At 45.8% G+C, this 144,179-nt stretch overlaps 2 protein-coding genes across 2 annotated transcripts; both read left to right on the top strand.

Annotated features, from left to right (window-relative positions):
* Positions 1-51,442: 51,442 nt before the first annotated feature.
* On the top strand, positions 51,443-76,316 carry TMEM108 (transmembrane protein 108). The gene is made up of 4 exons (XM_063113361.1): positions 51,443-51,497; positions 60,134-61,543; positions 71,284-71,438; positions 76,194-76,316. Exons 1-4 carry the CDS (start codon positions 51,443-51,445, stop codon positions 76,314-76,316), a joined length of 1,743 nt encoding a protein of 580 aa, XP_062969431.1.
* Positions 76,317-80,402: 4,086 nt separating this feature from the next.
* Positions 80,403-134,440, top strand: BFSP2 (beaded filament structural protein 2). The gene is made up of 6 exons (XM_063113499.1): positions 80,403-80,891; positions 110,305-110,387; positions 116,150-116,306; positions 117,386-117,547; positions 130,275-130,406; positions 134,216-134,440. The coding sequence occupies exons 1-6, from the start codon at positions 80,403-80,405 to the stop codon at positions 134,438-134,440; spliced, it is 1,248 nt and encodes a 415-aa protein (XP_062969569.1).
* The last annotated feature ends 9,739 nt before the right edge of the window (positions 134,441-144,179 follow it).

Here is a 144,179-nt window from a genome sequence, read left to right as displayed (position 1 = left end):
GGTTTTAAGCTTTACATTATTCACTCGTCCTCGGTGCCCTCTGGTATCTTGATTTGCACATAGCACAGGTGCAACGCCAGAAGCACTCCTTGAGCACACCCACCACCCACGAAGAGTACAGAAGGACTCGCTCCCTGCTCTTTCTCTGCCTCTGATGTGATGGGTGACCCTGAGAACTTCACTTCATCTCTAGGCCTCAGTGTTCTCCACTGTAAAATGGCTGAGGAAGGGGGGTGCAGAGGGAACAGGGGATCTGTAAATCTACAAACCCATGATCTTGCCTCCAAGACAGTGTTATCCTGTAACATCTGGGTATCCCCAGAGCACCTTGCATGTACCACATGTCTGACCTCAAGGATGAGGACAAAGCCTCGTGCTCCTCTTACTTCGCCGCTAGGTGGACCCTCAAGTCTGAGTGAGGTTATAGGTGGAACAGCGGACTGCATACTCCCGCTCTGTTTTTTAACCATCTCTTGATGAGTTCTGCTAGTAGAGAGTGAACTAGTCTGGAAAATATAATCAGAGCCAAAGACCTGTTTGAGGATGAAGCTACTGTGTAGGGAATTTTTCCATGACACCTATCTTCAATTTTAAAATATAACTCTGGTTATAAAAATAGATGTTCTTTAGCGCCAACAGTGGTGGCACATATCTCAAGAATAATCACTGTACATATTTATATATCATCTGGAGTTGTCATTCACAAAGCGCTCTTCATGTATTTTAATAGTGACCATCATTTTTGAGGATGTACCTGCTATACACTCTTTTATACATCACGTCAGTCAGGTTCCCCACAAGGAACAGATGGCACTCAAGTAGGGTAAATGGGTGAGATTTGGACCTTCCACAGGGAGTGTTTAATAATGTTGACAAATCTCATGGACAAGGAACCTTATTAAGGTTTGCCATAAACAACTCTTTTCTGGTGCCTTCCTAAGCATTTTACTATGCATAGAAAATTAGTGTAATTAAATAAGTTTCTGATTCATTATACTTCTGAAAATAACTTTCTAATGTCCCTCTCCTGAAATCAAGTTATGTAAGCACTGAGGGAATCTGGTCATTGTTTCTTCATTATTCAATCTGCAATCTTTAAGAATTAAGATTCATTATGCAGTCTTAATGAAACATAAAAGCCTGCCCTAGTCGTAAAAAGCCACACACACCGTTAAAATAAATACTGTTAACTTACTAACCCAAGGTTGATTTATGAAGATCAAATCACATTAAATCATGTGACAATTCACTTTGAAAAACTTTATTGCTATTATAATGGGATATCAAGGAAATCCAATTTTAATTACTTTGTTGTAGTTTAATTTTAATCTATTGAAAAGACAAATGGTTGTATAATGATGTGGTTGCTATTTCCTTCATGCCTAAGCAGGAAATTGGAGTCTCTTCGTGTTAATGTAGTTTCTGATTTTATAACTATTCCTGTCCTGTGGCCTTGTTTTTCTTAGGCTTATGCTCTGTAACCCAACATAGCCATGTGGTAGCTCTGACTTCCTGTAAGTCTCATGATATGACATCCAGCTTCACCAAGCCATACTAACATGGCTATGCCATGCTAACAACTTCTGTGAGCTCAAACCTGTAAAATGGGAATAGTTATCAATTTCACTGGCTCTCATGATCATTAAATAAGATAATATGAGAAAAGGAACTAGCATAATGCCTGGTACATAAAGGGAGTTCAAGAAATGCTCGATTCTTCACCTTTTCCACATATGCCATCTCACTCCAGAACAGTGGTTGACACACATGATGATTTGGCCATAATCATACAGTAATGGTCTAAGAGTGTGGAAGCCTCATATATTGCATTTTCCTTCTAAAACAGTTTCATTAAAATATGAATTACATATCATAAAATTCACTCATTGTAGGTGTACAGTTCAATGGTTTTTGTTAATGTATAGAGGTGTGCAATCATCACCACTGTCCAGTTATACAACATTTCTATTACCACAAAAGGTTTTCTTATGCCCATTTATAGCACCACACACCCACCTCCAGCCTTGGGCAACCACTGATATGCTTTTATTCTCTATAAATTTACTTTTTCTAGACCATATACATGGTATTATACAATATATGTTGCCTATTGTATCTGACTTCTTCACTGTGCATCATGTTTTTAAGGGTCATCCATGTTGTAGCCTGTATCAATGTTGGATTCCCTGTAGTTACTAAATAGTATTCCATTGTATGGATATACCAGATTTTGTTAATCCATTCACCAGTTGATGGAAATTTGGATTATGTCCAGTTTGGGGCTATTAACCATGATACTCCTATGAACATTCATGTGCACGTCTTTGTGTAGACGTGTTTTCATTTCTGTTGGATTGATTCCTCAGAGTGAAATCACAGTATTATATGGTGAGTTTATGTTTAATTCTTTAGCACTGCCAAATAGTTTTCCAAAGTGGCTGCATCATTTTACATTTCCACCAGCAATATATGAATATTTCAGTTTGTCCCCATCATCACTAGTACTTTTATTGTCATTTTTTTTATAGTCATTCTGGTGGATATAAATTGGTATTTATTGTGGTTTTAATTTGCATTTCCCTAATAACTATAATAATATTGAGCATCTTTTCATATATTTATTTGCCATCCATATGTCTTGTTTTGTGATATGTCTATTCATATCTTTTGCTCATTTTTTAATTGGGCTGTTTGTTTTCTTACTACTAAGATGTAAGAGTTCTTTATATATTCTAGATATAGGTTTTTATCAAATCTATATTATACAAGTATTTTCTCTTGCGCTTTTTATTTTCTGTCTGCAGCTTGTATTTCTTTTTTTAGTAGTGTCCTTTGAAGCACAAAAGTTTTTTATTTTGATGAAGTCCAATTTATTGAGTTTTTTCTTTGACAGATTATACATTTGATGTCATATTTGAGAACTCTCTGCCTGACCCAAAGTCATGAGGATTTTCTCCAATTTTTTTGTAGAAGTTTTAACTATTACAATTTAGGTTTCCATGCCATATTAAGTTAATTTTTGTACATAGTGTGAGGTAAGGATCTAGTTCATGATTTTTGCATGTGGCTATTTAATTATCCCGGCATCATTTGTTGTAAAGACAATTTCCCCTCCCCCAATGAACTGTCCAGAAACCTTTTGTCAAAAATCAACTGACCACAATCATAAGGATTTACTCCGGAAAACTCAGTTCTAAATTCCATTTTTCCATATGCCTACCCTTATGCTAATACCACATTGTCTTAATCATATGGTAAGTTTTGAAATCAGATACTGTTAGGTCCTCCAACTTTCTTCTGCTTTTTCAGAATTGTTTTGGCTATTCTAAGTCCTTTGCATTTTTGTATAAATTTTAGGATCAGTTTCTCAATTTCTTCTAAAATGCCCACTGGGATTTTGATAAGAATTGCTCCAATTTATATGTCAATTTTGGGAGAATTTACATCTTGACCTAATTGAGTCTTTTATTTGTAAATAATTTCAAACTTATAGGAAGGTTGCAAGAATAAGACAAAGAACACACATATTGTGGTGAGACCATTTAGTATGAGTTGTACTCTCTTAGCCAGTTTTTAAATGTACAATGCAGTATTGTTGACCGTAGGTGCAATGTTGCACAGAAGTCCTCTATTACTCATCCTACATAATTGAAACTTGATGCTTGTTGACTGGCAGCTCCCCATTTTCCCCTCACCCCAGCCCTTAGTAACATTCATTCTACTCTCTGATTCTGTTTGACTCTGTTAGATTCTTCATAGAAGTGGAATTGTGCAGTATTTTTTCTATGCATCATTCATATTCACTGAACATTAACATTTTGCCCATTTCCTTTATCAATCTCCATAAATATGTATAATATATATATATATATAATGCATATATATGTATGTACAAATACACATTATCTCTAAACCGTTGGAGAATGAGTTCCATATTTCATGCCCTTTACTCCCTAAATACTTCAGTGTCCATTTCCTAAGACCAACCCTCTCTTATATAACCACAGTTGAGTTACCAGCTTCACTAGATTTAACATGTTGCAATGCTCTTATCTAATGCATTGTCCATATTCCAGTTTTATCATCTGGAACATGCTTTATCGCATATTTTCCTCCTGAACAGGACCCAGTTTGGGATCACATAATTCACTTAGCTGTCATGTCTCTTTAATCTGGAATACTTCTTCAGCCTTTCTTTGCCTTTTATACTATTAACAGTTTCAAAAATACATTTTCAAAAAATTTCAGGCAGTACATGTATTTAGTTTCCTTAAATACGTTCAAAAGTATTTTTAAATAAATGTTCTTTGCTTTTCCTTTGCCTGATGTTTCCTCCTGATTCCATTCGTGTTGTGGTTCCCAAGTTGGAATACCACTTAGTGATGGTGTGTCCTTCTCAGGGCACCACTTCTGGAGGCATGAGATGTCCTCCTCTTATTGATGCTCATTGTCATCACCCAGTCAAGGTGTTGTTCAATTTCTCCACTGTAATTACCATTTTCCCCTTGCATTTAGTAAGTCCTCTGACTTTCTTTTTGGACCAGCATGTTTAGATATTTCTGTGTCCCTGGCAAGGAGAGGAATGCTCCTCTAGTTGCAGCACTACAATTAATTGCTACCCCCTGTAAAGAGAGCCTTTATAATGGCATTTAAGCCTGCAGACCTTTCTAGTGTGTATTTAAGGCTTTTCGCTAATGCATGGATGATTAGAATTAGAGAAGGCTGCTACCAATTGGATGACAGTTTTCTTATCCACTGTAATCTAATACAAGATTAACTCATTTCCACTGTTCTATTAATATCTCCAAAGACTTCCCTGATTTGATCCCTGCCATGCTTGTTCATGAATAAATGGATGGAGCTGTGTTCCTGTAGTAATTTTTAAGGTTTTTTTTTTTTTCTATTCCATCAAATCAAGATAATGAACAGTTCAAAAGAAAAGAAATGGCTCAGACTTTATTGGAAAGAGTAATACTTGGAGAAAAAAATATTTCTAATGGCTTGGAAAAATATAAAGGAGGATGACAGATCCAATGTGTATGCCACCTCTTATCAGTGGCTTGCATCCAGTTAATGGGAGAGGATTACAGCTTTGTTATTAAATCCTGTAGATGCTAATTGAAGGAACAACCAAACAGAAGATCAGTTGCCTTCAAAAGTGCTTTCAGATTATTAACTGGAATTTCAGTGATGGAACGCAATTTCCAGATACATCTCTGATTATCAGACTGACACTTCTGCTAGAAATGGACATTTTTTGAGAAAGAACAATTGTATAGCTGGTCTTCATGGAGAACCTTCATTCTCAAAGTCTCTTTTGACCCTGAAGGCATAAGCATTTGCCATCAAATGTGACAGCCGAGGTAACAAGAGAGCTGTAATAAGCACACTAAAGCCATTTCTCCACCTAGACCCACGGAGGTCTGTGGCTGGTGGGGATATACTGGTGCTTTGTAGCATGGAATCCATCCTGATGATTAGTGGATGGATAGCTTTGCCTAAAAGTCTATGAAGCAAGGATAAGAAGCATCAATCTAGGACTTGGAATGTGCAGTCCTTGGAAATGGCTCAGCTCAACCCCAAAGTTCATTACTATTGATATTCCTACCTGAAAGAAATAACAATGACAACCTGGATTTGCATAGCCCTTGGCGCTTTCAAAGCACTCTTGGAACTATCTCCTTTGAGATAACATGACCAAAATGCTTTGGTTTAAAACTTATCATCATCATCTTCTGACTGTCAAATCTTAAACAAGATTGCTTAACCTTGCTGTGTCTCAGTTTCCCCATCTCTAATATGGAGATAATAGCAGAACCTTGCTAACAAATCCTCATGGAAAGTATATGAGAAGATATTGATTGAGTGCTTAGACCAATGCACACAGAGAGTGCTTAATGGAAGTCAAGTATTGTCCTCATCCTGATATCCCACTGAAGAAGTTAAAGATAGAGGTTGACATCCTGTTTTTATGGGTGAAGAAGTTCAATGACTTGCCTGTTATCACACAGTAATTGATGGGTGACCTACTACAAAGAGAAGCTACTCTAGCCTTTTCAGTCCTGACTTAAGTCCCTAGGGAGGGTTCCTCTTCCTTCCATCTCTTGAGCATTTCATCACATTGAAATTTTGAAGCATATTGGTTTTGAAGCATAGAAAGCCCTGAGGACCCCACTTGGAAATATGGAACAAGGCTTGTACCAGACTGTGCCCCACAGAAATGTTCAGCCCCTCACCCCAGCCCCAGTTCCACCAGAGGTTGGTCTGTAGTAGCTGCCAGACACAGATTCAGTGAAGAGCCAGTCAAGATGAAGGCAGGGACAACACAAGCCTCATTGCACCTGTCCCTTCCAGGCTCAGAGATACCCAACAGGAAATATTGCTGATGTGCTGGGTCCACCAGACCCAACAGCTGCAGTGCCTGGAGCAAAAGTAGTTAGGTCTCTCTCAGGAACAGACCCAGGAAGTAGCTTCAGATCATCAGGGAATGAAGACTGAATTTGACCCAACTTTGACAGTGGACAGACTCACTGCAAGCACGTTTTTACAAAATCACTTTCATTTTTATGTTACATATTAACATTAAATGAATAAAGAAGAATACACAATTGAGTGAACACTGGTAACATCTATTAATACAGAAAGATAAAAATTCTGCAGCTTTAGCTAACACATGTCCTCAAAGTAGACCTACCTGCTACTAAAATCCAGCGACCCACCTTAAATCTCTGCAGCCTTTCCTGTAACACACACAAATAATAAAAGGAAAAGAGAAGCTGATAAAAACACAAACATTGCTTCTAGTGATCAACGTAGCTGGAGTCCCTGTTTCATTAGATATCCCATTAATCACACAAAACAGGGAAAAGAAAAGGAAACATAAGTGTGGGGGAGGGGAGAAGAGGATTTAAAAAATAAAAAAAAAAATGCTACCCACATTCTTGGGGGAAAAAAGACTAGAAGAAATGTACCAAAGGGTTGAATGATTCCCTTTGAGTGGCGAGATGGTGGGTGTTTAGTTTGGTTCTTCCTCTTTCTGTAGATATCCTCCATATTATAAGAATGTATTATATAACAAAATTGAGGAAAACACATTTTTAAAAATCTCTTGAAAAGAAAATCGGTACCCATTGGGTGCCAGTTGTGAAGGTATACACTGAAAAGCCTACTTCCTTAGTGTATCACTTAGAGAGCTGTGCGGTCATTAGGTTTTTTTCCCATCCCAGTGAGAAAGCGCTGATTTATCAGCCGAACATCACTATGCCTGTTATTTACCAACTTGAGAGGTTCAAACCTTAGATACTGAGGACTTTGCCATTACAAGGTGATGTAAGGGAGAGAGATAAAAAACAAAACAAAACAAAACAAAAACGTGTAAGCATTTTTTCTTTGTTGATAAAGAGATACAGCCAGACCCTGTACCCTACCAGTACCTCTGGAATGTTTTGAGAATGAGCCTAAGTGTCAGATTCTTCTTCCCATCCAAACAGGGCCCAGCTGGCAAGATTCCCAGGGACCTGAACCAGACCTGGGGTGGGCATACTTGGCCCTCAGTTTGCAGTGTTCAGGACCAAGGGATGAGCTGAAAAACAGGGTCTTCGAGAGATGCCAAATCAAAAAGCCAGATAGACTGTCGAAGTGGGTTGGCACAGGCAGAGCAGGAAAATCTGGATACCAAGCCAGAAGACAGAGCCCAGGGGGATCAAAATGTGGGTAGGAGAAAATTCCCTGTGTGCAGAAGGGACCTACCTCTTTTAGCATAGATAGAAGAATGCCACTGAGGCTGGGATGGAACGGTCTGTAAACCTTTTGAGCTCATCAGAGCAAGGATTTATTCAAATATGAACTACAGCGCTGTTATTGTGAGTGACTGAAAAGCACTCCAAGTTCCTGGACTGACGAACATTCTCTGTGTATCTACAGCCCTATTATTACCCATGTCATCCAACAAAAGGGAAATTGAAAGGGATTTGTATCCCTAAGGAATAAATGCATTGCAGTTACCATATTACTATGATGGCTTTAAAAAAAAAAATGTATACCTTGATACAAGATACTTGACAGGCTCTCAGCAAAAATGCTGAGCTTTTACCGCCATTACAAAGGAAACAATAAACATTATCCCAAAGGGAGGAAAATGAGAATTTTTTCCAAATATTGAACATGTTGGCAGATATCAATAATACAATATTTATAAGATATGAGATTCTCCAAATTATGGATAATAGATTTACAAATTGCCCAGATGGCTTATAGAATAACAGATTGGAAACAGACCATACATATAGACAGGAACATAAACACCAAACCAAATTTTGAAAATAACCAGAATAGAAATCTGAAGAACCTTAACAAATAGTAATTGCTTACAACCTTTACTGTCGTCTTGACTAGAGACGTTATTTGGTGTGGATGCCCCAAATAACATGAACTGAAAAGATTTGTTTTCAATGTAGTTCAATTGAGCAGATGTGAATTGGCCCCCTGTGTGCTGGATACCATTCTAGGAGCTGGGGACACAGCAGCAAACAAAACAGGCCAAGTCCTTGCCCTCATGGGACCAAAGTTCTAGGGGGAAGACAAATAAAGAGGAATAAATAAGCCAATTATATAGTATGTTAGATGGGGATACATGCAATGAAGAAATCTAAAGCCAGAAAGGAGGATAGATGTGTTGGAGGATGGAGCTTCAGCTTGGAAAGGGAAGAAATGCAGCCAGTGGCCCTAATTTCAGAATAGAAATGGGCTCCAGAGTGGGAGGCAGGAGGCAGGTCATTTCACTCTCGGGACTGCCATTTCCTCATCCACCAAGTGAAGCAGTTAGGCCGTGGGATCTGTCAAAAGCTCTTATAGCTCTGGTCGATGGCAGTGCTTTGATATGTGACACATGGGAAATCAAGAAACAAATTGGATTTCAAACTTAAAAAAGTGACTCGCCAAGTAGTGTTCTTTTGTTGCCAGTAAGACAAAGCCACAGATTGCCCAGAGGAAGGCTTCTTTGTTGGGTGAATGCCCCTAGAAGTCACCACACTGGTGCTTTCCGCTCAGGTGACAGCATAGGGGAGGGAGAAATGGGGAAAACTGTTTTACATCTCAAGGATATTAGATTCATTTATAATTGCCTCTTTAACATTTTTTTCCTTAGAATTTACCATCTGTTAGTCATTGTCATTTTTCAAGCCCATTTTATAGATTAGGAAATTGGAAAATAAAGATGAAGTATCTTGCTAAAATTCATGCAGGGAGTTGCAGTCCAAAGATTTAAACCCAAGTCTCTCTGACCAAGAATCTATAATCTTTCCACTACACCCAGCCATGTTCTTATAAATACTTCATTTTTTACCCTTAAAGTCTGTCCCAAATGAGGGTCCACTCAACAAAATTCAGAATGTGGGACACTATACAGGGCAAATGACCTGGTTTTTTTCAGCAAATAAACTGCAAGAAAGAGAGAAAGAGAAAAGGAAAATAACCTATAGATTAAAAGTTACTTAAGAGACAGCCAGTTTCAATGTTTGGACCTTGTTTGGATCCTGATTCAAACAAACTGGTTAAAGTCAGTATATGAAATATATGCAGGAATTTGAATACTAACAAAGTATTTTATAATTTTTTTTTCTTAGATGTGATAATAATATTGTGGTTATGTTTTTAAGGAGAGTCATTTTAGAGGTACATACTAACATATTTCCAGAAGACTTATGATGTCTGGGATTAATTTTAGAATAATGCATTGGAGAGAGTATAAATAAACAAGGTTGGCCACATGTTGATCACTGATGTACTTTTCTCTCCAGTTTTATGTATGCTTAAAATTTTCCACAATCAAAAGTAAAAACAAAACATCTCCACCAGGATGACCGTGTAGTTATTTGCACTGACCACCTGCCACTTTCTTAGGTGCTGTCTCCTCCATTAGACTGGGGGCAAGGACCAAGTCTAATGGTCAAAGCACATATGCCAGTGCCTGTTGCTGCCCTGGTTTATAGAGCTGACCTAGACATTGGACTTTCTGCCCATGATAGACTCCTGTCCTAGACCTTCAGCTTTTATGCAACCAGCACCAATGGCCATCTCACCCAGGGAACTCAGGAGGCAATGGGATATTATGAAAAGAAGGTGGTCATTGGAATCAGAACAACTTTCATTGCAAGTCTGGCCTTACCCGTTAGTAGCTGTTTAATTATCTCGAGCAAGCCCCTTCACCTTGCTGAGCCTTTACCAATTGTTTTGGTGATCAGCTGGGATAGCTTAAACCCTAACGGCCCCTCCCAAGAATCTGGGCTCCCAAGTGTACTGGTCTCCTAAGACCCAGCAATGAGTCGAGAAAAAGCAGTCTCTATAGAGGGAGCAGCTGACATTTTTCTAGATCATGCCTGTCTCCCCCCACTGGACTGTACCTCCTGAGGGAAGGAACTGAACCTTCTGCCTCTGTGTGTTCCCAGAAGAGTGAGATCAGAAGAGCATGGCCTTGGGGTCAGAGTCCTGGGTTCTGAAAGAAAATGAGCCAAAATGCTGGGTACCAATCAAGTTTTATTAAAGGAAGAAAATCTGCCAGGCTGCACTCAAAATGGAGGGCAGCACCAGGCCTGGGGGTGGGAGAGCTTATATAGACTGTAGAGAAGGCTGACGTAGTCAGGGAGGGGTTTGGTGCTGGTGTGGAAGATAAGGCTGGTGGATGCAATCAGGTGGAAGATTGCACCCATGCACTCGTGGCTATTTTGTGCTTATTGTGTGCAAAATGGCGCCAGTCACATCCAAGATCCATCAGGTTCAAATTCCATCTCCATCTCTTATTAACTGTTTTGGCAGATGTTTCTGTCCTTATCTGTGAAATAACAGTAATAATGCCCACTAAGAGGATTTAATGAAAGAAAACATTCAAGTGCCAGCCCACAGAGGTGTTACTTCCCCACTGCCCTCAGGTACTCTCTTGATGCTGAGTGAATGAATGAGTTTAACTAGATATTTCTCTGGAACATGAGTGCCTCAGAAGCAAGGTCACCAGGTACAGTTGTGTACGTTTTTCACTGCACAGGGCACCTGGGAGGGCTTCCCAAGCTGTGGACCTAAACGTGGGAATGTTTGCCCAAAAGAAGGGTGCCTTTGTCTACTTTGTGCAAAGATACTGAATGGGCTAGCAGTGTCCCTGCTCAGAAGAAAAATGCCAGTCATCCAGAGAAAGGAATTTGTTTCTTTGTTTGATTTTTGTTGGTTTGTTTTTCTTGGTGGCTGGCCAGTATGGGGATCTGAATGCTTGACTTTGTTGTTATAACACTGCCCTATAACCAGCTGAGCTAACCGGCCAGCCCAGGAATTTGTTTTAATAGTGAAACTCAGACAAAGGCCAAGAGTCAAGAGGAAACCATAAATCCAGTTGATATTGACAGAGCACTGGGCCTTCTTTGAAGCAACCACATTTTTGATCATGTTAAAGTTTCTTTTTGGTTGATTCAGGTCCCTGGCCTGGGCATCATGGTGCCAGGGCTATTATGAAGACAGAAGCATGAAAATGCCAATTATCCAGCTGGTCCTGACTGCACATTAGGACTGTCTTTCCCCAGGCTACCCTCAGGTCCTGGTCAGCTCTTCATGCCCAACTTTTTATTGATGCCGGGTGAATCTTAACTAGTGATAGGAGTCCTCCTGGGAAATGTCCATGGGCAGAAGGGCCTGCGGGCTGTTGCTTCTGTTGAAGTGTTTGAAGAGATGCTTCACCCCGGACTGGTGTCAAGGTCAGTGTGGATGGGGTGAGCACTTTCTCTGCCCTTGTCATGTCTTGCCACTTCATCTCAGAAGTTCAAGGCCGCAGAGGCTTGGGAGGGATCCCACCCTTGTGAAAGGAAGGATCAGAGGCAAGGCCCATTTCTGCGGATGTACTGTGGGTGGGGGCCAAAATGATTCTGAAGTCTCCAGGACAGCGAAGGCAAGAGAAGAGCTATGACACTTTTGAAAAGGAAGAGCCGCGAGCTTCCACGAGGGACGCAGGAGGAGGCAGACTTAAGCATGTGGGGGGAGATGTGTGTCTCAGCTTATTTTTTCCACATGCTTTACTGGTTGTTCTAATAGCATTTGTTAAAAACTCGTTCCCTTTCTTCTTTCCTAATACCACCTTTATCGTAGACTGGTGTTTCATCTTTTGGGGGGTTTCTGTTCAGTTCCATTCCTCTGTCTCTGATCTCATGCCAGTGTCTCATGGTGGAATCTAGGAGCGCTGGTCCAGGGGAATGCAGAACTGCATTCAGAACTGACATTGGATGTATGCCTTCCCAAACAGGGAACTCTCCTCTGTATCATTTTGAATTTTGGATCCTAATTTCATGGTCCCAGAAGAAACTGTTTAGGAAAATGGCGTGCGCCTAATAGGGAATTAATCATTTGGGCCTGAGTGTAAGACCAGGCCATGAAGTGCTGTTGGAAAAAACTCTAAGCCTGTCACCTGGATTTAAAGTCTGGTAGAGATAAGTGAAAGTCCCTATAATTTGATTATTTTTCCAGTTGCTCCAATTATGGCAAGCATTTGAGTTCTCAGTGGCCTGCATATTGTCTGTGTCCCCAGCCTGCTTCAGCAGGTGTCTTCCCTTCTCTCACCCTGTGAGAAGCAGAGGGACCCTCTGATTGTTTCTACCCCAACAGGGTGTGAACAATGTTATTGGACATTTCCAGGCAGATCGCAGAGGTGGGTTTTCCTATCCTCGCCCTCCCCACTTCAGTTCATGCTGGCAGATGGTCAGGCAGCTGCCGACAGAGTCAGTGCACCCCAGAGACCAGAGGACGGTGCGACCACGTGCTTTTTTACTTACAGTGTCCGAGTTTGTAGCAGGCTTGATGTAGTGTAGGACTGCAACCTGAACGATGACTTCCAAACTTTCTGTGCCATTGGTTCCACAAATAATTGGGAGTGGTTGAAAGGAATAAGGGAGGAAGATGGTTAGACGTAATGATTGACTCCTCTTGTTTTTGTCTCTTTGTGCTAAATCCAGGCCTCTCTTTTAACCCTTATTGCATTGTGGTGGTGTTTGTCTATTTATCTGTATGTCTCTACCCTGCTGCAGGCTGTCTGAAAATGCCAGGATTGTTTTAACCATTTTCAGAATCTAGAATAGTGTCTGGAATATAGTAGGTGATGAGTAAGTGTTTGAGAAATTACTAAATGAATGAGTCTAGGAGTGTATGTGACAACACTGGTACTTTGAGCAAATCCCATTTCTGTGTTCAATTCAGGCACATGGTGTGTGTGGTAGGTGGGAGGGGGAGAAGGGTGTCTGCTTTAGAAAACAGTAACATCTCTCTACTGCCCAGTGCAGTTGTGAGAGCATTTTCCAAGTCTGTATCACTAGAATCAGAGAAAAATCTGGGAAATGAAGTCAGGGCTCTTTGCTGAGAAAGGTAAATATTCTCTAAGAAGGTGACACATTACAACATGAGTTCACTGATGCCCAGAGCCTGTGACAGCCTGGCTGGTGACTGGCAAAGCTTTACTGGGTCTTGTCTCTGCAGATGGATTTCAGTCCTGGCAGAAATGCTCCAGTGAAAAGGAAGAGGAAACCCCTAGAAGTGGCAGAAACCCAAATCCCAGCGGCTCCTTTGCCCTTCAGGTTCAGCTCTGAGCAGCTTTGCTGATCACATAGGAACATCTTTTTGTAGAGATCTCTCTCACCCTTTCCTTTGCTTGGTTAGCCTCCTTCTTATTTATTTATTTTTTTAAGGCAAAGAAAAAGTTTAAATAATTCTTATCACAGCCTGCAGGCACACAAGGGGAGGAGAAAAAGCCAATTGCCAAATAAAAGCCCAGGACCCCTCTGTTCAGCCTTCACCCAAAACTGCAGTGCACGGTGAACGCTTAATTGCTGATTAAACATGCTCCTAGGTGTGATCAGGTTTCCCTGGGACAAGGGTTATGGGACACTGCGTAGTTATGTTCTCTCTACCTAGAGAGGATTATGTCTAACATTCCCCGCATTGAGGAAGTTGATGCTGGGGAAGATGCAATATGAGTTCTCTAGGGAATGAAGTTTCCTCCAGGCTTTTCTCCTTTGCATCTGGTCGTTTTGCTTTGGGGGGGAAAAAAGAAGAAAAAAAAAAAATCCTCTCACACGTGAAGGAGGAAAAGGAGCATTAAAAATGCCATAAATACCTCTGCTATTTGCCTACCCCAAAATGTGCTGGATGTGTTCCCTTCATGAAGACAACTTTTTAAAAATAAGTAAGTTGCCTTTAGATAAGAAACTTTCTCTGCAGGCTCTGCCTCCCCAGTGGAAAGAGCCCGCTGTGAATGGCAGTTGCCATGGAGAACGAGCAGGAGGGGATTCCAGGAGGGGCCAAGAGGTGGAGAGGAAGCTCTTCTCTAAATCTAAATTATCCATCAGAAAAGTTTAAGCACGGGGAAACATTATTCAAAGATGTGTGTGTGTGTGAGAGAGAGAGAGAGAGAGAGAAAATATGAGACTGTGATCTATTTGATATATGGGTTATAGGTTAGTTTTCTTGAAAAAATCTTTTTCTAGAATGACATAGGAGAAAATGTTAGGCAATAAAACCATCTGGTTTTACAAGAGGGTACCTGATCAAATAGAGTATATCTTGTGGTTTTCTTTTCCTTTTTTGTTGTTGTTGGTAATGGTGGTGGTGATGGTGTATTTGGTTTGTTTTGTTGCTTTTTCAGAAATAAAATGTTTGTGTCTTCCAACTTAGTTCAGCCTTTTCTAGAGAATGGAGCTTGCTTTGTTGGCCTTACTGGATTCTAATTCGTGCTTTCTAAGCTGATCAAGTTGTACCTGTTTTTTTTTTTTTAATGTGTTCAATGCTATTGAAATTAGCAAACAAATAACTTTATAAGAAAGCATATCAGGCTAGGGGGAAGAAAAGGATTCCTAAAACATGATGTTTGAGATTCAACTCAAAATAAAATGTTAGAAGTAGGAAGTAGACAATATAACATCAGGGAAGGGAGATAAGATGGGTTCCTAAAAATAGTTATAATTATATGATGTCTGGAATTTACCTCAAAACAATGTGGGAGAGAAGGGAAGGGTGTGGGGGTTTAGAAGAAACAAGACAAGGAGTTGATCATTGTTGGTACATGGAAAGTTCCTAACACTATTCTGCCTACTTTCGTATAGGTTTACATTTGTCTGTAATAAAAAGTTAAAACAGTTGTACACATGTCTCTCAGCTCTTAAATATGGAACAGATCAGAGTAAACCTAAAAGAAATCAGGCATTTGATCCAGACTTAATAGATCTCTTCCATTGCTGATTATTTTATGGACCAATTTAGCATCCTGATGGAACATGCCTGTGATGAAACAGTCCAATAGAGGCAGAGAAACTAGACAAGTGGCTCTATATTTCCTAAAACCAACAACAAAACATCCAGACTGCAGTGTGTGGGTTGAACAGCCAAAATATTGCCTTTCTTGGTCTGTCAGAACCCTCTGGGAGATCTTGAGGCATATGGAATATAGTAACCCAGAGCTACTTACCAGCACCGCTAATAAACTGCAAGCCCTACCCACTGGGCCCCACAAGGGCCCACACTCACTATCATTTCTCTCTCTTCTGGTTTCACAAGCATGGCCCTCTGTGGTCTGTGATGCACATACTTCCCTGCAGATAAACCTAGCTAAACATCAAGAGCACAGTAAATGTAATCTTATTAACGTTTGGCAGGGGAATTCTAGTGATGGAGGACGGGGAGGTCTCAAGAACCAGGAAGCCAGACCAGAAGTCAGTTTATGTCAGAAAGATGTTCTGAAACTTTGAATCCAGTTTCCCGGCTGGAGGCTGTGGATCGTCATCTGCCTGGATGGGTCAGGATCCCTGGAGGAGGCTGAGGTGTCCAGTGCACCTGCCGCTGCAGTGGCCACTCTTTGTGTTGGGAAGGACAGTGTATGAGGGAAGAAAATGGTTTCATCTCACCTTTTAGAGGTTTGAAGAAGCTGCAGATTCAGCCTAGTCTGGAGATCCCACTGGAAGGAATTCTGTTGAAGGGGGTGCTGAACATCTGGGAAAGTCTCTATGTAACTCTTGCTCCAGCCATGACAAAAATTAACAAAGAACTTTCTGTACTCCAGGCACCAAATATGAATTGACACATCTATTCCCACCTCAGGGGCTGGCTCTAAAGGCTGGTGAACATGCTCACCAAACAGGGAAAGCTGGGAGAGTTGGGATTTGTGGCAGGAGACATCAACAGTGAAGCACAGAGACCACAGAGACCATCTCAGCTTGGACCTTCGCTGTGGGCAGGTAGATGAACTAGTGTTAGAACAAGACCCTCTGATGCTTTGATAATCAGCCTTATTGGGAAATGCTTATAGCCCCAAGCCTAAATCTAGAGCCAGGTGTTAGTATATTCCAAGACCTTTCTGAAGATAGAAAACAAACAAACAAACAAAAAAACACACAAAAAAACCCTGTACACCTTAAAGCTGCTCTATTTTAGCCATTATCACTCACCTAGATTCAGTTTTCTTCCTATCCTTTAAGCTGATTATTCACACTACACAGAATGTTCCTGTAACCAAGGAACCATTAGGAAAGTGGTTGACCATTAGTGTCACTTTTGCAAACTATTTCAGGAAGATAAATTGAAAGACAGAGAGAGAGAGAGCGCAAGAGACTGTAGCCCTTATAGTACTCCAAGTATCAGATCCCTGAGAGTTTGTTGTAGAATCAGACCATATCCTCAGTCCCTGTCACTAATCCATCAAGATCCCATCTGAGGCCAGGGTTGACTGGTTGCATATGCCTTGAGGGCAAAGCCCTAGGGAGCTTTTGTGGGTGCGGTACTTTTCTTTGCAAGGTGAGGTTCTGTTCTCTTCTCTGGGAGCCTGTGGCTTTTTTGTGGGAGGCCATGCCTCTAGTTCTATGATGAAAGTTCTACACCTGCACTGTTCAGTGTAGTAGCTACCACCCACTTGTGGCTGTTAAATTTAAATCTTAATTAAAAACTCAGCTCCTCACACTAGCTACATTTCAAGTGCTCAGTAGCTGCATGTGGCTAGTGGCTACAATATTGGACAGCACAGATACAGAGCTTCTTCGTTAATGCAGAAAGTTTTTATGGCTAGCACTACTCTGTACCAGGGTCCAGCAAACTATGGCTTGTGGGCCAAATCTGGCCCATCTACCGCTGCTCTAAATACAGTTCTACTGAGAGACAGTCACAACCATTCTTTTATGTATTATCTTTGGCTGCTCTCACCTCAGCAGGGTTGGATATTTGCAACAGAGACCATCTGGCCCACAAAGTCTGAAATATTTACTCTCTGGACCTTTACAGAAAATATTTGCCAGCCCTACTCTGTTTCCTTTTCCCAGAAATATGTATGTGGCTACATATGTACAGAATCTTATATACAATTTTAGGAATAAGTGAACCACCTCACTCCCATCCATGTAACCCAAGCTTGGGTTACAAGCTTCTTTCCTAGTTCCATTTTTCTAGAAACTTCAGACCTCCAGTTTCATACCACTGACACTCACACATGCTAGATTTATACTATTTCAAAAGATTAAAAGCATACTTAAGCATACATAAGAGGAACTTATGCCTCTGCAGAGTAGAGGGTTATGCTGCGTGTACACTTTCATGCAGCACCAATATTCTTTGTTTTGCTGGCACTACCACACACCCCCCATTTAAGAATCAGGCCATTGCTCTACTTAAGCCTGACCCAGGAATTTATTCTCACGGGCTTTCCTACTTTTCACTCTTCCTCTAAGGGTCTGGGTCAATGGCTCTCTTGTTAGACTTACTATGTAAACTGTCTCTTATTTATAAAAACGTTGTCAAACTACATATTTCCCATCTTTTCCAATTCTTTAGGTCTTTATCACTAAAATGCTGTCATTTAATCTTCTCCTTCCTCCAGCTATTCTGTTCATTCTCAAATATGTACCTGTCACACTTAGGGGGCTGCCACCTTCAGGTTCTACAGCATGTATTTGTGGTTTTTATTGAATTACATGTTGTTTGCAAGAGAACTTGTCCACAGATGTGTGCATGCACACACACACACACGCTCTTACCCAGACACCCTCAAAGTTCAGCTTAAGTGCCTCATTTAATTAGCCAAGAGGACGAAATCTGATCTGAAGCCATGGGGTAGGTGGGGGTGGGGAGCATACCAGGGTAGAAGATGACAGATGATGCAGTGTATCTCAGAATGTCTCCCTTTAGCTCCCAGAGTCCCTAAAAGTAGCACACAGCTGCAGATGACCCTGTCTACACAATTGTCTTCCAGGTGCAAAAGGCTCAGTTCTCGCTACATCACAAACCTTTCTACTCACAATTACCATCACCATCCAGGAAGAACATAATCTAACAGTCTTTGTGCTTCTATTTAAGGGACTTTTGACAAATGTGAGACCCTCCTATTTTTTAAAGCAAACTCAATATCACCAAGGCGTGAACGTCTTCGTTCACTAAATCTGTCAATCATTTCACTTTCTAAAAATTTCATTCAGCCCCTGCTATTTCCAGGCACTGTTCTAGATGTTGGAAATTCACCAGTGAACAAAAACAAAGAACGGTGTTGCCTTGGTTGTGCTTACATTCCAGTGGAGAATACTGAAAATAAATTAATAAATATCTCTATCTATCTATCTATCTATCTATCTATGTAATATAAATTGAGGTAGTGTTGTGGGAAAAAAAAGTAGGGTCAGGGATAGAGGATGATGGGGGTGCACTTTCACATGTGAGATGGTCACAGAAGGCCTCTCGGATGACATTGAAGCAGAAACCAACATCAAGTGCAGGAGGAGCCTTTGAGGCAGAGGCAACATGAAGTTCAGCGAGGAGGCAGGACGAGCCTGGTTGGTGTGTTGGGGAGCAACGTGGAAGTCAGTGTGGCTGGAGCAGAGTGAGGGAGGGAGAAGGGGAGTAATGGGGTCAGAGGGAAGGACTCTGGCAACTGTTAAGTCTTGGGCTTTTGCTCTAGGTGAGCTGTAAGTCCTAGAGGGTTTGGAACAGAAAAGTAACATGTGATCACATATTTAATATCATCTTTCTCTGGATGATATTTCTGCTCCCTATTTTTAAGCCTCTTGATCCAACCCGAGACCCTGATTTAATGCTCCTTTTATCTGGGTCACCCAGGCCCTGAGTTAGGATCTCATTCCCAAATCCATTTCCCTTGCATTCACCAGCCTCACATCCTCAGGATCCACCTTTACCCCAGCTGTTGCTGCAGAAATCAGCCACATGGAGAAGTAACCCGACAGCACCTGCCTCAGCTACACCTCACATCTTTCTCATTCTGCCCTGACTTCTCTCCCACAGCCAGGCGGGATGACGGTGCAGACCACTCGGGCGCCCTTCTGTTGCATGCACTCTCGCGACGTGTGAGCAGGTTGACGTCCCAAGAGGCAGACAACCTTTGAAAAATGAGGGGAGGAGCAAGTGGATAAATTCTCCCTCTTCTGTCCCTTGGAAACACCATGATGTACCTTCTACACAGCTCTCTAAGGGTCCCCAGCAGGATTGTGCCCCGGGTGCCCGCAGGGGTGATCAGCTCAACAACACTCCCTCGGATGTTCTTTTCCTCCTTCACATTTTCATTCTTTCCTCCGTACCTGTTCCTTGAAATCCCTCTCCAAAATAAACTGTGCACATTGAAGCCATGTCTCTCACTGCTTTTTTCATCTTTCTTAGTCTGCTTATCCATTCCCTGCCTTTTCATTAAAAAAAAAAAAAAATTAAATAAACCTAGAACCATAAATACCTTTAGGGAACATTTATTTCCACACCTTTTGGTTACAGATAAGAAAACAGAGTCCCAAAGAGATTAATATGCCTCTGCTATAAATTGTCTTCCCTGTGGAAAAGATAAGAGCAAGTAGAGAATCAAAACATGTAAAGGACAACAGAGTTTGGCAGACAGCTCCAAAGTCAAGAACAACAGAGAAAAGAGAGCTAACCTTTGACATGGCTTAAAAGGAGTAGGTGCTTAGGTGTTGAAATGGAGAAGTCACTGTGCAATTTTGTTCAAATACAAAGTATTTGAAGGTATTCGAAGTTCTGGGTCAACTGTATCTTTCTGGAGTTTCTTAGTAAGTCCATCCGTGTATTTTCATTGAGCATCTGTCTGTAACAGGATTACATACTGGTGCTTTAAGAGAGTTAAAGGGCATGCTGAGATCGGGAAATTGAATTTTGAATTATACGAGGGTTCTTCAAAAAGTTCTTGGAAAAATAGAATTAAAAGATAATATGAATCTTTCCATGAACTTCTTGAAGTGCCCTCATATTTTGTCCGTTAATTGACTCTGAACTTAAGCAGGTCATTCCATCTGGGCTGTGGGCCAATTCCTTCTTTGTGAAATGGCAGTTAGGCTTATCATGGAGTCACAGAACATTAACTTTGGAAGTGGCTTTAGAGGTTCATCCTCATTTTGCAGGCCCAAAGAAATGAAGTGAGTTTCTGAAAGTCGTTGAGTTAGAAGAACCAAATCTGGAACTACAACCCAGGTCTACCTGATTCTTAACCTGGGGAATCTTCCCAACTGTGAAGTCCAGTGATTCCATAACCTAAATGTAAGACAGTATTTCTGCCCTAAAGGATCTCATAGCCAAATTGAGGAGACACTTGACACATAAATAGTGATTATAAGACAACAAATGAGATACAAGAAGCAGAGCGACCCCCACTTCCTGGGCCATTCGGAGAAGCAGATTGTCAGGAAAATCAGTGAGATTTGAGCTGAGTTTTGAAAAAATGGTTGGAAAGGAAACATCATTGTAGAAGTAGGAAAGTAGGATCCAATCAAGATGGCAGAATAGACGGTTCCCAGTGTCACTCTCTCCCACAAATCAACCAAATTTACAACTATAAAAATGTAACATCAGCCAAGCTGGTGCTGCTGGAGCTCAGGGGAAGAGGAGAGACCTACGGAGTTCATGAAGGCGGGAGAAACTATGAAGAGAGAAAGAAAAAGCTGCTCTGAGCATTTCGGGCCACTGCTGTTTTAAGGCTCCAGCTGCTGAGCGCATGGAGCAGGAGCCGGCAGAAGCCGCAGCTGTGCCCTCCAGATGGAGTTACTTGGAGGCAGCAAGAGAGAAGAGGGCCTTGGTGGCCCCCAGGACAACAAGACCATTAATAGGGTTCACGTGGACCCACGCAGGAGCGAGGAGCCAGAACAACTGAAAAAAGGGAGCCATTCAGAGGCCGGTGAGTCATCGCAAGGGACCAGTGCAGGGCCCATCCCATGGGAGGTGTTTGGAGTGTGGGGGATGCGGGAGATAGGCCCATCGGGATAACACTGGGACACAGCAAGGACAGCTGATCTGCCCCCCAATCAGCACAGGACCACTCAGAGGAGAATGGTCAGGAATGCAGAACTGCATGGGGTGCAGTTTTATGAAGAAACTCAGGCCCAGATCAGAGATTCTACAGAACACAGATCCACTGGGTCTCTGGAGAGCTGGGAGTACCTATAAGATCAACCATTAAACCCTGAGCTGCACAAAAAGCCTTCCCTAGGGAAACAGCAGCAAAGCAGCAATTTAAACAACCACACACTCAAGTACTGGTTCCCACAGGAAGTTCCCCCATGTTAGAAACAAAGGACAAAAAATTAGTTCCAGCCCAGGCACACCACCAGCACCTTGGGGCCTGCCTGGGAAATGGAGGCTTGGATCCAGGCACCAGACCCCACTCCCACTTCCAGGCAAACTACACCAGTGCCTCGGGGCCAGCCTGGGGACCTGAAGCATGGAGAAGGGGACTGGACCCCCCCTCCCACAACCAGGCACACTGAGCCAGCGCCTTGGGGCCCACCCAGGGACCCGGGGTATGGAGTTGGGGACTGGACTTCTCTCCCACAACCAGGCACAACATGCCAGCAACTTGGAGCCCACCCAGGGACCCAGGGCAAGGAGAAGGGGAATAGTCCTCACTCCCACACCAAGCACACTGTGCCAGTGCTTCAGGGCCCACCCAGGGACTCAAGGTATGGAGTTGGGGACCGGACCACCCTCCTACAACCAGGCACAACATGCCAGCACCTCGGAGCCCACCCAGGGACCTGGGGTATGGAGAAGGGGACTGGGCCTCTCTCCCACAACCAGGCACACTGCATCAGTGCCTCGGGGCCTGCCCAGGACCTGAGACATGGAGAAGGGGACTGGACCTCTCTCCCACAACCAGGCACACCAAGCCAGTGCCTCAGGGCCTGCCCATGGTCCCGGGGCATGGAGAAGGGGACCAGACCACCGTCCCACAACCAGGCACACCATGCCAGCACCTCAGAGCCCACCCAGGGACCCAGGACATGGAGAAGGGGACCAGACCTCTCCCACAACCAGGCAAACCAAGCCAGCACCTTGGGTCCCACCCAGTGACCCAAGGCATGGAGCCAGGAACCAGATCCTCCTCCCACCACAAAGCACACCACACCAGTACCCTGCGGCCCACCCAGGTACCCGAGGCAAGGAGAAGGGGACTGTACCTCTCTCCCACAACCAGGGACCCCGTGCCAGCACCTTGGGGCCCACCCGGCCCAGAGGCATGCAGAAGGGGACTGGACCCTCCTCCCACACCAGGCACAAAACGCCAGCACCTTGGGGCCCACCTGGATACCCGAGGCATGAAGAAGGGGACTAGATCCTCCTTCCACAACCAGGCACACTGTGCCAGTACCTCGGGGCCCGCCCAGGAACCTGGGACATGGAGAAGGGGACTGGACTCCTCTCCCACAACCAGGCACATGGCACCAGCACCTTGGGGCCTGCCCAGGGACCAGAGGCATAGAGAAGGGGACCAAACACACCCACAATCAGGCATACCACCAGTGCCAAGGAGCATGCCAAAACAGCACCTCCACATGGGTGGCCCACCACAGCCACCACAATAACCATGGCTGCTGCAAAAGCAGCTAGATGCCACAGCCACCACACAGATGGTCTACCAACCACTGGAGTGCATTCACACAAGAAGAGTCACCAGCTTAGACAAAGAAAAGAAGAGGATGTCTCTTTCCACAAAACCCATTTCAGAGTGACAGAAGAAGCATCTGCTCTATGATAATATTGGGGGACCTGATCACATCTCTCAGAACTGGACAGATCATCTAGGCAACAAGTTAACAGGGTAACCATTCTTTCAGAAGGAGAGAAGAAATCTAGGGCAATTAGAGTGGGGAGAGGGAGGGAATGGGGGAAGGGGAGAGGTTGGACAAGGGGCATAAAGAATACTTATGATTTGTAACAATATATATGCTAGTAATATTGATTTAATCAACATGTCTCAATGTTCAACCTCCAAAATATGTATAATCGATTTTGATTCAATAAACAAAATAAATTAAAAATTTAAAAGTTTAAAAAAAGAAGTAGGAAAATAGCCAGAGCGAAGTCACAGACATGGGATCTGCCAAGGGGACAATGACTGGATCTGTCTGGCAGGAAAAGGTGACATAGGGTTGATGGGTTAGGTCCTGGGAGAGAAGGATTCTTAGTGTCACCCATCCCCAATCCTTGGGGCAGGTCTGAAGCTATAGTGAGAGAATCTGACTTACTATTTTAAGTCTATAACAGAGAGGGGAAGTAGAATGTGGAAACTGTGACCAAGATCCCTGTGGTAATTAAATAGAGATGAATCTGCTAATTTCTGATTTGTCCTCAAGCGATTTTATTTTTGAATGACATTTTAAGCATACCTGATACACAGTGTTCCTGGCATCAGGGCTAGTTAAAAAATTCAATTAGTATACTAATGAAGAACAATTGACCTTTTTGCTGGTAGTTGTTTGGAACAGATTGTTTAAATAAGCACAATTGTTTAGAAACAGAAATGGGGAAGGCCTAATGGACTGATAAATTTCTTATTTTACATGGGATTAGTGGAAGGGTTAGAAAGACATTCAAAGTGTCATGTTTGGCATGGGTCATTAAAGAAATGTAATTATGGTAGGAAAATAGCAGTACATATACTTTAAAAACAAAGAAACGAGTAAAGAAGCATCAAAACAACAACAAAACAAACAGTAAAATAGAAATCATAAAGCAAGATGAGAGAAATAAGACCTAACAACATTTCTGTCAATAAATGTAAATAGATTAAAGTCCTCTATTAGATGACAAAGACTTTCATCTAAAACAAAATATAGGGCCGACCCTGTGGCGCACTCGGGAGAGTGTGGCGCTGGGAGCACAGCAACGCTCCTGCCGCGGGTTCGAAACCTATATAGGACTGGCCAGTGCACTCACTGGCTGAGTGCCGGTCACGAAAAAGACAAAAACAAAAAAAATTAAAAATAAATAAATAAAACAAAATATAGCCATGTGCTCAATTCACCTGAAACAAAATGACACAAAAGATTTACAGATACGAGGATAGTCAGAGAAAAATCAGACAAAAATAAAACAAATATATTTTTAAATCAAAAAGAAAATAAAAGCAGAACAACACAGTAGTGGCAATGTTAATATTGGTTAGATTAAACTCAAGAGAAAAAAATTTGGATAATGAGGATTGTTTTATAAAAGTTGCAATTCACAATGAATGTATAATGTACTATAACATAACACAGAAATAGAGAACAAAAGCCATTAGAAGACGAGGAAAAGGTGGGAAAAAATTGTAAAAAATTTAGCACACTTATTTAATATTCAGTAAATCATAGAGTCAAAAATAAATAGAATTTAAATATGCTTAATAAGGCTAAATTGATAACTATATATCAGGTTTTGTACACTACAGATGATATAATATTCTTTTCAAATATCCATGGATCATTTTAAAAAATTATTCTGTACTGGACCCCCCCCAAAAAAAAGACAACTCAAAAAATTAAGCATAAACCTCCTTACTGCAATAAAAATCAGGGCTAGAAATTAAAAATAAAAAATTTAAACCAAAATCTCTCACAGCTATTTTAGTGTTAAAGCAAACTTACCCTAAATAAATATTAGCTAATAAAGGAGGTGAAAAGTTCAAAAACAAATTACACGGAAAATAGCAGTGCAAAAACTACGTGTCAAAACTTATGGTTTAAAGAGGATTAAAATATATTATTTTATAGAAATAGTCAAGGCATATGTAAAGGTTGAAGGAATGTGGATTGGTAATAAATTCTGAATGCAAAATCAAAAAAAAAAAAAAATCCTGAAGGCTCAATTCAAAGCTTTCATCACTTAATAAGGGAGAATGAAGATACATTACCTATGAATTCAGCTCAAAAAAATCAAAAGAACAACAAAATAAACTTGAAGGACATCTTGATTACCTCCAGTTTTGACAGTTATAATAAAGCTGCAGTAAGCATTCATGTCCAGGTTTTTATGAGAACATAATTTTTCTACTCATTTGGGTAAATACCTAGAAGTACAGTTACTGGATCATATGATAAGACTATGTGTAACTTGGTAAGAAACTGCCAAACTGTCTTCCAAAGTGGCTGTACCATTTTGCATTCCTGTCAGTAGTGAATGAGAGTTCCTGTTCCTTCACATCCTCACCAGTGTTTGGTATTATCAGTTTTTTGGACTTAAGCCATTCTAATAGGTGTGTAGTGGTATTTCATTGTTGTTTTAATTGGTAGTTCACTAATGACATCAAAAAGTTCATGGGAAAATATAATTAAAAGATAATACAAATCTTTCCATGAGCTTTTTGAAGTACCCTGTTATGATCTTGAACATCTTTTCATATGCTTCTTGGCCACCTGTATACCTATATATCTTCTTTATATCTGTTTATATCTTTTGCCCATTTTTAATCAGGTTGTTTGTTTTCTTATTATTGAGTTTTAAGTGTTGTTTGTATATTTCGGATACAAATCTTTTATCAGATATGGGCAAATATTTTCTCCCAGTCTGAGGCTTATCTTTCATTCTCTTGGTGAATTTCTCAGAAGTTTTAACTTTAATGAAGTTCAACTTTTTTTTTTCATAGTTTGTACTTTTTGTGTTGTCTCTAAAAACTCATCAACAAATTCAAGGTCACCTAGATTTTGCCTTATGTTATCTGCTGTAAGTTTTATAGTTTTGCATTTTACATTTAGGTTTATGACCCATGTTGAGTTAGTTTTTGTGAAAGATGTGGGGTCTGTGTCTAGATCAATTCTTTTGCATGTACATATCCAGTTGTCCTAGCACCATTTGTTTCAAAAAGCAGTCTTTTCTCCATTGAATTGCCTTTGCTACTTTGTCAAAGATCAGTTGACTATACTTGTGTGGGTCTATTTATGTACTCTCTATTCCATTCCATTGATCAGTTTGTCTGTTCTTTCACCAATACCATACTGTCTTGATTACTGTAGCTTTATGGCAAATCTTGAAGTTGAATAGTGTCAGTCCTCCAATTTTGTTCCTCTTCTTCAGTATTGCTTTGACTATTGGTCTTTTGCCTTTTTGTATAAACTTTATAACCAGCTTATCAGCGTCCACAAAATAACTTACTCTGGCATTTTGATTGAGATTTCATTGAATCTATAGATCAAGCTAGGAAGAACTGACATCTTAACAATACTGAGTTGTCTTATAAACAAACACGGAATATCTCTCCACTCATTTAGATCTTCTTTGACTTCTTTCATCAGAGTTTTGTTTCCTCATATAGATCTTATACATATTTTCTTAGATTTATACCTAAATATTTTCTTTTTCTTTTTTTCTTTCTTTCCTTCCTTCCTTTCTTTTGATGCTAATGTAAATAGTTTTGTGTTTTTAATTTCAAATTCCAATTGTTCATTGCTGGTATGTAAGGAAGCAATTGACTTTTGTATATTAACCTTGCTTATTAGTTCCAGGATTGTTTTTTTTTTTTTTTTTTTTTCAATTCTGTGGGATTTTCTATGTTGACAATTATGTCATCTGCAAATAAAGACAGTTTTATTTCTTCCTTCTTAATCTATATATCTTTTATTTCCTTTTCTTGCCTTGTTGCATTAGCTAGGACTTCAAGTATGACGCCAATTAGAAGTGGTAAAAGGGGACGTCCCTGCCTTGCTCCTAATCTGTATGTAAGTTATACCTCACTATAATTAGTTAATAAAAATCTAATAGCTCTCTTGTATACCAGTAGTGAACGTGTAGAACATGTAGAACGTGTAGAAAAACTATTTCCTAATTGCAACACAAAAAAGGCTCAAGTTTAACCAAATGACCAAGACATAAACAAAGAAAACTATGAAATTTCACTAAGGGACATAAAAGAAGATTTGAATGAATCAAAAGAGACATCATAGTCTATCTCAAGGCAAGAATTAGTATTGCAAAGATTTCCCAAATTAGTTTAAAGCATTAATGAAATTCAGATCAAAATTCTAACAATGGAATTTTTTTATTAACCTATAGAAAATGAGTTCAAAATTTTATCTAGAAGTATGAGTAGTAAAGACATTTTTGAAAAATAAGAATAATGAGGAGAGTTTGGGTTATCTCTGCCAAAAATCAAAACATTTCATCAAGTAATACTAATTAAAATATTGTATTACAGATACAAAAATAGGACAGATTAGGGCAACAGATTAGGATAGCCCAGAAACAGTTTTAAAATGTTTAAATATAATAAAACTATGATAAAAATTTTAAATATAATAAAGATATCAATCCAAAAACTGGGAAAAGGTTAATTCAATAAATGGTATTGAGAGAATTAACTGAGTGTTTGGGGGGAAAAAAGTTAGAGCTTCACCACACACAGTATATCAAAATAAATTGCAAAAGGGTTGAACTGTTCGTCTTAGTCAGGATCCCCAGGAAAGCTGCAGGAGGAGGTTTGGTGCAGGAGGTTTAGTGCTGAGTGTGCTGGAAGACAAAGGGTGGAACCAGGGGGGGAACAGAGGGGGCAGTCGGGCTGCCAGACTATTGGCCAACTCCACAACCCAGCTGAGGAGCTGGGATGGCCCTACACAGTGTCCCAAATTGAGACAAGGACCTTTGTGCCCACCTGATAGCCACTAGGTGTTGAAAGTGAGCTTCACCCTGGAGGGGCATAATCTTGGGCGAGGCAGCTCCCTTTAGCCCAGGAACATTCCAGGAGAGGGACTGAGCTGTGAGCCATCAGTAACCCGCACTCTCAATAGCTGGGAGTCCATCAGTCTTGAAGACGGGATCTGAGTGGCTTACAACATCACTACATAGTTAAATGTAAAAGATGAAATTATAAAACAAATAGAGGAAAATATCGGCAAATATTTCCAGAAACGGGATTGAGAAGGGCTCTCCTTTGCTCAGAAACTAAGCAAAACAAAGCCCCACAGACAAATAAAACAAAATCAAACCATAGGGGGAAAATATTTGCAGTAAACATGATAGTTAACAGGTTGATATCCTTGACATATAAAAGACATTTACAAATAAAATTTTAAAGACTAATACTATGGGAAAAATGTAGGCAGTGATTTATGAGCAAAAGAGAATACATGAGCAGTAAACTTCTGGAAAAGTGTCCAGTTTCACTAACAATCAGAAAAAATGGAAATTTAATGCTGTATTTTCTCTTTAAATGAGGACTTTAGAGTTTAAGTGATTTCCTCAAAGCCACATCCCTGGGACGTAATAGAGGCAGCATTCACATGTAAGGTTGAACTCTGGTTACTAACATATGGCACGATATAAACACATGTATTTTAATCAAAGCCTCATTAAATAGGTGGTGAGGGATTTTTTAAGCACTGGACCACAAGAACAAAGAAAACAGGAGAGCAAACACAGCAACATAATTTAAGAAGCTAGAAAACAAATGGAGAAGGGGTAACTTCCTTGCAAACCTGATAAAGTTGAATCCTAAATTGGGAGTGGGGAAGACCTAGAACCAACTGCAGAACCCTCCAAAGGCACAGGAATTGGCAGTAATTTTAGAAACCTCTGGAAATGGGGGTGGAAGTGAGACAACAGGCCAGAGGATGAGTTGAAAGGCCATGTAAGGAGTAGTTGGATATCCAGAGCCTTCCCATAGTACATGAAACTGGGCATCTGCACTTGCCTTACCCCTGCAGAATACTGGAGACCCAGGCTCCACAGGCAAGAAAGTGCAGGAGCATACAGGAAACACCAGGCACTGTGTACAGAAATAGGGTGGTAAAAAGAAGTTTATACACTGAATGCTGAGACCCCGGCCCTCTTCCTGAGCTTGCTCCCAGAATCCCAGCAGCCAGGCCCACACCCTGCAGGCATGAGACCCAGAGGAAAGATCTAATGACATTGACATCCAGGGTTCACCAAGTTGTCTTTTCTACCACACCATGTTGTGATATTTTCCAAATCAGATTTTTAAAAAGAACTGTGAAACAACAGTCATGACAACTGGTCTGGTTGAGGTGAGAAGGTGTCATGAGAGGAGAAAGCAGTAGGAAAAGCCACCAGCATCACTGTGGTGTAACCTCCCTTACCTGTATGGTCTGGCTTTTCCTTCCAGCGCTGCTTTTCTCAAAGACCTGAAACATAGAGTATCTTGACCTTGGTTTGCGTCCTGACCTATCTGCTCCTATGAGAGCTCAGTATTACCTCACATTTGTGTCTGGTGGGGAGGGGCTGATCTTCAGTCACCCTGAGAACCCTGCTTATTTCAAACTCACCATGCCTGTAAGACAGCACGGTCTCTAGGGAACATTCTCTCTCTCCCTGCAACTTGCACATCCTGGGGAGCCTCACCCCACCTTTGGCTGCCTGCCTTACAAAAGTCAAAGCCCCAGGAGCTGCCGAACATACACCATGGTAGTTTTTTTCTGCAGGTGCTCTCCCAATGTCCCGTGCTCTGATTTGCTACTTTGTTCTGAGCCCTTGGGAGGAAACTGTGATTCTCTAGAAAGAAGATGACAACCTCAGGATTAATAATTATGATCCTAGCAGCTGTGACGGCTGTACCAGATACTGTGAGAAGCACTTCCATATATTTTTACACCAAATCTTCATAAGCCTCCATTTTACAGATGAGGAAAGTGAGGCTCAAAGCAACCAAGATCACAGCGGTGGAAGTACTGTCCTCAACCACCTGGATGTGATCTAAGTTGGCTCATTCCAGAGACCTCACTCCTCCTGCCCCTGCAGTTGCTCTCAGGCTCCATTCCATGAGATGGGCTGTGAAAACCGCAGTGACTCTCATTATGGGCTTTGCGTTAGACCCTCCTGGGGAGTTTTTAACACTCCCATTGATTCCACTGAGAAGCAAGATTGAGCTGCTTACCGGATGCACACACACAAAAATCCTAAAGTACAAAGTCGGTGTCATTTGAGAGCTAATGTTACCTCATTCTTAAGCTTTAAGGAGATTGCATTCTTGGATGATCCTGTAACTACTTTGAGCTATTTACTTACGACTTTATTTTCATATTAACCAGGCAGAAATGGTAACTAAAGCAAAACAATGCAGCAGCTTCATTTGGCCCAGGAATTCTAGCTGCGGCCGTGCATGATCTTGGGTGGTAGGGAGTCATAGTTCTGAGCAGAGTTAGAGACCTAGGTTCAAGTTTCAGCTGTGCCACTAAGTAGGACAAACTAAACTGTTTTTCTCTATGCTCACACTCAATACTGAACACTTCAGACACCAAATGTGTGAGGGTTTTTCCCCCACCAATCCCTTCTCCAACTTTCCAGACACCAACCAGATGTGCTACAATTTAACTCAATGCTGACACTTTCTACTGGTGTTAGCATCAGATCCCACAGGTTAAGGGCTCAGTCCCATAAGACTGCTCTGACTTCAGATAACAATTGCAAGTCCAGGTTGTCACCTGTGCTTCTGACAGACCAGCTGTAAATTGGAGGTTCCCATGAGCCACTCTTCAGGTTCAGTAATTTGCTAAAAACAGATCACAGAACTCAGGAAAATTGTATACTTACTGGCTTACTGGTTTATGATGAAAGGATACAAATCAGGAATGGCCAGATAGAAGAGATGCTTAGGGCAAAGTATGTGGGAAGGGGCGCAGAACTACCATGTCCTTTCTGGGGGGCCACCTTCCCAACACCTCCATGTGTTCAGCAATCAGGAAGCTCTCTAAACCCTATCCTTTTGTGTTTTTATGGAAGCTTCATTACATAGGCATGATTGATTAAATCATTGGCTATTGGCAATGAACTCAACCTCCAGACCTTCTTCCCCTCCCCAGAGGTCAGGGGAGCTGAAAGTTCCAACCCTCTACTCCTTTGGTTGGTTCCACTGGAAAACAGCCCCATCCTGAGACCATCCAGGGGCCCTCAGCCACCAGTCATCTCATTAGCATGCAAAAAGAAGCTGTATGCCAGGAAATGGGGCAGAGACCAAATATGTATTTCTTATTATATCACAGCCACTTAGCCACCTATGTGATCTTGATCTTGAAATTTCTCCTTAAACTGAAAGAAGCCAGAAAGATTTTTGAGCAACAGAATGACATGCTGGGGTGGCAGGGAACCTTTTTCCACAAGGTTGGAAAGCTGGAGACAACGGTGGTGTTCAGAGATGCCAGGGTGCCCGTGATGCTGCCTTCACCCACCCCACCCCCTGCGCCCACAGCATCGGAGATGTGGAGAGCAATCTGACTCTGATTTTGCCTCAAGAGTCAGAGAGCCTGTTTTTTGTAAGCATTCCTTAAACAGAAGCATATTCAAGTATACTTCAAAAGTTCATGGAAAGATTTGTATTATCTTTTAATTCTACTTTTTGAAGTTCGCTTATATATTGTTAGTCTTAGTTCGTCCAAAATGAAGGTGTGAGATCCGAGTCTACAAGAGCAGAGGAATAACAAGGACCTGGTGTGACTTCAGATACCATAAAGATCCTACCCACGAGGGAAATGGAAGCCAGGGGACCCATGCCAAGGATCTCTGTGTCTTCTTCTATCCTGTGCAGCCACCCCATCTCTGACCTTAATTGTAACTTGAAGTGGGCATGTTGGTCCTCCCCAACCCTACCACCCTCATGCTGCTGGACTGACAGAAGAAGTCTCAGGCATGAGATTAGAATTGGGAGAAAGGCGGTACAGTGGGAAAAAATAGTCACTTCTTAAATTTACACCCAAGAAGGCAGTTTAGGAGCCAGCCAAGAAGCTCTTTATCTTTCCCAATCTCTTTGGTCAGGTTCTCCCTTTCAGAAGAAGAACAGTGTTGTGTTTTGCCTATTATCTATCCAATTTAATCATGTAGCCCCTTTGCCCAAACTTTCCTATGGAAGCACCAGGCAGGCATGTGATCTCTCCCAAACTTTGTTTCTTAACGTTCTGGAGAAACAGCAATTCGCTGGTGTCTTAAGGTTGCCTAGCAATGAGACCACAGGAGGGAGGGCTAGCAGCAGGGACCCACAGGTGCCTCTTGCTTCTCCCTGTTGGGTTTGTTCCCACCTCTGCTTCAGCTCATTTTAGTCATCTTGACCCTCTATAAAGTCTGATCTCAATTTTTGTTGCAAGATTTATGTTTACACCTATTCCATTTAAAACCACCTTGAAGCCTTTTTGACAGCATGGAAGGTGTACATCACAGACAACTCTGTCATTTCAGGCCTCCGTGTCTGTGGTGAGACCATGGCATACGCCACATTGGGTATGTGCCAGTGAAGCTCTGAGCCAGGAGGTTTCCCAGCTGGGGCATGTCTGGAGATTCAGACTCCTGTGGAGCCACCCAAGAGATCTGGTCAGGCATGTGACAGACTCCAACAACGTTATAGGAGTGCAGACGGGTGAGCTGGCATCCAGAACATCACATTGCTCAGCCCTATTGCCAGAGGAGCTATGCCAGGAAGCTTGTTTACTGTAGTGGGTTGTACAGAACAGAAATATTAAGGTTTTTATACTGGATTTGAGCAGCACTTCTGTGAATCAGCATAGGATGGAAAAAACAGGGGGCTGAGGTCAGACAGACCTGGGCCTGCACCTCAAGCTGGAGAAAGACTCATGATCCATGACCAAGAGAGGAGGACCGCCAGGCAGCATGGTGCTCTCCCTGCCACACCAGCATGTACCCACCCTTCACTAGATCCCTGCACCCACCCCCCACTAAACTGAACCTGGCAAGCCCAGCTCAGAGCGGGGCTTAAGGAGCCAGGCAGCCTCTTTAACGGGTAGCAGGAGCTTGTCAGATCTTACTTTAAATGTAATATAACAGTTTTTTACATGGATATAAATTTCTACTTTGGCTTTTTCCTTTACATATTCCTTTGGCATATGTGCTAAGCACATGTTAAAAAAAAAAAATAGCTGTAGTTGAGTTCTGATTTTTTTACTTTAAAATGATCAGCACTTCATGCTATTATGCATAATTCATTATGTAAACCATAGGGTCCTTTCTGAGCTCGCAGGAGGGAGGAAAGTCAGGCAAGTGTAAAGATACAATTTATGGACCATACCAAGTTACTAGCACCTGTAAGAATTCTATAGTTAGACCTATTTTCATTCAGGTACTTCTAGTGCACAGATATTCCACTGGAAGTGTCTGAATATCGTTACTGAGCATTTGGTAGTTGTTGCAGAGAAGAAAAATGCTACAACATGCTGCTTTGGGCACATTGTTTTTTTTCTTTACCTCCTAAAATTCAAAATTAGGAGTTTGTTTAATTAAGCACACATGTTCATCTGGGTTTTTTGTGGTTAGAGAAACTTCTGTTCGTTTTAATATCCCTGAAACCAGGATGCATCTTAGGGTCACTGTTAGCCACACTCACAACGTAGTTCTCATTGCAAGAACTTACTAAAGAGCTCTTTTAGTAAGTATAGAATAAAAATTGTAAATGTAAGAAAACATTTTGTCATCACTTAATTGGCAGTATTTTTTTCTTTCCTACTGGCACATAAAACTATGGTGTGTTGCTTCTTATATGTAATGAAACATGGTACTTAAAACAGAAGAGCTAGAATTTCCTTAGATTATTATATCTATGGTCCAGTTAGATAAGAAGACTTAGAAAACTCATTCCCAGAATCACGTATTTCTAGTGCTCTTCTGGCCGTAGGCTCACTCATCCTCAGATGGTTTTGACACGGACAACAAAGATTTCGTGGAGTCCTAGAATGAGGAAGCTGTCCAGGAGTCTGTGGGCTTACAGATGGGGATGCTGAAGACCAGAATCCAGAAGCCTCCATTCAGTCATGGGACGTTTGTTTAATCAAATGGAGCATGAGAACATGAAGCACGGAGGCCCTTTTCCAGGGCTCCAGGTGGACGCTTTGGGTCTAGAGGGGAGCAGAAGAGAAGGACAGGGAAAGAAGGAGGGGAGAAGAGGGTAAAGAATAGTTTCAGATGGAGCAGTTGTTGGGCTCTTGGCAGTTTTATTTTCTCTGGCCTCTTCTCCAGGACACCTTCCCCACCATTCCCTCTCACCTGTCCTTTCTCCCTCCACCCCCGGCTTCCTTTCCTTCTCTCCACTCCTCTCCTCTCTTCCCATCCCTCTTTTAAACCCTGAGGGGGCAGATTAGTTGGGGTGTGGAAAGAAGCAGGGGCATGTAAGGAGAAAGCAGCACAAACAGTAGGTTTGAAAAACACTTGAAAAACCTAATTGGAACCTTCCCCATCTCAAATCCTGCCATACTTTAGATCAGGAGTTGGCAAACCACAGCCTGCTGCCTCTTCTTATGAATAAAGTTTTTTTGGCACACAGCCACACCCATTCATTTACTTCTTGTCTGTGTCTGCTTTCACCCTGCAACGGCAGAATTGAGTAATTGGGACACAGACCTTATCCACAAAGCCTAAAAATGTTCACTATCAGGCCCTATACAGAAAAACTTTGTTAACTCCTGGTCTAGATAGGTGCTTCCCCAGCAGTATTCTGCAGAATTCTCATTCTGCAAAATGTTAAATAGATGTTACTGAAAAGATAGTTTTCCAGTCAAATAATTTTGGAAACCCTTCATTTCAATCCCAGGACTTCTTAGAGACTTTAGTAAGCTGATGTGCATTGTGAATTTCTAAAAGGTAACCACAGTGTGCAGCATTTTCCCAAGTTTACTTGGGAACTGTTTTCTTATACAGTACCTGATGGGTAGAGCTCCTAGAAAATGATTTGTGAAATGACTCTTTAACAGTATCCAAGTTCTATTAAGTAAGAAAAGCAAGGTTTGTCCAGGACACTCCCATCTGTATAAAAAGTTGGAGAGGGAAAATGTAGGCAAGTGTTTGCTTGTGAATGTTTAAATTATGTCTGGAAAAGTGCATGAGGAACTGGTAATGCTGCTCACCTTTGGGTACTTTGAAGCTGGGAGAGAGCTGTCACACTGTGTATATTTTCTGCATTTGACTTTTGCATCATGACAATATACTTTATTGCTGCTATAGACTGGATGCCCCCACAACCTCACTGAAGCTTAATCCTCACTGTAAATGTTGAGTGTGGAAAAATCCTATTATGGTAATTGAAAGATGGCACCTTGAAGAGGTGATTGGATTGTAGGACCCTGCTGTAGTGAATGGATTAAAAATGGTGGTCAGGGGCGTGGTTCTGAGGACTTTAAAAGGACAGTGCATGCAGAACTGTCTCTGCTCTCTCCGTTTCCACCATCTTGCAATACGAGACCCCTTGGTCACTGTCACCACCATCAGATGGACTTTGGACTTTGCAGCCTCAGAAACTGTGAGCAACAAATTTTGTTTTCTTAACAAAGTACGTGAAACTGGATATTATATAATAAGCAACAGAAACAGACTAAAACAATTACCTAAACAATAAATTAATCTATCAACATAATTAAATCCTAAAACAAAAATGTAAAATGGTAAACCACTCTGGAAAACAGTTTGGCAGTTTTTAACAAAGTTAAATATACACTTACCATATGTCCCAGCAGCTCCACCTCTAGGTACTTACCCAAGATAAATGAAAACATATGTTCACACAAAGGCATTTGTATAAACAAATGTTTGTAGCAGCTTTATTCATAACAGCCCTAAATTGGAAACAACCCAAATGTTTATCATCAGCTGAATGAATGTACAAATTGGACATATCCACGTAATGGAATACTACTCAGCAATAAAAAAGGAACAAACCACTGATACGTGCAGCAAATAGATAAATTTCACAGATGTTATGCTGTGTGAAAGCCAGACACAAAAGATTCTATCTAATTCCACTTATGTAAACATCCAGAACAGACAAAACAAACTTATAGTGACGGAAATCAGATCACTGTTTTTTGGAGTAGAGGTGGAGGAGATTTGACTACAAAGGGACATGAGAACTTCATGGGGAGATGGAAGTGCTCTATGTCTTGATTATGATGGTGGCTCTCATCAATCTGTCCACTTAAAATGGTGAATGTTATTGCATATAAATTATATCCCAATAAAGTTAATTTTAAAAAGAAAGGAAGAAATGTCTCCCTGAGTCACTGAAAAGGGAGCAATGAAAGAGGAAGGAATACTCAAAAATTAGAGGATGGGATCAAGTCAGCCCCTCCAGTATGATTGTAAATAGGATATCTCTGCCTTATAGTGAGGGAAACCCCAGAGAGAGAGAGAGAGAAATGAGTAGACCCTGACCACATCTGTTCTTTGTTCATCCAAGTCAGCATGGGGTCTGATCTGGAAACCAGCTCTGCAGGAGCACAGCTGCTTCACCTGATTGGAGATCCTTGCCACCACGAGTGAGGCTGGTGACCCCTTTCTCCCACCTGCCTTACACTGTCTCTGATGGTGTTCCCTGCATTTTGGGGACCTTGCCAATTCCAAGTGAAGCCCCATAGTCATTTTGGGTGATGAAAACGTAAGCAGCGCATGTGACTTCACTGCAGCCTTGAAAGATTATCTAGCTGTGCTATCACCAGTTTGTAAACCGAGTGGACTCCAAAGTAAAAGACAATGCAAAAGCCATTTGACTCTTAGAACGCACTTCCTGATTGAAGTAATATTTTGAAGGGTAAAAACAAAAACAAAAACAGGCCAACTCTAAAAGTCCACCAGAGTCTAGGATGTTACAGTCCTCCTCTAACCTCAGGCCACCCGAATCTTTTGTTCCCATTCCCACTGCAAGGCCCAGTGTCCTTCATACTGGGCATAGGAACCATCCTTATCTGCAGACCTTTAAGAATAAATCTCCTTTCCTATGACATATTAAAAGAGCTAGTGGTCATCTCTGTTTGCACATGTCCATTTGGAGTCAGGTGATCTAGCACATATTTCTAGGCAGAAGTGCAGACCCACTAGGGACTGTAGCACATGCATGAGAGCATGGCCATGCCAGGGAAAGTGTGACTCAAACAGCCTACACTCAGAGCAGCACAGTCCTGGGTGTGCAGCTCAGCTCTGCCACATACCAGCTGAGAAATCTTAGGCAAATTACTTAACCTCTTTGCATGCTTCCTGGTCTATAGGATAACTATAATAATAATACTAGCCTGAAAGGCTATCATGTGGGTTTAATGCGATAATGTAGAAGTTCCATTTACTATTGACATGTAACAAAACCACCCCAAAGTTGGCATCTTAAATCAATACCACCATTTATTTTGTTTGAAAACCTGCAATCTGGACAGGACTTAGCAAAGACAGCTCATCTCTGCTTCACTTGGCGTCAACTGGGCTGAAATCACCTGAAGCTTTGCCCTCCCATAAACCTGGCAGTTGCTGCTGGGAAGATTCATCCAGCTGGGACTCCCTGGGCATCTCTCCACCTCTGTGTGATCTCTCCAGCATGGCAGCTTCAGTGTAGCCAGACTTATTATATGTCATCTTTCATGACATAGCCTTACAACTCATAGAGTTACTTCTGCCATAGTCACAGGCCTGCCCAGATGCAAGAGGAGGGAACCCAGACCCCACCTCTCAATGAATGTCAACATCACATCGTAAGAAGAAACTGTGGGATGAGATATCACAGTGCAGTCATGTTTGGAAAATATAACCTGGCATAGTAGTAAAGTACTTAACACAGTACCTGGAATATGATAGAGCCAAATAAATAATACCTACTTGACCATTCCTACCACCACCACCACCACAGTAACTATCACTTCTGTAATTACTATTATTAGTGTGTTGCCAGGAATCCTCATGCAGCCATCACTGCTGATATTGTGACGCTTGCACTTCCTGGGTGGGTGAGGGCTACAGGCCCACAGCTGTTTTCAGGAAACAGTGTTATGGAAACCTTGCTGCTGACCCCAAAATTCTGCAGCATAATTCATAGTGCATGAAGGTGATGGCATCATTATAAGTGAAGATGGCTGCAAATACACAAGCTGTAAATGAAAATGAAACCTGGGGGCAGAGGGCAAAGACGGGCTTCTATATAAGGATGAGTTTGTTCTGTACCTGCAGCCTCCTCCACAGTGGTGATGTCCCGTGGAACCCCTTCTTCTTAGCTCTCCCCTCCCAGTCCCCAGGAAAAGAAATGTGGCCTGAGCTTAGCAAGTCCTTTAATTCACCATAGGTCATACCCACACCGTGGTGCAGGGGATTCTGTGGACTCACATCCCTCTGTATGACTGTGCTGAAGACCACAGGCAAAATTAGGGCTTCATCAACTGAAAAGTATCCATTTGGTAGGAGCCCGAAAAGAAAATAAAGACCATAAATCCACAGAGCAAAATCATGGAGTTAGTGTAGAATCTTTTCCTAATGGAAAAGAATCTCTGCAGCCACCCCTAATCCTCCCCTGGCTTGTGGTGCTCTCAGGAAGTGGCTGTATTTAGAAGCTGACCCACTTGTCACTTGTCACACGCTGGCTGCTGAGCCCTGATCACTTCTCTCTCACACTATTTCTGAACCTGGGCTGCCCATCTGCCCCACATGCAGCTGGAGATGAGCACAAAACAGAATACAAACACACCTTTTGAGGTCATGCTTTACAAATGCAAATTAGGCAGACAGTTCAGATTCCATTTGTTCTTGGCTCCCTTTAGATTAAAAAGGTTCAGAGGGCAGGAGACCCACCCAGGCCAGAGGCATTGTTTCCAGAAGCAGCAGCATCTGCAAGAGGCAAGCAGAGTGGGATGGAGGTATGCTGTGTCCTCCTGACTAGTTTTATGTCCAACTTACTGATGCCTGGACCATTTCTGTGTGGCCTCCCCTGTCCCGCCTTTCTCCGTTACTCATGTGAGGGACAACATGGTCTTCTCTGACTGATTCCTCTGTACTCCCTTAGGGTGGTGCCTCTCAACTTTAGTCAGATCAGAATCACCTGGAGTTGGTTTTTTTTTTTTAAACACATTACCAGGCCATTCTCTGGAATTCTAATTCAGTCAGTCTGGAATGGAGACCCAGAAGTCCGTATTTCTCACAAGTTCCCAGGTGATGCTGATGCCCCTGGTGGACCACACTTAGTGTAGCTCTTCTGGCAGTACCTGTATCTCTATTTCTACTGGGCAGTGTTGTCCAACAGAAATATAATACAAGCCATATATATAATTTTAAGTTGTATGGTAGCCACATTAATAAAAAAGTAAAATTAACTTTAATAATGCTTTTTACTTAATCCAATATATCCAACATTATCATTTCAACATGTAGTCAATACAATGAATTATTAATGGGATGTGAAAGAAAGTGAGCCAAAATGCCAGGTACCGATCAAGCTTTATTAAAGGAAAAGAATCTGCTGGGCTGTGCTCAAAATGGAGGACAGCACCAGGTGTGGGGGTGGGAGAGCTTATGTATGGTGCCCAGGACTGGCTGATACAATCAAAGAGGAGCATTATGCTGATGTGGAAGCTATGCAACCAGGGTGGAGAAATGTGCCCTTGAGGAAGCAAAAGGGTTTCTGTTTCTCAGAAATCATGAGGTTTCTCATAAAGGGAAGCGAGGATAGGTTGGGGCCATTTTGTGCTTGGCCTTTCCTAAAATGGTACTGGTTATGTTCAGAACCTATCATTCCCACCTTTTAAGTGTAGGGAGAAGGGAAAAGGGGCAAAGGTCTCATTCTTCTGAAGCTACTTCCTGCTGGAGATGGGTGAAGATATGAAAAAATAAAAGCTTTACATTGGTGGGTAAAACAATTAGGTGGTGGGTTATTGGTTTCATGTGGGAGGCTGTATTCTTCCAGGGAAGGGTCGCTGATTCTGAGGGGCTGATGTCCTCCTCACAGGAACAATTCAGCAACCTTTTGGTTGATGAAAGCCTGCATTCATTCCTGCAAGAAATTAGAGAAACACCAAAAGAGACAGGGACCAAAGGATAGGATGAGTCCCAGCACAGTTAGGAGTCCTGGTAGGAACATATGCCAGGGTATCCAAGGTTTCAGTGACTGGGGCCACCCCCAAGGTGTGTTTGTGTTTTGTAACCCTTTGCATTGGTAATCAATGCTTGCCTTTAAATGGTTTAAGTTGTTTTGGATCACCCTTGACTCATTTACATAATAACAGCATTCCTCCCCCAAGCAGAGGCAGGGGCCTCCCTTCACAGCTGTAAGGAGGTCAAGGGCCCTACGGTTCTGTAAAGCAACTGTCATGAGTGAGGTGACCTGTCGCTGGAGGGAGGAGATGCTATCTATAGTTAGTTCTTCTGAGAGTTTTTGATAGAATTGAGAGGCAGTAGCAAGGCCTGCTATGCCAGTCCCAGTTGCAGGAAGGATCTTGCCCCAATTTAAAAAGGTACAATTAGTGCCCTGTGGAAGCAGGGACACTTCCTGAGATGGGGGGCCAAAGTTAGTCCCAGTCCCGTCTCCATCCCTCCATCTGTCTGGATGGTGGTGTCAGGGAGGAGCCAAACGAAATTGTGTTAGGGGGCCAGCAACAGGATATTCTGGTTTTAGGGCATGGATGAGGGGGAGTAAGTGAGTGGTAGCATTTGGTGGTGCTAGTAGGGCAGAGTGTGGGCAGGCCCCACACAACACTCACAGTCCCCACTGGCATGAGATTAGAGGAAAGTAAAGAGACATTTGTGGAAATGTTGCAGGCTGCATCAACAGGGAGGGGGTTGACCACAAAAAGTTTCTCGTGTAGTGGGAGACAGATGAGTTGCTCGGGGACCAGTCTGATTCGCTGAGGACTGCATCGTCTCTGCGGACCTGGAACCTCCATGTTCCAGGTAAGGGAGAAGCATTGAGATAAGAGGAAAAACACAGGAAGGATGCAAAGGGTTAGGGAGCCAAAAGAATTTAAAGGGTACATTGACACAATGAAATTGCTAAGAAGCATCCTATTGATAGGAGGTAAAGGAGTACCAGGAGAAATCTTCCTATAATGTTACACTCCTTTGGGGCAGCACTGGCCAATCCTGTAGCAAATACTAGAACAGATAGTATAATAAAGGTTAGGGACAAGGGGTGGCATATACTTATCATGTCCCATGATGGCAAACTCGTGATAGCAGGTGGTGACTAGTCTTAGTGTAGCTCTTGTGTGAAGGACATGAAGCGGGCCTGCAAGAGTGAGAGGATAATCGCCAGGGGAAAGATCACCCTTCTTCTGGGATTGGGGAAAGAGTAGAGGTCCTAGAGAGTTTCAGTTCTGTGAGTCCTAAAATGGACGAAGTGTGAGGAGATATTGGGTTGGGGGTTGAGCAGAGGGACCCCTCTGGCTTGGTGTTAACAAATTCTTTGGGTAAAGTCTCAGGTACTAGTTTTACCAAGGATAAGTGGTACCACGGGGCCTTTCCTAGTACTTTTAGTGCCATGGGGGTGGTGAAAAGTACTGTATAAGGCCCTTCCCAGCATGGTGGGAGGGGCTTTGGGATTTGGGTCTCAGGCTCAGTTTAAAGTCTGAGGGGGTGGTGGGGAAAGGATGAGGTAATAGAAGGTTGGCCTGTTCCCTAAGAAGATCCCTAATGAGCGAAAGAGTAGGAAGGTACTGGCCTAAAGGTGATGAGCTGGAAGGGAGAGGTGTGAGAGTGAGGGATCTACCATACATAAGTTCAAGGGGGCTGAGGCCTGTGGACTTGCGGGGAGATGTGTGGAAAGGGATTGAGAAAGATGTCTAAAGCCTCTGTGCAGTTATGTTGTAAAGGTTGTGCCTCTTTTGGAGTGAGAGTGGCTGGATTTAGGGGAGGGCAAGGTTTGAAGGAAAACTGGGAATTCTCAGTGAAGGTAAGGTGGATAAGTTGTAGGCAGGAAGGGGAGAGAATTGACATGGCCTTATGGCTGAGAAGGTCTGGACTGTTTGTTGTCCAAAAGTTAGTTTAGAGCTTTCTTGTGTTAAAGGGCGGCTGCCGCCAAGGCCTGTAAACAGGGGCCCATCCCTAGGCTGTGGTGTCCAATTGTTTAGAGAGGTATGCAACTGGGAAGAAAATATCTCCTGTGTCTTGTCCCAAAACCCCAACTGCCAATCCTTGGGTTTTGGTGATATATAGGATAAAAGGATGAGATAGGTTTAGGAGAGATAGAGCTGGGGCTGCGAGGAGAGCAACTTTTAATCACTGGAAGGGAGAATGAATGGGCTTTGTGAGATTTAAAAGCAGGGTCCCCTTTGGCTGCCTCATAAAGTTGTTTTCCTAGCATGCCAAAGTTAGGAATCCATAGGTGAAGATACCCTGCAAGCCCCAAGAAAGAAAGGACTTTACCCTTCGTGGTAGGAGTAGAGAGTTCAGAGACTAGACTCTTGCGATCCACCATTATTTCTCTGGTGTTAGGGGTGAGGTAGACTCCCAAATAGGTAACTAAAGGGGAAGAAATTTGGGCCTTGCTGGGGGACACTCAATTTCCCCTTGAGGCCAGGAAATTAAGGAGGCAACAGTGTGGGCCTGTGAATCCTCATAGGAAGGGCTACAAAGGAGGAAGTCATCCACATATTGCATTAAAGTGCCAGAGTTGGAGGAAGGTCAAATAAGTCTTAAGCTAAGGCCTGGCTGAAGAAGCGGGGGCTATCCTGAAATCCCTGGGGCAAAACTATCCAAGTAAGTTGTTGGGAATGGCGCATGTTAGGATTAGTCCTTTACTAAACGGTATGAGCCATTAGGCTTTATAACTGGAAGGATAGGTGTATTAAAAGGCAAGTAGGTGAGCCGTGAGAGATGAGAAGAAAGGAGTTTGTGTGTAATGGGTTTTAAGCCTATTAGGTGTTTGTTAGTGATGAGGTACTGTGGGACATCAGGGAACAAAGAGGGGTTCAGCAATTTAACAAGGATAGGGGAATGGTGCATAGCAATGGAGGGAGAAGAAGTGTCCCATACTAGAGATTAACCTTGTCCAAGGGGGAGGGGAAGAGGGAGGCCTCAGGGGCCAGGTCTGGGGTGGCCTGTAACAGGAGTATTGTAGCTGGAGTTAAAGTGTTCAGGGTAAGAGTAGCCTTGAACTTAAAAAGAATGTCCTGTCCCAGTAAGAGAGCTGGGCATTGAGGCATTATTAAAAATGTGTGTGTGAATTGGGTGTGATGTATGGTGCAGGAAAGGAGTTGAGTGATCTGTGAGTGGTATGCTGATCTTGTGACCCTTACTATTGTGATAGAGGATGGGGTTGTTGGTTCTGCATATTTAAGAAGGGTAGAGTAAGTGGCCCCTGTATCAATGACAAAAGAGATCAGCTTACCTGCTATGAGGTGAGTTACCCTGGGCTCAAGTGTGCTGATCTCCATGGGGGCCTCAGGCCCTGGGCATCATCAGTCCTCCTCCTGGGCAAAGCCAAGCAGCTCTGGTAGGGATGTCTGTGAAGCCAAAGGCTGGGGGTTGGGGACTGGGTCACTCCCTCTCTGGCAAGTGGAAAGGTCAACCTTCCAGTGATTTGGCTGTTTGCAGTGAGGACAGGGCCTGGGAAGGAGCCTGGGGTTATGACAGGCCCATGCCCAGTGACCTGGTTGACTGTATTTGAAGCAGTTCCTGGGTGGTTTGCCCCTAGAGGAAGCCAGCTTAGGGGTACGTGAGCCACGGATGGCATTAGCCAGGAGTTGGTATTTGGCCTGATCGCTTTTATAATGGTCCTTTTTCTCCTCCTCCTCCCTATTGTTAAAAACCTCGAAAGCTGCATTGAGGAGGTCTTGTTGGGCTGTATTTGGACCATCCTCAAGTTTTTTTTTTTCAGTTTTGTTTTGTTTTTTTTAATGTCAGTGGCTGATTGGGTAATGAAATGAGAGTGTAAGAGGGCCATACCTGTAGGGGAGTTTGGGTCTACACATGTGTATTTATTAAAGCCTCAGAGGGTCAGGTTAGGAATTCACTAGGATTTTCAGTGGATCTTTGTGTGATTTCTCTAAGCTTGTCATAATTGACTGACTTGTGAGTAGCCTTTTGGAGGCCATGAAGTAGGTGTGTGATCATGTTATCCCGGAGATCCCGGTCCCTGTGGCTGGCCTGGTAGTTCCAGTTTGGGTCCATGCAAGGTACAGCAATGGCTCCCACAGGCGGCCTATTATTTTGGGCATGTACCTCATCTGCCTTTTGTTGGGCTGTTACCCAGACCTGGTCCCTGTCTTCAGGGGACAGATATGTGTCTGGGTCAGACAGGAAGTATCTCAGTCATTTTTCAATTTGGGAAAGGTCCGAAAGAGAAAAAGGGACACGGACTAGGACAATTCCCTCCATCCCATCCACTTCACAGAGGGGGTTATAAATGAGCCAGAGCTGAGGCGGAGTTGTTACCTGACAAAGGGAAAGGAGAGAGGTTGAGTGGCTGAGGACGAGTGTCTCGAGACCAGGTAGGAGGAAGAGAGGGAAAAGGTGGAGGGGCTGGTGAAGGATCTGGAACGTAAGGAGGTGGTCGGGGAGCAGAGTGTTCTGATGGATTAAAAGATTGATCTGAGTCCAGAAGGGGAGGTTGGGCATGAGCTAGGAGAATTTGAGACTGTAGGACAGTTTCGACACAGAGAGAAGGAGGCTTGAACGTAAGGAATCTCTCCAGCCTTGCTGTTTCGGTGACAAAAATTGTTTAAATCTATAAGAGTATCTAAATCAAAAGTGCCATCTTCTGGCCACTGGGATCCATTGTAATGAGGTGTTTGAGTTTTAATGTCTCCCTGGAGGCTGAGAGATTGTAGACAGCCCAGAGGCATAGAAATGGAGGTTTGGATTGTGAAGATCCCATTTAAAGGGTGAGAAAGGAAATGGGCAGTCCTAGGAGAAGAAGAGTGCCACCAAGGAGCATCCTTGTTGGTGTGCACCTTCTTCTCAAGAGAGAGAAGCCACCAACCGGCTAGAGGAGCATCTTCCAATAGGTGGGGGGCACAAGAGGGGTTCCCTCAGCCAGGCACCTGGTCTTTGGGAAGTAGACAGTAGCCGTAGAGAGTAGACGGGGGAACCCATAGAAGTAGGTAGGACAGACCCACTGACTCACCCTGAATTGAGGCTGATGTTGGATGCGTTGGTCTGAAACAGCAAAAGGAGAGAGTCCCGAATGTACCCAGTTCAGCAGGTCCAGGAAGGGTGGCGGAGGGCCAATCAACCCAGGTGGGGATTGTCCAAGAACATCGGCCAAAACCTTTCCCAGGTTTTGGCACCAAAATGAAAGAAAGTGAGCTGAAACGTGGGGTACCGATCAAGCTTTATTAAAGGAAAAGAATCTGCCGGGCTGTGCTCAAAGGAGCGGGCAGCCGGGGCTGCCTTCAAAATGGAGGACAGCACCATGTGTGGGGGTGGGAGAGCTTATATGAACTGTAGGGTGCCCAGGGCTGGTTAATACAATCAAGGAGGGGCATTATGCTAATGCGGAAGCTATGCGACCAGGGTGGAGAATTGCACCCTTGCGGAAGCAAAAGCGTTTCTGTTTCTCAGAAATCATGAGGTTTCTTACAAAGGGAGGGGCTGGTGACTATTTTGTGCTTATTGTGTGCAAAATGGCACTGGTCACGTCCAAGATCCATCATGATGTTCTACATTTTTTTCATACTAAGACTTCAAAATTGGATGTGTACTTTATACTTACAGCACATAACTACATTCTGAGTGCTTGATAATCACATGTGGCTAATGCTGCCATACTGGACAGTGCAGACTTAAATAATGCTTACCATATATAGACAGTGTTACAAACCCCTTGTATATTAACTCCTTTAACCCCCATGATAATCCAGTGAGGTGAATACTAGTATTATTCTAATTTTGCAGGTGAGAAAACTAAGGCACAGACCTGAAGTGACTTGCCCCAGGTCACTGAGCTGGGAGTGAGAGAGGTTTGAGCCTTGGCAGTCAGACTTCAGGGTCAGCTACATTACTGTGAGGCTCTCTTGCTCCAGCACAACTCCCTGGAGGGTAGGAAGGTGACGTTCTTTCCTTGTGTCCCCATAGCATAGACAATGCTTAGCTCAGATGGGACAGCCAGTAAATAGATGCTGAGTGAATTAAATGAGCAAGAGAGAAGTGGGGGCGGTGGTGAGGGATTTGTCACGCGTGTTCAGCCAACAGGATTAAGTGCCTCTGACCATCACTGTATGTGACTGGGTGAGGGGGAATATTTTTAAATTATATTTGAAATTTTCTAATCACAAGGATCTTCCAGGCTAATGGAAAGATGTGAGAAAATGCACAATGACAAGAATTCAAGTCTTACATCCACTATTAGAGTGGCATTTATGATTAGGGTGGCAGGAACCAGTAAGGGGTATTTGAAGGAAGCTACCTGGAGGTGGTGAGTTTTTCAAGGGATGTGAAATGAGACGGAAGGAATATGGTGGAGTAAGACGAGGAAAGGAATGAGAAGAGGGAGGGCATCATCCCCTCCTCATCACCACTGATCGGTTGGTTGCCATGTGTTGCAGACCTGGTTCCCAGGAAGCAGACTAGGAGCTGGAAGTTTGCCTAGGGGAGGTTTTTTGGAAACACTCCCAGAATCAACACCTTTCGGAGATTAAGAGAAGCAGGACTGGGCAGGAAGAGAGTGCTGCAGTAAGTCACGCCAAGGCCTTAGTCAACCCTCTGGGGAGCTTCCGCGCTGGGATAGCCCTTGATAGTCCTCCCAAATTGAGACAGGGCAGCTACAGTCCTTTTAAATCCACATGAACCAGTCAGTGGATACAGGTTTCCCAGGAAGGGGGTGTAACCTTGAGCAAGGACGCTCTCTTCAGCCAAGGGCAGTTCCTGAAGGGAAACTCAGAGTGTGTCATCAGCTGCCAATACTCCCAGCAGCTATGGAATGAGAGCCTCATTGTGGGGATTGCAGGAGGAATCTGCAGCATCCACTGCACCAACTCAGTGCAGAATCTAAAAGAATCAAAGAGAAGACATGAGGGTGAATGGAAAGAGCCAGACAGAATCCCAACATAGCCAGCTTATCTGGGAAATGGATGCGAGGTCATAAAGCTAGTGAGTGGATTTATACCGAGTTCTATCTGATTCCAGTGTTTGTTTTCTCTCACACCTCCATAGGGAAGAGAAAAGAGAGGATATGGGAAAGACACATAGGGTGTTTTTATCTATCTGCCTTGAGTACGTGGGTTGTTGGGAGCTGTGATCAGGGTGAGGGAGGATCGGCTAAGCAAATCTCAGAGACAGGGAACCACTTCCTCTCCTCCCACTACCTAGGAGATAGGGGCAGCTGCCTTTCTGTTACCAAGGAGGTTGTGTTTGCAGAGAGACGAGATCCCCGATTCAGGCTGTTGTGGTCCATCTTCACACCACCCCCAGGCTTAGCCCGGGAATTAGAGCCTTTCAGGGGATGTGTTTCAGCTTTGACCCTGATCTTATTTTCTTGGGTTTGACTCATCTGTGTGCCTGGAGTGGAAGCCAGACCAGAACCTGGCTCTGCAGGGTCATCCGCTTGTCATCTCCAAGGCCTGCTGAAGCTAGAAGCCCTTGGATCACATGGTGAGCTCACCAGGAGCAGAAGCAATCTAGCATTACTATTAATGGGGTTTTGCAGTGGGCAGCAGCTATAGCTAAAAATAAAAACCTGAGAAAAACAGGAATATACTTAGGTGTGCATCTTGGCTCCACCTGGAATGTGTGACCTTGAATAAATCTTCTAACCTCTCTGAACTTCAATTTTAGGAAATGAGACCCACCTCACAAAAATTTCTATATTAAATCAGTTTGCAGGAGTAAAATATTTGCAAACATAGTAGATGCTTAATAAATGTGTTTCTATTCTGAACATAGCACCTTGTGAAGTATTCCTGCCCATGCATAAACTTACCTTTTCAGAATTTCCCAGAATTTTCCCTGCCAATATGCATTTTATTGCCCATGGTGGGGAATGAGGTAGTAGCAGCCATCTCCATGGCTGAGACCAGGATACTGGTTTATCTGAGAAACACAAAACCACACTCAGCTTGGCCCTCAGTAAGTGTTTGTTCGATGTGTGAATGAAGAAAGGAACAAATGGTGGAGTGGTGATGAGAGGACTCAGCTTTCCCCTCTTCCAAGAAGGCTTCTTAGGTTCCTCCAGCTTTCTTGGGTTCCCTGACAAGCTGCTACCATAAAATCTGCTCTACCCATCGTAGTCCTGAATTACAGACCATCTTCCACTGTTCTCTCCTTGTTCTGTACATGTGGTTCTTGTCTCCTCGGTTTCATATGGACAAGATGCTTTTATCAGTTTTTCCACCTGAAAGCTACCTCCAAGTCCACAGTGAATCATCCAGATACCTAAAACCCCAAAGGAGAATAATAGAGGTGGAGTGTGTGTACTCTTATTATTATATGGGTTAAGGTTTGTTCTTTTCTACCTGACAGAGTTTTGTGAAAACTGAATAAGATACATGGAAATTGCTTAGTACAGTGCCTGGCACATGGCCAGTGCTTAATGAATGGAAAGTTATCATTTGTGATAGTATTGGTAGTGGGGATGGGGTGGATAGCAGAGGAGGAGGGATGAGGGAAAGGAAAGCTTTCATTCCCAAGCATGCACAGCCCAGAGGGCTGAGTTTCAGAATTCAATTGTGAAATCCAGCTCATGCCCAAAACCTAAATTACACCTTGGGCTATGGGCATCCTGTCTCAAAATGGAAATTAGGCAATTTCACAAGGTGCACAGCTGTGTTGTCTGAGCCATTTTGTTCCAGGCAAACTGGAGCAGGCCATGAACCTTTGGCAACTGAGGAGAGCAGGGCCAGACAGGCTTGCAGCCAGCCACGCAGGGAACCAAGCGAAAATACCAAGCAGCCTTGCACAGGCTCCGGAAAAGCCAGGGAGCCCAGGAGCATGCGAGCCTCTTCTCCTGTCTCATCCTCTCTCCTCAGCAAGCTCTTTTGAGAGGAGGAGGGGGGTGGGGTGCTGAGAGATGGTGCTTCAGGCTGTCAGCACTCCCATGAGGGTGTCAGGTCTAAAGCCCCGGTGCTCTTTTTAGCCAAGTGGTTCTCAGGCATAATCAGGCCAAGACTTGAAGCCTTTTTCTTCTCCTCCTGACTTACAAGAATTTAAAGCTAGGGGTAGACAGATGCTGGTGTGCTCAGGTTAGGTACCTCAGTCCCTTTGGGCAGGTCCCAGGTCTCTCCAAGGGCTTCCTTGGGCATCCTAAAGACCCCTGTTGTGGGTTGGGGAGCCCACTGGACCAGCACCCAAGCTATGGACTGCATGCTCTGGGGGAGTTGTGTATTGGGTTTATAGGAGCCAGCCATTCTGGAGACAGCAACACGGGCCTGTCCCTGGCTTCTCTGGGGCGTGCTGAAGCCCTTTGTCAGGCAACCCTATCCACGGTCCCAACAGAACGTCTTCCGATGTGCCCTGCTTCCTGCTGCTCTCATCAAAACCTTCCGAAAGTGCAGGACTTAACGCAGGAAGCCAAAGCTGGGACTCCTCTGCAAAATCCAAATCTCCACAAACACCCTCACGCTACTCTTTAGATCTTTGGAAAGAAACGCAGGCTGATTTGCTTGGGTAATTAGCAATGGAACTTGCCGAGTGGGGAGCGATTGTGGGAGAGTGTCTCGGAGCAGAACTGCAGGAAGTGGGTTCCTGCTCAGCGTTCTCCTGCCTCACTTTGGCTTGTGGAATGTGTGCTCATTTGAAGCAGTTAATGTTAATCACTGAAACAAGCAAAGTAGAAATGAGATAAATATACATACATGCATGCATGCACACCCCAAACTACCATGTCACAGGACTGATGTTATTTACTGCTTTCTTTTGTTGACATCGTCTTCAAAGAAATAAACATCCATAATTTTGTGGTAAGAATTGAGCTGCAAATAACTCAAACTGACAATTATTTAAGTATTCTTTCATTCTCCCATTGTTTAAAAAGCATCATTGAGCTCCCATTGCGTGTCAGATGGTAAACTAAGTTCTGGGGCTGCAGGTGGCTCAGCTCAAGAAGCTCACAGCTCCTATAAGTTTAGTTTAGAAACAAAAACAGCAGTGCCCACCTATTGAGTGCCAGGCACTGTGTGGGGCCTTCTGTGCATCTTAGTCTCATTTTCCCACCCCCTGAAAGTGCCCTGCAGTTAGGCATTATTATCCTTATTGTACAGCTGAGAAAAACAAAGCTGGACTAATTTGCCTGAAGTCCCACAACTGGAAAGACTAAACATAAATCCCACTGTCCCTAGGCCATGACCTTCCCACCATGCCCTGTGTGAATGAAGGTCTCTGTGGGGAGAAGGGAGTTGAGGGTCCTTGGCTTTGTCAAGATGAGGTGACAGTCAAGTTGGGTTTTGGAGATGAAAACATCATCACCCGCAGGAAAGGAGTATAGGCAGAAATTTTGAATGTGGGGGGATGTGTCCACGTGTAACACTTGGTATGGCTTCCACGTTTAAACAACAGAGCCGTCAGCGAGTAAGCTTTGCTTTTCACTCAGCCTGCTTCCCTGGTCAAGAGAGCCGTTTATATTATGTGGGTGGCGTTTACCCTGGTTGCTCAGCTGGAATTTGAACAGGTTAAAAAATTGTATGTTCAGGTTGTTCGTCTCCCTGGCCATTTCACCTCCGAATACCACACTTTGAATGAGAATGTTAAAAATGTGAGAGTCATGGGGAATAGAGATAAATGTGGCAAAGTCATGGAACTTCTCCCCACCCCTCCAAGTAGGCTCCAAAACACATCAGTAGATACATTAGATCAGAATCTAGCCACTAGGTTAAGAGAGATCTGAGGAGCCAGAAGCTAGCCTCAGGGCAGGGAGGCTCACAGCCTCCCCTGCCCCATTTGTATGTCCCCATCCCAGGTTGCTGGGAAAGTTGCCTGCAAACCTCCCTTCAGTTATGTCCCTTTCTAGAACACACCCCGCGGTGTGACCTTCACATTGTGCTTGCTGTCTGACCTTCATGGGTCATTTTTTAAATTTTTTTTTTTTTTTTTTTTTTTTTTTTTTTAGAGCAGTTTTAAATTTACAGAAAATTTGCAAAGGTAGTACAGAGAGTTCCTAGATATTCAGTGTCCTGTTATTAACATCTTACATGACTGTGGTGCATTTGTCACAATTTAATGAACCAATACTGATACATTATTATTAACTGAAGTCTATAGTTTGTTCAGATTTCCTTTGCTTTTGCCTAATGATGTCCTTTTTCTGTTCCAGGATCCCATCTATGATACCACATTACATTTAATTGTCATGTCTCCTTCGACTCCTCTTGTCTGTGACAGTTTCTTAGACTTTCCTTGTTTTTTTTTTTTAAAGATGACCGGTAAGGGGATCTTAACCCTTGACTTGGTGTTGTCAGCACCACGCTCAGCCAGTGAGCGAACCGTCCATCCGTATATGGGATCCGAACCCGGGGCCTTGGTGTTATCAGCACCGCACTCTCCCGAGTGAGCCACGGGCCGGCCCAGACTTTCCTTGTTTTTGATGACCTTGACAGTTTTGAAGAGTACCAGTCAGATATTTTGTAGGATATCCCTCAGTTGGGATTTTTCTGATGTTTTTCTTATGTTAATACTGGGGTTATAGGTTTAGGGGAGGAAAACTACCAAGGTAAAGTGCCATTTTCATACCAAGGCTGCACACTGTCGCCATGACTTATCACTGTCGATGTTGACTTCGATCACCTGGCTGAGGTAGCGTCTGTCAGGTTCTCTACCATAAAGCATGGAACGTTTTGTATGCACCTCTTCCTCTTAGTTTGGGAGAGTACAAGGCAGTCTAGACTGGTACATTTGTGTTCTTTCCCATGATGTCAGCACCATGTTCCCTGAATATTAACAATCCTGTTATTTTATTAGAGCCAGAGTTGACTTTACATCCATCTCATTCTGACTCTCATTTTTGTTTGTTTGAGAAGTCTCTGAGAGAACACCTTTGGTGTATAAGTTTATGCCCCTGTCACAGCTGATTTTATTCCCTTCTAGAATAGCAGCTCCTTGGAGGAAATGGCCACATCTTCAGTATGCAGACACCATACAGCAGCCTCCAACTTTGTTCCAGCTGTCCCCCAGCCACAAAGCACATGTGTGCCAGGCACTGCTAGTACGCATTTGTACACTTCTTCCTTTGGGGGAGCCTGTAGCTATACATCAGAGAAATCATGATATTGTAGCAAGAGCCCAGAATTGACTTGTTTCTCTGTTCCTGAGTCTGTTCAGGAAGGGAGAACAGTAAGGAAACTCAAGTCAAAATCAGCCTATTGAGCTCCATCACTGAAAGAGCTCTGATTCCACTTCTGCTTGGATGATATTCCAGTTATGTAATAGATTGAAACAATAATAGTCATTCATTTTGCTTCTAAATCTGTAGCTTAGGGGTCACTTGTCTCTGCTCCACCCAGACTCAGCTGAGGTGGCTTGACTGGGGCTAGTGATCCATTTTCAAGATGCTCACATGGCTTCAACATGGGAGCAGGTTGGTGCTGGATGTCATCTGGAAGCCTGAGTTCCTTTCCACATGGGCCGTCCTTTGGCTACTCAGGGCTGTTCACAGCATGGTGGCTGGCTTCCAAGAGTAAGCACCCCAAGAGAACCAAAAAGAAGCTGTACCACCTTTCATGACCTGGCCCCAGAAGTCAGGTAGCATCGCTTCAGCCATGGTCACAAACCCACCCAGATTTGAGGGGAAGGAACATGGACCTCAGCTCTCCATAAGAGGGCCAAAGTCACATTTAGGAAGAGTAAGCAGGTTGGGATGTACTGTGGTGGTCATTTTTGAAAAATACAAGCTGCCACAGCTGGCTACTGAATGATTTAGGAGGGTTTCCTATTCTTTGGCAATATTTATTTTAGCCTAGGTGCTGTCCTAGGTATGGGGATATTGCGCTGAAACAAACACAGTCCCAACCCCGGCAGCTTAGACTTCAGCCAGGGAGACAGATGGGACACTGGCCATTTCCATTCAGAGAGAAGGGAGCTGGAACAGAGATAGGCTTAGAGGTTACAGGTGCACAAGGAGGGATTCCTAACACAGTCTTGAAGGCCCAGGAATACTTCCCAGAGGAGTTCTAGGTGGAAAATATTTGTCCCAAGTTAAGTCAAATGACTAAGGCCAGAAAGCTAAAGCTGAGGATAAAAGGCAGCAGAGTTGTCCAAGCATTGCTGCATTTGGGGAAAGAGTTGGTTTTTAATTGTGGTCATCACAGCTGTTTCAGTTATTGTCTTCATCAAGCATTCCTCTGCTCATGTAGGACATTTTCCTGAATCAAAAATTTGCAGTCTCCAGGACTTTGGGGGCAGCCAGGGTCAGAGAAACCTGGCTTTAAATCCTGGTACTACTACGTGGTGGTCGTTTTGGTGTTAAACAAATGATTTAACCATATGTTACCATGGAGATGATGGGGAGGACTTGGGCTGCAAATTTGTCATTCTTTCCTGTTTCTTGCTCCCAGGAAAGGACCTGTGCTCTGTATTGGTGTGTATGTGTATGAGCACACAGGGAAGTGTGTGTGTGAGCACGCAGGCATGTGCATGTGTGTTCCCATGTGCACGTGTATATTTTTGTTAGGAAGCTGTGCTCAGCCTCCCAGAGCTGCAGCACAAGGTGAATTCGTGTTGGCCAGAGGCCACAAGTATGTCGGGGGCACACAGACCCTGTCTTACATGGTTTTCTTGCTGGCACATGTTCTAGAGATTGTGCTCTGGGAAACAGTTCCCAGTGGAGTCATGGACCTCATCTGTCTAGCTGTTGAACCAGCGATCACAGACATTTCTAAAACCCATCAGGTGATGGCCCCAGTTAGCTCTAAGCACTGAGCAGAACCTTCTGTTCTTCAGCCCTGTGATGGGAGGCATGTCCCTAGCAGCACTTGATAGGAGGGAACATTTAAAATGTGGCTGCCTATAGAGAGGGAAGCAGCAAAGCTGTGCCCCCAAAACTCCTTGGTTTCATAAAGAAACCAGGTCACAGGCATGGTACCCAGCTCACCCTGAAGTCAATGATGCATATTTATTTCCGAGTAAGGGAAACCGTGATCCAAGAAAGTAGCAGTTTATGTTTGATCTTTAAAATAAAAGGAGTCACTGAAGTTCAGAGAACGGAGTGCGCTAGAACACTGGAGCCACAGAGAGTACAGAAAGAATGCTCTGAGTGTGGAGCATAAGTGGGGTCAGCTCAGCTGTCTCCCATCCCTGGCCCTATTTAGCTGTGTGGCCAGGGCAAGCCATTTCACTTTACTGGGCCTCAGTCTTCTCGTCTGTAAAGTGAAGATGTTAGATACCAAGACTCCTAATATCCCTTCCAATTAAAAGACGATAATCTTCAAAGTAGAAAAGCCCATTTCCTAGCAAGGTTGTATGTTATTGCCCATACAGGAAACAGCTCCCTGATGGTCTGACTTGGAAGGCTGTAGATACTCTTTCCTTTTGTTGTTGAAACATTGGATGCACTAGCTAAATTCCAAGTGTTACCTATTGATGCAAAAACCGAAACAAAAACAGTGACTTAAAGCAGTAGCAATCATTTGCTTTGTCCTCGAATCTCAGGGGCAACTGGCCTCAGTTGGGAGGTTCTCACTGGGGGTCTCTTGTGTGGTTGCAGTCCAGTAGTGGCCAGGCCGGGGTCCTCTTGCAGACTTCACTCTCATGGCTGGTGCTGGGATGGGGCTCCCCAGGTGTGTGTCGCTCTCCATGCGGTCTCTCCATGTGTGGCCCTCTCGAGGGAGCTGGGCTTCTTCTTACATGGGCTGAGAGCCCCCAGGAGAAACATGACCTTTTCTACCCCCACCTCAGGAAGCTTCTGGTGTCACTTCTGCCTCATTCTGTTCATCAAGGCAAGGGGACATAGATGCCACCTCTTGGTGGGAGGAGTGTCAGAGAACTTACAGACCCAACTTCAATTCACCACACTATATCCAAGCTGCCGTCTTGCTTAGTGACAGGGGATGGCTCCAAAGACTTCTCAGACTCCTGTGATTCTCTGTCACAAAGGTTTAAAAGGACATCGGACAAAATATCTTGCATTAGTAACCTAGTTTAGTAAGCAAGGAAGATTTATGAGAAGAAAATATTTAAAATTATAAGGAAAATGAGTTAGAATTATGTTTATATGAATTATCCACGTAACAAATATGCCATGTGTATGTGTATATAAGCAATTTTAAGAGAAAATGTATATGTAATTTTTCTTCTCCCATACAGTGGTGTGTATGAGACATCAGGATTGGAGAAGAGGCGAGAATTAAAGTAGGGGTATCCGGCCCTTTTATTGTACTACAAGTTCCCCCAGTTACTTGCAAAATAAAGTTAATTTACTGGATCATTAAAAGAACACCACGTGTCATACAGAGCCCTGGAATAGAGATAGAAGAAAACAGGTGAGAAGAAAAGTCAAGAGACCAATAATGGAAAATCAATTCTTAAAAGGTTGTGGATCGTTGCTTTGGAATGTGCGGAGCATCCTGGGGAGGTGGTCAGAGCAGAACAGTGACTGAAAGCAGCCGAGGTGTACATTCTGGATCCAAGCTGCCAGAGTTCAAATCCCAGCTCGCCATTCCCAGTTGTTTGACCAGAGTCAGGTTCCTGTACCTCTCTGCTGCATTTTCTCCGTTGCAATAGGGAGATAATAATAGTACCTGCCTCATCAGGTTGCAGTAAGGATTAAGTTTGTCAGTACTGGCATAGCCCTTCGAGCAGCACGTGGCACATATTAGCCATTTCTCTCTTCGCCAATTCTCTCCTTGCCTTTGCCAGATGCAAATGTCATGCCCAATATGGACTGTGGGCAGCCAACCAAATAAACAGAAGGAATAGGGCTTTTCCTTCCCTTGGGTCCTGGGATCATGTATGCATTGGAATTCTAGGTAGGAGGAGGCCTCCCTGCAACACCTGGGCACCCATCAATCTGTGGGTTTCCACCCCCCCCACACACTAGCCCTTATTCCAACACGTTTTAAAAATCAGTTCCACATTTCAAGCATGTCAAGCTAGATTTTAGCTTTAGTCTCTTACATATTTGGAATTAGAGCCTCCAGCGTCTATTATGCAAATCCATGCAAATAATATGCAAAGATGCAGTAGCCCCAGATTGTGGGGAGGGGGGTGTGTAGGCCAGCACAAAGGGCCTAGGATGGAAATTTACATGTGTTAGGGGAGCCCTGGGCTGAAGGCCTTGCACATTTATTGTGACAGTGTGCACCACATTCAGTTGTTAACCTTTTGTGCCAAGGAGGAGAGGTGAACTCTTGTCTGATTTCCATATTGAAGGGGACAGCAGAGGTTGAGGGAGGTGTCTGGGCATGCAACATTGTAGTGATTTTTATAATACAAATGAAACATTGCTTTGACATAATGGCTGTGGTTCAGGCTGTGGCCCCAAGGAGCTGTGTGTTCTCGGACAAGTCACTTCACTCCTGTTGCACCTCTACAAAACGAGGGACTTTGGAATAGATGAAATCCAGGGCTCCTCTCAGTGTGACATCCACAGTCATCCTCTAGGTGAAAACCCTTGGCACCCATGATGTCAGTGTCCACTTATGCCAAAGATTTATTCTAAAGTCTACAGAAGAAAGAGCTGAGAGGTCATTTTACAGGCCTCTATGACAGAGAAAAAAACCATCAGGGCATGCTGGCAACTAAAAAAGTGGTGGCGGAGGCGGCAGCAGCAGCAGCAGCAAGGGCAAACATATGTATTTACACTGTAAGTCTTAGAGCAGGGAGGGTTCCAGTCTTAGGAATCCCATAGAAATCCTCCCCAGCTGGGAGGAATTTAGCCCCTCGGGTGCTCATGGTGGGAAAGTCAGGGGAATTTCTTTCTCTGAGTACTCTAAAGACCTTGGCCTCTAAAGTGCTGCAAAAGTTCTCCTGGACCTGGGATCAGTTGGTAAAAGCTCTGTGTTCTCCTTGATGCTGCTGCCAAAAGACTGCTGTTTCCTCGGTCTCTGGTTTCTGATTGTATCGGGTACATCTGGTGCTCAACCCCAGGAGCCCCCAGGCCCTTAATACTTTTTTTTTATTAACTTTTTAAAAATTTTTTCTGTGGTTTGGAGGACTTTTTAAAAATTTTATTAATATTATTTTTTTACATTCTATGATGTTACAAAGCAGTTGGGAGGGAGGGGAAGGGGAAAGGGGAAGGAAATGGGATGGAAGAAGGAGGAAGGAGGAGGGGCAGGATTGAGGCCTGTGGCACCCCCCACATTCCCACAGAGAACACTGGGGAGCTTCAAGTAGTGGCTTGGTCATTGCTGGGCTGGGTACAGATATCAGGGGGTTGTGGCCAAGGTATTCAGTCTCCCCCTGCCTCTGGACTGGTTGCGGGTGTCAGGGGACATGGCTGAGGCCCCCAGCCCTCCCCGCTTTCTGACTTGGTAGCCCAGAAGACCTTCTCAATGTTATAGGTGTTCTTTGGCAAAATGAGACTTTTACTAGTTAATATTAAACTTTGTCTCTGGTTGTGGGTACTTTGTTTTTTCTTTCAGTTCTTTGTTGGATTATTTGCTGTTCCTACCACTTAAACTCTGCACTGGAACTGGTTTGTTGTCCTTTGCTTACTTCTAAAATGGGGGAACTTCCTGTGGGGACCAGCACTTGAGCTGTGTGGTTGAGCTAAATTGCTGCTTTGTGCTGATTCCCTAGGGAAGGCTTTACTGGTTTAATGCTTTGTGCAGCTCAGGTTTTAATGGTTGACTTTATAGGTACTTCCAGCTCTCCAGGGATCCAGTGCACCTGGGTTGTGTAAAAACTCTGATCTGGGCCTGAGTCTTCATCAAACCACCCCATGCAATTCTGTATTCCTGACCAGTCTCCTCTGCATGGTCCTGTGCTGATTGGGGTACAGATCAGCTGTCCTTGCTGTGCCCCAGTGTTCCTCTGGTGGGCCCATCTCCTCCACTGCTTGTGCTCCAAACACTTCCCATGGGACGGGCCAGGGAATGATTCACCAGCCTCTGAGTGGCTCCTTTTTTCAGTTGTTGTGAGTCCACGGGAACCCTATTAGTGGTCTTGCTGGCCTTGGGGTCCACCAAGGCCCTCTTCTCCCCTGTCACCTCCAAGCAACTCCATCCAAAGGGCACAGCTGCCACTTTTGCCGGCTCCTGCTCCGTGCACTCAGCAGCTCCATCCTGGATGTGGCTGGGGCTCGAAACCATCAGAGCAGTTTTTTCTTTCTCTCATCGGGTCTTCTCCCACCTTCGTGCACTCCATAGGTCTCTCCTCCTCTTCCCCTGAGCTCTAGCAATCCCAGCTTGGCTGTCATTGCTTTTTTATAGTTGTAACTTGGTTGATTTGTAGGAGAGAGTGATGCTTAGGGACCATCTATTCTGCCATCTTGACCGGAAGAAAAACTCAGGCCCATAATATTAACTCCAGCTGTTGCAACAGCCACCAGTCGAGTGCAGATGTGACCTGACAGCCCTTTAGCCCAGGGCTTCTCTGACTCAGCAGGATGTGCAGTGGGATGGGCACCTGAGAGGCAGCCCCAACCAGTGGGGATTGGAGCCCCTGGCTGAGTGCTCCTTGCAGGCAGTTTGAGGGGCAGCCCACTCAGCTCCTCAAAGGTCCCAAGCAAGTTCATGGTGCTCACCCTGATCAATGCATAACCTGACTCAGATGGGTTTTCCCTGTTTCACTCATCTCAGAACCCCACGGCTGACCCCTCAGATCACTTCCCAAGATAAGCTACCTGCACACAAACTCTGATCTCCATCTCCCCTTTCTCAGGGAATCTCTAATATAAGACGCTGGTATTAATTTGCTCAGGCTGCTGTAACAAAGTACCACACACTGGGAGGCTTAAACAACACAAATGTATTTCCTTATGGTTCTGTTGACTAGAAGTCCAAGGCCAAGGCACCAGCAGGGTTGGATTCTTCTGAGGCCTCTCTGCTTGGCTTGCAGACAGCTGCCTTCTTGCTGCTTTGTCCTTACATGATTGTCCCTCTGTGAGTGACAAGGGGGTCCACATGAACAAGGAGGCATTGACAGGTTAGAATCAGGCATTAGAGGACTGCCTGGCCATGTGTTGTCAGGCAATGGCCCGTCTAAAGTCTACAATCTGAATAGATCTTACATCTCACATTTGTACGAGGTGTTCTTTTTAAATATAGGCACAAGCTGTTGTGATTAATATAATCCACACATATTTAGAAATGTTTTTAAATTATAAGTTTTTGTTCTTGTACATTTCTCAATGAACTAAAAGTATACACATTGACTTTCATACAAAATCGACAGTATGTTTTGTTGCCGTTGTTTTAATGTTCAAAAGGCTCTTCCTACTCAAAAAGGCTGGGCATTGCCAATGAAGATTTTCCGGAGAGTTCAGCTTCATGAGTGCTATAGGAAGAGCAGCTGATAATAAAGACAACCGTAATACCAGCTGGCATTTATAGAATGCGTCTTCTACTCCAGACTCTGTGCTAAGTGCCTTGTGAACACCAGATCGGTCACACTTCTCTGGACTCCTGTCCCCTTCTGCCTGTCACTCTCCTATGGCACTGAGGCATCTTTGCCTTATTTCAGGACTGTTTGTGGATTTGTGCAAGCTCATCCAGGGCCAGAGACTGCCCTGGTCATTTTGTGTCCTCCAGGGCCGGGGAAAGGGCATACCCTCTCTGACTGTTTGGAGAATGGGCCTGAAATGAACAGAGGTGTGTCCGTTTGTGCCTCTGTCTAGTTTATAAATGGAAGATTCAGAAAAGCACACAGGAGTTAGTCAGCTCCTCATTCTGCTCAGGGTGGCCCACACAGAGCTTCCGTCTTCACTGTGGTCAAGCTGGCCTTGACCTCTCCTTGGCTGCCGAGGAGGAAGCAGATGTGGAGGCCACAAAGCTTCCGCATCCCTAGCCCCAGCACGTTCCGAGAAGCTGCCCCTGGGTGGAGGACTGATGGCATTTCAGAGGCATTTGGGAAAGGAGGGGACTGGCCAGTTTAGCTGGCTCTGATTCCCCTGGGCTAGTTTCTGTTCCTGACGGGTGCTGGGTGGCACCTGCCTGATAGACCTGTCCCAGCTCTGTATAAGGATCTGTGTCTGATTGAGTGTTGGGGAACCAGAGTGGGCTTTGGGAATGCTCCCAACATTTCCCCTGAGTTCCTAGAGCTTTCCAAGCTCAGGTAAGGAAGGCCTGAGCTGTAAGCTGCTCTCGGGTATTTCACCTCTTCTCTCTGTCTCCTTCTCAAGGCTTCCTCCTGATCTTGGCACTGACTGAAGCACTGGTATTTGCCATCCAGGAACCATCTCCCAGGGAATCTCTTCAGGTTCTCCCCTCAGGCACTCCCCCAGGCACCATGGTGACAGCACCCCACAGCTCTGCCAGACGCTCCTCTGTGGTGACGCTGTCCCTCCATCCTGATGGACCCTCCTCACAGGCTGCAGCTCCCACAGCAACGGCGACACCCCATCCAGACGGGCACCCTCCTACAAACGCCATCTCCACCATCGTGGTGACAGCAACCACTCCCCATTCTGAAAGTCCCCTGCCCACAGGGCCTCCTCCTGCTGCCATGGCAACCACATCCTCCCACTCAGAGGGCCGCCCCCCAGGGGAGGCTGCGCCCACCATCCTGCTGGCAAAGCCAACAGGAGCCACCAGCCGTCCCACCACAGTGCCCCCCCGGGCTACCACACGCAAGCCCCCCAGACCCCCTGGCTCTTCCCGAAAGGGGGCTGGGGGCTCCTCACGCCCTGTCCCACCTGCGCCCAGTGGACACTCTGGGAGGAAGGAAGGCCAGCGGGGACGAAACCAGAGCTCTGTTCATCTGGGGCAGAAGCGGCCCCTTGGGAAAATCTTTCAGATCTACAAGGGTAACTTCACAGGGTCTGTGGAGCCAGACCCCTCTGCCCTCACCCCCAGGACCCCACTCTGGGGCTATTCCTCCTCCCCACAGCCCCAGACAGTGGCCCTGACCACAGCGCCCAGCACTACCTTGTGGGCACCACCTACCACCCTCCTGGTGCCTGCAGAGGACAAGCCAGGCCTTCCCAGAGTGGACCAGGAGGGTGATCCCACCTTCACCAGCCAAGGAGGGGAGCCGGACACTACCGCAGCCTCAGGTGCCCCTGCCAGCCCACAGCCTGCCCCAGTGCCTTCTCAGCACCCCCGTGGTGACCCGCAGGATAGCCCCAGCCACAGTGACTCTGGGCTTACCGTCACCCCCAGCACCAACAGATCTCCTTCTGCCAGCTCTGGGGTCTTCACGGCTGCCACCACCAGGCCCACCCAGGCTGCCTTTGACGCCAGTGTCTCAGCCCCTTCCCAGGGGATTCCTCAGGGCGCGTCTTCAACCCCACAGGCTCCAGCCCTTCCCCCCGGGGTCTCAGAAAGCACTGTTTCTCGAGCCGAGGAGGAGTCTGCAGCCACCCCCACCATGACCGACAGGGTGCCCAGTCCTCTCTCCACAGTGGTGTCCACAGCCACAGGCAACTTCCTCAACCGTTTGGTCCCCGCTGGGACCTGGAAGCCTGGAATGGCAGGGAACATCTCCCATGTGGCCGAAGGGGACAAACCCCAGCACAGAGCCACCATCTGCCTGAGCAAGATGGACATCGCCTGGGTGATCCTGGCCATCAGCGTGCCCATCTCTTCCTGCTGTAAGTGCCTTGCCTTCCCCCGATTCCTCCCTTCCCTCCTGCCTCTCTCTCTACCATGTCAACCTGCTTGGCCCTAGAATTGCTTTGCCCAGATGTAGGCCACCCCCACCGAGTGGGCTGCAAAAATTCCCAGAACCCCAGGAAACAAGGTAGCAGGACAAGAATCACAGGTTATCCCTGTCCCTAGTCCTCAGCTCTGCCAGGCCATGGCTCAAATGCCCACTGATCCTAAAGCCACAACTCCCAGGAGCTGGAGAGGACCTTGCAGTCTAATCCAACCCCGCAATTTGCAGAAAGAAACGCCAAGCTAGAGAGGTGATCCCAGAGGTAGAGAGGCAGGGCTGGGATGAGGGCTTAGAGTACCTGTCCTCCAGCCCAGCGCTCTTGTGACACCATCCAGCCACACGCACCTTCAAGGGTAGCTCACCAAATGGCTCTGGCGACTTAGCATCAAGAGACCATAGGTGAGAAGAGTTGGTGCTTCCAAATTGACAGCCTCCGACCAGCAGAGCCTTCACCTTCCTCTCCTACTTCTCTTCCATCTTCTTTCTTGTCTTTTCTCTCCTCTCCTCCCTCACTTCCCCTTCTCCTGTCTCTCTCTTCCCCTGAGAAAGAAGAGGAGATGATGCTTACATCTGGTGGGAAGTTCTGTGAGCCTTGGCAAAAACATAGTTCCTGCAGCGAAATCAAGGCTGAGAGTTACATGAATTTTAGCTACTCTCCTCCCCACCGCCACCCATTTTATTTGTTCAGAGGTGGCATGAGCTGGATGTGGAGTGGACGTCATCATTACTGTTTGCTCTCCTAAGGCCACCAGCACCTCCTTGCTGCTGCCTGTCACTCTGTGACTGAGGGGTAGGAAGGCATTCTCTCTGCTGTCTCCACAAAGAACCTGCTAGAACCACTCAGGACCTTGGGCTTCTTTTTTGTCTTCTCCATGTACTTGATCCTCAATTCTTGGAGTTTCTCTGACAACCTTGCAGAAATCCTCATTGTACTCGGCCCCACCCCACCCTAAACGGTTACCATCAGCCACCCCCTCACACACACCCCCGAACCCTTCCAGGGATGACAATTCCCCCCAACACACACACACACAATACTCACTCCTTGGATAGCCCGTTCACCTGTGACTCTTCAGGTTGTTATCCAGCTCTCTTGGGGCCTGAAATTTGCCTCCTTGTAATTTCCATTCTATAGTATGAACTGTGCTTTCCAAACCACACAAAACAAGTCCCTCAGACAACTTCTGAAACATTTGAGATGGCTCTCAAGGGCAGTCTTTGTCCAAGTTGCTCATTCCTGTCTTTTTAAGTCTCCTTCCTAGGCCCACCTTACCCTGGGGCCCGCACCCTGTGTGCCCCCTCCAGGTGGCCTCCACTGCACCCTGGTCCCCAGAAGGGAGCAAGGCATTCTACACATGCCCAGCCAGGAAGAGAGAGGGGATGGTGGGCACTTTGGTCGCAGCAGACAGCCTGCACTGGCATCAGCTTTGTTAGTTGTGTGGCTGCAGGTCACACCAAAGTCTCACCCTGATCTCAAGAGAAAGAAGGCCCCAGAGGCTTCCCAGGGGAGGTCATGAAGCCAGGTCTCCCCAGCCTCTCCTCATGCTGTGGGTCATCAGCACAGGAGGTTATGGCTTCAATATGAACCATGATGACCACTTGGCATTGTACTCCAAGATATTTTTAAATCCACAGTCTGGATTCTGTCTAGTAGCTGCCTCTCCCAGTCCCCTTCAGGTTGGTAAGCAAAGCACCCTTTCTACATCAGATGTGTGGCCTGTTTCTACTTAGGGACCCAATTCCAGAAAAGTGAAAATGTTTGCAAGTTGCTTATTTCATTCTTAATGAAAGCAGCTTTATTGTCTCTCATTGGAACACATACCATATTCTTAAAACTGTGATTGCCCACTTCTAAAACAGAAGAATTATAATGAGGCAATGTAGCACTATTAGCTTATAAATTATTAATAGTGGTCATATTTGGGAAGTAACCACACTAGAGACAGCTTTCTAATTTTCCATTCCTTACACATGTCTTGGATGCTCTAGTTTACAAAGTGAGTTCCCATTTTTTTGTTATCTTTCCATCCTTAAGACAGACCACCTAGAGAAATAAAATAAAAATAAGCACACACACTGCCAAGGTGCCAGGGTGGCTCCAGCCATCATCCACACCTTACAGGTGGGCAGTAAGTCACCAGGTGAAGTGACTTGCACAGGGTCCCAGTCACACAGAGAGTCAGCCCAGATCTCCTGATGCAAACTCTGTTTGTCTAATTCATTGTAGTATTTCCTGAGTGCCCACTGTTGCAGGCTCTATGCCCAGCGCTAGGGAATCAGAGATGTGTCATGTGGCTCCCTCCCCAACTCCCAGCACCCTCTCCCCACCCAGGCCTCCCTCTTTGCCTGGGCTGGATAGCCTGTGCCCCACCTAGATTTTGCAATTCTGAAATGATTCCTACTTCTCCCCCAGCCCTTCTGCTATGTTTGAGTTTGAAATTAGATCAGATCTTGCTGCAAAGCTGGAAAGCCCATGGCTGCCTAAACCGTGCATAAAAATGTCAGCCAAGACAGGAGCAAGGATGCAGGCTGGAACTGCACCTCGAGAATGCTTCTGACACTCTGAAAGGAGCCTTCAGGTGCTGGGGATGGAACACACTGCTTTCTAAAGGAATATACAAACTTCTGTTCAAAGCAGACTCTTGTAGCCCCTTGGGAACCTGCAAGCCCTGCCTCCTTTGACATCTGTCTTGCATTTGAGCCATCTGCATGGGAGGCTCCCGTGAGCCTTCACTCTCCAAGGTCCCTGCTGCAGCCCCTGCTGCCTTTACATCAGCTCCCTGTCCTCGGTCACACCCCATCCTGTGAGACCACCATTAACCCTGTGAAGACCCCGATGAGCGAGGCGTTAAGATAGAATATTTGTTTGGCTCTAGACCCCTGTGTTCTCAGTAAATATTCTCATCTGCTTGAGCTGTTTTCATAGCCCAGCCCCTCTAGTCATCAGGCAAGTAGACCCCTTCAGGTCCAAGGGCCCCATGTTTCAGACCTTCCTGGTGGCTCCATTTATCTTAAAGCTACTCTGCAGCTCTCAAAGAAGGGTCTCATCTTTTGCCAGTTTGCCAGCTATTTCAGGCAATCTGGATTGGTAGCAAAGGGTGTGCTTAGATTTCTTCTCATCTGGCTTTCAGACCAGCCCTGGCCCTGGCCCTGCTTTTCTCCTGCCACCAGAAGCCAGAGTGCAGATGTCCAGGGTGCTGGTCAGGGGGACTACCCTGCTTCTATGGGGGCAGGGGCTGAGCATAGTAGATTGCAGGACTGCGCACGGAGGGGTGGCATCCATCTACCTGCTCTTCCAGGTCACAAGCCCCACCCAGTAGGTGGATGGATCTATGTGTGCCAGGACTGGGAAATGCTTTGTCTCCTGAGCCCTGCCAGATACTCTCAGCCACATATATTTTCAGATGTGCTGGGAACTGAAATTGATTGGATCCAGGCCACACTGGGCTCAGGCAGGGGAGCCCTGCAGCTCCTGAGTTGGTCTCTGCTGCCACCATCAGGAAGCACAGAGCCCACTGCCCCCTGCTAGAAGCCTCTGCACCTGGCGCTGGGTTAATTAGTCCTCACTCAGCATTGTCAGCGCTCTGGGTTTTCATGGGAGATCAGTTCTGTGGCTCCACCAGTCTCCCTTGCTTGTCTCGCACGTGTCACATCCATTCTTGAGAATGCCGTCACCAGCCTCCCTGTGAGAGGATGGGGCTTTATGGAGGGTGAGATCAGGAAACAGGGCCAGCTGCAGATGGTTTTCATTGCCAATCCAAACTAAGCCTGGTGAAGCAGACTAGCGCCTCTCTCTGACCCCAAACACTGAGAGTCCATGTGCACCTTGCCCTAGAGCAGTCTGGCCTCCTTCCAGACACTGATATTAACGGTGCAGCATTCAAAGAGATGGCATGTCATTGTGCCCAGACACGGTTCTTGGCTATGCAAAGGTACTTCAAAAGTTTCATGGAAAAATAGAATTAAAAGATAGTACAAATCTTTCCATGAACTTTTTGAAGTACACTCATATTAGTTCAGTGAATGTTAGATCTGAATTATATACGTACCTTTTTCTTATGGGTCCAAGATGATCTTATAATTACTATATAAGAAAGTCTGGGTTGGAATGACTCTTGCCAATGAAAAGATGAGAGGAGATGGGGACCAGAAGTTGTGGCCGGGAGGCTTGTGTCCTTGGGCTTATGGACCAAAGGGAGGAGGAGAAGCGGGGGGACGAAGAAGACCAAGGGCAAGGCAGGGCTGTCCAGGGGACGCCACCTTGGCCACACCAGCGTCCTGCCTGTGCTCTGACAGCTCTTCTCTGTGCCTCCCAGCCAGTGCCCCTGGTGGGAGCCCCCTCAGGCTTCTATCCGCCAGGCTGGGGAGCCAGACACTAAGCCCCCCGACCTGGTTTCCCCAGGCCCGTGGCCTCATGTCCCACCTGGCCTCCTTCCATACACTGAGGCCTCTCTTTGCCTCCTCCCTCAACCTCCAAAGGAGGGAAATCACTGCCCCCAGCCCTGGCTCACCCTCATGTTAGCACCACTGCACTAATCCTTCCCCTCGCTGGTCTCAGGTTTCTCGTCTGTAAAACGAAGGGACCAAACAGAAACGTGTCATAGCTCCCCATCCTCTCCAACTTCTCCAACTTTCACCCTGCTTGGGTCACTAGAGAGGCAGCTGGTATGCTAGAAAGGCTTGGCGTGTGTAACCAAACACACCTGCACGTAATCCCAGCTCTTGCCATATGTTGGCTATGGGACTTAGACAAGTTACTTAACCATTGATCCAGTAAGTTTTCTCATCTGTAAAATGGGACTAATATCCACTGTGTTAGTTCTAGTCCTTCAAGAAGGAGGCACCAAGGCAGCATTAGACATGCAAGGGAATTATTGGGAGAAACACCTGTAAAGTGTTCTGGAAGGAACTGAAAGAACAGAGAGCCCCGGGCTGCAGTGCAGCCCTGACACCCGAGAAAGGAGAGAGGGAAGGAAGGGCAATTGGGCAGGAAGAGTCTTGGACTGCAGTGTAGTCCTAAGAACATTCCTGCCAGGCCAATGGGAATTCTCGGGCGGTTAGAGGAATGCCATGTCCCACAGGAACAGGCCTACGCTGGTAGCTCTGCCATGGTCAGTCGTGGCTGGGAGCAGCCTGGGAAACACGTTTTCAGCACTAACATTGTGGATCCAGAAGGGCAGCAGCTGGGCTGTTGTCTGCTGTGCTCCGTGCAGCAGGAGATCTGAGTGCGCATTTCCAGGGCTGCAACACCCACCTCAGAGACTTGTAAAAAGCTGAGATGACGCATGTTAGCTCTAATCCCAGTGTCTGCCATGAAGAGAATGCTCAGTAAATGGCAGTGATCAAACAGTGATCATCATTCACCTTATTGTGAGGATTTGCAGCACGTGCTCGAACAGGCCAGGGAGAGAGCCATTTCAGCGGGTGTTTGAAAACACTGAATCCCCAGGGGCCCTGTAGGGTTTCATTCCCATTTCTGTCACACAGCAGGTCCCATCACCTGAAAGCATGTCCTTCCTAGAAATGTGAACACAGCATCCAGGGCTTCATCTTAAAATCAGTGGCCCTTTTCCTTCTTGTCACACACCTGACAAGCCATAGATTATTCCCATTGACATTCCTGGGAACCAAGACAGCTTGCTTAATTCTCAGCTCTGTTTTAAAACTCAAGGAAACAGGGACCCACTGCCCTCCTCCTCTAGAGTCTTGATGGCTGTTGCCTTTGCAGAAACAGAGCAGTGGAAGCTTTTCAACCAAATGGGAAAGGGGGTGGTCTAGTGCCTTGTGCTTGCATCGAGCCATGCAATTTACAAAGTGCTTCACATACCAAATGTATGTGCCCCCCCAGTGCTCAGGACAATACAGGACAGTGGTCATCAACTTGAAGGTCACTGAGACCCGGGTCCAAGTTGCAGTAATTAGCTGGGTGGTTAGCGGCCATGGCCTTCGGTAACCTCCTGTGTCAATGGGAAGAGTAACAGTGCCTTCCTCACACAATCAGTGTGTGGGTTAAATACAACTGTAAAGTGCCTGGGTCTGTGTTGGGAATATAGTAGAGACTCCGTAAGTCTGACTCGTACTTGTCTTTCCTGGTTGGAAGGTCTGACCACTGAAATAAACAGTGAAAGTTCCAAACAACAGGTGGAGCTTTGGCCTTGAGCCGTCCAACAATCATGCAGCCCAGTTTTTCATTCCAGATCTCCCTTGTGGAGGATGCTGGGAAAACAAGAAGAGAGCTCTCATTAATTAAGCACCCACTGTGTGTGAGAAGCTGTGCTTGGCATTTTGCATCCCTGATCTCTTTCATTCTCATTACAACCCTATGACATTCATTTTGATCAGACAGATGCAGTGACTTACCAGGTGTAATACATGGCAGGCCCATGACTTGAGCTCAGGTCTTTCTTACCCCAAGCCCGTGCCCTTTCTATAGTCAGGCTGGCTTCCAGTGAGTAAATGAAATGGTGTTTGAGAAGCACCAGAAACTTCCCGAGAGAAGTATAATCAGGCCTGGAGCACTAGCAACCCGTGAGGGGGTGAAAGCAGGGAACAGAACTCCCTGTTCCGACTCCCAGGCCGACCTGCAACAATGCCAGCCCTTCTGCAGGGTGGGGTGCCTGCATCTGGCATTCCAAACAGACCCAGGCTCCAGAGCCTGGGGCAATGTGGGCTGTCAGAGCACTGGACTGGGGATCAGAGGCCTTGCAGTCTGCAACCGGGTTTCCATTGCCCACTTTGTAGAATAAGAATGTAGGCTGGGGAAGGGGCTGATCTGGTTCAGCACCTACTGTGTGCCAGGGACTACATGAAGTGCTGCTGAATGCATGCTTGCATTTAACCTGCCCAGAGGAAGCTGAGGCCGAGAGAGATTAAGTCACTTTACTTAGATCATGCAAGTGATAGAGTATCATCTGCACTCTGATGATAGAGTCTACGTCTCTCTCGCCGTATTGCCTAGGCAGTACCTAAGACTGCATCTGTCACTTTGTTCTGCTTATAACTGCTCAGCAGAGCAGAGGCCCAGATAATCTTCCTTAGAAGATACAAATCTGGCTGACGAATACATTTTTTTGCCCCTGCCAGACTGTGTTTTGTGTCTGTGGCAGTGTTTTGGGTGACATGACAGGATGTGCCCTTACAAGCTGGTAAGTGAAGAATCGCTCTCTTTGTCCCAACATAGGCAACATCCCTGACAACCCCTCCTCCTCCCCCACCATTCTCCTCAGGTTCCAACTCCCCAGAACTGAGCTGGAGCTGAGGAATCAGCACCTTTCCCACTTCCCAAGTTCATGGCTCCCTCTTTGTTTATGGCTTCTGTTTCACCAGCTTGAATTCCCCCTGGCTACTTCACCATCCCAGTTCCAGGAGCAGGGTGAAAGGTACTGACAATGAAGAATAAAGACATCAGAAAAGGAGAGCGGGGACCTGGGGTCCTGTCCCAGCCCTGCCACTCACAAACCTGTGAGCTGTGGCAAGTCAGCTGGCAGCTTTGGGTAGTTCCTCCTCTGTAGAATAAGAAGGTGGCCTAAACTGCAAGTATCAGGCTGAGCTCTGCAGCCCCCTTCTCACCCTTTTCCTTCTTCAGCCATTTGAAGAAGGGGCTTTGGGTAAGGAAAGGAGGGAAAATGGGAAGAGACCCACAAAATCTGAAAAATTCTCTACCAGCTAATCTCTAAAATCCCCGTCAGCCCAAACATTCAGAAATCACCTCTATGTTTTAAAAGTTTTTAAAAGGGATCTGGAAGAATGATAAACAAATTAGAAGTCTTTTTGATCAAAACAAATCCGATGAAATGGAAACTTACCCTATCTCTTGACCTTGTTCCAAGGCCTTTACAGGGTGAGCTGCCAGCAACACTGACAACCAGAAAGAAAGCTACTGAATTCCTGTCACCCACAGGGAGCTGGGGGCTGGGCTCTGAGCTCTCAATCTGTACAGGTGCCAGCTTTTGCAGCTGCCCCAGACCCTGGCATTCACTACCACCCCACCACCCTATGCTGGCCAAACCCTTGGGCTGCTGTGGACGGAGCTGGCCCTCTGCTGTCCCCTGCTGCCGGCCTCTCTGGACAGCTCAGCCTGCGCCCCCAACTCCCTAGCAGAAATGGTCAACACCACCAGCATGTTGGGGGCAGCCCTGTGTACCCCTGGCCTGGGGTTTCAGCCCTCTCCCTCCCCCCAATGTTCTGGTGATGGTGAGCTTGGGGCAGGATGTACTCTGTCCTCGCTGACTGGCTTCTCCCCAGGAGGGCTTCTGCTACCTTGTCATTGCATCCACCGTTCTTCTGTGTGGTCCTGGACAGGCCACCCGCCTCTCCGACCTCAGAAGCCTTCCCTGTCAGCATGCCCAAGCCACTCTGTTCACACCTGGTTCCTCAGCAAAATCTAGACATATTCCCTCCTGGGGCCCTGTGAGGTTGGACAGACCAGGTCACACATCACAGTGTGCTCAGTCAGGCTATGTGGAGCCCTGATCGGGCCTCCATGCAGGGTGGGCTTTTGCTTCAGTCTGAGGCAGCATCATGGATGGTTACAAGTACAGACTTTGGAGTTCACATGTCCGGGTTTGCTTTGGGGCATATCACTTTACCTCTCTGAGCCTCAGTTTTCCTATCTGTGAAATGGGGACCTTTGTAATACTGACCATATGGGGTTAAATGGAGAACTAAATGAATTAATAAAATGCTTGGAACCATGCCTGGTGCATAAGTCCTGTATAACTGTTAGCACCATTTTTTTTTTATTTTATGAGGATGATGATGGTGCCAAAGAAGCAGTTTTCTCAGGCCCCAGGCTCATCCTGTAGAGTTCACCGTGCCCTGCCCCACTCTGCCCTCCTCCCACTCTGACTGAGAACTCTCCTCATGAGGCCGGCGGTGAGACTCAGAGCACACGTACTGTTCTCTGCAGCCACGCTCTGAGGAGCCCCAAATGAGCAAGGCTTTTTCTTGGCACAAATTAAAGGAGCGGCACTGCAGAATCCACAGATATCACCAAATTACATCCGAGCCCCATGTCCCCAGCCCTGGGGGTGCAGCTCCAAACACTACCCTGACCCCGTCTCCTGCGTCACTCCCCTCACTCGCTCCACTCCAGCGTGCTGCTCTCTCCTCCTCCTCACACTCACCTAGCCTGTCCCCACCTCAGGACCTTTGCACGTGCTGTTCTCCCCTGGGACACACTGCTCCACCCTGCACATGGCTAGCCCCTTCCCCAAATTCCAGTCTCCACTCTAAGGTCACCTAGTCGGGGAAGCCTTTCATGATGTCTCTAAAGCAGTCTCTGTCCCAAGTCCCCCTCACTGGCTCTCTCACTTCACCCTGTTTTATTTTCTCCTAGTGGTTATTACTATCTGAATTCACCTTGTTTATTCATTTTGTTTACTGCCTACACGTTGTCTGACCCCCTCTGCACCCCTCTACACGCACTATGATGGAAGCAGGAGGCCTTGGTCTGTTTTTCACCCCTGTTTCCCCAACACCTGTAATAGTTTCTGGCACAAAGCAGGCACTCAACATAGATAGATATTTGTTGAAAGAACAAATGAATGAATGCGGTAAGTAGCTGAAGGTGTGGCCATCACAGCCCCACCTGGAGACTGGCATTTGTCACCTGGCAATCTGGCTCGGTCCTTGCTGCCTCCCTGTCCCTTTCTCTGACCTGAACTCTCTCCACAGCTGTCTTGCTGACAGTGTGCTGCATGAGGAGGAAGAAGAAGACGGCCAACCCGGAGAACAACCTGAGCTACTGGAACAACGCCATCACCATGGACTACTTCAACAGGCATGCCGTGGAGTTGCCAAGGGAGATCCAGTCCCTTGAAACTTCTGAGGTAATGAGCCCCACATAAGAGATCTCCCTGGAAGTGCTGGCCTCACTGTGGAAAAAGCACCAGCTCCAAAGGGAGCCACGGAGCACCTGCTCATTGCTGAATGTCTTGCTCCTCAATGCGTGGTCCGTGGTCCTGCAGCATCAGTCACAGCCAAGAGGTTGCAGGCCCCACCCCAACCCTGCTGAGTCAGGATCTGCATTTTAGCAAGAATCCTCAGGTGCTTTCTGCATATTAAAGTTTGATCAGTCCCACTGATCCTGGGACTTTTGGTTTCTGGGAACAAGTCAAAAAATACTCATTGAGGACCTGTTTTGTGGCAAGGACTCTCAGGGAACTATGAAGATGCTGGGGGATGAACCCCAGCATCACTCAAAAATGAAACAAATTAGGGGAAACACAATAAGAGTTATAGACAAAGAGCTGTGGAAACCCAGGGGAGGAGAGCCTTCCAGTGGAGGTGCTAGGAAGGATAAGGGGATTTCAACAGGCATCCCAGCAAAGGAAGTGGCCTGAGTAAAGGTGGGGATATGTGCTGGATGTGGCACGTCAAGGGAGAGAAGGCGACACTGAATCAGGGAGTACTGGCCCAAGACACCCGGCTGACCAACAAGAGCTTGGCTCTAACCCAGGACTCTCTGACCGCGGAGTCCATGCCCTTTCTGTTCTCACATGGAGGGTGGAGCAGAGGCTGGGTTGGTACAGGAAGGAGGGATGAAGGCCAGAGTAGACACAGCCTTGAATGGGGTATTATGGAGTTCAGACTTTCATTTGGGACAGCAGAGGGTCATTGAAAGTTTTGAGCTTTGGGTGACCCAGTTTTAGAAGGATTATGCTGATGGCCTGATGAAGGAAGTCTGTACGTGAGCAGTGAATGGATAAAGAAGGAAAAGAAGGGTGGTTAGGTGGATGCATGAATGGATGGAAGGATGAACAAAAAGATGGACTAAAAATAGGTGGGTCGACTAGGGTGTAATTGAGATGGCCCAGGAGAAAGATGGTGGACATCCGAGAAAGGCAGTGAGAGCTGAGAAGAGGGCTTGAGGAGGTGCAGTCCGCGTCTCGCCTGCAGATTCTTTCTCCACCACAGCCAGGATGATCTTTTACAAACATAAATGCTGTCCCATTGCTCCCATGCTCAAAACCCCTCAGTAGCTTCCCATTGCTCTTAGGTTAAAGTTCAAAGTCTTTTACAGGGCCTGCAAGATAGGCCTAGCCCTGGCCCCACTCCCCAGCCCCGCCGCATGCCCCCTCTGTCCCTCTTCTGCTAAACTCCAGCCACACTGGATTTCTTTCTTTTTGTTCCTTCACGGCACCAAGTGCCATTGCACCACTCCAGGTCTGTGCATGAGCTGCTCCTCTCCTGCAGTGTCCTCTGCCCCTCCACAGCACCCCCTTCACTCGGTCACCTCACTGACTGCTGCCCATCATCCAAGACCCAGTCAAAGCATCACTTCCTGAGGGACGCCCCCTGACCCGCTTGGCTGGGTTGGCCTGTCCTGTCACATGGTCTCTGCATTCTCTGTTTCTTCATGGTGGCACTTCTTAGAGCTGTGGTGATGCGGCTCTGGCCTGATGCTAGCTCAGCGCCTCTGCCCCGCATGAATAACCAGCTGCTTCCACATTGCCGAACCCAGCAGTCAGTGCCAGCTCCCTCCGTTCTCACTCTGCCACGGCACTGGCACCGTCCATCCTGCCTCCCCGCCTTTCTTCGCCGGCCGCAGGCCCTCCCTCTCTGGTTCTCCACCTCCCGGCAGCTCCTTCTCCATCCCCATTACAGGTTTCTTGACCTTTCCCGACCCTGATCACTGGAGCGCCCAGTCTCAGTCCTGCCACTGCTTCTCTTCTCTTTCTGCTTAGTTCCCTGAACTAATTACCATCTCGGCACCATCGACTCCACACTTCTCTCTGAGCCTTGACGTCTCCCCCAAACTCCAGACTCACGTGCCTGGCTACCCTGCACACGTCTAGCAGGCCTCTCAAGCTCAACGTGCCCGAGGTTGAACTTTTCATTACCCCTCCCCACCCCAAACCCAAAACTCACCTGGTGTCTCCCATTGTGTAGATGGCACTGCCGGTCACCTTGCCCTCTTGTACGCCCACATCCAGTCTGCCAGCAGATCCCATTGGTTCTTCCTCAGGATGAGCACTTCTCACCTCCTGCACAACTGTCTCTGGTCCAGGCCACCCTCTGAGGCTCCCACGTTGTGATGGCTGCAGTGGACTCTCCGCTACCATCTTGCTTTCTGCAGTCTGTCTCCACCCAGAGCCAGATGATGTTTTCAAGGCAGGACCCACGTCAACCACGGCTGGCAACTCTCAATGGGTCATCTTCACACTTTGGCTCGTCTGACATCCCTTCATGAGCTGGCCCCTGCCCACCTTCCAGCCCACTTCCCATCGATCACACACTCGAGCCACGCTGGCCCCAATGCTCTCCCTCCTACACAGGACACTGTGTCCACCCCTGGAGCTTTGCTCTTGTGCCTGTCTGAAATATTTTGTCCCTCACTGGATGCCTTGATCCCTCACTTCCTTCAGGTGTCTGTTTCAACATCACCTCCTCAAGGAGGCCTCGCCTGACCATTCTAGACATTCAGAGCCCTCCTTCAACCTCTGTCTCTTTCCCTGCTTTATTTTTCTTCAGAGCACTTCTCAGCCCTTGACGTTGCCTCTCTGATGACTGCTTTGTGGTCTGGCTCCCCTGCTAGAATATCAGCTGCCTGAGGGCAGGAGTCCAGTGTGTTGGGTTCACTGCTCCATTCCCAGCACTTAGAACAGTGCCTGGCACATGGCAGGTACTTGGTAAATGTTAGTCAAACAAATGAGCTACAGATTGTGTTCAACACAATTTAGCCATCACCCAGCTGAGAACCTAACACAGAGTAGATGCTCAGTAAAAAAATGTAACCAAAGGATAAACCGAGAGACAAGCTTCATGGAAGCATTGACCTTGAGTGTGGCTGGTGCACATTTTACATGGCCAAAACTGTTCCTGAGAACTGTCACAGTGAGTGAAAAGATATGTAACTTGGCAAAAGGGTGGCCCCACTTTGAGTGTGGGCTGTTAGCCACAGGACGACACTTGTGAACACACCATAGAAAAGGGAGCACCAGGGCCACCGTGCACACAGCAGAGGCCATGGTGACAAGGACCGACCCAGCCACCACGACCTCCACAGGACCACAGCTCACAGCTCGGCGTGCCTTCCGAGTGCACCGTTGCCATCTCCCTCCCAGCAGTCTACTGCCCTCATTCGGCTTTGTTTCAAGTGATATGACATTTGTCCTGGCTCTCTGGGCTCATGGTACCCAAGGGCGAGGGCGGGCAGCCCAGAGCCACCACCAAGCTAGCGTGCCTGCTCCCCTGGCGCTGAAGAGAGCAGCACCCGCGGGCCACCGCAGCGCCACAAGTGCTGGGTGGCGGCTCCATTCTTCCTTTTCCCTCCTCCTCTCCTTCTCTTTTTCCTTCTTTTCTCCTTGGTTATTTCCTAAATAACTTTCTCTTTTGTATGCAGTGAAATGTACCCACGTGCTACCCAAGCCCAATCTCAGCCTCCAAAGTTCCCCTTCACAGCTCATCCCGAAAGCAAGGTGGGAAGGAGGGTGTCCCGCCTGTGGGGGCCGCCCCGTCCCTCTTCGTCAGGGGGCTGGCCCCGCGCCCACCCTCCCGACAGACGCCACTGCTGCGGACACCGGCCACGTTCTTGTCTTCCCAGAAGACGTTTCATGAACACTGGCATTTCTTCCTGTCTCTCCTTATGACTCATGGAGCCATAAGTACTCTTCAAAGGTTATCTGTTGTATATGTTTTGTTGAAAAATAAACTTCAGAGAATTAATTGTGGCTTCTTAAAATGAAGACATTTCTAAGCAAATCTGGCATAAGCCAGTATGCCTAGGCCTATTGGCTGGCAGGTTCTTAGACTTCAGCTTTGATTAGAACAAGCTATGACTTTTCCTCCCCGCCTCCCACCATCCCCAAATTAAAACCTGGGCCTGAATCTGAGGACAGCCGTTCAGTGGCCCACCAATGCTTGCAGTCCTTGGTAGCTGAGTCAAAAGCCCTGCCAAGATACTCAGATGAACCTCTGAGCAGTAGATTGCCTATGCCTAGGCTTTTCTGCCCCTGGGTTTGTACAGACTGAATTTTTCACTTACCACCTATTGTGCGGTCACACGAAGATTCAGATCTGTTCAGCTCAGCACTTCTAGTACTGCAGGAAATGGGACAGTAATTCTGACCAGGCCCTGGGAGGACTCGGGAGGGAGAAGAATTGACCCTTGAAGTCTCTAACAGGCCTGTCAGACTCTGGCAGGTGGGTGGTAGAAGAGGAAAGAGGTGGGCGAGTATAGGTGTGTTCAGGAAGGAAAAGCAGAGAAGTTTCCCAGAGGTGTGTAAGAAAGAGGCAAGGAGTCTGGGATCCAAGTGGACCAGGTCTTGCCCACTAAGGCAGTGAGCCATGCGCTGTGTGTGCCGCGCACGGCAAGCCCCCCTCAGACTTTGACAAGAAAAGCGGTACCGTCTCTGGCAACTTGGGGTACGGGGGATTCAGGAAGCAGGAAACCTTTTTTGGAAGCTGCTATAAAAATCTGGAACAACAACAGAGAAGGCTGTGCACCTCGGCATTGGTAATGGAGATGATGAAAATGTGTCCCAAGCAATCCCACGCCAGAGTAAATGTTCCCAGGTGTAAGTTTAAGAACAGTCACCTCTTAAGCCTCCCTGGCTCACACCATTTCCTTCCTCTCTCCCCAGGATCAGCTCTCAGAGCCCCGCTCCCCGGCCAACGGCGACTATAGAGACACTGGGATGGTCCTTGTTAACCCCTTCTGTCAAGAAACACTGTTTGTGGGAAACGATCAAGTATCTGAGATCTAACTGCAGCAGGCTTCGCTTTGCCATTCTCTATTTTTCATCTCTAAATTATAACTATACAAATATATATATTATAAATATAACCTTTGTGTAACCCTGACTTGATGAGAAACATTTTCAGCTTTTTTTCCTAAGAATTGTCAACATCTTTTTTATAAGTGTGGTTTAAAAAAAAAAAAAAAACTTTACAGAATGATCCGTGGCTTTATAAAATAAAGGTATTTCTAAGCAAAGCAGTTGCACTGATTGCTTCTCTCAATAACTGTTCTGTTCTGAGCACTTGAGGAGCCCGGGGCCCCGGGCAGGTGAGGTGAGAGACTGGCCTCCTGTAGAAGCTGAGTGTTGTGTTAAAATGGTCAAGTGCATGGTCCTTTGAGTGATTCATAAAGTTCTAGCTCCTCTTGATTCAGTGTGACCTCATTTCCTCCCTTGTGTTCACACCCCTGAAGGGAACTGGGCCACCTAGGAGAAGACAGCAGAGTGATGCACAAAGCAGGAAAAGAAGACATTGCATCACCCCAGAGGACGCATGCCCTGGAACCTCGCAATGACACCACTGGATGTTGAGTTTAATTCCATCCAACTTATGGACAGCGCATGGCGCTCAGGAATCCACGGAGGACATCAAAGCATCCTTAAACCACGTCCCCCTAACATCACACGACAAGGAGCTTCCACCTGCTAACAACAGGACTGACTTTTTCTGGCAGAAAAATGCCCCCTTGAAGCCCATTCGTGCATCCCCGCCAACACCCACATCTGTGTTAAACACCGTGCCTTTCTCTCAGAGATGGTCCAGATGCAGGTCCCAGCCCTGGAGCTTAAGGATGTTTGCTCTTCTTCAAGGATCTGATGCTTATTGGGGTTTGGCTTTGTTTTCTCGAAGGGGTTGGTATTATGCCCCTGAGGAACATGTTTCTCTAAGAAGCCTTGAAGTGTAGAGCTGTAATGTTTGAAATCTTCATCTTGCAATCTTAAAACACAAGACTGCCAGAGCAAATCGCTTGGGAGAAGACGTCCTCATATCCTCACTCGGCGTTGCAGGCCTGCTTGCAGCGTTAGCTGATGGACTCGCCGTCCAGCACTCGTGTCCCCACCCCCCTCACTGCTGCCCTCGTCCCTGTGCCTGGCACGGTCAACAGGGCTCAGACCCTCAGAGATGCAAGCGGGGCTTCCAGAGATGGCTGCTTCTCTATTTTTTTCCTAATAGATAGTGGCTGGGAGAGGTGATAACTGCTTTGATGCTTCCTTTCTCGAAAAGAAACATAGTTTGATAGTATATTTTGAATATAGATGTTCTTATAGTCAGACTGAAAATTGAACTTGAATGTTGATTCATTTGTTTGTGTTGTTGTGGTCTTTTTATCATGACTTTTTCCTTTCTTCCTGCCTTTTCCTTTAAAAAGAAAAAGATGGCCTCCAAAACTGTGTGTCCTCAGTGTTGTATGAACTTGCTTCACATGAGTTCGGTTGCTGTCTCTCTCAAAGACTCTTCGACCCCCAGAGAAGCAGGTTAAGTGTTGCTCTGAGATTCATTTTCTAACGTGTTGTTGTCTGACCCCCTTAACCTTATCATATTTCTGTTAGCTATTGTATTTGATATATCGATGTGTGTGAGTATATATAGAGAGAAATCTGTAAAGTAAAATTTATATATAATATATGTATTCAAAGATACATATGTTATATATACATATGTGGATGTATGGCTTATTTTTCCTTATACACAGAATTCTGCTACCATGTATATATAAATAAACTTATTTTATTAGCCAGAGGATTAAGTTGCTAATACATTTTGCATTCTTTTCATTTTAAAACAATTTTTAAGGCTTCCTTACGCAGTATCAACACTACTTTATGTCCATCTGTATTTTTTAATCTGATTTTAATAGGAAGTTGGGTTTTATGAGTGGGATGAGCTAATAGGATTAGCAATTTGTCATTTGGTAAAACAAATCCTTTAGAACATGTGTGTGATTTCTCCAAGATAGAATCATCTTTTGTCAGGTCTTTGGGGACACTGGTGTCGATTAAGTTACATGCCTCTCATTCTCGGTCTCTCCAGGGCTCAAGTGAATTTATAGTAAACATCTTTGGGTCAGAGAAATCTGAAATTAGCCTGGCCATAAGTGTTACCATTCTATAGAGAATAATAGTGCCTAAACATGACATCTTTGCAGACAACTTCATCAGTAGCTTCAACCCTTCATTTAGCTTCGGACAATACGTCCTGGAATTCACAAGAATGTAGATCCTCGGGACCCAGTCGGTTTCACCTGTATTAGGAGGATGTTATTATAATGCAGTTTTGCATGGGCCCTTCTGAGTACACGAGAGTGGGTGTTCACGGCAGGAGTGTCATGTCTAAATAAACAAGGATGCTAACTGGCCTTTAGTTGATCTAGTTAGTTTGTTAATCTGTTAATCAAGTAACCAACACTGATATATATATATAAAGTACCTCCTGTATCATCACAAAGAGACAAAGAATGAAAAAAGGAAGAAAGGGTTGTGGTGTCCTAATCAGCAGGAAGAGCACACAGAATATTCTGGAAGATGACCAGGTTTTTTAACTTTACCTGTGCTACCATGAGTGGTGGGTAACAGAGAGGGTCCTAAATAAGTCATAAGAGGCCTTCTCATCCCAGCTCTGCTACTTTCTGGACATGGGAACTTGGGCAAGTCATTGCAGGCCCCAGGGTCATTACATAAGGGGATCATAGCCAATTGTAGAACATGTGGTGATACTGCTGGAATTGTGCAGCGTGCAGCCCAAGTGGCAGTACATGTCAATCCTATACCTCCCAATCTCCCAAGGTCGAATTGGGAATTCAATGAAATAAAGTAGGGGAATTATGCTCAGCTGAGGGATGGATTTGTTACTTGCTAGAAGTTGGTTCCCTTCCCCTTCTCTCACTTAAGTTGTATTCCCACATTCAGGATCTGGGATAAATACCCAGCTCTGGGTTTTGGTTACTTCTCCAGGGTAAAACAAGTACAGTGGATTTTAGGTTCATGTTGTCATCCCTGGGGCCAGAGGAACACTTCTGATTCTGGAGAAGTTATTGAGTTACAGCCCTTGACAGTGTGGCTTAGTGGATACTGAGGGAAATAAAAACCCAGGGGGTATCATCAAATCTTAACTTGGAGCACCCTTGGAGAGCTTACCAGTCAACACTCATTGTCGTTTTTATTTATTAGCTTTCTGACAGATGGGGTAGCAGAGGTGTAGGGAGTAGCTAGAGCATAATAGGTGCCCAACACATGTGAGACCTGAATTTGCCCAAGGTCTCTTATTAGTGTGTCAGAGTTAGAGCCCAGGCCAGTGTGTGGAAAGTACAGTCCAGAGAGGCAAAGTAACATGGCCAGCATCAAGCATCTGATGGACAGCAGAGTGTTAGAGGGCAGAGGTAAGAAGGAAAGGGACAAAGAAGCTGCTTCCAGGACTGAGGGAGGGTGAAGGAAGCAGCAGGCCAGGCTCGTTTTTCCTGAGCCCCTGGCTGCCTCCTGCAAGGCTGGTTCACACCCATTTCTGTCCTCTGTTACCTGTGTGTACTTGTGCTCGAGTTCGCACATTCGCACACACAGGGATGTAGGAAGCACTGAGATTGGCCCTGAAACACCTAGATTGGGTCCTAGCTTGTGATCTGAGATCTGGGGCAAGTGATCGTTACACTTGTGATCTGAGGTTCCTGAGCCTCAGTTTACTCATCTGTGAAATGGGGCTGCTTAATGCCTACCTTCCCCTCTCTTAGACAGTGAAATACACAAATCCAGATGGTCCACCCCCATGGCCTGTACTGATCCAGCCTCCCCCACTCCCTGCAGAAAAATCTGGGAGGTTGGGCACATGACCCAGTATCAAAGAATGCATGAGCGCCTCTCTGCACACAGCCCTGGGCAGGGCCCATTTCTCTTTCAGCTCAATGAATGACGGAAATTCATGGAACACAGCAGACAAAGCAGCCCTGGGGATAGGGGAGCTTCCAGAGAGGCCCGTGACCGGGCCAGAGGGACACTGGGGCTGTAAACCCAAAGCCACTGGACTCTGTAAACCTTCTGGGCAGCAGAGAGGCAGAAGGGGTGATGAGCGAGAGGCGAGTGGTAGTGGACTTGCCTGCCAGTGCCACCTCCAGCATGCCCCTCCAGAGGCGCAGGCCATCCTTGAGGGGGACTCGGTCATCATCCTCCCTGGATAGCCCGCCAGCCTCCAGGACCACTGCAGTGGCTGGCCTCGTTCGAGCACCTGGGGTCTATGTAGGGACAGCACCCAGTGGGCCCATAGGTGGCCTGGGTGCCCGTGTGACCCGCCGGGCCCTGGGCATCAGCAGTGTCTTCCTGCAGGGCCTGAGGAGTTCAGGCCTGGCCATGGTGCCCGCTCCAGGCTTGGAGAGGGACCATACTGCTGTTGAGGACCTAGGGAACTGCCTGGTGGAATATATGGCCAAGGTGCACGCCCTCGAGCAAGTCAGCCAGGAGCTGGAAACACAACTGCGCATGCACCTGGAGAGCAAGGCCATGCGCTCGGGAGGCTGGGGCGCCCTCCGGGCCTCCTGGGCCAGCAGCTGCCAACAGGTAAGTACCGAGGCCGTGCCCTGGCTTTGCAGAGGCCTGAAGGGGATGCTGAAGGCAGAGGGTAGGGTAGTGAATGGTCTGAGGCCAGGGAAACTGACCATAACCTCTTACGCCTTGATGTTAAAAATGCTAATGACAACCACAATGGCCACCTTTTACTGAGGTTCTCTATGGGCCAAGCCCACGCGAGTTCCCATAAGAGCACTATTTCCTGTAACGTTGAAAGCAATGCTGTGCGGTGGGTCATTCGTGACTGCATTTTTCAGATGAGAAAACTGAGGTATGTAATTTGCCCAAGATCACAAAGCTTGCAGGGGGATGGAGCTGAGATCTAAACCTGAATTTTTCTGGATACAAAGTTCCACTTGTCCCATTACCCTGGGCTGCCTCTGTAACCTTTACTATTGCAAAAGGGTCTTATAGCCATCATCCAATTGAAAACCATCAAATGGTGTGGTATTAAAAACAGTGAATAGGTGGAGATGTGTTTCTGTATTCATCTGTAATAGCACTGTCCAATAGAAGCGTGAGTCACATATGTAATTGGCAAGTTTCTATTACCCACAGGAAAAAAAAGTAAGAAGAAACAGAAGATGTTAATGCTAATATCATATCTTATTTAACTCAGTATATCCAAAATGTTATTTCAACATGTAATCAACATAGAAAGTATTAATGAGATCATTTACATGCAAATAGAACTTTCTGCAGTGATGAAAATGTCTTATATCTATACTGTCCAGTCTGACAGCCACTAGCCATATATGACCATAGAGCACTTGAGATGTGGCTAATGAAACTGAAAATTTGAATTTTTAATTTTATTTAATTTTCATTATTTTAAATAGCTACATGTGGCTAGTGCTATCCTTTGGGACAGGACAGGACGCAAAGCTTCCATCTTTTTCCCTTGCTCAGTAGGGCCCTGCTCTCCTGCTCTCCAGGGTAATTTCTGCAGAGCACTGAGCTCATCCATCAAGTCCAGCCTGCAGCCTGTGCTTCTAAGGCTGGGACTGCAGCCAGCACCACACATCTCAGCAGAGCTCTCTGTGGGTGGCTGGCTTCTCTCCTCCCCTCCCTTCCCAAACGCTGGCCTTGGGATCCCTCAGAGCTAAATCAGTCTCTAACCCAGCCATGAACTGCCAGTTCAGACCCTTTACCCCCTGGGGTCCAGCATGCAGCCCCCAAGGGGAGGTCACAGACCTCTATTCTAGTGTGGCTGGGTGATGCTGAGCAGTTGTACACAGGGACCCCATTTGCCCTGCTGCCTCCCATCTCATCCCAGGGTGCTTTTCCTTCACTGTCATCAGTAGCTGGCTGCCAGCACAGTACACGTGATGTGCAGAGCTGTCCTCCCCGGCTCTCCCCTGGAGGGGGCGGGAGGGGGATGCTGTTCCGCTTGTCTCCATTCAGGCTGTGAGAGAGCAAGAGAGCACGATCTTAGAAGAGTCCAGGGCCTTAAAGCCTGTCAAATCTCAGAGGCAGCCATTTCTCCAGGATTCTCCACCACAGTCCTGGTTCCAAATATTTGAGCCATATCAACCACCAGAGCATCCCAAGATAGCCAGTATATCAGCATCTGCTGGACAATTGTTTGCACTCAGATGCCACACAGACTTGTTGGAAGAAATCAGGCATCCCAATTTCTAGGTTGAAAAGTAAGGCCATAAAACAGTACATACTCGATAGACACTGACTTGCTGTGGCTCCAGCTAGCTATAGGAGCTTTTGCAACTTAACTTCTCTGGGCCTGTTTCCTCATATATAAAATGGGTATAATAATGTCTGGATATTCCAGCAAATCCGTAGATAAATAGGATGCATGGTTTCTGCCTACAGGTAGACCACAGACTAGAGAAGCTATAAAATACTGTGAGAGCAGAACAGCCACAACACCAGGTCGCTTTTGCTTCTTTTATTTTAACATGGACTTGAAGATATAGTTAGACCAACCTATAAAACAGAGCTGTTATTTCTGTGTTGCATGGCCCAGCCCACCAGCCGTGTTAAGCTCCAGTCCATCAAAAACAAAACAAAACAAAATTTGACATATTTGAGAAACACACATGATTTTTCAAGTCAGGCCCCACAGAGCTGCAGGAGGGATCACCCCACCTGGACCCCACCCCCTCCCAGGCCCAGAGGAAGCCATCTGCAATCCAGTCACTTCACAGACAGCTGCCTTCTCCTCTCTTGGGGCTCAGAGGCAGCCACTCCAGGCTGACTGTTCCTGGGCTCCAGAAGTTCAAAGCTCTCGCACCCTCACTTACACTCCTTGGCCTGGGGCTTTACAAACTCCCATCTTTACAAACTCTGTCCCCAGCATTCCCTGCTCTTTACAACACTCCCTTACCTTCTCCACTTTGTAGCCCCCTTTTCTCCATCTGCAGCCACCTCCTCCCAACCTTGTCCACCCAGCAGAACTCCTCCTCGCCCTTCTAGCCCAGTTCCATGTACCTCTGCTGGCTCCTGAGGCCTCAGAGCAAGCTCTGAATAAGTGAGCCCTCGATGGGCGTGTTGGGCACCTACAGAGAAATTCAACCTCCTCCCGAGCCTGGCCCCCAAACACAGACTCCAAGAGGGACCTCAGCCACCCGAGGGTAGGTAGGGGGAATGTCCATCTTGGTGGCACTTTCTCGGATCAGGCTGGAGCAAGCAGTGGGGAAGTTCAGAGCAAGTGACAGCACAATTTCCTTTTGTGTTCAACACTTCCGTAAATGTTTGAGAAAGGAACCTGCTTTCAGAGAATAAAAAAAAAGGGGAAGGAAAAAATTTCTGCCCTTCCCGCCCCCCGCCCCCTCCCAAGCTAACATAGGAATCTCCTGGAGCCATTCTGGGAAGTGGGGGCCCCTGTGCCCAGGAATCTCCCCACAGTCTCTCCTACCCACCCCCGAGAATTTTCACCCACCATCTGCGAGGAGACCGAGACAGGCTTTCAGAAAAACAAGGAAGAGGGTGGCGGGGCAGGGGGGTGTTGCTGTCTCTGTGCAGAAAGCCCCCACGTGGAAAACGACACAAACTCTGGGGGCCAGGAGGACTCACACCAGGAGAGAATCAGGAAAGCCCTCCTGGGGGCGGGATCTTCTCCATCTTTATCACTAAGTTTGTAAGCCTTGGAAGGGCCACCCTTGGGCCAGGGTCGGCTCCACGGGTGCACCAGCAGCGTGGTCCTGCAGGGCCTTATACTCAGAAGGGCCCCACACTTGGTGACTCATGCCCTGCAGTGACCATCTTGAAATCCTTAATAATTTTCTCCGATGGAACAATGGAGCATGCACCAGGGGCTCTTGCATGGTCCTATCTCGCTCTGTCTCCCTGGCACTGGTTCTGGGCAGCCCATTCCCTTGTCCCCAGGAGCCCAGGACCCTCCTGGACTCTCCCTTCTTGCCCCTCCTGGGTGGCAGCAACTGGGGGGCAGGACAAGACTCTTGCCCACCCCTGACCCAGGTACCTACAGGGTGGCACTGAGATTGTAACATTCTTTGAGGTCACCACCCCCCGCCCACCACCAGGACATGACACAGCAGTGCAGCGGCTGGCAAGAAGGGTAACCCAGTAGCTGGAGGGCTGTACGCACACCCTGAGTTATGGAGCAGGCCCCCGTGTGCCTATAAGGGTCTGCATGGGTGGAATAGAAAATTAAAATTAAAATTAAAATTAAAAAAGAAGATTCTCTTGATCATGAGGTTGAGAGAATGACCACAGAAGAAAGGAAAAAGCTTTATATTTTAGTAACTTTGTGTTTTTTCCTTCTTTTAAAACAAGTGGCCTGACATTTTCATTTTGCACTGAGACCCACAAATGCTGTAGCTGGTCTGCTTAGGGTTCATGTATAGGAAGTTGCTTTTCAATTCCAAACCTCTCTCTCTCTGCTCCTCAGCTCTGTTAGAACCTTCCAGCCCTTTCTTCTGCTAAGCAGTGAAAACAGACAGGAACGCCCCAGGCGTTCAACAACCGAGACATATAGTGAGGGTGAAAGGTGATACAGCTGAAAGACTAATGAAATTTAGTGACACTTCTTTAGTCCTGAATTTAAATCGGAATTACCAATATAAACTCATGATGTATGTGATCATAAAAATAAATATATACCTATTTCCAACCCTGGCCACTGAAAAGATCTAGAAGCAATGGCCAACCCAGTGACAATGAGCATTTCTAGCCTCAGATTTTGGTCTCTAACAACCATCTTTCACTAAAAAGGCTCCTTGGAGAAATGGCAAATCCAGGTTTGGGAACAGAAAACGTACAAGATGAGTCGGAAATATCTTATCATACCAGGAATCAAGGAAGCTCTAAGAGTCATGTCCAAAGACTCGGGAGCCAATTTGGGAGGCAGTTATGCTCACCACCATACCACCAACATGCTTCAGGAGCCAGTTGAATAAGCTCCCACTAACCAAAGATGGCCAAGTATTAGTAAGGATATTAACTGTAATGGATTGAAACACATCAACATGTTTAAATCCATGAGTTCAGTGTAATTTTTAAAAACCCCACTAATTAATCACCTTTGGAATCTGCTGGGCAACCAAGTCATTATTTTAATGACTAGTAAATAAAGAGAGCAGAATCATGCATTTTTCCTGCCTTTTCTTTAAGACCTGTAGGTGAGAAATAGAAATAATTGAAGAGAGGAAGTATCTTTTTATAGAAGTATTCCAGCTAACAAGCAAAAAAGAGTAATATAGTTTTATTAATTTTTTATATCAATAGTAATATTAATTATTAAAATAGAACTAGAATATCTCCACTTTGCAACCATAATAAAATCTTGACTCTAGGCTATAAGGATCATCAAATGGCTACTAACATCACAAAAAGAGACCAGAAACTACTAATTTACAGAACATGCAAGAATCAGATGAATCTGTTAATTGACACCGCAGGGATGAAATCAGCAAAATCCAGACTCTGGGAAACTATAGGACCCATAACCCAATTTTTTCAACAAATAAAAATATCAAGGGAAAGAAGGGAGACGGAGGGAGAAACCTACAAATTAATAGAGACCAAATTGACATACCAGCCCATTGAAAGGACTCCGTTTGGGTCACTATTTAAACTGTTAAAAAATACATTAGATGATTGAGGAAAGATGAACACCAATTGGATATCCAATTAAGTTGAGGGATTATTATAAATTCTTAAATGTGATCATGGTTATGAAGGTATGTGTTTTTTAAAGCGTCCCCATAATTTAGCAATACATACTGAAATATTAGAAGAAATAATGTATCTGGGATTTGTTGGAAATAATCTGAGGCAGAGTGGGAATATGTGGCCACACATTTGTAATCATTATTGCTTTTATTGTTTGGGTTTTTCTGGCGGCTGGCCAGGACAGGGCTCCAAACCCTGGACCTTGGTATTATCAGCACCACACTCTCCCCAGGGAGCCACTGGCCAGCCCCTGCATTTGTAATCACTGAAGCTGGGTGATGGGTATATGGGGGTCCGTTATACCATTCTCTCTTTTTATATATGTTTCAAATTTTCATAATAAAGATGAAAATAGAAGACCAGCCTGAGGGTTGGCCCATGGGTGTTAAATGAAATGATGTCTATAAATTGCCTGGTGCTTAATCAGTGCCCAGTTAAAGTTCGTGGAACTGAATGAACTTGAAGATACACCCATGAAATGAGTGGTAACATAAACAATTGTTTACATACATGAATGTTCATCCTACACATGCTGTGGGAGTTTCCAGAAAGAGCAGAGTATCGACTAGTTCTCAGAGAGGGTGTCCCAGGAGGTGGAGACTGAATGTGGGTCCCATAGAACATACCAGAAGATAGCCCTTCAGGCCAGTGCCCTGCATGGACCAAGGCTGAGAATCTGTGTGTGGGGCAGCCTTCCCCACCGAGGGCCAAGCTCTTGTGGGGTCACTGCTCTGTTCCCATCACCTCTCCATTTTCCAGAGCCTGGGACAGAGTGGTGCACCATGGCACACAGGAGGTGCTGAACAAGTGTCTGGGCAGTGAGCCCTGAATACAGGACCAGACGGACTCAAGCTTTCAAATAGGAACCCCGAAGTTAGGGGCACGAGGGTTTCTTTAAAATTCCAGACTAGAAGTGGAAGATTGGAAACAATCTTATTGTCTGACATGGCCAAGTAACACAGGGGCATCCTCTGCAGCTGTAAGAAAAGAAGGAAGCTTGTTACATATCGATGAGGAACTAGCACCAAGACACTCGTATATTGTTGAGTAAAAGGCAGGCTGCAAAACCGTGTTCTGCCATGATTTGTGTTTATAAAAAAAGAGGGGGGGGGGCAGACTCTCTCTGGAAGCTTCTGGTGAGAGGGCTGGTGGCCAGAGACAGGGTTAGGAGCAGGAGCAGCCTTGCTTTGGGCTATATACTCTTTGGCACTGTTAGAATGTTCTACCTTAAATACAAGATGAAGTAATAAGTAAACCTCCTACCAGCAGCTTATTACTGGTGGTGATGGGGGCACGGTAGTTCCTGCCAGGCTCGGGGCAGGAAAAGCCCTCCCAGCCTCACATAGGCAAGAGAACCCTTCTACTGACTTGTCCTGCTGGGGGAGGAAAAGTCCCATCCAAGGTAAAAGTCACATCCTTCTACCCAACAAAAGTAAACATCTGTACGTAAGAGCAATATGAAAGACCTTCTTTTTTTTTAAAAAAGATGACCGGTAAGGGGATCTTAACCCTTGACTTGGTGTTGTCAGCACCACGCTCAGCCAGTGAGCGAACCGGCCATCCGTATATGGGATCCGAACCCGGGGCCTTGGTGTTATCAGCACCGCACTCTCCCGAGTGAGCCACAGGCCGGCCCCTGAAAGACCTTCTAATGGGCTGCACTCTCCAGAAGAGCTCAGGTAAAACTGAGTCCAGGCAGCTGGCACCAGTGCCGGGACCACTGGCGGCTCGTTAGGGGGACTCATGGAAAGCGTGGCTGAGCCAGCGGGACGCGGTGCGAGGCCACCACCCTCCCAGAGGTTCACGCTGAACCCCCAAAGCCAAGGACTCCACTGAGGCATGTAAACCCTAGCCCATCATCATCTGCCTGGGGAACAGCACGTAAAGACTCCCTTACATGGTTGGACCGAGCTAGGAGAGCTGACCGTCACAAATGCATCATTCAGCAGAAATGAGGAGCAATTTCAGCTGCTCTCCAGGACAGAGGAGGCAGCACAGGGCCGGTGAGAAACTGCACCGCAAAACTGACCTGCGACCACAGAGCACTTGTCGTTTTTACGTATTTCAGGGGCCCATGAATGCCATGTAAATAAGTCTCAAGGGGATCACTACAGTGTGGAGACAGAAATGAAGTTAGCAAGACACCCCCCTTTCTGCAGGCTCTGGGCAAAACTACACAGCAGACCGGGCGCCCTGCCTGAATTCCAACTGCCCAGCCCCCCAGCCTCTGTCCTGTCCCCTCCCCTCTCCATCCCCAGCCCGTGCCAGGTAAGAGCCCATTGCTCAGGCCTGCTCTCAGCCAGCTCTAGGGACAAAGGTTATCTGACAGATGAATGTTTTATTACTCACTTGCCAAGGCAGTGTGGGCAAGTCTCTTAACTCACTGGAGCCTGGGCCTGTCTGTCTGCATAGTGAAGACGAAAGCATCTCTTGTGGGTTGTCGTGAGGAGTAAATGAGACAAGGAGGTGAAGCCCCTGGGGCAGCTCAGAGTCCTGGGAGTTCACTGCGTGTGGGCTCCGGGCATCCCTAAGGAGCACTGCCTGGGAAATGAGTCGTTCCTGGTGGGATCGCAGGCAGCCTGCACATGCTAGGGCCCTGGTACAGAGCCCATGGCCCCAGGCCCGCCCAGGCCAGGGGTCACCTCCATGGGCAGCCTTGGGCAGGCCCCTGAATTCCTAGGTTCAGTTGGCCCAGATCCAGCCACCCCTGGAGTGGGCACAGGCGCTCCGGGGGTTCTATGGGTTCACCTCCAAAGTTTCCCAACAAAACCATGTACAGTGCTTTGGTAAGAGGCGTGAGGATAAAGTACCCACCCCTTCACTGTGAACTGCAGGTCTCAGCTACGACCCTCATGTTTGCATGACACCTCCAAGTTTTAACAGGAACTTTTATACGCTGTCTCCTTTGATCTTTTCAATGATGTATGGGGTTACTCAGAGAGGTGGGATTATGCCCAGTGTGTTAGCTCAGGCTGCCAGGACAAAGGACCATAAACTAGTTGGCTTCAACAACAGAAATTCATTTTCTCACAATTCTGCAGGCAACAAGTCCAGGAGCAGGGCGTCAGCAGGGTTGTCTCTTCTGAGGCCTTTCTCCTGTGCTCATAGATGGGCATCTTCACCCCGTGTGTGCACACGGTCTTCCCTCAACATCTCAGTCCAAATTTGTGCTATTTTTTTGGCGGCTGGCCAGTAAGGGGATCTTTTTTGTTGATAACACCCTTGACCTTGGTGTTATCTTGCAGGAAACACGAGTCACATTGGGTCAGGGTCCACCCTCACAACCTCATTTTAACTTAATTATCTCTTTAAAGGAACTATCACCAAATATAGTCACATTGTGAAGTACTGGGGGTTAGGGCTGCCACATGAACTTCGAGGAGGGGTACGCAATTCAGCCCATTAACACCCAATTTATAGATAAAGAAACCCCGAGGCCCACAGAGATTAAGTTCCTCATGAGTTAGTGTTCCAGCAGGACCAATTCAGTGTTGTTGCTACCCCCAAAACATTACTGAAAACTTCCCGTTCTACTCATTTATAAGACCAGAGTTAGTCCTGTCCCAGAGCCCTGAAGGGTAAACGGGTTCACAAGTATGCTTTGAGCGCCCCTGTTTGATAAGACAGAGCTATAGTCAGCAAAGGCCCTCTCCATGAGGCGTTTAAGCTCTGGAATGTGCCTCCATTTTCTCCCCTTTTCTGCCTCTTTTAATTTGGAAGAAACTGTCAGAAAGGGCGATTGATCCTTACCCAAGCGCAGCTCTAACTGCAACTAACTGCCTTAACCAGGACGCGTGAGGCAGGGCGGCTTCCAACTTGTCAGACAGCTCAGAACTGAGACTTGAAAGCACAATAGCTTTGCTGCCGCGGAATGGTGCGGCCCCCCGTGGGATTTCTATTTTTCTTTTTCAGTGATTTTAGTGCTCAGGAAAATGTGCTGAGCAGTCAGCGCTGGAGGCAGAACGTCTTTATCTGAGTAGAGCTCACCGACTCCCGTGGCGCATGGCTCCAGCTTCCCCAAGACACTCCTCCACGGGAGGTGGGCACCTGCGTGGGTGGGAAAGGCCCCTGCCTACAGTGACACCTACATCAGAGGTTTCCAAAGACTGCTGAGCTGGGATCCCTGTCCCCTACAGGCGTGAGCCCCTCCCACCACCGCCTAGCTTCCTATGCTGCTTGAAGAGCTAAGAGTTTGTTGTAGGAGGTGACAGGCCGCACCCTGTGGCAGAGGCCCCAGATGCCAACCCCCATGGGTCCTGGGCCTGGGGGTGAGGCATGCACCTGTGAAAGCCCACCAGCCAAAGACCACTGGGAATGTCCTTACAGGTGGACGGAGTTGGGTTTCTTAGCTGCAGCAAAGGGGAAACCCTGACGTCTCAGGAAGGGGGCGTCAGGAGAGGCTTGTTACAAGGTTTGGATTTGTGCTGGTGATTGGGGGAAAAGTTTAAGGATGCGAGGGCTTGTTCTGCATTTGATGCTGTCAGGAAGTAGGGGCAGTTTGATGAATGGGGATCTTAATAATCTTTATCCAGGAGGTGGAAGGAACGGAGCAGGCAAGAGCTGCCATTAGTAAAGAAACAGCAGTCACTTGTCACTGGCGTGAACTGGAAAAAGGAATGCTGAGTTTGGTGGTGGACATTGTCCTTGCCTCTCTGTTCAAACATGACCATGGCATGCCCTGGGGTCCTTTCCACCGTGACCACAGAGTGACCTTGTCTGATTTTCACTGACGTTCTGTAAGCGTTCATGGGCAGGTGGGAATACCAGGGCCCGGCTGTGAGCTGCCAACTCTCAGGCCCCCCACGCCGAATGCGGCCTCCTCAGCCCCTCAGCCAAAGCAGTGGAAGGACGGGGGACACAGCACTGGCGTGCTGGGACCTCTCACCTCACACACACCTGTGCACGACCATCGAGGCAGAGGCTCAGGTGTGCTTTCTTGGGCTGTGCTGTGACTTTAGGAAGCAGGGCTCTGTCTCACCAACGCTGAGAGGATGTATCTCTGGGACCCACACTCCCACCTCTCCCACCCTTCCCTGCCCTGGAGTCTGCCTCGGTGGTCGCACACCTAAGCAGTAAATGGAGGTAGAACAGAGCCCAGGGCAGGTCCAGCTTCATCCTTACCAGAAGAGAGGCCCTGGCCGAGTTAAGAACCCCCTGAGAGCCAGTGTCCTTATCTACAAACTGAGGGACAGTAGTCCCTCTCTCACAGGATCGTTGTGAGGACGCTGGGAGACAATGCACATGAACTAGAAAGCAAGCTTCAGGAGAGAGCAGTGTATCCTCTCGTGCTCCCTGCTGTTTCTCTAGCACCCAGGATGGTGCCTGGTATATAGTAGGTGCACACTAAATATTGGCTAAATCAACAAATGGAGGTGCCCAGCAAAGTAATCAGTTAATAAGAAGTAGCTATATTAGTTTCTCAGGGCTGCCATAACAAAGCACTGTAAACTGGATGGCTTAATACAACAGAAAGTCATTCTCTCACAGTCCTGGAGACTAGAAGTTGGAAATCAAAGTGTCAGCAGGGCTGGTGCCTTCTGAGGCTGTGAGGAGACTCTGTTGCAGGCCCCTCTCCCAGCTGCTGTGTTGGCTGGTGGTCCCCGGCTTGTACACGCATCATCTCAGTCTCTGCCTTCACCCTCCCTGTGTGTCTAGGTCCAAATTTCCTTCTTATAAGGACCCCAGTCACATTAGATTAAGGCCCACCTTAATGAACTCACCTTAACTTGATTACCTCTGCAAAGACCTTATTATTTCGAAATTAGGTCACATTCACAGGTACTGGGGGCTCGGACTACAGCATATCTTTGGAGAGGTACACCATTCAGCCCATAACTTAAGTAGCTATTGTTTTGTTCACGTTATAGTCCTGATTTCCAATATTTTGTCCTGTTTCCTCAAATGTCATTTAAAAAGTTTCCAGAAACACCAATATTTCTGCACCCTCGCTTCCTTTTGCCCTTGGAATCAGATCCCACATCTTATCAAACTACATGAGGCTTGGGGTTTATAAAGGAAAGCCATGGCACAGAGAACCTGGAAGAATACTGTTCACATAGCCGAAACACAGTAAACACCACTAAGTTACCGTGTGACCTTGAACACATCACTCCACCACTCTGAACCTCAGTTTCCTCAACTGTTGAGTGAGGGATTGGGTTTCACTAACACGTCCCTGCAGACACACAGGGCCACTTCCCTTTTGTGACTCTGGCAGGCAGGTGAGATGCACCTTCTCCATGGACCTGAGGACCTGGTGCAGCCAATCCTGCCTCTGTCTTCACTTCTGGCTGCTAACTGGCTGTGTGCCCTGAGACAAATCACTTTCCCTCTGAGGCTCCTCCTCTGCAAAACCACAGTGTATGATTCTTGGATCTCCCAAGCCTCCAACCATAGCCCTTTCTGTCACAGCTGCTCATCATCTCCAAGCATGGATGAAGCAAAAGAAAAGGGGTAGCCTCCAGTGAGCCCATTTCCCTAATCCTTCATGGCTTGGCTGGCTGGGACCGGCAATGTTCAGCCCATGCTGGCCACCTCCTTCCTTCCTGAGAGTCAGGTGGCAGCCTATGCCCCAACACTGATGCAGCAGCAGTTTTCTTCACTAACCCCCAAATACCTGCCAGAATATATCCCAGGTATTGCCAAATGGCAGTGAAGGGAGCAATTGTCTAGACAGGGATTTTACCGAGACAGAGCAAAGCCCATACCTGATCCAAGTTCACAAAAACCGAGATTAAATTAATCCAGTGAACAGCTGGAATTTGCAACTTGGACAGTCACCAGCACTGTGCCCGCCTCTAGCTGGTGCTGAATACATGTGAGCCTTTTTTCCTCTTCTCGGACCCATCGCCATTGTGGCCCCAGTCACCCGCTGCTGTCATTCTGGGCCTACTCATTGCTCTGGGAATTCTCAAGAGCAGAGGTATGGTCTGATCGTTCCTGAACCTAACACCTAGCACAATGCCAGGCACAAAGAAAGTACAGAAAGAAGGAATCTGAAGAAGTACTGGTGTATCACAGTGGCTAATGGTGCAAGCCATAGAGTCCAAAAGAATTCAATCCAAACTCTGGCTTGCCGTTGATTGACCTTGTCACCTTCTTAGCCTTTCTGAATTTCAATGTTCTGATCTGTAAAATGAGGATAATATCCACTCCACAGAGTTGTTGTGGGATTAAATCAAATAATTCACTTAGAGCACTTAGCGCGATATCTGGCCATGGTAAGCACTCAATAAACTGTGGTCGTGATCTGCATCATCATCCACAGTGGTTAAGATAATAATATCCATGTGGATTGCGTAGCGCATCTTCCACCATCTGCCCAGCCGACTTTGCAGTACCCCAAGGGGAAGGAATTAGCATTTGCACAGTGGCATACAGGGACAGGCCCCCGGTGTCTCAGGAGCATCCCACTTTGTGGTAGCAATTCTAAAGTGGTCTCCAGGCCAAATCAGAGTTGCTGGATAGCCCCTTTGAGGTGAGGGAGTCCCAGGCTACTTACTACCTTGGGCCTGGTTCGCTTGGTCAGTGGCGCCACCTACTGGCTACTCTAGGAACTGTCTTGCATACCTAATCACCTCACTGCAAGGCGTTTCTTTGTGTCAATTCCTGGGTTCTTCTAATCATCTCCTCGCTGCCGAAGCCACCTTGATCCTGGAAGGCCAACCACACAATTCATACCACCCCGCAGCCATTCCATTCATGTCAGAATTTCCACAACAGCTCCCAATTTCATGAGGATTATGAATCAACCATAAATTTTCACTCTGCCCTGAGACTTTACGTATATTAGCTAGCAGGTCTGTCCCTATTCTCTTCTGCTTCTATTTCTGACTGAAGAAACCCCGTCCATCCATTGCTCTTTTGGTTACATTTTGTGTTACTCTGGGGTTTAGTCAGAGCTTGAGTTTGGAGTCAGGGATCCCGAGTTCATCTCAGCTCACCTAATACTTTGCCCAGGTCCCTAATCTCTCCAGCCTTCAGCTTCCTTTTCTGGAAAAGGCGGGTGATAATTACACCTGCCGTCATGACCCAGATCCTTTTGAAATTTAAAGGAGAAAAAGATGAGCTTTGCCAGTGTCAGAGATTAGGCTACAACTCCTCAGCCTGTGGGTATAATTAGTGTCACACATGTAAGTACAAAATCTTTAGTGATGGTGGCAAGTGTTGGCCCTGCCTCCTTCCTCACCAGCAGCCTTGGCGGCATAACATTTGTCATATTAGCTACTGTGGGGCTGGCACAGAATTCAGTTTTATTCTGCTCATTCATCAGGCATTGGGCGGGTCTGCTATGTACCAGACACTATGGGAATTCAAACATTACAGAGTCAAAATTCTCAGACTCCAGGACCTGGAGGTCTAGGAGAGGTGAGGAGGAAGCAAATCCACACATGGGTCCAGCCCTGTTAAGTGCCTGCTGTGTGCCAAGCCAGTGCTGGGCATGTGACGGATGTCAACTGTCCATCAAACAGGAAGGACTCACAAGGTATAGTTATAAAAGCATCTTGGTTTGATAGAGACCTCTCCCCAAATCCCTTTCAACCTACTCAGTGGGAGGTAAATACTGTCCCCTCACCCTGGATGAAAACACGAATGGTCCCATGATTTTTCTGATCACTTGCAGGTAACTAAAAATTGCACATTTACTTTAAGTTACAAAACACAGTCTCAATTCAGCAGGTAGAATGTCCTGTCAATGTCCTGCTCAGCACTTCAACCTGCATTTTCTCCCCCTCTCCCTGGTAGGACCCAACACCCGGGCAGGGGATGAGGTCGGCTCTTTCTTGCTGTTGTCCCCACCCCTGCTCCCTGCTGCTGCTTCCGACCCAGCCAAGTCTAAGCAGGAAGAAAGGAAAGGAGGGCAGGAAAGTTCTTCCTCGGTAGATATTGTCATAAGTGATGTCACAGTGTCTGGGTCTGGCTAAAGTTTAAACCAGATTCTTTCCGGTTTCTGGACACTTTTCTAGATTCCTCTGAGACTCCCTGCTGGGCCATCTGCAAGCACAAGCCTGTCCTTCAGCTTACCACGTATGACTCATTTAACCTCACAGTGACGCTATGGTTACTTTTATGACCCCTTTCTTATAGATGAGGAATCTGGGGTGCTGAGCAGTTAAGTAACTTATCCGAGTTCCCACAGCTGGGAAGTGATAGAGATGAGACTTTTAACTTGGGTGGTCTGATTGCAGAGCCTGTGCGCCCAGCTCCACTCTCGACAGACACAGACTAAGGCTGCAGAGGGCCTGACCCTCCAGGGGTGTCCGGGCCGGGGGAGCACGAGGCTGAGGCGTACACATGTGTTAGGTTGGACTGTCAAGAAGCAGAGCCCACGTCCAGGATCCGTGCACAGGCGGCGTGTGTGGACGTGCTCCCGGGAGACCTGTGAGGGTGCGGGGAGGCAGGTGGCAGGCAGGGCACGCAAGGACCCGTCTCAGGCCAGCCCTGGCTTCAGCCTCACCCTCCGATGTCTCAACCCCCAGCGAGGGGCTGGACTTTCACGCTCCCACAGCTGGCAGTCATCCTGAAGGGCCAGTCCCCAGGAACTTAGAAGTGGGCTCTGGTGGCCTGAGGGGACTCTCCAAAGGCAGAGCAGCAAGTGCTGGCTGTGGGAGGGGAAAGCCGGGAACCTGGCGGCAGAAAAAAATGTTAAAACCAACCTAACACAAGCAAGCAATCTGTCAGGGCCCTGGCAGGATCTGCCACAGCAGCCGCACCTGAAATAGGAAAGAAGCGCTTGCAACTGGGTTTAGGCCTCCACGAGTCCCAAGCGGATTTCCCAGGGACATAAATTCCTCTAATGTTGGCGAGCGCCCAGGAAACACATCTGGTCAGAGGAAAGTCGGGGATAACTGTTTCTGCAGGGCCAGTCGGGTAAGCACAAAGGCCTTGGAGAGCCAGGCGGCGGGGACTGTGCCTAGGCGTCCTGCCTGCACCTCTGCAGCCACGGCCCCTGCTTCCAAGGCCACACTTGCTGCCTGCCCTGCGCTTGCACCCGAGCTGTCCTCATTCCTGCGGCCCTGGGCCCTCCTGCCCCTCCGCCTCGTCATTCCCCACCCACCCTGACCCACCTGCCCCCTCCAGCCTCCATGTGTGTTAGGGGCCCGGGCGCCAACCACTGGGCTGGTTTTATTTTCCTAGTTGATTTTATGTTGCCTCATTTTTTCTTCTTAATTATGAAATATTTTGAACACATAAAAAGCGTACCCCACACTCAGCTTTGTAGACTCACTGTCATTTGCTGCACGCTTTTTAAAAAATGAAATCAAAGCTTTTAGATACAATGGAAATTTGCTTCGTGCTCTACCCTGATTCAGTTTCCCTCCCCAGAGGTCGTCACCACTCTAAATTTGGCATTCTTCCTTCCGTTGAATGTTGTTCCAGTTTTACTCTGTGTATACAAACCTTTTATAGGATTGTTTTGTGTGACTCCAAACTTTATATTAAATTGTATTATACTGTGTATTAGTCAGGGGGTCGCCAGAGAAACAGAAGCAATAGCACGTGTACACAGTGGTCCCCCCTTATCCACAGTGTCAGTTACCTGTTGTACAGTACAGTAAGGTATTTTGAGAAAGAGACCACATTCACGTAAGTTTTATTACAGTATATTATTATACTCGTTCCATTTTATTGCTGTTAATCTCTTACTGTGCCTTATTTATAAATTAACTTTATCATGGGTATGTATGTAAGGAAAAAACATAGTACAGTCATGCGCTGCATAATGATGTTTCGGTCAACAACGAACTGCATGTACAACAGTGGTCCCATGAGACTATGCTACTGTATTTTTGCTGTACCTTTTCTGTGTAGATGCGTTCAGATATCCAAACACCACTGTGTTACAGTTGCCTACAGTATTCAGTCCGCTAACATGTTGTACAGGTTTGTAGTCTAAGAGCCACATCTATACCACCAGCCTAGGTGGGTAGTAGCTATGCCATCTAGTTTTAAGTCCACTCTGTGATGCTCACACAATGACAAATCCCCCTAATGGCACATTTCTCAGAATATCCTGTCGTTAAACAATACATGGCTGTATATATAGGGTTCAGTACTATCCACAGCTTCAGGTATCCTCCTGAGATCTTAGAACATATCCCATGGATGAGAGAGGACGACTGTATATCTAGAGATTTGTTTTAAGAAATTGCTCACACAATTATGGAGGCTGGAAGTCCAAGATCAAGGTGTCGGCAGGTTGGAGGCGCAGGGCAGAGCTAAGGTTGCAGTTCAAGTCTGAAGGCCGTCTGCTGGTGGACTTTTCCCAGGGGACCTCAGTCTTTGTTCTATTCAATCCTGCAACTGATTGGATGAGACCCACCCACGTGATGGAGGGTAATCTGCTTTACTCAGAGGCCACTGATGTAAACATTAATCTCATCCAAAAACACCCTCATGGAAACATCCAGAATAATGTTGGACCAACTATCTAGTCATCATGACCCAGACAAGTGGACACATAAAATTGACCATCCCATAGTGTTTCCTTCCTCAACTTGCTTTCTTCACTCACTGTGTTTTTGACATTTACCCATGAAATGAAAAGTAACATTTTATTGTATCTATACCATAAGTTTTGAATTTTTCTGCTGATGGGCATAGGTTGCTTCTAATTTTCTCTATCACCAACAGGAGGGGGCATAAACCTTTTCATGCACATATGGGAGAGTTTCTCTAGGTCAGGGGTGGGCAAACGGTAGGCAGGCTGAATCCCACCAGGCACCTGTTTTTGTGAGTTAGATTTTCTGATTTTCTGGAGCACAGTCATGTCCATGTATGCACTAATCGTCTATGGCTGCTTTCGCACTGCAGGGGTCGAGCTGTATAATTGCAACAAAGATGGTATGGCCCACAAAGCCTAAAATGTTTACTCTCTGGTCCTCAATGGAAAAGTTTCTGACCCTGCTCTAGGTCATTACATTGGAGTAGAACGGGCTGTACCCACCATCAGCTTTTTTATGGCATTGCCAAGTTACTCTCCCAAGTGGCTACTCCAATCGACCCTCCCAGAAACAGTGTGAAAGCTCTGCTTTCTTCAGATCCTCACGTCCCTTGGTATTATCAGCCTTTAAATAGTTTGCCAGTCTGATGCTTATGAATTGGTTTCTCCTTGTTTCACGTATTTGGCTCTTTAAACGCATATCACTTCTTCGTTTATTTCACAAATATCTATCAAGGGATTACTGTGGCATAATATGTAGCAGGTGCTTTAAAAATGTTTAGGTTTGACTTGCTTGGTTTACTATGCACCTGGTACTATCAATATAAAGCTGCCCATTTTACAGGAGAAAAAACTGAGCAATCTAATGTTAGAATCACAATTCAAACACGGTGATAAGGCAAGATAGCTGAGAATGGGCTTTGCAGGCCTGCTATGAAAAGGGAGCACTGTGGAAAATAACCAAATAGCTGGCATTATTCTGCAGGCCCGAGGATGCTCGGTCGGCAAGTAAGACAACAGCTCGGCTATCTGCCATAGCTTCTGACAGCCAGGGCACCTACGTTGTAATTCTTAGCAGAAAGGGCCTATATTTCACACAGGCATCCGCAGAGTAGTTTAGTAATTAAACTGGTTTTTTTGTTTTCCCCTTTGACCTTAGAAAATAAAACATCTGTGATTCTGCGAAGAGAGTAAGTATAAGAAAGAAGCTGTCTATAATTGATCCAAGAAATAGAGCTTTATCATGTAAAGCTACCGTGAGAGCCAATGAAGAGGAAGCGGGTGGAGTGTGAGTGACTGAATCTTCATTTTTCAGCCAGGAAGTGAGCAAACGAAGTTGGGGCTAATAACTGGAGCAGTTGAGAAATATGCAGAAGCGCGGGCGGGTCTGCACAAGAAAAAAGCTGAAACAGCTGCGAGTAGGATGTGGGGATAGGAAGGCGTGCGGCAGGAAGATGTCGCTCCAAGGTCTTCAGGAGTGTTTAAGCTTTTAAATCAAGTGCGTGTATTACTTTCATAAATTTTTAAATTGAAATACAAGAACTATAATGTAGAGCAAGGACTACTGAAATATTGATAGATATTCCAAGAGATACGTGCATAATAATCTCCAAGATGGGGGTAGAAGTTGATGGGAATAGAGATTTTAAAAGTTAGCTATGATATTTCAATTGTGGAAGTGGGGGTGGGGGGTATTATTCTAGTCTGTCTCTACCTTTATATATAGTTGCATATTGTTGAAATTTCCCATTATAAAAAGTTTTTTAAAAAAGAAAAGAGAGCAGCATGGACTATGAAGTCAGACAGGCATAGGCTAAGTGTTAGATGGGCCACTTAGTGCTGTGGGCAAATTACTTAAATTCTCTGGGCCTCAGTTTCCTCATCTGTATAGTGGAAATAATTGATGTGCACCCATTTTGAGTGACCACTCACACTGGGTATAGGGATTAAATGAGATTGTGCCTGTGAAGGGCTTGCCATGGCATCATACGTGGTAAGTGCTTAAAATGTGTTTAGGTTTGATTTGTTTGGTTGCTTCTATTTGGGGTTTTATAAAGAAAGTTCAGCTCTAAAACTTGAGTTGTGCTTCTCAGGTGCCTTGTATTTAGTTGTATATCTCTAATTATGTTCTGCCTTATATGTTTGCTGTTGTTTTGTGTTAATTTTCTCTCCTTGGCTAGCCTGCTTTGTCTACTCAATTAGCAAACATTTACTGAGCACCTATGTACCAGACACAGACCCAGGTGCTAAGGAGGCAGAAATGAGAGATTGTCCCTGGCTGAAAGACTCATAGGTCAGTGGTGGAGAAAGATATAAAAATATCATAATAAAATATAGCCTGACAACTGCAGTAATTGAGATACACCCACTGGAGAGATAGTACAGAGGATGTCCAGTGCAGACTGAGCAGGGTTTTGAAGGACGGATGGGAGTTCGCCTGGCAAAGGAGAGTAGGTAGGTGGGGGTGGGGTGGTTAGGTCATGACACACAGAGGTAACAGCAATAGTCAAGGGCTGGAAGCTGGAGCAGCCTGAGGCTGTTCAGAAAAATAGTTTAGTCCATGGCAAGGGAGTGAGGAAGGGATAAAACTAGAGTGAAGGATAAGGCCCAAATTGTCAGTGGCCTTGTGTATCAGGCTAGAGAGTTCATAGGACACAGGGGACATGGGAGGGTTTATGCAGGAGTGCACCTCTGAATAAAATATGAGCTCAACTCTGCTTCTTAGTAAGTTCATTCCAGTAGAAAGAGGGATGGGATGTTGGAAAGCAGAGAGAGAGAGAGAGAGAGAGAGAGAGATGTCATGGAGGGAGAGCAGCTGGCTGTCCAGAGCCCCCAGAGTCACTGTATCTTAATGTACCTGGTGCTCAAAACTTAGATTTTCTTGAGGCATCTGGAGAAAAGCCCTGAAGGGCTGGCTCCTGACAAACTCTGCTGACATACACACCCAGAACTATGTTATAAATACACAGTGATGGTTGTGCCTATTTAGTGTCCGGCACTGACGCCTGCTGTCTAAAACTAGCCCTCCTATTTCCAAGGTAGTTGGGGGTGGAAAGCCAGGTGAGCCCAAAACCAGACCTTGGATTGGGGAGAGGCTCCCAGGGAAAGTGAGGCCTAAGGAACCTTGCCCTCTCATGACAGAGGGCAACTTCTAGGGACCAATGTGTTCCTGTTTGCTCAACAATGGCAAATAAACACCACCCACCAGTTCTGGCCTCTCACTCCCTGCTCATCTGACCCCTTCTGCAAAGGCAGTGTGTCTTCAGCCAGAGCACAGCTTGGTGATGAGGTCAAGGCTCACTTGCAGGACAGACTCAGAAGTGTCCATTGTTCTGGGCTTCCAGAGCGAGACCCAACTGTGGCCCTCAGGTGTCCCTCATTCTTCTTGGACACCCAATGGCTGTGACTGTGCTTGAGGGTGAGCTGTCTCCAGAGATGACTGAACTTCTGCATCACCTGCTGACAATTCCCCTAAGTTACGTTCACTTTCAGATGCAATCTTACCTCACTGTGCTTGGGCGGCTTGTTTTTGTTCCCAGATAACAACTATCAGGTTAAACCAGAAAAAACATGGTTAGGGCTCAAACCAAGCTGGATAATAGAGTGGGGATGAATTGGAGGCACATCTATGTGGGGAATTAATAGTTTTTTCACTTGGGAGACAGAGGGGGAGGTGCTGAAGGTGATTCTCAGGTGCAATCGGGTAGTAACCTGGGTGTTCCCAACGGTGGGAACCGGGTCTTCCCCACTTCGGTTCTCCATAAAGAAGCAGCACTGCTCTGGGCTCCTGAATTCACCTGATTGCTACTGCACCAGACACTGGGCTAGGGAAGGAACAACTGGGACAGAAAGGCAGTGCCTGACCCTGGGAGTTTATAGTCTGGTGGCAAATACAGACAAACTAACAAACCAACAAACAAAAATTGATATTGATAGTAATTACAAGCTGTGGTACATGTTTTAAAGAAAGCCAACCAGGTGAGAGGGGCAGAGTAAAGGAAAAAGCTCTCCCTTAGGTAAAGCGACAGGAGGAGGGGGCTACCCACGCGAAGGAGAGGGGAGCAGCAGTCCAGGCAGAGGCGACGGCATGCCCTATGGTCTTGAGGCAGGACAGAGGCTGGCGTGGTCCAGAAAGACCAGAGACCAGCATGGCTGGAACCTCATGAGCGATGGGAAGATTGACAAGCGTGCAGGGCCTTGAAGGCCACTGTCAGAAGTTTGGGTTAAGACTTTTAATTTAGTCTAGTCAGAGGGACATGATCTGATTTTAAGAGTTCAGGAAAATCACTCTGGAAGCAGGAGGAAGAATGCATCAGGGAGGGAAGGTCAGGGAGGAAACTAGAGGACACTGTAGCGGCGTAGAAGAGCATGATGGTGACTTGCCCCAGGGTGATATCAGGAAAGACAGAGAGAAGTAGACAGATTTGAGATACATGGTGTGGGTAGAACCGACTAGACTCAGTGTTGGATGGGAGATGGGAGAAAGTGAGAGGTCAGAGATGACTCCCCGGTTTCTGGGTAGATGTTTCCTGAGATGGAGAGGATTAAGGGAGATGGGGAAAGGAAAGACTGAAAGGCAAAAATCTAGATTTCCATTTTGGGACACATTAAGTTTGAGATGTCTGAGAAACAGCCAAGTGAAGACATCAAGAAGAGCATGTGTTTGCAAGTCTGGAATTGAAAGGAAAGTTCTGAGCTAGAGATAGAAATACAGAAGTCATTAGCACATGCAATGGTGTTTAAATCCATGTGAACAGGTAGAGATCTTAAGGATAAATAGAAGCTCTAAGACCCAGTCCTGAGAAACTTCAGCATTTAGAGGTCATATAGGGCAGAAAGATCTAGTGAAGGGGAGAATGGTGAGAAAGAACGAGCAATGAAAGGAGAGAGAGAGCAGAGAGTGGTGTCATGAAAGCCCAGAGGGAAAGTACCTCTTCTGTGGCAAATGCGACTGGCAGGTGAAGATGAGCTCAGAGAAGCATCTGTGGGTGTGGTAACGTGGCGGTCTTCGCCATCTTGGTAAGGGCAGTATCACTGGCGTGCTAGGGACAGATATTGACTTCTGGTTCATTTATTGCTAGAAGCAAGTCATGTTGAACATCCAACTTGAAAGTCAAATAAATGTGAGAAGGGTTTCCGGGAGTCTTGCACCTTGCCCCTGCAGCAGCTGAGTTTAATGTCCCAGGAGCCCTGACTTTCCCACCTCTTCCCCAGCCTGCAGCTCTAGCTGAAGGGATGCCAAGACCTTTAACTCCAAATAGAGCATTAAGTGTACCCTGGGACCCCAATGATAACATTTTTTAAAATGCTGCTTGTCTTTGGCTTTTTAAAAACACAATGATGGTTGTATTAGTCCATTTCTGTTGCTTATAACTGTATACCTGAAACTGGGTAATTTATAAAGAAACTTTTGGGGGATACATTTAACCTACAGAAATGGTCAAATCTCTTATCTACCACACCAGCTCCATTTATTTTAATAACTATATCCACAGTAAGAAGAAATAAAATCCTCATCATCATAGCACCAATGACCAGGGCTTTTCAAATGACTGTGGACAGGAAAAACTGAGAGAAAAAAATATATACTAAGCCACTAGATGGAAGTCTTCATTCAACTGCCTATGCATTTGGTAGAAGTGGAGTGGGGTCAGTGCCAGCCTGCACAGACCCATCAGAGTCATTCTGCTTTCATTGAACAACTGCTTTGTACAAAGACAAATAATAACAGTGGCTGCTATTCATGGAATACTTAGTCTGTGTCAGGCAGTCTGGGGAGTGCTTTACATACATTGGCTCACTTAACTCTCACAACTACCCTAGGAGGTAGGCAGTATTGTTATCCTGATATAACACGTGAGGAAATCAAATCTTAGAGTTACTTATTCTGAGGATCTGGCCCAAGCTGGTGAGTAGAGGGGCTAGGTTCAAAAATAAGAAAACACTGCCATTGTCTGCAAAGTGTTCCTTCTAAGTGTGCTAAGATAGCGATACCATGCCACAGGGGTGAGGAGTGACTCAGATGCAGGAATGCTCCAGGGAGAGAAGAAGAGGATCAGCAAAGGCCCCACCATGCTTTCAGCGGCCCAGGCTACAAACTTAGGGGTCTTCCTTGATTCTTTTCTTTCACTCTCCCAGCAATCACTCCATCACCAAGAACTGTCTGTCCCACCCCCAGATATGTCTTAAACCTGTCTGCTTCTCTTCACCTCCCCTACAACCACCCTAATCAAAGCCACCATCCCCCCTCCCTGGACTACTGCAGGAGCCTCCTAGTTGGTCCCTCAGCATCATCTCCTGTTTCCTGCAAATCCTCCCTTCCCACCGTAGTCAGGGGGGTCTACTTAATACACAGATGACATCTGTACCCTGCTCAAAACCTTTCCAATGGCTTCCCAATAACTCCCACCTACTTTCCACTGTCTCCAAGGCCTTCCCCCCGTGATCTGGCCTTTGCCTACCTTTTAACCTCATCTCCTGCAATGGCTGCTAATTCCCCAACAACCAGCATAGAGCCAGCATAAAGTAAACAATCATTATGTACTGAAGAAATGAAGCCGGGAATGAGAGTGAATGAACGAAAGAGAGATCCATGTTTGAGGAGAGTGTGAAAGTGGAGGAGTTCTCAGGGAGCCCGGGCTGGTGGTGGGAGGTGGAAAGATCGGTGCTCTGATGTAGGCAACAGCGTGAGCAAGGACATGGAGGGATTCCAGCTGCAGCCTGGGCGGCAGCCTGAGTAAATCTGGAGGCAGCTCTGTGCAAAGCACGGTTCTCAAAGTTGAGCCTGCACCATCCACCCATGGAAAGCTAATAAAATACAAACTGTTGCCACCCACACCAGCACTCGGATTCGTACATCTGAGATAGGGTTTGAGAATCTGCATTTCTCTCAAGTTCCCAGGTGAGGCTGATGCTGCTGTTCCAGGGACCACACTTTGAGAAGCACTGGGATCAAGGGTGCTAAAGGAAGCCTTCCTGTGGGGGAGCAGATGAAGATAGCTCCTGGGCCACCCGCAACTCTTCCCCTTTCTGCACCGCCCCTCTCAGAACCTGCCCCATGACCTACCACAACCTCTGACTGCCCATCCCCCTGGGGCTCAACCCAGGTGGTCCTCCTTGGACAGAGTTGTATGTTTCTCTCTTCATTGAAACTTACAGGTCCTGAGTCCTATTCCCTCAAGACCACCTAATCTCATGTAGCAATTCACACTAATGCTGCTATGATGAACCATGTGTCTTTTTAATAGGAGACCTGGCATTAAATCGTGATTGTGGCATTTCAGGCTCTGTTTTAGTAGAAGGATAGAGAGGAGGAGGAAAGGATCTCCCCCGGTGGACCTCCCAGCACGCCACGTAGCAAGCTGCCAGCCTGCCCACCTTCAAGTTTACCCGGAAGGCCATTGTCACATGAGTTTGTACTTTTCTCCTACTAGAGAGGAGGGCAGGAATGGTTCCAAGGTCATAAGTAAATATACTTGTATTCATAGCATCAGTCCAGAGACTGTAGATCTTAACATTTGATATTTTTATTGTCTTCTCCCCTGGAAAGAATAGTTGATCAGGGAGGCAAAGTTAATTTGCATTCACTTTGGCCATAAATCAAAGAGAACCAGATAGCTAATGGACATCTGCTGCAGTTTAAAATACAAATGATCCTTCTTCTCTAGGGCTTGACCACAAAGTGCTCAGCAGCACAAGTGCTCAGGACCCTCAAAGTTGGACCCACAGATGCACCCCCAGCTCTTCTCAGCTTACAGGGTCTGAAATGAAAGCTCAGGGGGTTGGAGTGGGAGATTGGTTTGGTTTGGTTAGTATCCTCATACCCAGTAGGGAAGATATGTCTTTATCTTCATGATGCAGCCTAAATAGGAACCAGTAGTCTTGACTATTCTATGTTACAGGGGAAAAAAAAAACCAGAAAACAGTCCTCCACAAAGGTCTCTCTGTTAATGTGCTTTGACCTAGTTTGGCATTCTGGTTCTGCCACTTTCCAACTGTGTCATTTAGGGCACAATACTTAAGCTCAGCCTCAGCATCCTCACCTGTGAAATGGGTGTGCTGGTATCAGCTTTAGAGGGTTGCCATGAGCATTTCACTAAGTCATAAACGACTGGCAGTTTAGCTCAGTTGGTTAGAGCATAGTGTTATAACACCAAGGTCAAGGGTTTGGATCCCCATACTGGCTCCCCACCAAAAAAAAGTAAAATAAAATAAATAAATAATGAAGTTATGAATGTTAAATGTCTAGTACAGTGTGGGCCACAGTCAGTGACCTGGTATCTGCTCAACAATTGGCTCTCCATGAATAAAAGGCTCTGGTTTATAGTATTTGCTGATTTCCCTGGTATAAATACTCCTACCATGGCTGATATCAAGCTACCCGCATGCCGTCACTGAGGCAGAGTTGGGAAGAGCTGCACAGCAGTGCACAGTCGTATGGTGTTTCCACCACACAGACACGATAGAAGCAAATAACCTTAGGAGCACAGATAATGTCAAACACAGTAAAATTATTAGTAAATGATTAGTATTTATCACCTTTGTGTTTTGATTATTTATTATCTTTGTTTTAAAAGTAATTAAACTGTAAGTTCACATAATTTAATTTTCTATGAAGGCTGTGTTTAACAGCCAGCTCACAAAACTCCTGACATGTTTAACAATCACTCCCACAAGCCAGTACGGGCCAGAACAAGCCAGCACCGGCACATTGCTGGGCGCATCTGCAAGCAGTCACTAAGCATGATGCCCTGTCCCTTTTCCTTTTACATCCACCACCCTGGGGATGATTTTATGAAGGTTTTCCCAGGTACAGACAATGATGTTTCCTGTTCCCCTGCAGGCTCCAAGCTTTGCTTTTGTCCTGGGCCCTTCTGGGCCACCATCCCAGTGCTCAGCCCATGCTAAGCCTCAGCCAAGGTCCTAGCCCTCCTTGTGCTGCCTGACTGGACTTTTTTTCTACAGCTGGGAAGGCTGAGCAACCACCAACACCAGAGAAGATGTCGACTCTGCTAAGCTGAGGGGGACTACATGAGAACGGTTCAGGGCCCTCTAGGGCTGAGTGGTGGTGACTCAGTTTATTTTAGGATCCCCGTCTGTGAAGGAGATGGAGGCACGGCCAGCAAGCTGCAGTTTGGCAAGTCAGGGCCTATAATTAGCCTCTGCTTGAGGCTGCAATAAACCCTTGGTTGTTACTAAACAATATGCAGGAAGGACTCCAGCTTCCCGAGCCCCAGCCTGCACAAGCCTCCGGGACAGGCACTGGGACAGAGCCACCATAAGGGCTGGGCAGCATCCAGATTACCCCAAAAGGTGCTCCTGTTCTCAACCCCAAGTGGGAACTTAGAAGCTGCTGAGCAGCAAGGACATGGAGAAGCCAGCCCCTCACCTCCCCATCTCCCCTTCCAGCATCCTGCATTTCCCACCTGGCGCCTTCACGGGTTGCACCAGGCATCCTCTGTTTATAAAGAGTTTGCAGTAAACTGGGAAAATGTGACCAAATCACACACTCAGTACTGTTGCAGCTGGGCAAAGCAAAGCAAAAAGCTTTCTGTGGACACAGGCCGGAAAGGAAGTATATGCACTTGGGAGAGAGTCGTACTGCTAATACCAGGTCAGGGGTTTGGATCCCCATACCAGCCAGCTGCCAAAAATAAATAAATAAATAATAAAAGGAAGCAAATGCCAGCAGTGTTTATCCTGCACAGCAGGACTTGCAGTGATCACATTTTCAGCCATCTTTCTGCTTTTCTAGAATCATGTGACTCTAAATATGGCATGCCTATACTCCACACATGCCCCAGGGTGTGTTTTTGTTGTTGTTGTTTTTTTATCTTTTCTGTCCACCGCCTGAGATCCAAGTTTAAAAAGCAGAAGCAAACAAACAAACAAAACTAAGCTGCACCAAGGTGGAGGATTTAAGCTTCAGGGTCCCTCACCTGCACAGACCCCTTGCAAGGCCCTGTAACTAATACTGTATTCGTCATGTTTTATTCTTTCTCTTCAAGAGGGTCTTTTGAATTGTTTAAGCTATAGGCCCCACATCTGCCTGCATCTGCCCCTGTGTTGCCACTAGTCTGTGACACTTGTGGAGGAATCTTCTCTGTAACAATGGGTTTTGAGCCCACAGTCTGGATGCCAGCTATGACCCAGGTCTGATGCTCAGGTGGAATATTTGCCAGCAGCTTCACTGTGAACAATCGAGCAGTGTGATCACCTCGGCCTCAAGTGGTCATCTGCAAAGTGGCATTACTGGAAGTCTGAAGGCTGGGAAAGGAGGCTCCTGACTGTGGGGGCTACAGCCATGAGAAGGGGGATGAAGGGAGGGCTCAGCCAGAGCAGCTGAAGCCCACCTGCAGGGAGCCTCACGTTTCTGTTAGTGCAGAGCCCTGGCTATTAACTGTATTAACTACATATTCTTATTTTCTCTATTCTTGATCCTTTGGCATCTGGGGCCTCACTGACCAGGGAGAGACTGCCCCTCCTAGGATTAGCTAACTCCTGGGTATAGTGAACCGCCTGCCTGTGAGAGCGCACCTGATATGCAAACCAACCAATCCTGAGCCCATGCTGCCAACCCGCCTCCTCTACCTGCTTCCCATACCCAGGAGGCAATATTCCTCTGCCTTTGTCATCCCAGGGCCAGCTACCACACAGCTGGGGACCACCTCTGTAGCCCAGAGTCTGCTGAAATTATTCAAGCCAGCTGATCCTACGCCTGCCCTGATGCACACCCTGCCCTGCTCCTTCTGTCCTGTGAAAACCACAATAGGCTTTGGCCCACACTTGCCCCTCCTCTCCTTCTGCCTCCTGACCTACCCTGGTGCTTTGCCCTGCATGGGGTGGGAACTGTGAGCAACAAACTATCTTCTCAACAGTGGCTATCCCCTGATCTGTTGGTTTCACTGGACCTGAGTACATTTAAATCTGGGTACCCTTCTCAGGGGCTCTGGGAAATGCCCTCCAGAGCTGGGACCAGTGAAGGTTGGGAGCTGCTCACCCACAAACGTGTAGTTCATCTATTCGTGCATTCATTCAACAAGCATTTATGGACTGTCTACCGCCAGCCAGGCCTCAGGGACAGGCCACCTCAAACCAGCGGGATAAGGATCATGATGGGGAACACTGTGTCCTCCCCTTGTCCTAGCATGGCTGCCTCATTTTGCTTCATTTCATTGAATTTCCCCCTCGTAAAGCTAATCTCTCTGCTCCAGCCTGTCCCTGGGGCACAGTGGGGAGGAGGGAAACCGGGGTCTCTCCCTCACCCAGTTCTCATCTCACTTCTGTCTCTGGCCCTGGGTGCCTGGAGTTCTCCTAGTCCATAAAGAACTTGCAACTCATTCATGTTCAAGTACAAAAGGACTGATAATAGCTTAAAACAGTGATATGCTTCATTCTTGTAAAGCAACAGTCCTTTTTCACCCCAGAGAAAAGCTTATTAAAAAACCACATATGTATATATCTTAGGTTGAGGAGCAAACCCTCAAATCCCCACCTGTGGGGGACCCTGAGGGGTTTGGGGATCCAAGTTTGAAAAACCACTCTTCGGAACCAGCCCGTGGCTCACTTGGGAGAGTGTGGTGCTGATAACACCAAGGCCACAGGTTCAGATCCCTATATAGGGATGGCTGGTTAGCTCACCTGGGAGAGCCTGGTGCTGACAACACCAAGTCAAGGGTTAAGATCCCCTTACCGGTCATCTTTAAAGAAAAAAAAAAAAAAAAAACCACTCTTCGAGGCTCCATGAAACCCCTGAACTATGTGTACAACGTTTATGTTCACATGTATGTTTGGAGAGTGGACAAAATTCTAGAGCCATGCTGTACAGTGGCTTCTAGTCATATGTGGATATTAAAATTTAACTTAATTAAATTTAAATAAAATTAAATGTCCAGTTTCTCAGTCACCCTTGCCACATTTTGAGTGCTCGGTAGCCACATGCGGCCACGTGGTAGACAGTGCAGACACAGAACATTTCCATCATTGCAGGAAGTTCTGTAGCACAGCACTACTCTGTGGATTTCACCAGCTTTTCAAAAGCATCATGACCAGAAAATGTTAAGAGCTGCTAAGTAAAGCCAGTGAAATTTCATTTAGGGAGCCAGACTCCCCTGGAGGGTAGAGGGCTCATCACTATGACTGAGTCAGTAAACAAGTCTGCCTTGGAATAATCTTTTTGTTCCAAAAATCCAACTGTAAAAACTCTTAAAAGCCATCCATCGAGGGTTTGGATCCGCATACCGGACAGCTGCTAAAAAAAAGACATCAGAATTTTATGCTACATTGTTTATCTCCTCCCCTACCCATCCCCATCCCTTTTCAGAGAGGGACACTTCAACTCTAAAAATATTTGCTATAATAAAGGCCCATTAAGGGAATACTACTCTGCTATAAAAAAGAATGGAATACTGCCATTTGCAACGACATGGATGGACCTAGAGAGAATTATATTAAGTGAAACGAGTCAGGCACAGAAAGAAAAATATCACATGTTCTCACTTATTTGTGGGAGCTAAAAATAAATAAATACAGAAATAAACTTGGGGGGAGGGAAGAAGACACAACAATTACAATTCCTTGAAGTTGATACACAAGCGAACAGATATGAGGTTGTTTGGAGGGAGGGAGGTTTGGTAATGGGCCACAATAATCAACCACGTTGTATACTGACAAAATTAAATTAAAAAAAAAAAAAAAAAAAGAAAGGTCCATTAAGTTTCCCAGAGATTCTGTGCCCAACGCAAGTCACGTGGTAAGTGGAGGACATTCCCAGTGACCTTGTCTCCTTTGGTGTGTGTCATCATCTAGGTTGGCGAGGCAGTCTTGGAAAATGCCCGGCTCATGCTGCAGACGGAGACTATCCAGGCAGGTGCGGATGACTTTAAAGAGAGGTAATGCTCTACAGCAGAGGGGACAGTCCCTCTGCACGCACAGACTCTTGGGCAATGCAGACAATAATGCTGTCCTAGAGTCTGCATCATTCACTTCCAATCTGTGGGGGACCCTGAGGGGTTTGGAGATCCTAATTTGAAAAACCACTCTTCAAGGCTCCATGAAACCCCTGAACTATGTGCACAGTGTTTATGTGGAAGCCTCATGGAAAGATGGGGTGAGACAACAGAGGCCCTGGAGAATCCAGACCTGTAATCATTCGGCTCAAACCCCCCCTTGTAGACGCACACTAGGCCCCAAGGGCACAAAGATTTTGCCAGCGTCACTTGGTTCAGAGCAGGGGTTCTCAAACTCTAATGCGTATCAGAATCACCTGGGGCCTTATATAAAACACAGATTGTTGGGCCTCACCCTCAGAGTTTCTGATTCAACGGGTCTAGAGTGGGACCCAAATTTTACATTTCTAACGAGTGCCCGGGGATGCTGATCCTGCTGGTCTATAATTTGACTATATCCTGGGACTATAATTTGAGAACTACTAGTTTAGAGCAACGTTTCTCAGTCCTGGCTGCATATTAGAATCAGCTGGGCCCTTAAAATACCCACGCACAAGCCCCACAGACTAATGAAATCGGAGTCCCCAGGGATGGGGCCTGGGCTTCAGTATTTTTAAAGCTCACCAGATGATTTCATGTGCATCCAGGCTTGAGAGCTACCACTTTAAAATCTAACGCAGTGTTTCCTGACAAGTGGTGTATGTACTGCTGGTGCAGACCATTTTAAGTGGCCTAAGCATAAACATTTTATTTTTAACAGTAATATATTTATTTTTATAGTTACCTTCTATTTATGACCCATAAGACTATTTTTTCACTATAGTAGCACCATTTGTAGTAGAAATTTAAAGTTTATTTAATATAAAGAACATTTTAAAAATTTTAAGATTTCCTTTTTAAATAGATAGACTTAAGGAAAATATAAGCAATGACACTGAAGACGTGCATTTAGGACGAAATCAGAAAGATGAGTGAAGTTTGAGAAACACTAGTCTAGTGGAGAAGCAAAATGAAGACCTTTTATGGATGAACACAATAATTTTGAGAATATTCTGTGGGGAAGGGTGTCCTCAGAGTGGGGCAAGTGGATAGGGGACAGGATTGTTACTCAAGGGAACATTTACCCACATTGGTAAAGACTAAAGAGGACAGGCTTACGGGTGGGAGTCTTTGGGGAAGACCACGATCCCATTGCCCTGCTTATCTTAGGAGAAGAAGGGTTTTGTGACGAAGAGAAGAGCCTCTACCAGCTCCTCAGACCCTAAGTCACTTCCCTTCTCTAAGACTATGGTTCTCCGTCTGCTAAGTGGATCTCTGTTAGCGGCCTCTCTGGAATCAAGGAGACTTTCACTCCGCTAGGGCTGCCCAGCGCTGTGCTAGGCAAGGTCACAGGAACACAAAGAAGTGAAGCCATCATCCTGGCCACCGATGGCTTCCTGTCTAATTAAAGACAGACGCCAATAGACACGAAACCATTCTCACTAAATTTTAAGTAGAACTTGATTAAGTATGAAATTAAAATAGGGCCTGACTGACATTTCTTTCACGCATTCATTTACTTATTCATTTATGCACTTATTCATTCATACAAACCCTTATCCAGCCATTCAACAAAGTAGAATGTAAACTCACTGACATAAAGGAGCTGGGTCTATTTTGTTCTCTGTTATATCACCAGCACCTATAGCAGTGCCGGGCACAAGAAAGGTGCTCAACAAGCATTTGTTGAGTGAATAAATGAATCAATTCAACAAATGTTTGAATGTCTGCTTTGTGCCAGGCCCCTTGCCAGGTGCTGGGAATAAAGGGAATCAGACCTGACCTCAAGGAGCTCACAGTTTTGTGGCAAAGACAGAGGAGTAAACAGATAATACATTACAAAGCAGATGTGTTGTCACTGAAATGAGCACCGGTGAGGTGGGACATTTAGCCTGGCCAGGGAAGGCTGACGGAAGAGGTATTGCCTGATTTGGGTCCTAAAGCTCATGTAGGAGTTGCCTGGGTAAATGAAGGAGGCATGGCTTTCCAGGCAGAGGGGGCGGTGTGGGCAAAGGCAGGAGGACATGAAAAGGCAGGGTGCATTCGTGCAACGTCAAGTAGCTGGTTATGACTGGTGCATACAGTGAATGCAGGAGGGACCACTGAGGAGGCCTGAACACCAGGGAGAAGCCAAATCCAGGAGGACCTTGTCAGCTTTACCAAAGAGCTTCAGAATGATCTGACAGCAGGAGAGACACATAGGAGGAACTCAAGTGGTGGCTCACCATGACCAAATTTTAGCTTTAAAGGAAGTTTTGTACTGGAGGAGAGGAGAGGCAGGTCACAAGAGCAAGAACACCAGGAGTGAAGGGACTGAACTGAAGGAGGGGCAGGGTCTGTACTGGGGAGCAGTAGCTGGAAAGTAAGATGAGGTCGGATCATTGAGGAGCCAGAGGATGACACTTAAGACTTCTGAGCAGTGAACTGATTCAATGTGGCTAAGGATGGTCACTCTGGGGCAATACTGTGGGTCTGAGAAGACAACCAGGAGGCTGTTGAAGTTCAGGCATGTGGGGATGGGGCCTGCGTGGGATGGTAGCAGTGGGCCCACTTGAAGGGCAGGGGAAGAAAGAGCAGCATGATCTGATCGTTATTTACATAAACAGCCTGAAAAGAGAAGGTGAAGTTAAGTTCCAGTTTTGAAGCTGGGTTATTTAGAAGACTTGTGGTTCTGTTTACTGAAATAGAAAGCTGGGGAGGGAAAGCTAGCCTAAAAGTCAAGGGTAGATAATGAGTTTGGTTTTGTGCAAGCTGAGCTGAGCTGATGGTGGAGAGACCAAGCAGCAATTGTGGGATGCTGCTGAAAATGCTGGGCAGAGTGGCTTGCGGGTCAAGACAAGGCAGTTCTGGGTGACATGAGCATAGAGGTGCTAATCGAAGACTTCAAAATGAAGGCGGAAAGGAAGAGTATAGCAAGAGACAGGGAAAAGCTCCACGTCAGCCTTGGGGGATATCACAGAGATATTTCAGATCTTTAGAGGGCTTCCAAAAAAAAAAAATCTGTAGGGAACCTGAGACCTCCCATAATGCTGAAGGGAGCTTATCCTGAAAGGGCCAGGCTCCCTGGAGAGATGAACAAAACAGAACTCCAGAGGCCCCTGGGGACTCTGCCAGCATGGGCCAACAGGGACCAATCCCAATGATATGAGTGGGTTTTCATTTCAGCTGGAGGGACAGGACTTGTTTCCAAAAGGACTAACATGTTAATGACAATACAATCCTTCATAAAGAATAGCTTTGGGTAGAAAATCTAATCCTACATACAGGGTACAGCAAATGCTTTGGAAACTATCCCCGGAGAGCTGATTCAAAGGTGCAGGTTCAACTCTGAGGGAAGTCTCCCATGGTATGCCACAGGGCTCTGTCCTCAGCCCCTTCATTTGACTATTTTTAACTGCAAGGTGCATGAAAGCAGGTATGAGAAATGGCAGGTGATACAAAGCCAGGAGGAGCAGTGAGGAGCAGAACGACAGAATCCCAACACACTGGAGCAAGGGGCTGATGGAACTGAAGGAGGATGAATATGAACTCCTACTTTTGGGTTCAAATACCAGGTGTTCCTTGAGAGGATGGGGAAACTGGGCTGCTCACGTGAAAATGCTCACGAGTTCTAGCTGATGGGAGGCTCAGAATCAGTAAGCAGCAGACACAGCTGGTAAAAATCCACCGAATAAATATACAAGCAACAAAAACCCACGAGGCCAATCTTAGGGTCCACAATGAGCAGAATTAAAGGGTTTAAACAAAGAAGCAGACAGTCCCATGGGACTCTGAACTGTTCAGGCAACATCTGTAGTTTATCATTCAGTTCTCTGTATCACATTTTAAGGTAGACAGGGACAGAGATAGGAGCATTTCTAATTATTCCACAAATATATCTTTTTTTTTTTTTTTTTATTAAAAGATGACCGGTAAGGGGATCTTAACCCTTGACTTGGTGTTGTCAGCACCACGCTCACCCAGTGAGCAAACCGGCCATCCCTATATGGGATCCGAACCCGCGGCCTCGGCACTCCCAGCGCCACACTCTCCCGAGTGAGCCACGGGCTCAGCCCCACAAATATATCTTAAGCCTGGAGCTGGGTACTGAGAATACAAAGATGGGAAAGTCATAGTCCCTTCCCTTGATGATAAAGGATATGGAAACCAGTTTATCTGAAGAATGGTGGAAGGAATTGGGAATGTTTAACCTGAGAAAGAAAAATCTTGGTGGGGGTGGGGATATGACATAAGGGACAGTCTCTAAATATTTGTAAGATTGCCAGAAGGAAAGATTAGACTGACTTTAGGAGTTCCAGAGGGTAAAAGAGGAGAATTCTGACTTTTACAGGAATGGAGACTTAAGCTCTTGAAGGAAGAAATTTGCAAAACTTAGAGCTGTCCAAAAATGGAATGTAGATTTGAGAAGTAATGAGTTCACCATCACAGGAAATGTTCAAGCAAAGGCTACAGTATGATCACCTGTCAGGAATGTGCTCAAGGGATTGTCACTGGGTAGGAGTTTCAGCAATTGAACTCTAAAGTCCCTTAAAATTCTAAGACCCAGCTGCCCTGTTAGTTCAGTTGATTGGAGTGCAGCCTTGTAACACCACAGTCAGGGGTTCAGTTCCCCTGTACCAGTCAGCCACCAAAAGATAAATAAGTAAATCAGGGGTGGGAGAAAATAAGAACTCTCATGCACTCATTTATAAAAATAAATAAATAAAAGTTCTAAGACCTTAAGATGTTTTCTGGAATGAGAAGTGTGAGATTTCTGCTTTCTACGGATGGATGAAAGGAAGGTGTGGAATCTGGCTGAGTCGTCTAGCCGTGGGAGGAAAGGAGGGGCACCAGGAGAAACTGGCAAAAAAGGTTGAGTAGTTTTTAGAAAGAATTCCCTGTGCAAACCAGAGATTTTGTAAACCAGGATTGAAACAATTCAGAGTGGGCAGTTTCAGACATGTGGGTGTATGTTATTGCATAAGTTGTAAATTGATAAACTCTGGATATTTCACATACAAACCCGGGTTTCCCATTTCTCTTGAAGTGAACTGGCAGCCCTGGGCCAATCCCTTCCCCCAAGTCTGTAATGGGAGGAGCTGTGCAGCAGCGCCCCCTGTAGGTGGAGTTTGAGCTCTCTGCGGTGCTGAATCCCCATCTCTCCTGGTTGCTCAGTCCTGGCCCACTCCCCCATCCACATGCCCCACTTGGAACCTGAAGGTGTTTGGATTTGCAGCCACTGTTGTGGAATTTCACATGGGCTCTTTAGAGATGAAAACCACATCTTTCATCTCGGGATCCCCAGCCTGATACTTAGCAGATTCTCAGTAATGTTTGTTAAGGGAGCCTCAGGTCAAAGGGACAATTCGGGATAATGGTGAAGATGCTGGATCGTTTTACCTGAATCTGAACTACTGGAGAAACTCTCTAAAGCTCTGTGCTTCTAACGCCCCATGAGGCTGGCACCCCGCGAAGCCAAGTTATCAGAAGTTGGCTGCAGTCGCTTTCATTGTAATAAATCCACGTGTGACAATTTGCACTAGCAGTGCCCTCAGAGCTATTATAACAGTGGGTTTCACCAACCATTGTCTAACTATTGCATAATTGGCCTGTTGGTAACATTTATAATCTGATTTACTTTTCTTTTGGGCCACCCAGCTATGCTGATTAAGTTCCTTTATTGGCAGATATGAAAATGAGCAGCCATTTCGAAAGGCAGCAGAAGAGGAAATTAGCTCTCTCTATAAAGTCATTGATGAAGCTACTTTGACAAAAACGGATCTGGAGAGTCAAATAGAAAGTCTGAAAGAAGAACTTGGCATTCTGTCAAGGAACTATGAAGAGGTAGGTGGGGGCTGGGGGTGCTGGTTTGGCCACATGACCAGAGGCGCTCAGCTGTCTGGCTGTGCAAGGGCAGCACGTCTCTGTCTCTTGACATGGCTTGCCTAGGGCTGCAGAGAAGAGGCAGCTAAAATACTTTCACATCCTTGTAGTGGGTTGGGTTACCTGGGTGGTCTCAAACTCAAATGGCTCTGGGGACCAGGCTGGTACATAAGTGGGGAAAGGCAGCAGGTCTAAGCACGAGGGAGGGACGAGTGACAGAACCTGCATTGAATTGGAGGGAGCACCCCTCTCCTCGAAATATTCAATATCAGATACTTTTTTCAATATTGTATAGGACGAATAAAATAACTCTGAGGGTAGATCCAGGCTGCGGTTTACACACACTCAATGAAATTAGATGAGATTACTGAGTGGCAGGCCCGAAGGAGACTTCTAATGGTTAGATGGTCCAGTTCCCTGCAGGATGCACTGATTCTAAACCACCTCCCACTATCACCGTCTGATCCCAGATCCAAGGTGCTTACAGCTGAAAGAGTTACAACCCACTTAACAACGCTCACATCAGGAGTTTGTCCTTGTGTCCAACCTTATGCTGACCAGCAACCATATCCCCACTTCCTCCTGCTCTTAGCTCAGTCCTTTAAGACCACTCTCCAACCATATCCCCACTTCCTCCTGCTCTTAGCTCAGTCCTTTAAGAACACTCTCCCTCAGTAAGCCTTGAGAGACTCCCAAGTTAGCTTTAAGTTTTTTTCAGCCTAGTCTGACTTTACGCTTGAATTCATTTTTCTGTTGCTTACTTTGTTATTTGTTTTTATCTAGTTATTTATTCTGATATTTGCTTTGGGCCTGGGCTTGTGGAAACCAACCTAAAGAAATGCACCTTGAGAAAAGAGAATACAGCGCCCACACTGGGAAGAGGATTGGGGACTTGATCAGTCTCTGTGAATCCCCATGGTTAGCAGTAGCAGGATGAGAAGCAAAAGTGTCGCCCACAGAGCCGGGCTTCTGCTGGCTAGAATCCTCTGTCATTTTTTTCTCCCCCAGAACTGCTCTAAGGTGTATATTGTCATTTTCAGGATGTGAAGGTGCTGTACAGACAGTTGTCAGGGTCTGAGCTGGAACAAATGGATGTTCCCATTGGCGCTGGTCTGGACGACATCCTTGAGACCATCAGAATTCAGTGGGAGAAAGATGTGGAAAAGAACCGCGTGGAGGCAGTAGCCTTGCTCCAAGCTAAGGTAAGAGACAGGGCCAGCATCCTCCAGTCTGCTCGGAGCAGAAAGAGGCCAAGCAAAGGTGAAGCATCGTCAACGTGCAGAAGAAAAAATGCAACTGTTTAGTAGCAAGTTCAATCTCACCAGACATGGAAGTGCAAATTGAAATAATAGCTTTTTGATCACCTATCTACGAGCAGAAAATGTCTAAAATGGTAATACTCAATGTTGGCATGTATGTGGACAGACAGGCTGTCTACTGTATTATCAAACAGCACAAACTAGTCCACCACCTTTGAATAAGGGATTTGGTAATATGTATCGAGAGTGTTAAAATGCCCCTACCTACCAGTAAATCTGGACGCTACCCTAAAGAAGTAATTCAAAATACAAATAGTTTATGTCCAAATATACTCACAGAGGCATTATTAGAGTGAAAAAATTGGGGGCAAAACAGACAAATGTGTAATGCAGGAAAAGATTAAGCCACCACCTAACCATGCAATGTACAGTGAACTAGCATGCAGTTATTAGAAATGACGTTTATGAAGCATCATTTCTAATAAAATGGGGAAAATGGGGAGAAAAAGATAGTATGGAATGATATATACCAGAGCCAACAAACTATTTCTTTAAAGGAACAGGCAGTAAATATTTCAGTCTTCATGGTCCAGATGGTCTCTGCTGCAGCCACTCAACCCTGCCACTGCAGTATGAACGCAGCCTTAGGTAGTAGGTAGCAAATGAGCATGGCCGTGTTCCAATGCAACTTTATCTACAGAACAGGAGGTGAGCTAGAGCTGGTCTGCAGGCTGCAGGTACACACAGAAGAGTAAAGCATTCAGACAGAGAACCCAGGCATCAAGAACCTGGGCGTCAATAACACCATGTTATTGGTGTTGCCAGTTGTTGTCTTTGAGTGATGGCCCTATCTAATACTATGAGGTCTTTTCTCTTTCTTGTTTTTCAGTATTTCTCCAGTTTTCCTTAAGTAGCATGAATTATATTCATAGAAGAAAAACAACTTTTATGACGCCTCATAAATGATTAAGGAATTCACCAGAAAATAGAGTGTACAGGATTTGTTCTTCCCTTCTCCATCTCCCAGCCATTCATGACTTTGAAATTCTGAGGCAGAGGATAAAAGGAGAAGAGGAAGGAAAATGGGAAGACGTGGGGAAAATAAGATAGATATTTGAGAAAAGGCAAGAAGGCTGCTTGCTAGCTTTTGGTTACCATTTAGCAGTTCTCAATCCTGGTTGCACAGCAGAATTATTTCAGAGCATTTTCAAAATTGCCCATGCCCAGGCCCCATCCAGACCAATTACATCAGAGGGAAGGTAGGGGCTTTATGACTTTTTAAAGCTCTCTGGATGATACACAACCAGGGTTGAGAACCATGAGAGTTATGAAAGCTACCAAAAGAAAAACAGGAGGACCTTTTCTGTCCTTTCTTCTACCGTGTTCCCTCCATCCCCTGCCCCCCGAGTACCAGTAGGAAGCTTCCCAGAAGAACCTTTACTAATTCTGGATCCCCAAATGTTCTCTAGCCCAGAAGACATCTTTCAGTCCCCCATTTCTTCATCCCCTAACCCCTTTCAATGGCTTCTTTTCTTTCTATCAATTCCTTGAGCCAGGTCACTACAACCAATTTTTATTGCAAAGAGTGCCTAGTAATTCAACAAAATGAAGCCCCTACCCCCAACCAACCTGGCAAGAGGTGGAGCAACACAGGAAGCGAAGCCAAACCATGGATTTGATTTTGGTCCTTTGACTCTTTTTTAAGAGACTCATAAATGTTTATAATTAATGACTCTGGAGATCATCTAATTCCATTCCCTCTTTTTATTTATTTATTTGTGTGTTTGTTTGTTTATTTATTTTGGTGGCTGACCAGTCCAGGGACCATTCTCTCATTTAGAGGAAACTGAGACCCAGAGTATGCCAATGACTTCTCAAGGTCACAGGGCTGGTGGGTAGCCCCATAGTTCAACTCTCCTGGTGCTTGGTCCAGGGACCTTTTCCTCTGCAGTGGGCTGTATCGTTTCTCCCCTGGTCCTGCTCCCAAAGCTAAATCTCAGCAGACTGTGGTTTACAACCTTGCTTCTTTCCCGACTCTCCCAGGGTGTACACAACACTGTAGTGATGGGGGTTGGGTGCAGTCCCTTATAATCATCAGAAATAAATCCTGCATTGTTTGGAAAAGGAAAAAAAACTTGTCATTATTATTCATCCCTCACCCCTTTAAGAATCATCATTAGCCCAACAGTAACTCAAACATTAATTCTAAACAGATTCATTAGTGTTTTTTTAATAGAGTAATCTGAAAGCTACATCTCAGAGAAAACAGACAGTGCTTGTTTTAGTTGGCCAGTGCTGCCTGGGCCTCTTGCAGAGAGGCAGAGCTCAGAAAATATTTGCAGAATGAGTGAATTCCTCTGATCATCAACAGAGATCAGAACTGACAGCCAGAATTCCTCCAATAAATAGTTGTGTCAGTTGCAGTTGTGCCCGCGGGGGCTGACGTTTGCCCATCCTGAGCATCTCTTGTCAGTTTCTTGACGGCAAAGCATAAATGTGAAATGGCTCAGCACACACTGCTTTCAAAGGCTTTTGTAAAGAGAATGCAAACATGCATTTAATTACCTTTCAGCCCAGGGAGGCCGAAAATTAATTAACATGATTAATTTATGTCTTGGTTTACGTTCCCCCAGAAGCAGATCCCAACACAAATATTAGAGTAGAGGTAGTTTATTTGGAAGTTGGGGTGGGTGGGTGGCGGGGAAGGGGACCAACAAAATGCCAGTAGAGGAGAGGCAGAGAAGGGGACTGACGAGAAATGCGTTATCAAGCCAGCCACCACTGTGAGAGACTGGTGGGAACCCAGGGCAATTTGGGGAAACGGTATAGACGACAGGAGAGGGGAAAGGCGAGGAAGCTGGGGTGTTAATACCATCTCCCATCGGGCTTCTGCCATCTGCTAGCAGAGTGACCTTTCAATGGCTTCAGAGAAAGCTGTCAGGCAGAGAGATGCAAAATCTGGCAGTGGGAAACTGGGGAGCAGTAAAGTGTGAAGGCCTAAGGAACAAAGGCGGGTGCCATCAGCATCTGCTATGGCTTATCTGCCAACTCTTTTTTTAATCATTAAAAGCTTATAAAGAAGGTCTGGCTAGGGTCAGTGCAGGAACCACCTTCCCTTCCGCCATGGTGTTAGGGCTGTCAGGAACCTCGGTGGCCAGTTTTTGGAGCTTCTGAAGTTGCACGATCCAGTGATTGAGGGATCAGATTGGTCCAGAGGATTTCTGGAGTGTCTTAAAGTCTGGCTCTTCCTTGTTTATTTGTTGCAGTTACCCAACTCGGGGTATTTAGGGATGTTTCAGGACCTCAGACAACATGCCATACTACTCTCCAGATCTCCATATAAGAGGGAAAAAAAAAAAAAAAAAAACCTTTATTTTCTATACTCTCACACAACGCTTCTGATATCAAATGTGTAATGTCTTTCACACCGAACAATTCTCCAAACATAGAATGGGTGTCCTACAACTCAATCCAATTCCAATACTGTCTACCTGGAGACAGCATCAGATCCCACAGGTGAAGGGCTCAGTCCCACAAGACTGCCCCCACTTCAGATGCCAATCGCATGTCTGGACTTCTGGACTTCTGACTATCTGGCTATAAGTTGGGAGTTCACACAACTCCCTCCTCAGATTGAATAAGTTGCTGGAATAACTCAGAACTCAGGGAACTCACTTTACTTATTTTTACCTGCTTATTGTATTAAGGACACAACTCAGGAACAGCTAAATGGAAGAGATGCATAAGGCAAGGTACATGGGAAGGGGTAGGGAGCCCCCTGACCCCTCTGGGAGCACCCCCTTCCAGCACCTCCATGTGTTCACTAACCCAGAAGCTCTCCAAATTCTGTCCTTCTATGTTTTTATGAAGGCTTCGTTATATCAGCTTGATTGATCAAATCATTGGCCATTGGTGATTAAGTCCATCTCCAGTCCCTCTGCTCTCCCTGAAGGTTGGGGGTTGGGGCTGAAAGTTCCAACCCTCTAATCACATGGTTGGTTCCCCTGGCAACAGCCTCTCCATCCTTAGGGGCTTTCCAAAAAAGTTATCTCATTAATATAAACTCAGTTGAAAAGGGCTTTTTATGAATAACAAAAAGAGCTCCTTTCACCTTTATCACTCTAGAGCTATTTCGGGAGCCAGGGACAAAACCCAAATATTGTAATAATGGAAGATGCTCCTATGGCTTTTGTCTAAGGACATTGCAAAGGTTTTTGGAACTCTGGCCAGAGCCAGGGATGAAGGCCACATCACAATACCACACCATGGAATACATTCCTCAGTCTGCAACCAATAGACCCTATAACGGCCTCCATGGGAAATTACTAAAGGGCCTGCTATCATTCAGTTGCTTCCTAGGATTCACATGCTGAGATGTTTCCCTTCAGCAGAGGTACAAACAAAACAAAAGAATCCTGATTGCAAGTATGGTCTGCCCCGACCTTGGCCATATTCAAATTTTTCGGTGCCCTTCTTCCCTAAAATGTCTGTGGAACTTGTGGACTCGTTGAGATCACCCATCAGTCATAGTTAAAAGACCTAAAATTCAGACATAAAATTGATAACCTGGGGAGGATACTTATACTGGCTGGACCTTTGACATCCCTTCTGTCATTCAATTGTTATTCCCATTTACAGAAGTATTTACTGCTACCGGAAAGGAAGGAACGCAGCTGTTTGCTCCTTCGAGGCCAGCAGAAAGCATCACCCTTTTAAGCCTTTAATCGGGTGAAGTCAGGCCCACCCAGACACTCCCCTTTGACCAACTCAAAATTAGCTGATTTGGAACTGTAATTACATTTGCACAATCCTTTGCCCTTGTCCTATACCATAACCTAATTATGGGCGTAACAGCAGAGGGCAGAGGTCATGGAGGCCTCTTAGACTTCTGCCTGCCACCCTGGGCCCCCCAGCAAGCCAGCGGAGGACTGCAACTATTCCTCCCTAACCTCCCGCCGTCTTGCCTGCTCTGCCAGGAGGACGGCTCTGCGTCAGCCTCCGTCCTCCAGGGGAGTACACAAGTCCTCTCTTCCTGGTCCAGTTTCTCGGCCCATGCACTGTGAGGTCTTTGCTCCCTCCCAGGCCTGGTCTGCATCTGCTTCTAGCAAGACAGGCTCTGCTTTGCCTTCTGAGCCTCCTCCCTGAGATGCTCCTTCCCAGAAGCCTCTTCTCTGTCCCTGACTCACTGCAGCCGGATGGTGTGTACAATAACCAAAGGCTTATTCAACTACCAGCACAAGAGAGAACTCAGTCCCTTTTACAGTCCCTAGGGGCCAGGAAATCCATGACAAATGGATGACTCCCAAGCTGTCTCTCTGACGCTTGCCCCAGTTGGTTTGAGGCATCTGCGGTCGGAGACTTTATCTGGGCTATGACAGTCACGGCTGACACAGTCAGGATGACACATTGTGGGAGCTATTAAGAATGAAGGGAGGTGAACCGATTGAAATGCATTGTGAGGTTTGTGGTTGTTGACAGTCTTATTGCTGGAAAAGACATTGGAGATTGTCTAGAGTAGCGCCATCTAATAGAAATTTCTGCAATGATAGAAATATTCTGTGATCTGCACAGCAATCCAGCATGGTAGCTACTGGCCACATGTGGTTATGCAGCACTTGAAATGTGGCTGAGGAACTGAATTTTTTATTTTATCTAATTTCATTTAATTTTTATTTAAGTAGCTACATATGACTAGTGGCTACTATATTAGACAGCATAAATCTAGATTTACCCATGAGGAGCCTAGAAACCTTAGATAACATATCTCTGTGTCATCCATATTCACAAACAGTAATTTTCCCTGGAAAGGCAAATATTTTATATAGGCTGCTCTGTCTATGCCGGATTTCATACACATTTTTCTTTGTGTGTACTATCCGATCATTATCTTTTGCCCATTTTTATTAGGTTTTGGGCTTTTTATTACTGGTTTGTAACGGCTTTTGGTATATTAGAGAAATTAGTCCTTTCTGTGTGATATCAGATGCATATATATTCTCAGTTTATCACTTATCTTTTTACTTAATTTATGGTTGTTCCAGCGAGGTTTCAAAAAATATAGTTAGGCTTCATATCCCCACACTGGCCAGCTAGCCAAAATAAAAATAAAAATACTGTTAGCCAATGAGGAAGGGTTACTGAAGGAGCCAGGTGGGCCAGTACTTACTTGGTTTGCGCAGTTTGTACGTTACGGCTGCTGTAGCTGGGGACGGACTGGAGAGGATCGGAGTAGTTTTCAAAAGGGAAAATAAAAGACTGCCTCATTGAGGGAGGTACTGCCTATCCTTTGCCTGTTCTTTACTTAAGACAACTCACAGGTATTGTAGAGGGCACTCTTGGGCCCCCATCTCCATACTGTTTTCAAATCCTCAACCGGTCAACAACCAGTATCAGAGTCACTATATTTAAAGGGGATCGCCCTACATTGCAACTTCCTTCTCACCTCTCCTACCAAGGAATCTCCGCTCACTTATTCATTCAAAATCCATTTGTCAAGCACAGCCCAGGTGCAAGGCCCTGCCTTGGTGCTGTGGACACAGAGCCCCTGGCTTCAAAAAAATACTCCTCCTTGGCTACCTGATTCTACTGATCTCAAAGCTCACGTTAGATATTTTTAAAGAAACCTTTCCCATAAAAAGTAGAGGGACCCTATTTCTAAAATAGGAGATTTGCAAAGATGAAACAACCCAAATCCTTGAGAAATTAAGGTAGCATGGTTCATATTTTACGCTTAGTAATCTCCTAGAATAAGACAAAGAAGAGGAGTTCCTTCTTCTTTGAAACAGGATGATCTCAATAAACCAGAACAAAAATACTATAATTTAGACTCTCCAATAATTACTTTAAGAGGAAAAATCTGTTTTCTCCTCAGCATTAGACTCATTGTTGAGCCTCTTCTGCTGCTCTTATCAATAGGGTGTGCTCGCTTACGACCACAGACAGCAGCAGGACCACAAATCCATTTGCTCATCTGTGTTTCCTTTGGCAGCTCGGCCAGAGGCTGGGAATTGGTCCTACACCCAAAAGAGAGCAGCCGGGCAGTTCTTGTGTAAACTCGAGGAGAAACTTGGCCGAACTTCTCCAGGCCAGCTATTCTGCCAGTGTTGAAGTCTCACCGGGTGAGGCGTGTGTTTTTCTCATTCCTGCTAAAGAGAACCCATGTCACTGGTGCAGACTGGATGGCATCCAGCCTTCTCCCAGATAAATCCTACATCTGGCCAGGGGAGGCCAAGGGTGTGTGCGCTGCCTGTCAAAAGCTATCCTTAGCTGAATAACATCTGTTACTGCATGACTGTAAACTGACTTACAACTGTCACAGTGATAATAGCTGATCCTCCTGATGAAAAGGAGATTGATCTAATTCCATTCCTGGTAGATCCTCTTCTTCTCCCCTAGTCCCTGGCATGTGCCTGACCCACGTTGTAGACCTTCAATAAATATTGCTGAGTATGTCATAGGTGTAAAAAGCCATGTCAGGTCCCTAGGGGAGACAGAGGGAGTATGAAGTTGTCCCTGCATACAAGGTACCTGCAGTCTAGCGTGGCTGGAAGGCCACTCTTCCACAGGCAGAATGAGACGTGCCTTGAAGGCAGTGCCAGCCAAGCTTTGTGAGCACTTACCGAGTGCCAGACACTGTCCTAAGCACCTGGCAGGTATGTTCTCGTTCCGTCTTCCCAACATGAGAAAGGTATTATGATTTTAGCCACTTTACAGAGGAGGAAACTGAGGCACAGAGAGGTTAGGAAACTTGCCCCAAATCACCCACTTAAAAAGTGGCAGAGCTGGGATTCAAACCACACATTCTGACTGCAGAGCCGACACTCAACTGCTAGGCTGAACTGGACAGATCACATTGGAGGGGGACCTTGATTCATTTTCTTTTTTTAAGAATAAAGGAACATCCTGTAGAATGTGAGGTTTGGGAGGCCTTTGTCCCGAGGGACTAAAGGTTATGTCAGGCTTCTGTCAGGATCTTTTCAAACCAAGGTTCTGTGCCCTCCTTGTGTGATAAAATTCTTCTGATTCAAGATCGGGAACCCCTGTGTCCCCAAGAGCCCAGTGCATTCCCTCTCTCCATGATAGTGAGCACAATGAGGCTAATATGATCTCACGAAATCTGAAAAGTGCTTAAGAGCCAAGGCAGGGAGCTGTATACTCTGCGGCAGAACAATGTTGTTATAAAACGGTTCGTTGTTCTCCAGCTGCAAAAACCAGGGAGCTCTAATGACTTGCTTAAACCTGCACGGCAGCTGCTTAGGGCAAGGCAGGAGACACATTCCCACCCCTGAACGCTCACCTGGTTCCATGATCTGCTAAGAATGCACCTGCTATTTCTAACATCAGGGAGCACCGTCACTCTCTGTCCACACTCTGCCTCCTCCTAACCGCTCACCGTCCCTCCCGCTACAAGGTGGCATTTCTTCCAATTCCAGGTCATTGCCAAGGGTGTTTTTAGGAATGGCAATCAGCAAAGTGGGTCGGGTGTGGAGATAGCTCTTTTTCGCTCCCTCCTCCTGTCCCACCATCTATATCTCCAATAAACAGACTCTTAGATACTTAATTATGACCTAAAAGCATCCTGCTTTTCTTCTCTCTTTTTTTTCCTTCACATGCAATAACATGCATATTTAATTTAAGATTTTTGAAATTTGAAAATCTTTATCATATTTCAAGATATCCACACGTTCTCCTGCCCTAGAAATATAATGTAGATGGAGTGCAGATATGAGCAGCTCAGCTCCTACCTAGTGGAGCCAAGCTGGTTTCAAAGCCTTATTTTAGTTTCATTACATACCCCAGCAACTGCACCCAGCAATGGAACATAGTCCTACCTTCCTGTCCTCAAGGTCTAGGGTCACACACCTGCTATTTGGTCATGAGGAGAAATCTGGAGGCATTGGATTGAAATGGAAACAGAAACAGAGTTATTATAACAACCAGAAAGCATAAATCTAAAAAACCATTGGAGAAGAATGTGTAATCCTTTTAGGTGTGTTAAAGCAATTAACTGGCAAGTATCACTTGTAGTAAGATGATTTGAAAAGGCATGGGACACGGTATTAAATGACATTGAAACTCATAGTGATCAAATTCATTTCTTTTTCTCTTTTAATTTTAATTAAACTAGGAGAAAGTCTATGGTGCTGGCAGGTCTTTCACACCTGTGCTATCCTTATTAATCTCACCTTTCAGCAGAGAGAAAGCAGTCTTTGGGACTTGGCAGCTTAGAAGGCAATGGTTGCTAGAATTTAATAACATTGGTTTGTTATAATTTTATTAATTTCTTAGTTATCTTCTGTCTATGGCAAGTGATATTGTCTTATTAGATTCTGTAGCAGTCTAGAACTTTGCTTCCATGGACCAGACATCACCCGGGAGTTGGAAATGCAGACACCTGGGCCCCCCTCAAGGTCTCCTGCATTTTCACAAGATCCCCAGATGATGCTGATGCACATTGAAGTTTGAGAACTAACCTACAGTTTCCATTTTAAACATATTTATTTATGAAGAAAAAGTGAATTAGTTTAAATAAAAATAGCATGAATTAGTACTCAGTGTGAAAAACCATGCTGGTGATCCAAGAATGTTTAGGAAACACTTGGGTGCAGTATTTCTGCTAATGAAACTCAGACATGGGGTTTCATCCCTCTGAAGACCAGTGAGTACCACTGAAGCCATTCACTGGGTTGAGAAAAGGGACAGATCTCATGGGGGACTGTGGCTGTGGCCTTGGCCAGCAGCTTTATACCAGACCTGTCCACCGAGGCTTTGAAACCTGCTCTCCACGGGACTAGGCTGCCCCTCATTCCCTGGCTTTTCACGGTGTGATGGTAAAAGTTTCACAGCTGCTGTCTGGGAAAAATGTATGGTCTGTGTGTATGTGCCAGTCAAATTCACAGTACCACTTAAGGGTAATGTAACAATTTCTGTTGATTTTTTTTATTTACATAATTTTAGTAATAACATAAATTTTAAGATAAAATACTTTACTATTTCAATTACACCTATAGCTTCAGTGTTACTTGCTATTTCTTGCAAAATCCACCAACCATTTTTACAATTCTATCATCAACAATAGTGTCACAAAGTCAGACTACAAAAAATGCTTGATTACTAATTTCTGATTAAGCAAAAAGTCACTCACATCATTGATGAAGGAAAATTGTTTTTGTTGACCTTAATGAGCTCATTCATCAATGATGTTAGTAACTGATGAATCAGATAATAGTTTTTAAATATTGGAAGAATATTTTCTCTCTTTTTTGTACTATTCACAATGCAACAACTACAGACACAACATACTTTTAAGTTTAATCTGCATTATTAACACTTTTGCATCCCTTGCTTAAGTCTAGACAATCAACAAAACAATAAGCCAATCACTGATTTGTAGTGTTTGCCAATTTCCATGGTGTAAATGCTCTCACTATGACTAATTTCAGACTACTAGCCTGATGTAAATGAGTGCAGAGTTGGGAAGCGATGTCTAGTGGCACACTATTCATTATATGCTATTTCCACCACACACATACCATAGATGTAAGTAACCTCAACAGCATAGACAATGATAAAATAACTAATAAATGATGTGTTTTAAGTACTTATCATTTTAATATAATGTATTATAAGGTGATATAATTTAATTTTCTTTTTCTTTTTTTGATATAATTTAATTTTCAATGGTGGCTATTTTTAACAACCAGCTTACAAAATTCCTGAAAATTTAACAGTCAGCTCCTGTGAGCTGTGAGGAGCCAGCTCCACCTTGGCGCTGCTCCTGGCCCCTCTGTGTAGCTACCTTGCCTGGCTCTATTTGCATTCCAGGACACCCCCTCTGCTGCCTCCCTCCCACCCACATAGCCCATCTGGCCAGGACCCCAGCTCCAAGAGAGAGAAAAAATTGGAGTACTGATCACAAGGAGAACTTGGAAAATAAGAGGAATACTTCAGAGTGACCCACCTAAATTTGGAGGAAGATACTTCCAATTTCAGGGGCCTTAAACTGATGGATCAGTGGAGGTGGCAGCATGAAACACTGGCTAAGAGAACAGCTCTGGGGTCTTCTGCTGAGCTTGAATCCTTTTTCTGTCCTCATAGGTCACATGATCTTGAGCAAATAACTCAATCTTTCTGTGCCTCAGTTTTTTCATGTAAAATGCGGATAACAATGACATTGCTTCGTAGGGTTGTAAGGGTTAAGTGAGATAATGAACTTAAAGCTGTTAACATGGTGCTCAGCACAGAGTAAGTGCCTGATACATATTAATTATTTTAGTAGTATTCAACTCAGCAACTGTTACTTTTCACATATAGAAAATATATAAGACCAACCTTTTCATACTTTTAAGCTTCTAAAAGCTTCCACATGAACAAACTGAGGGAAGCCCCATAGTGACCCGGGGAGGGTGTCATCTTCTTATTTCTCCACTCACTGTCCTCTGCATTCTGTGGGTGGGGGCTGAGGCTGAGAGGCCAAATGATGGCCCAGGGACACCCGGACATGGGCCGGGTGGGCACTGGCTTTGTTCTCCTCCAGCTGCTCCCAAGCCTTCAGCGGTCACTCCCTGGAGCTCTTGACAGCCTCCAAGCAGCAGGAACTACTACTGAGATGTGAGCCTCCTGAGTTGGGGTTTCTTAGACAGTGGACTTGCATTATTCCATAAATAAGTATCATATGTGGTAAAAATGGTAATTCCAGAAAGCCAGTAACCTAGGAGAAGAAGCAGCTTTTCTCCTACATCATTGACAATTCCATCAGAACGCACTGAAGAAGATGAGCGTGAGCTCTCATTTTTTACCTTGTCCCTACATGGGGAGGAATCAGAATCTGTCCAGCTTGCTCTGGACAGAAGTTTCAAAATGCAGACCTTCCTCTTGTATTCCACTTGTGGCTAGACTGGTTTTTACAAGGAAACAGGGACTATCAGGTTGGCAGAGATCAGGTTGGATAACTCCTTGGTGGAGGAAGGTTTGGGGCAACTGGCACCATCTTACAGGGGTTATGAATCTCTGAGGGGCAATCAGGCAACATTCACCAAGATTACAAATATATACCCTTTTAAATCCGCAGTTCTACTACAGGATTTACCCCTCAAAGACTCCCTTGTGTGCAAAATGAGGGCTGTAAGGTTACTCTTTGTACCACCATTTGTGATGGAAAAGACTGGAAACAATGGAAGTGTCCATCAGCAGGGATTTCCAAATAAATTACATGACTTCCAAACAAGGCAATACGGGGCAGCCACTGAAAAGAATGTACTCAATCTTTATATACTGATATAGAATAATTTCTAAGATATATTAAGTACCAAAGCAAGGGGGGATTATACATATTTATTTATAAATATACAAAATATTTCTGGAAGGAGGTATAAGAAACTGGAAATAGGAGAAATGGGTAATTAGGGCCCAGGGAGAAAAGGAGACTTCCTACTATATATTCTTTAGGAAATCTTTTGAATTTTATTTCATTTGCAGGCATTCCATGTTCAAACTAAATAAATTTTGTATACATGTTGGTGAGGGGGACTGTAGAGAAGGGGGACTTTAGCATCTGGCACTATGCTTCCTCTCGTTAGAGGCAGTGCAGTGGCAATTAGAAGGGCTGAGAAGGAAGGACAGGCTGCAACTTGCTTCGTCCCTGCTCACACTGGGACCTGACTCTCCACAGCAACAGGCAGAGGTGGCCCGCATGGCCCAGACCCAGGAAGAGAAGCTGGCTGCTGCCCTCAGGGTGGAGTTACACAACACGTCGTGCCAAGTCCAGAGCCTCCAGGCTGAGACGGAATCCTTGCGGGCCCTGGTGAGTGGGCCAAGCAGGGCCCTGGAATTTCTCATGTTAATTTTAACTCTCCCCTGTCAAATGCTACTCGTACAGGTCATAGTTTGCAAGGGATTCCCATCTCACAGCATATGAGTTTTGAGGCCTGAAATGGCTCTGACTCTCAAGGATCATGTGGTAGATGCTGTAGAGCCCTCCGAAGACATCCTTTCCAGGCGGCTGCCGTGAATGTCGGCTGCTAATACCCACAGCTGCTCCTTTTCTGCTGCCCCGCTTCGCCAAAGAACTGCCCTTGGCCAAACAGAAGACACCTGGCCAGAGAGGTTAGCAGCCCCAGCCCAGCCCTCAGCTAGTGACTGACCGACAGGGGGCTTGAAAGCCCAGCGCACTTGCTTCAAAGTGGAATGGTGTAAGTCCCACGCCAGAGCTCTGCATGGGTCAGGCTGCAGCCAGATTCCAGCCAAGGCCACATCCTTGCTTAGCACCTTCCCTGTCCTGTCCTGCCGCCCTCACTCCCCCTTGGCCTAAGCACAATCCCTTAATTATTCACAAGCTTCAGTATCCCTGTCTCAGGCTCTGCTTCTGGAGACCCCAACCTAAGACACCTATTAAGCTCCTCAGACTCACTAACATTATTAAAGTAATTATTAATAATGCAGCAATTTACCCTCAGATCTCTGGGATGGACTGAGGTTCTATTAGGGTGTCGAGCACAGCTCCTCCTAAATGCCCCTCCATGGGGTCATTTGTAGTGCTCTCACCACAGCTCTGCTGGTGCAAATTGGAGTGTATGAAGAGGTTGCTCCATGTAATCCTTGTGCATCTGGGATGGTCTGCGGTCCAGTGAGGCCCATGATAGGATCTGGGTCAGGGCAAGAGGATGAGAGGAAAGGATCTGAGGGGAGAAAAATCAAGGGTCAGAAGGGCTCAGCTCTTCCATTTATCTCTTGTGTAAATGGGCAAATCCTAAGACCACTTTCCTCTTCTGCAAATAGGGGTGGCAGTCACAATCATCCCACTTCTCAGTGTCTCTGTGAGATCCAGTGAGAGGATGCATGCGAGCACGCTCTTCTTACCATCAGCATCACTTTTTCTTATGTTCTGGGCCCCGTACCACATGCTTTGGGGACATAAAACTAACTAGACATGGTCTTTGTCCCCAAGGAGTTAATGTGACTTCTGTGGAGGAGCTGTTAGAACCCCAGGAACCAGAGGGCTCTGGATGGGAGGGGGTCACACAACATGGAGCATCTGTAAGAGAACCACGCAGCCTCTCTTCCTGCCAGAATGTCAGGGACTTAGGTGGGGAAGCTGGACTTGGACTCTGAGTGGGATGGAAGACACACGGGACCTTTGACTGCCCCTTGGGCAGTGGGTCCTAAGTCACCGAGGAAAAAACCTCAGGCCACATAGAGAACTTTCCTCACACATGGAGCAAAAACTGCAGATAGATGATCCAACCATGATTCTATGAAGGGTTTTTCCAAATCACAGGTGTTACAGATCCAATGTCAACAACTACTGCTCACAAACTAAGCAATTTCCTGCGTGAACAAAGGGAGAAAACTCAGAGAGGTTGGAACGAATGTTTCTCAAAGTCCAGGTGACGTTTTCTTCATCCTCATTGCTGTAGAGGGGCTTTCAGATCCCACCAGTCAATGAACAGCCCTAGGCCAGATAGCGGTCTAGATTTATTTTCTAGTGATCCCATTTTCCCTCTATAAATATACGTACAATGGGAATCTGACTCAACATTCTCATATCCTATGGAATAAAGATCTAAATAAGATAATAGGGAGATTCCTGCTTAACAGCAGCCATGAATCCAAATGGCGTCGTGACCAAGAATCTTCCATTTCAGCCACAGTGGTCAAAAGGGTCAAAAATCTTCTGGAGGGCTGGATACAGAAACTTGTTTTATCGAGATTTGACTCAACCCAATTTAGAAAGATATTTATGTATGTGTTATATAAAAAAGCCATATGCTAAATTATAGGTCCACCATAATTAATACTATTAAAAAATGTTAAATAGATGCACACCGTTTTGAAAAGGTGTTTATTAATCAACAATACAGTTTTCAGGGCACGGTATATGGTGCAAAGAAAGAGGTTTCCAGTCTCATGAGGAGACAGATAGGTAGGGCGAGCAGTGTAACCATAATACAAGTCTGTCATCTAGAGCAACCTACACATACCAAGCACTACTCTGTGCCAGGCCCTGTCTTGTGCACTGGGGTTACAGTGACTTGGTTCCTTCCTTCAAGGAACTCACCATCCAGTGGAAGAGACACGCCCCTAAGAAAGCTTAATTCACTCTGGTAAGTTCAAGGGCATACATGTGCTTGGGTAGCCACAGAAACACAGAGGGGCCCCTAACCCAGCTTGGAGGGGAGGAGGAGTGTCAAGGATGGCTTTCAAGGTGACCCCCGAGCCACTTGGACTTGGGGATGAGTAGAAGTGAGCCTGATGAGGATACTGGAAGGGATGAGGAGGAAGGTGCAGGTGCGGGAAACAGCACGGACCCAATGAAGTCCAAGACTAGAAGTACTGATGCTGCCGTCAAGTGGGGGTGGGAGTGAAGATGGAACACTACTGGGCCTGTTGTGTGTGCCATGTCAGGGGACCTGGGGAGCTACCGAAGGGTTTTAAGCAGAGGACATACAAGCCCGGATTTGGGTTTTAGACAGAGTACTGTGGCTGCTGTGTGGGGAACTCAGGAAAAGGAGGAACTAGAGGCAGGGAGATGAGCAGGAGGTCACTGAGGTGACCCCAAGGTGAGAGGTGACAAGCGTCCAATCCCAGGCCATGGTGGCTAGAGAGGAGAGCAGGGCACAAATTTGAAAACTTCTCAGGAAGTACAAGAGGCAGGATTCAGAATATAAAGAGGCTGTGATGACTGCAGAAGGGAAGGAAAGGGAAAGAAGGAGCGCAGGGACACGTCCTTCCCCAGTTCTAGCTCACGTGGGTCCACCGCTGAAGCACAGAAGAGGACGGGCCAGCAGGCCCAGAAGGCGGCCAGGGGCTCCATTCTCAACACCTTGATTTGAGGTCTGAGTATATATTTCCAGTAACAAGTTCAGCAGCAGGTCCATGGCCACCGGGGGAGAGGTCTGTGCTGGCAGCACCGGTGCAAGCATCATTAGCCTCGCGACGACCAGTAGCGTCATGAGTGTTGGTGGAGACCAACCAGCGCAGAGCCAGCACGCACAGCTCAGACAGAAACCGGCTCAGGGCCGGCCGGAGGGGACCCACAGTGAAAGGTCAGCAGAGGGAGAGGGATTAGCAGAGATGAGCTACTAAAACACTAAAGGGAAAATGCTGAGTACGTAAAGGCGGGAGACCGCCGTTCCAGCTGTAGTGGTCTGGGAAAGTGCTGGAGGAGACAGCGTCTCAGCCAAACACAGACGGGTTTCAGCAATGGACGGGAGAGAGCTCCCCAGAGGGGAAGAAGTCATGAGAAAGGCCCAGGGCAGCCCAGGAGAGCCAGATACTTTGAAGAAACACCTGCAGACTGCCTCTGCGTGCCTCCCACTCCTCTCCCCGCCCCCTTCCTTCCTTTCCTCTCCCACCCTCCCTCCCATCAAAAACGTCACTGAATCAGACTAAACCAGAGACTCACCCCCTGAGGAGGATTCCTTATCTCCCCCACCCCCCAGCCACGTAAGACTGGCCCCCATCAGTACCCATAACTGGCAAGGTCACTGTCCCTGTCCCGAGAGGAAAGGGCAGACCAGGCTCAGCGCAGCCCTGCCCACTGCTCTGCACACCTCCGTCTTCACAGTCCGGCCCATCGGTCTTGGGTTTGGACCAAGTTCGTTTTTTCTCCAGAAACGAGGTCTGGAAAACACCTTGCACGATGCCAAGCACTGGCATGACATGGAGCTCCAGAACCTGGGCGCGGTGGTGAGCAGGCTGGAGGCCGAGCTCAGCGAGATCCGCGCCGAGGCCGAGCAGCAGCAGCAGGAGCGCGCGCATCTGCTGGCGCGCAAGGGCCAGCTGCAGAAGGACGTCGCCTCCTACCACGCCCTGCTGGACAGGGAGGAGAGCGGGTAGGCCCCAGCCCTCTCTAGTTGTAAAGGAATGCATTTTCATAGGTTCTTAAATAATTGCTTTGTTCCAACACCAAGGTCAAGGTTCAGATCCTCATACCGGCCAGCTGCCAAAATAGTAATAACTTTTTTCCAAACACTGTAGAAGTAATTAAGATAAAAACGGAGAAATCACCCCAAAACCCCACCCCACCACCACCACGCACCCATTCCCACAGCCTAGTTGCATCCTTTCAGGATTTATCTACTTACCTATGAATAATATATATAGTCATATGCAAATATATGTTATATGTGTATATATACATATAAGTGCATATATTCATATACATATATACTCTCATATTCACAAATATACAAATCTAGGACACAGTAGCTGCTAAAAATGCTTCAGCTGCATGCAATAGAACCTAATGAATAGGGCTAAAAACCAGGGCTCCTGAAACATTATTGTGCACCCAAAACACCTGGGCATCTTTTTAAAATACAGTAGGTCTGGGGTGGAGCCCAAGATCCATCATTTCTAGAAAGCTCTCAAGTGATAACTATACTGCCGGTCCACGGACCACATTTTGAGTAGCAAGGACTGAAACTGTATTTACTTAAGATTCACAGAAATAGGTGATCTTGGCTGCTCAATGATTTCATTAAGGATCCAGGCTCTTTTCATCTTTCTAACATGCCATGATATGTTGACTTTTTGTCTTTGTCTTTGTCACCCCATGGTTGCCAAACGCCTGCCACAGTTCCAGACATGGCATCCTCATTCATGGCCAGAAGAAAGGGGAGAGAAAAGGCAGAAGCAAGCAGGTTTTTCCTTGAATGGCTCTCTCCTGTTACCAGTGAAGGGAAGCGTTTTGAGAAGGCCTCCAGGGGGCTTTCCCTTATACCTCATTGACCAGAACCTGCTCATGTGGCCATACCTACCTGCGAGGAATGCTGGAAAGCACCTCTTTAGCTTTTCCAGGCTTCATAGTGGAGGCAGACAAGCAGTCGAGATGGCAGGTTGGCCAGCCACAGTCTGCCATAATCACACACACACACATACATATGAATATATTAGTATATATGCAGTCTTTTTTAATAGAAATGGATTCCAGAAGCATATACATCAACCTTGGACTTAGCTTCCTTGCCAACTCTTTCCAGAAATCCATGCCTTTATTTTTTATCATAGTTCTGTATCTTCATGTTTTCCTCCAAGGTCCCTTCTGTGGCATACATTGAATAAGGAATAGCAGCTCTGAGAGACAACTTATCAGTCATATAGTTCAACCCCTCATGATTCAAGAGAGAATACAAAGGCCCAGAGCAGAAGAGGTTTTGTCCATGGCCACACAGGAGGTGGAGGCAGGTCTCTGGCTCTCTCAAACAGTGTGACATCTCTTTCTTCTGAAGGCAAAATGGCCACATGAAAGTGACCTAACCCCTCCCTCCTTTCCAATGGAAAACGTCATCCAGCTCCTTTCCACCTGTCTTTTTACTGGATCAATTTCTGTTGATTATGAAAGCCAGATATTCCTAACAAAGCTAATTTTTTCAAATACTTATGAATGTCTGAATACATACACAAAGTCATTTTAAATAAACACAAAGAGTACTGAGTTAGGCTGAATTTATCTCAAGGATATAAGTGTTCCATTTAGCAAGTGCTTGCTATGTGCCAGAACAGTCGTAAATTCTCTATCTTCCCCAAACCCTACCAGGACTAGGTCATTATCCCCATTTTACAGACAGGAAACAAGGCCTCAGAGAGCTGAAGTCATTTGCACAAGGTCTCACAGCTAACAACTATGGAGCAGGGGTTTAAAACCCCACACTGTCTTGTTCCAAAGACCAAATTTTTTCCCATGTGGTATCTGCCTTCCCCTTAATCCTACTGTGATATCTCTACCGATTTCTCTCATCTGTGCTTCTGACTCGTGTGCTTCTTTTCAGCTAATGGAGAAACTTCCTCTTTCCATAAAGAGAAGGCTCCCTGCCTCACCAGCCGCCCGGTGAAGCTGCTTGAGGAGCTTTCCCCTACGCTTCAGTTCCTGCTGGATTCCCTCGTTGATTCAGCTTGAGCAGAAAAGCTTCCTGGAAGTGCAGAGGGTCCTTCTGCTTTAATTTAAGTAGTCTGTAACTTCAGCAACCTCCTGTCCCTCTCCAATAAATGCTTTGTGTGCAGCTTCCACTTGCCACTTGTCTGACTCACTATAGAGTCGAGATGGGTATCACTTTACCTGCCTGGCCTTTGCTCGGGGAGCCATTCTTGAAGTCTCCTTGAGGGTGACACCATCTGCTTTGCCATCCAAGTGTCAGCTGCTCTTGAGTTTTCAACATAAAAGTGCAACTCGGGCAAAAGTTGTGCACAGGGCATACAGGACTGCCATAACTGGGGGCAAAACCAACACTCTTGCTGGAGAGGGGATTAGCATAGTGCTGTATTGCATGTATCATAATTACAGGTACCACAGAGTATTCAGACCTCTTTAATGTCCTCTGCATGCCATTTATGTGCAGACACACATTTCACTTGCTATTGACAGAGCACGTCTCAGTCAATTTAAAGGGAACTTCAGTTTAAGTCTGTGGGGGATTAATTAGGTTGAGATTGCTCACCCCACTCATAGCCTCAGAATTGTCTTTCAGGTCCTTTCCCCAGCCCTTTCAGGGCCCGGGCCAGCCAAATATAGTTCATGCATCTGCCACGTACACAGGCAAGACTCCCCTGCATTCTGATTAAAATTGAAAGCACCACCTGTGTCCTACCCCAGGCTCTCAGTGCCTCTAAAACCACAAGAACAACAAAAAAGCCCAGCCTTAATTTCTTAATTCTTCCCTCAAGCTTCTGTCGGTCTATCTGTCATGTAGAATTAGACCAAAACACCCAAGCTGAGTCTTTGTTCTTTGTTCTTTCTGCTAATCCAGACAGGATGATATATCCAAAATGGGCACATTTGAAGACCCCCATACCTGCAGCCAAGGCCAACACAACCAAAAGAAACCTTTTTTATCCTTAAGAAAGTATAAAAGAGAAGCAAGGCAAGACATGGAGTCTTCTGCTAGGAATTGCTCCAAGTGGTTTTCCTTTTTGGTCTGCAGGATCAGCGGAATTGTATTAACAGGTCACATGGGCAGAACAGCTATCTACAGTTTGCACAACACCTTTCCATAATTCAGTTTGTTGTCTGAGGCATGGAAATAGGCAAGTCACCACCTGATGCTACATTTCCTCAAAGCATCCATCTCCTCCGTAGCTGCCCACTAGGGGCTGCCTGTAATTGAACCACCTGGATACAAGGGCCCTGCCAGAAGACAGTGTGCAGCTGGCCTAGTTACGTTGGATGCATCAGGCACTGCAGTCTGTTTCTTTTCCTTTCTTGTTACTATTAATTTTTTGCCCCCCAGCCAAGACCTAAATCCCCAACTTAAACATAGCTGGAGGCTTGGAAGGTGAGGACCCCTAAAAGGTCAGCCATTCAAAGGAGGCACTTCTGTGTTTGAATGGCCAGAACCTGGAAGCCGTTTCAGCCATTAGAAGGAAGGAGAATGGATTTGCACACTCCCCTTAGTTTCCACCAGGCAACACTCTGTGCAGGGCCACACATACTCGGTTTCCTCTGCTCAAATCTCAAAGAGGAGCAGCTGCCGTAAATCATTCAGTTAATCACCTTTTGGCAGGGAGAGCCATGGCTGACCGGTGCTTCCAGTTCCCGGCACAGGCTCTTGCTGTTTCTAATGAGGCTGCATTAACAGGTATGAAAAGGCACTGCTGGCCCCCTGACTCTGCCAGGGCCTTATTTAAATCAGGCTTCCTCTCACAACATCCTGGTACAATTATACTTTGGCAGTGGCTCACTGACAGGTGGCAGGGAAAGCCACTGCTTGCATTGGTGTCCGGGATGGAGCATTTTTTCTGGAGCAGACCAGAGAAGGGATTCTGATGGGCTCCTCCCAGAGCACAGTCTAGCTCTGTTTCCATGCCAGGTGACTCCAAGGCCTCTGGCCTAGCTCCTGGACACAGCATGAACTCCCAATGAGATTGCTGGAACATCCATAGGCTTTCAGACCCAACATCTTTTATACAAAGGTTCTTAAATCTCACCTTCACGATCATCTATAACACTTCTTAGCATGCACTGATGCCTGGACATTTTGTTAGACTTTGTGGATACCAATAAAGAGAAGACACAGTTTCTGCTTTTGTGGGTTTACAACCTTGTTGGGGAGTCCAGATATGCACATTAAGGATCGACAAAGCAAAGGATAAGCAACGCAGGCAGAGCAGCACGTTACAGTTTATACAAACCCTTCATGTAATTCATTTTGTCATCTAAGGCATGAAAATAGACATCTAGGTCTGATCTCAGTTAGTTTTCAGCAAGATGATTCAGCAAGACCATTGAGCACACACTGTGCTGGTCTCTGATTACCTCTAAATACCCCACAGATATTCTTCTATAAACCTTTACATCATCTTGTTTTGAGAATGAAAATGGGTCTTTTGGGGGTCAAATCTAGAATCTTATCTGGGATTGTCAGATTAGTAAATAAAAATACAAGATGCTCAGTTTAATTTGGATTTCAGGTAAACAATGAATGACTTTTTACTATAAGTATGTCCCACATGTTGTATAAGACATACTTACACTAAAAAAATTTTCTGGCAGGTCTAATAATATCAGATGGGAACATTCCATACATCATATTACCCACATAGGTATCTGACCTTAAACAATATGTGAAGTGCTGCCCAGCATTTCCATGGGATGTCTCAACACCCAGACTGTGTCCTTACCCAATCTTGATTGGAAACTCAGTCTCTTGACACAAAAGCACAATCATGATCGAGAAATGAATCTGCTAGTTGAGTGAAGAAATAAAGCAAACTATTTTCTCAGCAGAAGTGACTGGTTTAATTGGATCATATAGACTGATTATTTTGAACAAAAGGGTGAGCAGGAACCGGAATAGATCCCAGCATAGATGTGCTATGCTGCGAGTTGACAGAAAGCCCAATTACCCCTGTCATGCCCAAGAGGAAATACTCCCTTTCCTCCCGCTCTTCCTGAGAGTGGAAGGTAATATACACCACAGGGAGTCTTGCTCAGCATAATTCTGGGATTGGACACAAAAGAGAGGTTGCATCTTAGCAGAAGGGCTTTGCAAAGTGGATGAGCAGCAAACTACTGAATTTCTTTGGACAAGTCATAGTTACTTTTTTGTTTTCGTTTTATTTACTTATTTCTTCTGCAGCTAAAGTTCTTTTTGATGGACAGGAAAAATGTATAAATGAGGTTCACAATTTTAAACAGAAAATACTACATGGGACACCTGACTAGGTAATTAGGACAAGTTGTTGCTAACTCTCTTGAAAATTAGCGGTGCTATGGTTACTCAGAGGAAAGCAAAAGGAGAGGAGACAGGAAGTCGATAGACTGGTGGGAGGTTCAGTCCTTCATCTGTTAGCTACCCCAGACCAGGAGAAAAGAGGCAAGAGACACATGTAACGTAATAAATTGTCCTGGGGAAGTGAAATAGTGCATTTACATGTTGTTTTGAGAATTCGGTCACCTGAGCAACCATCATGCTGAGTAGTGGAAAACTCCCTCCAACATTAAATCCTCATTCTCAATAAATATTCATGCAACCACTGTTACACATCAACATCATATTAAGTGCTAAGGGTATGGATATGTATAAAATGTGGACCTGAGGGCCGGCCCCGTGGCTCACTCGAGAGAGTGCGGCGCTGGGAGCACCGAGGCTGCGGGTTCGGCTCCTATATAGGGATGGCCGGTGCGCTCACTGGCTGAGCGTGGTGCGGACCACACCATGCTGAGGGTTGCAATCCCCTTGCTGGTCAAAAAAAAATAAAATAAAATAAAATGTGGACCTGCCTTCAAATAATCTAGGTGAGCACTGTCCAATAGAAAGAGAATGCAAGCTGCATACATGATTTTAAATTTTCTCATAGCCACCTTTTAAAAAGGGAAAAACAAACAGGTGGAACTAATTTTAATAATCCATTTTATTTATCTCAATGTATCCAAAATCCTATCATTATATCACGATTTAAAAATTATTTGAGGGATGGCCAGTTAGCTCAGCTTATCAGAGCACAGTGTTATAACACTAAGGTCAAGGGTTCAGATCCCCATACCAGCCAGATGCTCCCCACCCCCCAAAAAGAAATACTTGATCTGTAATTAGCTTTACTAAAGCTTATAGATGAAAAGGTAGATTCACATACTTAAGCTGTTCCAAACACACTTAAAAGTTTTCCAGTAACTGAATTTAGGACCAAAAACATTGTTTTCTTTTGACATCCATATTGACATAACTGGTTCATCTTTTTTTGGAGTTTATTTGACTTTGAAGCAAAAACAAGACAGTTTCAAAACCACACCTGTCTAAATTAAGTAAATTCACTAACTCAGTATTATTAACATCATGTTCAAGGAGATATTGCATGTACTGAAAATCAACTCTAAATTTATCATTATCGATTTCAAGCCTGGCCCTGGCGAACAAATGGAGCAAGAGCTGGCAAAAGCCACAGCTGTGCCCTTCATATGAAGTTGCTTGGAGGTGGCAGGGGAGAAGAGGGCCTTGGTGGCCCCCAGGCCAGCTAGACCACTAACAGGGTTCCTGTGGACCCACATAGGAGTGAGGGGCCACAGACAATAGAAAAAAGGAACCACTCAATGGCCAGTGAGTCATCGCAAGGGACTGGTGCATGGCCCATCCCATGTGAAGTGTTGGAAGTGAGGGCAGTGGGGAAGATGGGTCCACGGCAGGAACATTGGGGCACAGAACAGACAGCTGATCTGCCCTCCAATCAGCACAGAACCACTCAGTGGAGACTGGTCTGGAATATAGAACTGCAGGGGATGCAGTTTGCTGAAAAGACCCAGGCCCTGACCAGTTTCCACACAACCCAGCTATACCAGGCCTCTCAAGACCCAGAAGTGCTCCCAAGGTCAACAATTAAAACCTGAGCTGCACAAAAAGCCTTCCCAGAATCAGCAGCAAAGCCGCAATTTAGCTAAACCACAGGGCTCAAAGTGCTGGTTTCCACAGGAAGTTCCCCCATTTTAGAAGTAACCAAAGGACAACAAATTAGTTCCAGTGTAGAGTTTCAGTGGTGGGAATAGCGAATAATCTAATGCAGAAGTGAAAGAAAAAACAAAAAACCCACAGACCAGAGACAAAGTTCTGACATTAACCAGTAAAGATCTAACACCACCAAAGAATATCTACAAAACCTAGAAGGACCGAAAGCTCCCTGGGCTCCAAAGCTGGAATAGCAGGAGGGCCAAGGGCCTCAGCCATGCCCCCTGGACATCCACATCCAGCCCATGACGACCACCAAGCTGCCACCAGAAGTACCCCAGGCTCCCACGGTTGGGGGGGCTGAGGGCCTCAGCCACGTCCCCTGAAGTCCACATCTAGCCCAGCCATGACTGAGCTTCCACTGGAAGCCCCCCTGGGCTCCCCTGCCAGAATGGGGGGGTGCCACAGGCCTCGACCACACCCCTCTTTCCTCTTCCTCTCACCCTATCCCCCTTTCCCCTCCCCCTCCCCAACTGCCCCACATCTTAGAATGAAAAAAAAATAACAATAATAATAATAAATAAATAAATAAACTTTTTAAAGGGGGGAAATTAAATTTGTCATTTTCAAAATAACGCTTCTCAAATTTTTCTTATAAGCCTTACAGGACTAATATTTTACACTGCTTCAGTTTTAAAATTAAATTGTAAATTAATTAAAAGGAAATGACATTTAAAATTCAGTTCCTCAGTCACACTAGTCATATTTCAAGAGCTCAATAACCACAAGTGGCTAGTAGCTCCTGTACTGGACAGTACAGATAAAAGCTGAGTAGAAGTGGGTGGTATGTACAATGGACTTGACAATCGAGGTCATATTTGCAGGATTTTTTGTGAGAAGTCCTGCTTTCCCACCAATTTTGCCTCTCTCCAAAGACGTCTGAAATTTCCAGCAATTGGAATTTTCCACCTATAAAGCTGCCATTCCAACAGCTTTACAGGCATCCGACTTGGCTTGGGTTAAGTCCTTCCATTCTGCTGCACTGCTTCTCAGCTCTTTGGAAGGAGTTCCCCTAGCAGAGCTTGAGTTTCCTATGACACAGATCTTCCATTTTATACCATACTCCTCTACTTTCCTTAATCTCCTAACCATGCAGACCCTGGGAGGGGTGAGCTGAATCAAAACAGGCTAGCACGGCCTCACAGCTGGCCCCCTCACTCAGCTGGACCACTCTGCAGTTTCTTCTCTCCCTCATGGTGATTGTCTCTCCAAGGTCCCACAGCCTCTTTCTTGGCCAGGCTTCATCATGACTCACCTCCAACGACTACAGTTCCTCACAGAGATATGAACCCTACTTCTGGGCTGAACCCTACTTCTGGGCTGAATTCTTGTTTCTCCCTCAGCCCAGTGCAAGTCAAGGCAAGTGACCAGGTATGTGTTTCCCCAAACATTTCCTGAGTTTTACCAGTAGTAATTGAGGGGCTAATCTCCTCTGATTACAAGAGATACCTCTAGAGGGCAGTGTTGACCAACTGCACAGGCCAGCCTGCCGGTCTCAGCTGGACCCAGTCCAAGTATCCTATTATAGACTATGTTCATGGAAGCTAAGGCAACGTTGGTTGTAAGATACACCATTACCGGAGGTGCCACTAGAAATACAACCACTCCAGATGAAAGTCTACTAGATGTCAGATAATGCTGAGACACTAAAGGCTCCCATATAGGGGTAAATGAGAAATATACAGAAAGAGAGCAATGACCTGCAGAGTGAGACAGCAAGAGAAGTTCATGTTTCAATTTTGCCACCGGGTGTAGAGAGGGACAATATCTCCCCTGGTAATTTGAAACCCAGGATGGTTCTCACAAAGGCTTGTGGTTCTACTTGTGTGTTCAAAAAATAAATTAAATGGCCGACCCCGTGGAGCACTTGGGAGAGTGCGGCGCTGGGAGCGCGGCGACACTCCCATCGTGGGTTCGGATCCTATATAGGGATGACCGGTGTGCTCACTGGCTGAGCGCGGTGCAGCCGGTCACAAAAAAAGACAAATAAATAAATAAATAAATAAATAAATAAATAAAATTTAAAAAATAAAAACCCTCAGAATTTCATTTAAAGTAGTGTCATGGTATTATGAGTTTCCTGGCAGGGGTAGAGCACAAAGTGTATATAATTTGGGGCCCTCTTTAAGAAAAGGAACACAAAATATCTAATTCTTTTTTATTATTCAATTTTATTTACATTTATTTTTGTGGGATACAGTATGTTGTTTCAATACATGCATATCCTGCATAATGATTCACTTAGGATAGAGAGCATAGTTTTGTCCCCATTAGTTCACTCCTAATCTTCCAATCCCACACCCTGACCCCTCTCAGCCTCTGGTAACCATTATTCTACTCTCCACTTTTTCTTTTTTTAACACACAAAGATTAACAACCTTATTGCAAAAAGAACTCTCAAAAATTAGAAAAATCTGTGGTGGGGGTGGGGCTAATGCCCACGGCCCCCATCTCTCAGGAAACCTCGGGCATTGGGCTGGCTCCATTGCTGGTTTGGATGTGTGGTGCCAGGAGCAGGGCTGAGGCCCACGCCCCGCGTCTCTCAGAACCCCCAGCCCGGCATCAGGCTGGATGTGTTGCTGGCCTGGATGTGCCCCAAATACCTTATTCTTGCAATTTTTATAAAAAATACTATCACATGA

Source organism: Cynocephalus volans, chromosome 11 (genome assembly GCF_027409185.1).
Source record: "Cynocephalus volans isolate mCynVol1 chromosome 11, mCynVol1.pri, whole genome shotgun sequence".
Taxonomy (NCBI): domain Eukaryota; kingdom Metazoa; phylum Chordata; class Mammalia; order Dermoptera; family Cynocephalidae; genus Cynocephalus; species Cynocephalus volans.
This window is presented reverse-complemented; position numbering and strand designations above follow the sequence as displayed.

Bases quoted from the DNA above. Each gene is read 5' to 3' on its own strand.
- TMEM108 (XM_063113361.1), top strand. From the start codon at position 51,443: ATGACCTTGACAGTTTTGAAGAGTACCAGTCAGATATTTTGTAGGATA. The intron at 51,498-60,133 runs GTTGGGATTTTT...CTCCTTCTCAAG, and splicing joins ATTTTGTAGGATATCCCTCA to GCTTCCTCCTGATCTTGGCA. The intron at 71,439-76,193 runs GTAATGAGCCCC...CTCTCTCCCCAG, and splicing joins AGTCCCTTGAAACTTCTGAG to GATCAGCTCTCAGAGCCCCG.
- BFSP2 (XM_063113499.1), top strand. From the start codon at position 80,403: ATGAGCGAGAGGCGAGTGGTAGTGGACTTGCCTGCCAGTGCCACCTCC. The intron at 80,892-110,304 runs GTAAGTACCGAG...GTCATCATCTAG, and splicing joins GGGCCAGCAGCTGCCAACAG to GTTGGCGAGGCAGTCTTGGA. The intron at 110,388-116,149 runs GTAATGCTCTAC...CTTTATTGGCAG, and splicing joins GCGGATGACTTTAAAGAGAG to ATATGAAAATGAGCAGCCAT.